The 108090-nt window shown below is 48.2% G+C and overlaps 13 protein-coding genes, 2 long non-coding RNA genes and 2 pseudogenes across 21 annotated transcripts; 8 read left to right on the top strand and 9 right to left on the bottom strand.

Moving 5' to 3' along the window:
• Window positions 1–12868: 12868 nt before the first annotated feature.
• Window positions 12869–17363, top strand: LOC120675059 (annotated as a pseudogene).
• A 1072-nt stretch (window positions 17364–18435) lies between these two features.
• Window positions 18436–19024, top strand: LOC120676075. Its single transcript, XR_005675642.1, has 2 exons — window positions 18436–18597; window positions 18683–19024. It is a non-coding gene; the product is annotated as an uncharacterized LOC120676075 (long non-coding RNA).
• Window positions 19025–19410: 386 nt separating this feature from the next.
• Window positions 19411–21106, bottom strand: LOC120676074 (steroid 5-alpha-reductase DET2-like). Of its 2 annotated transcripts, XR_005675640.1 has the most exons (3): window positions 20134–21106; window positions 19949–20036; window positions 19411–19796 (listed from the first exon to the last, which is right to left on the bottom strand). XR_005675640.1 is itself a non-coding variant. In XM_039957294.1 (2 exons), exon 1 carries the CDS (start codon window positions 20952–20954, stop codon window positions 20163–20165), a length of 792 nt encoding a protein of 263 aa, XP_039813228.1. In that variant the 5' UTR covers window positions 20955–21106; the 3' UTR covers window positions 19411–20036; window positions 20134–20162. The 2 variants fall into 2 exon arrangements, 1 of the variants encoding a protein (XP_039813228.1); XM_039957294.1 differs by having other exon boundaries at window positions 19411–20036.
• A 2118-nt stretch (window positions 21107–23224) lies between these two features.
• Window positions 23225–24456, top strand: LOC120672140. Its single transcript, XM_039952437.1, has 2 exons — window positions 23225–23728; window positions 23802–24456. The coding sequence occupies exons 1-2, from the start codon at window positions 23302–23304 to the stop codon at window positions 24170–24172; spliced, it is 798 nt and encodes a 265-aa protein (XP_039808371.1). The 5' UTR covers window positions 23225–23301; the 3' UTR covers window positions 24173–24456.
• Window positions 24457–25635: 1179 nt separating this feature from the next.
• LOC120672741 (putative ataxin-3 homolog) lies at window positions 25636–29298 on the top strand. Its single transcript, XM_039953302.1, has 2 exons — window positions 25636–26077; window positions 28265–29298. The coding sequence occupies exons 1-2, from the start codon at window positions 25811–25813 to the stop codon at window positions 28997–28999; spliced, it is 1002 nt and encodes a 333-aa protein (XP_039809236.1). The 5' UTR covers window positions 25636–25810; the 3' UTR covers window positions 29000–29298.
• A 419-nt stretch (window positions 29299–29717) lies between these two features.
• Window positions 29718–32853, top strand: LOC120672742 (annotated as a pseudogene).
• On the bottom strand, window positions 30658–31809 carry LOC120672743. The gene is made up of 3 exons (XR_005674275.1): window positions 31670–31809; window positions 31441–31567; window positions 30658–31122 (listed from the first exon to the last, which is right to left on the bottom strand). It is a non-coding gene; the product is annotated as an uncharacterized LOC120672743 (long non-coding RNA).
• Window positions 32854–36449: 3596 nt separating the features above from the next.
• On the top strand, window positions 36450–41024 carry LOC120671854 (O-fucosyltransferase 19-like). Its single transcript, XM_039952110.1, has 8 exons — window positions 36450–37170; window positions 38696–38768; window positions 38897–38967; window positions 39052–39140; window positions 39226–39358; window positions 39467–39696; window positions 39792–40268; window positions 40344–41024. Exons 1-8 carry the CDS (start codon window positions 36736–36738, stop codon window positions 40552–40554), a joined length of 1719 nt encoding a protein of 572 aa, XP_039808044.1. The 5' UTR covers window positions 36450–36735; the 3' UTR covers window positions 40555–41024.
• LOC120671855 (fructokinase-like 1, chloroplastic) lies at window positions 38025–44039 on the bottom strand. The gene is made up of 4 exons (XM_039952111.1): window positions 43111–44039; window positions 41816–42512; window positions 41680–41717; window positions 38025–38526 (listed from the first exon to the last, which is right to left on the bottom strand). Exons 1-2 carry the CDS (start codon window positions 43990–43992, stop codon window positions 41820–41822), a joined length of 1575 nt encoding a protein of 524 aa, XP_039808045.1. The 5' UTR covers window positions 43993–44039; the 3' UTR covers window positions 38025–38526; window positions 41680–41717; window positions 41816–41819.
• Window positions 44040–45401: 1362 nt separating this feature from the next.
• LOC120675058 (heme-binding-like protein At3g10130, chloroplastic) lies at window positions 45402–46547 on the bottom strand. Its single transcript, XM_039956151.1, has 2 exons — window positions 46502–46547; window positions 45402–46056 (listed from the first exon to the last, which is right to left on the bottom strand). Exons 1-2 carry the CDS (start codon window positions 46545–46547, stop codon window positions 45578–45580), a joined length of 525 nt encoding a protein of 174 aa, XP_039812085.1. The 3' UTR covers window positions 45402–45577.
• Window positions 46548–47751: 1204 nt separating this feature from the next.
• LOC120675057 (laccase-8-like) lies at window positions 47752–50040 on the bottom strand. The gene is made up of 6 exons (XM_039956150.1): window positions 50029–50040; window positions 49830–49937; window positions 49553–49704; window positions 49127–49368; window positions 47981–49024; window positions 47752–47882 (listed from the first exon to the last, which is right to left on the bottom strand). Exons 1-6 carry the CDS (start codon window positions 50038–50040, stop codon window positions 47752–47754), a joined length of 1689 nt encoding a protein of 562 aa, XP_039812084.1.
• Window positions 50041–57797: 7757 nt separating this feature from the next.
• On the bottom strand, window positions 57798–62595 carry LOC120674363 (laccase-7-like). Of its 4 annotated transcripts, none has more exons than XM_039955539.1 (6): window positions 62339–62595; window positions 60719–60870; window positions 59771–60015; window positions 59533–59655; window positions 58549–59451; window positions 57798–58447 (listed from the first exon to the last, which is right to left on the bottom strand). In XM_039955539.1, exons 1-6 carry the CDS (start codon window positions 62417–62419, stop codon window positions 58008–58010), a joined length of 1944 nt encoding a protein of 647 aa, XP_039811473.1. In that variant the 5' UTR covers window positions 62420–62595; the 3' UTR covers window positions 57798–58007. The 4 variants fall into 4 exon arrangements, with proteins under 4 accessions (XP_039811473.1, XP_039811474.1, XP_039811475.1 ...); XM_039955540.1 differs by having other exon boundaries at window positions 62149–62530; XM_039955541.1 differs by lacking the exon at window positions 62339–62595 and adding an exon at window positions 61985–62136 and having other exon boundaries at window positions 60719–60965.
• A 2033-nt stretch (window positions 62596–64628) lies between these two features.
• Window positions 64629–67932, bottom strand: LOC120676966 (laccase-6-like). Its single transcript, XM_039958312.1, has 5 exons — window positions 67636–67932; window positions 67231–67385; window positions 66775–67121; window positions 65692–66684; window positions 64629–65082 (listed from the first exon to the last, which is right to left on the bottom strand). Exons 1-5 carry the CDS (start codon window positions 67720–67722, stop codon window positions 64952–64954), a joined length of 1713 nt encoding a protein of 570 aa, XP_039814246.1. The 5' UTR covers window positions 67723–67932; the 3' UTR covers window positions 64629–64951.
• A 2050-nt stretch (window positions 67933–69982) lies between these two features.
• On the top strand, window positions 69983–71711 carry LOC120676019 (transcription factor MYB1-like). Its single transcript, XM_039957229.1, has 2 exons — window positions 69983–70467; window positions 70700–71711. The coding sequence occupies exons 1-2, from the start codon at window positions 70026–70028 to the stop codon at window positions 71440–71442; spliced, it is 1185 nt and encodes a 394-aa protein (XP_039813163.1). The 5' UTR covers window positions 69983–70025; the 3' UTR covers window positions 71443–71711.
• Window positions 71712–76271: 4560 nt separating this feature from the next.
• On the top strand, window positions 76272–83896 carry LOC120675602. The gene is made up of 2 exons (XM_039956802.1): window positions 76272–77380; window positions 83259–83896. The coding sequence occupies exons 1-2, from the start codon at window positions 76875–76877 to the stop codon at window positions 83479–83481; spliced, it is 729 nt and encodes a 242-aa protein (XP_039812736.1). The 5' UTR covers window positions 76272–76874; the 3' UTR covers window positions 83482–83896.
• A 764-nt stretch (window positions 83897–84660) lies between these two features.
• Window positions 84661–89405, bottom strand: LOC120674298 (phosphatidylinositol:ceramide inositolphosphotransferase). Of its 2 annotated transcripts, none has more exons than XM_039955466.1 (12): window positions 89030–89405; window positions 88847–88936; window positions 87228–87314; window positions 87069–87137; window positions 86421–86501; window positions 86271–86342; window positions 86130–86190; window positions 85960–86062; window positions 85718–85813; window positions 85601–85647; window positions 85365–85519; window positions 84661–85167 (listed from the first exon to the last, which is right to left on the bottom strand). In XM_039955466.1, the coding sequence occupies exons 1-12, from the start codon at window positions 89054–89056 to the stop codon at window positions 85087–85089; spliced, it is 969 nt and encodes a 322-aa protein (XP_039811400.1). In that variant the 5' UTR covers window positions 89057–89405; the 3' UTR covers window positions 84661–85086. The 2 variants fall into 2 exon arrangements, with proteins under 2 accessions (XP_039811400.1, XP_039811399.1); XM_039955465.1 differs by having other exon boundaries at window positions 85718–85840; window positions 89030–89396.
• A 15550-nt stretch (window positions 89406–104955) lies between these two features.
• On the bottom strand, window positions 104956–107264 carry LOC120675770. Of its 2 annotated transcripts, none has more exons than XM_039956981.1 (5): window positions 106681–107264; window positions 106232–106573; window positions 105825–106116; window positions 105618–105725; window positions 104956–105521 (listed from the first exon to the last, which is right to left on the bottom strand). In XM_039956981.1, the coding sequence occupies exons 1-5, from the start codon at window positions 106894–106896 to the stop codon at window positions 105415–105417; spliced, it is 1065 nt and encodes a 354-aa protein (XP_039812915.1). In that variant the 5' UTR covers window positions 106897–107264; the 3' UTR covers window positions 104956–105414. The 2 variants fall into 2 exon arrangements, with proteins under 2 accessions (XP_039812915.1, XP_039812914.1); XM_039956980.1 differs by having other exon boundaries at window positions 105825–106131; window positions 106681–107255.
• Between the last annotated feature and the right edge of the window lie 826 nt (window positions 107265–108090).

The raw sequence follows: 108090 nt of genomic DNA, 5'->3' as shown, positions 1-108090 counted from the left end.
CTTTTCAAACAAGTGGATTGATTGGACTAAGTCTTTCATCTCAGGTGGAAGTGTTGCAATAAATGTCAACGATGAGGTGGGTCCATATTTTCAAACAAAGAAAGGACTTAGGCAAGGAGATCCACTCTCACCCATCCTTTTTAATTTAGTAGCCGACATGCTCACACTTTTCATTAAGAGAGCAAAAGCAGAGGATTTGCTGAGTGGTGTGGTGCCCCATTTGGTAGATGACGGGCTATCAATACTACAATATGCTGATGATACAATTCTCTTCATGGACCATAACCTGGAGTAGGCTCATAATATGAGGACTATTCTTTGTGCTTTTGAGCGGCTATCGGGCCTCAAAATTAATTTTCATAAGAGTGAAATCTTCTGCTTTGGAGAAGCGAAGAATTGCGAAAGTCAGTATATGGAACTGTTTGGTTGCAATCCAGGATCTTTCCCAATCCGATACTTAGGCATTCCGATTCATTATAGAAAATTGTCTAATAGCGATTGGCTGAAGATCCAAGAACAGTTTGAAAAACGTCTCAGTAGTTGGAAAGGTAAACATCTTTCAACTGGAGGTCGTTTAACACTCATTAATTCTGTTCTTAGCAGCTTGCCTATGTACATGATGTCCTTCTTTGAAATACCAAAAGGGGTTCGTAAGAAGTTGGACTATTTTCGATCTAGATTTTTTTGACAAAGTGACGAGCATAAAAAAAATATCGGCTAGCAAAGTGGGACATCTTGTGTCAACCCAAGGATCAAGGGGGACTAGGGATTCATAATTTGGAATCAAAAAATATAGTTTTGCTCAGTAAGTAGCTGTACCGTCTGTTAACAACAGATGGTACATGACAGCAGATCTTACGCAATAAATACCTAGGGTCTAAACCGTTGGTACAGGCCCAATGAAAGAGCGGAGATTCACATTTTTGGGCAAGCCTGATGAAGGTAACACGAGATTTTTTAAGATTCGGAACATTCGTGATAAAGGATGGGTCTCAAGTAAGATTCTGGGAAGACACTTGGTTAGAAAATAGTCCTTTACGCGATCAATACCCACAACTTTATAATATAGTCAGAAAGAAACATGATACGGTGGCTGATGTACTAAGTACACAGATCCCGAACCTCTCCTGGCGTAGAGATCTAATTGGCAATAAGTTGGTGATGTGGAATAATCTTGTCTCACGTCTATCAACTATAGTTCTCAGCCAAGAAAGGGATGAATTTAAATGGAACCTAGACCAGACAGGTGTTTTTTCGGTAAAGTCACATTATTTGGGTTTAATCAATCAGAACACTCCTAACCTAAATAAGAGAATATGGAAATTAAAAGCCCCACTCAAGATAAAGATATTCCTCTGGTATCTTAGACGAGGCGTCATTCTTACAAAGGATAATTTTGCAAAACGGAATTGGCAGGGGAACCAACAGTGCTGTTTCTGTCATGAGAATGAAATGATACAACATCTGTTTTTTGACTACCGATTCACGAGAATGGTATGGGTTTCGGTCTATGCGGCCTGGGGCATACCAAAACCTCATAATATGCCTAGTATGTGTGGGAGTTGGCTCAATGGAATTTCTAAAGAATATAAGCCACTAGTACTTCTGGGCGCGACAGCCTTGTGTTGGTCTGTTTGGCTATGCAGAAATGCGGTGGTGTTCGATAACAAAAAATCTTCTTTTTTGCAGGTTATCTACTCAACTATGCACTGGCTCCGTACATGAGCTATCCTTCAGAAGTATACTTTGCAGGACAAGCTTGTAGCGGCCTCTCATTTCTTGGCACAGGTGGCGAATGATTTTTTTGCCCGGGCACATGGGTGACGGTCTAGTCTTCGGATTGACAGTCATTAGTGTGGAAGGATCTTTATCAAACTCTTTTTAGGCTGTATGTCATTTAGGCAGAGGTCAGGAAAATTTTAAGACGATGTATCACCTTGATGTATTGTGCTTGAAATCAATAAAATTTCCCTTTTTTTCAAAAAAAAGTCACAATTAATCATGTTTATCGGTCTGCTAGTATCCATCAGGTCCACCGAGGCGATTATCTCGACTAGAAGCAGGACCGTACCAAAGTTACTGGGCCGTACCAAACAAATTCTCCAAGGCATCATCAGAGGGCATGTACAAATGTGAGCTTGGAGTGTGACAGATTCCAGAAGTAGCAAATGCCAAGTATAAACGGTAGTACTGTAGGTCTGTAATACACCACCTTGAGCTCATATGCATCGACATATGGTTATCTGCAATTTTCTCTCCGTTGAATGGTTCGGGCTATCTCTCCAGAATGTGTCCATAGTTCATCAATTGCTTGTGAAAAATGATTTTTTTTATGCACGAACAAAATTTATAATGTTATCGTAGAGAATAAACTGCACAAGCTTAAAAAATATTGCAAGCCAGTGTGCAAGGCACAAAATATGCACCAGTAACATCTACGGTGCATTCTTAATAACATCGTCCCTATATCACAAAACGACCTCGCCTGAATATAGTTTTACCGTCAGCCTACTTTGGGATGGCCTAAGGTAGGAGATTGTTGGGAGCAGATCGCGTAAGCTCTAACTTGAAGGTAAATGCAAGAACACGAGACACAAATTTAGATAAGTTCGGACCGCCAGAATAGCGTAATACCCTACGTGTGGTGGTTTGATATATTGCGCTCTGCGCTGAGGTGTTGTGCTCTATTGAGCACATCTAGCTTATTGGTTATCTGCCGATCTAAGTACCCGGCTATGACACCCCGGCCCAAGGCTTAATAGGATTAATAGGATACTCATACCAACAAGTTGCAACTTTTTTTCCGGAAGCCGGTCTCCAAAGAACTCCGAGGTTAAGCGTGCTTGGCACGGAGAAATTTAGGGATGGGTGACCGACCGGGAAGTTCTTCCCGGGTGCGCACGAGTGAGGACAAAGTGTGCAGAAAAGACTGGTGTTGGTCTGTGAGGAAAGACTGGTGTTGGTCTGTGAGGACAGTCTATGTCCTAGAAAGCAGCCAGATGTAAGCGGGCCCGGCCTCGGGGAGGCGGGACGTTACAGAATGGTATCAGAGCCGACTCTCGCGGTTTCACGGGCACGTACGTGCGTAAGTGCGGAGACATGAGCACGGGCGCGTGGGGGCGCAGATGCCACCGGCAGTGCGCGGGCATCTGGGATGCGCCGTTGGCACTGGACGCACGGATGTGTCACAGGAACCGTTGGCACTGGACGCACGGACGTGACACATGGGCTGCTGGCACTGGACGTACGGGACGTGGCCAAGAGAGGACGTTCCTGGCTTGGTATTGACCGACGTCCTCGTCGGTCTCTTAAGGGGGTGAGCATGTGACACCCCCGCCCAGGGCTTAATAGGATTAATAGGATACTCATACCAACAAGTTGCAACTTCTTTTCCGGAAGCCGGTCTCCAAAGAACTCCGAGGTTAAGCGTGCTTGGCCCGGAGAAATTTGGGGATGGGTGACCGATCGGGAAGTTCTTCCCGGGTGCGCACGAGTGAGGACAAAATGTGCAGAAAAGACTGGTGTTGGTCTGTGAGGACAGTCTATGTCCTAGAAAGCAGCCAGATGTAAGCGGGCCCGGCCTCGGGGAGGCGGGACGTTACACCGGCCCTACTTTATATAGTCCAGGGGAGGGATACTAGTCGGTTACAAGGCAGGAGTCCTAGGAGAATTACAAAATAGAGTTCTAGTAGGATTACAGAGGAATCATAGTAGAAGTTTGATTTCTTTCTTCCTTCCTTCCTTCTATGCAGTGTGCACAGTCCTATGGGCCCGGGTCTGACATATAGCACATATACACAAAATTATTATTTAGTTGCAACGTACGGGTACGAATCTAGTTTTTATTTAAAATGAATTATTTGTATATCCTTTAAAATGAACCTTGTTTAAATTTGAATAATTTTAATTCTCAAAAAATGGAAAACTATATTCAAAACCACCTAAGAGGCTAAATTTACCCTATTTCAAACAGTTGGATATCCATTGTTATTCGATTTTGTAGTTGAAGTTAAAAAGTCGGACTTTTGTGATAGTTCGAGAGGGTAAACCGAACTTTTCTTTAGAAGAACGTTCCGCTTGAACACGGCAGGGAGTGGTACATTCAGCCTCACGTTCAGCAGTGACCGTACCCTCGCCTAGTACTAACTAGCAAGGTGGCCCGCGCATATAGCGCGAGTGGCTAGATTTTTTTATGTTTTTGCCTCTATTCTAAATTATTAGTCACTTTATTAAGTATTATCTTTGTTTTAGTTCAAAATTGTCTAACTTAAATGAAACTTAATCACCATACAAATTAAAATAGTCTTTATATTGATCAAAGTTAGAAATGTTTGACTTAGGACAAAACTAAAATGGTTAATAATTTGAATAGATGTAATAATATTTGTATTCTGCTCTAAAACAAATTTATGCAAATAGTCTTGTTTGTCATGTCATTGTAATTATTTTGTCCCCATATCCTACATCATTGCAGCATCTATGTTTTTTCCATCATAATATTTTGTGCCATATAATTTTTTAGAATAACTTATTCACAAACATATTTTTTATAATAATTGATTCTTTCGATAGGAATGTAGTTTTTGTTTTCACTGGTAGTAGATAGTAATGTCTGAGAGTTTTAGTTCTGGTTAAAAAAAATTCTCTTAATTTTTTTTGTTTACGAAGATGATTTAGGTGCATGGCTCAATATATACTATCCTGAGATCATTAGAATTTAGTTTTCGAATATTAGTCAAAATCTTAATGAGTAGTGGATGCATGCTCTTTAGTTTTGATCATATTCGATCTCTTCAATATCTCCAATAGCTACAACAGATCTAAACAGGCTCCTCTTGTTTTACGGCTGTTGCATCTTTTCTGCAGCCCGTACACTGATTTTAATAATGTGTTGGTGCGCAGGCAAGGCATAGCCTCTTGTGCTCGTTCTATTTCCTACTTATACTCCCAAGCTGCTCTGACCGCTACACTTTAGTCACTGAAGATGCATCTCAGATGGTCAGCAACTTGCTACAGATAGGCATGCATGTCGAGACCTGATCACAGGTTGAGGTCAAGTTCAGGTTGGGTCAAAGAAAAACCTGGTACCTTTTTCTTTGCCACAACCAAGTCTGACCCGACCATCGGGTTGGATTTTTTTTGCCTAAGCCCAGCCTGACATGTGATCGGACCGGGTTGGGTTCATGTCAGGATGGGTTAAACCTAATTTGTGTCAAAAATTTCAACCCGAGCCCAGCCTGCATATCGGTTGGATCGGGTCAGGTTGAGTTTTTCCGGGCGGGTTGGGTTCATAGGGTTGGACAAGTATATGCATGTCAAATATTAATCGAGAGTTGCTTTCTTTAGGTCGCATCACCACTCTGTCCTTACTACATCATCATTCTCTCATAAACTTCTCAACTCTCGACCATCCAGTAATCACAATGCTCTATACACCAAGACATTATCATCTTGCTCCTTCTATTAGTTGCCAGTGATGATGACCATGCTTCAGTGGCAATGACTTGTTAGGCTATATCAGGTGATACTCTCGCTTAATATGGCCGCACCATCAAATTTTAATTAACATAGCCCTAATGTTTGTGCGCTAGTTACTGTCGTACACCCCAAGTTGAGCAGTCTCATGTTACTTTCTAGCTCAAAATTGTTTCTTAGCCCGACGCTATGTTCTTCTCTTCGGTCTTATGATCGTGTAGTTGTTCTTCATGTGCCAAACTCTGCCTCTTCATATAGGACTATTTTTCAGACCGTTAGATCTTCATAAAATCTTACGATGTATATCCTTCAATTTTTTTAGATTAACGTAGGAATTACCTAGCGAGTTGGCAGGGCAAATAGCGCGAGTAGCTAGCTTTTTCATTCTATACAATATTTTTTTACTTAAAATAGATGTAAATGATTTTTATGAATAATACCATTATAATTGGTTTTCATATGGTCTAAACAGAGGTATCATCTATGCATTTTCTACCTGTCATATTCTGTTGAGTATATTTTGGAACACTATGTAGTATTTTGGAAACATGAATTCAGGATATACAAACATATGTTTCTATTTTCTATTGCTTTCTATTTATGTTACATGGATTATTCATTTTGGCAAGAATATAGTTTTCTAAAATATTTTGTTGGAGATACATTTTTTTCTTTAGAAGTTTTTATTGGTGGCATGCAAAATTATCCTCACATTTTCAGAGAAGACATAAATAAGTAGTATAACGTATAAAATAGAAACAAATAATCTCCTTTCTTTTCTTTTTCTCTAATTGCCAGTACATAAGAGCATCTCTAGCAGTTTTTCAATAAACATCTCCCAATAAGATAGTATTGGAAGAATGTCCCAGACCATTTTCATATATAGATTATTAGGAGAGATGTTTTTACAATTCCCCAATAACCTTATCCTGATACAATTAACATATTGGGGGGAGCCAAAATTCTCATTTTATTTAAGGGAAGTTGGGGTGAAGTATTGAGACAATCCAAAAACGATCGGAGAAAGAGAAAGATTTTGGAGGACTGCTAGAGTATATCTTCTAGCCAATATTATTAGTTTATTTGAAAAACATAGACGGTGCGAGATGCTCTAAAGCCCTATGTGGCATACTCCCATAATATCTTACTCATGCACCTTTTTTGCAATACCTACGGTGAACGGGTCTACATATTCACTGTTATAGCTAGTAAGGCATAGCCTTCTCCTTCTCCGTTGTGATTGTCCCCTCTCTCCTAATAGCTATTTTAACCTTCATCCAACAGTTCGTAATACGAACCGGAGCTAATGGTCACTTCTATCGCTTGTTCCATTGATCATTACGGCCATATGGTGTGGAATGGGCAGTAAAAGTCTATCACTGACGGTTTGAACTAAAAGGCGATAAGGGTTATTTGCCATAGGAATATCTGTAGCAGTGAACTTCTCGAGAAGAGTGTCAGGTCCCTGTAGTCAGGGGCGAAGCTATATGTTGATTAGGGGGTGCTAATGCACTCCCTAAAAAATGAAAAATCATTAATTTATTCAAAATTTCACCATATTTGCACACCCATGACTCAACTCTTTGCACCCACACGTCAAGTGCACACCCTCCATTTACTCTAGCTTTGCCACTGCATTTAGTATACCCAAATGTAGAGGATGACAAATACAAAATTCAACTACAGTCAGCGGGAAAATTTATCTATAAAGTTAACATAAATCAGATGGAGTGCCCATGAGCACTCCTGTACCGAAGAAATTTTCATTTTCCTTTAAAATTTCTATTGAAGAATATTGTCTCAGTGGTCGGCAAAAATTGCCCATCCTGCCGAGGATCCCTTCCAGCTTCCAGATGTGATGATCCCTTCCAGCTTCCAGATGTGATGATTGCAAGTTACACTCTACTTCATGTATCGGTATCATCACCGACATTATCGATGAGAATTCTTGAAACCAATGTCCGTAGAATATGCTCTTAGCATTTTCTTTTGTTTGTGGCAATACGTATGTTTACAATATTGATTAATTATTATTTGTCTCCTTTATTTAGATTAGATTGACACTTTTTTCCTTGTCATATTGGATACAAACCAATTCTTTCTTACAATATTTGATATGTACAAAATGTTTAGCTATTTATTAATCATATTTAATATACTATTTGAATTGTTTTTATCGACCTAAGCATTAATACCTTCTGCGTCATTCAGTTTCGTATCTAGGAGCAAAATAACATGCATCAGCAGTCTCCCTGACCATGCGTAGTCTTTTCTGAAACTGAGTTTCTAGACTTTGGATGTAAGTACCATCCCTTGAAAAAAAAACTCTCGCGCAGATTCAGCCTGACTGACTATGGTTTGGCCTCTTAGCTTGGCTTAATGCATCAGAGAGGTTCAAAATATAAATCATCTGAGACATTGAGCTAATATAATTGTTGTTGATAGACCCGTGAGTGTTTTATTGTAAATGAGATGTATTGTTATACGACGTAGATTTTTTCCTACTCAATTACCACTGCTGATCTGATCCTGTGCGGTTTTCAGTCGTCAAACGCGAGTTACACTCTACTTCATGTATCAGTATCATCACCGACATCATCGATGAGAATTCTTGAAACCAATATCCGTAGAATCTGCTCTTAGCATTTTTTCTGTTTGTGGCAGTACCTATGTTTACAATCTTGATCAATTATTATTTGTCTTTTTAATTGATATTTTAGATTAGATTGACACTATTTTGCTTTATCATATTGGATATGAACCAATTTTTTCTTATAATATTTGATATGTACAAAATGTTTAGCTATTTATTAACCATATTGAATATACTATTTGAATTGTTTCTATCGACCTAAGCATTAATAGCTTCTGCTTCATTCAATTTTGTATCTAGGAGCAAAATAACAAGTCTCCCTGACCATGGGTAGTCTTTTCTGAAACTGAGTTTCTAGACCTTGGATGTAAGTATCGTCTCTTGAAAAAAAATATTTACCTATTTATTAACCATATTTAATATACTATTTGAATTGTTTCTATCGACCTAAACATTAATAGCTTCCGCTTCATTCAATTTTGTATCTAGGAGCAAAATAACACACACCAGCACTCTCCTGACCATGTGTAGTCTTTTTCTGAAACTGAGTTTCTAGACCTTGGATGTAACTACCTTCTCTTGAAAAAATGTTTTACACGGGCACCAGCCCTGTTTCCTTCTTTTGCCTTTAAATCGAGGACTGCATTATTTATAGAAGAAATCTATTTCCTCTACATATTTCTTTTGTCCATCGATACAATTTAAATCCATAGATATCAATGGTGTACAATTTTTCTCTTTCTTATCTGATTTTTGTTAGTGATTTATAGGTCAGTTATTTGCTATGGGCTCTCTATTATTTAATTATTTGCTTTCCCACGTAGAAATCAGCTATCAATTTCCTTATTTTAAATTTTTAATATATATAGTAGTAGTTGGTATGGACTCATGGTGTTATTCTAGACCGTTAGATCTTCATAAAATCCGACGGTGCTCATCCTTTTTTTGGATTAACGTGGGAATTTCTAGACTCTCTCGGCGAACGTGGTTGCTTCTTTTAACTTTTTCTAACCCTCTCTTATTAATATAATAGATAGATATACAAAGGAAATATGGGGCATGCGTATGGTTTGTTAGCGTGCTTATTACGTTGTCGCAATCAGAGTCAGATGGTTAGTAAAATCTATTTGTAAAACTTTTTGCACGGATGGGTTGTAAATCACGAGATAAATCTAATGAGCATACTTAATCCATAATTTGCAACCGTGATGCTGCAGTAACCATCCACTAATTATGAATTAATTAAGGTCATTAAATTTGTCTCGCAATTTACAAGTCATCCGTACAAAAAATTTTATAAATAGATTTTATTTAGTGCTCCGAAATAATAAGATTATCTTTCAAAAATTTACGCCAAAAAAAATCTAGACACACTCTAAGCCCAAAAGAAGGAAGCCAAAATTTCTATATATGAAAGTTCTTGAGCTAGCCGCGCGGCCAGCGTATCCACGTCGGCCCAAATGATGCGCGCCGTCATTCGCGCATCCGGCTGCCTAGCACGCGCTCCACGTCTGTGTATACGTCAGCACGTGCGTTCTATGCTGTGCTGCGGCAGCGTCGTTGTTCATATTATTTTTACCGGTTCACATTGACGATACAAACGTTGGTCCTGTCTACATTGCTGTGCTGCCCGTGAGACTTCGGGCCCTGTTTTGGTTGAGTAGCATAAGTAGTACAAAAAATTTTGACCAATAATTAGGGGTATTAAATGAAGGCAATTTGTAAAACTAACTCCACAGCCCTGCGCTATTTCGCTAGACGAACCTAATGAGGCCTTTGACACACGATTAAAGGTTGGTTACTGTAGCATTACTGTAGTCAATTATCGATTAATTACTGTCATTAGATTCGTCTCAAAAAATTACACGCATCTGTGGAAAAAAAAATTCTCGAAAATCGTATGTCCTAGTTGTGATAGGAAACCAAACAGGGCCTCGACCTCGGCATGTACCCCGCTCTCCCTCATTCTGCCCACGTCGTGCGCCCGGGAAACTTCCTGCCGCGTCTGTCGCCGTCATCTCCCTTTCACACTGCGTTTTCAGATGTGTCAGTTCCACACCACTGCAGCCCGCGTGAAGCTCTCGTACTCCTCCACCTCTTTCTTCCTTTCCGGCGCGCGGAGGGAGCCGAGGCCACGGCCGCGCGCGATGCTCCACCACCCGCTCGCCCGCTGCCGGCGCGCGGCGCTCCGCCGCTGCGGGGCGCAAGATCCAGCCACCGCGGGCGGAGCGGCGCCTCCAGGCACCGCGGCCGCTGCAGCTCGGCTGTGCGCCGCCCGAGGCGCGTCGTTCCTTGCCTCGGATCCGGCCGCCGCGCGCAAGGGAGAGGAGGGGGCGGAGGACTGGCGGCGCTCTGGTCCGGTGAGGGTGGCGCGAATCTGCGGCGTGGAGGGCAGGCGGAGTGCACCTGTCTCCGCGAGCTCCTGCGGCCCGGCGGCATCCGCCCTGCTCCTTGCCCCTGGATCCGGCGACCCCTCTCCTCCCTCGCCGGCCCTCCGTTCTCCTCCCTCGCCAGCGACCGAGGCCGCGCAACCGCGCCGCGAACGAGGCCGGGCCTGGCAGCCGCGCAGCGAGGCGGCGGCGCGGCGCACGGCGGCCATGGTGAGGCGGTGTTGGTCCATGGCGCTCGCGGCCGCATCCCGGCGGACCTCCTACCTCGTCGCGCAAGTCCATGGCGGCAGCCGGATCCCGGCGGCCCTCCTCCCTCACCGCGTCGTCATCCCCGCGCAAGTCTTGGGTTGCTCTGTTTTCTGTATGCATCCCCGTCGCCGGTGTCATCGGCATCGCCTTCGCCGTCATGCAGTGAGTGCTCGTGTCGCGGGTGAAGCTCTCCCCGGCCGCGGCCACCACGGGCGGCAGCAAGAACGGCTACGGCGACTACCTCATCGAGGAGGATGAGGACCTCGACGACCACAACGTCGTCGTCAAGTGTGCCGAGATCCAGAACGCCATCTCCGAAGGTGAGGGAGCATGGCCTCCTCCCTCCCCCTTCCTTGGCCGGCGCGACCATCTACGGCGGGCCTCCCTCTCCCTCCCTGGCCGGTGCGCAGAGCTGCTGCGGCAAGCTGGGGGTGCTCCGTTTACCAGGTGCTTGCGGTGCCCACATGGCCGGCAACCTTTGGCTACGCGCTGCCGGCGTGCTGCAGCGGTGCAGCCCTATCATCTGCATCTGCTCAACGTCCCTGCACGGTCACATCAAGCAAGGGAGGGGGGTTGACGAGGTTGCGCCCCTGCAGATTTGGCCGGCGCGTCCATGCTCCCTCCGGCTGCGGCGGTCACGACTTCAGGTGCCCGATGCTTCCTTCTCCCATAGCTGTTTATCGCAGCTGCATCCTCCCTGTGTGTTGATCTCCTCCAACAGTAACACAGAGGCAGTGAGGCTTCAATTCTTTGCGGCTCTAATTTTTGTGCGTACTACTATATCACCTTGATGTTTTTTTATCTTATTACCTTGATGTTTATTACACTGCATACTAATTATCATGAACTGTTTATTGACTGCACATAAGACACTCGAAGGAATGCTTCATAGGGAACATTATGAATAAAGTGGGTATTGATTTTAATGATTTATGCAGATGTACTTGCTTCACCTTTTTAGATGAAGAACGACGTTTGCCACATTTGAGTTTTGTCAAAATTGAAGCTCCAACCTTTCATCTCTATGTACTCTGAATAAGTATGTACCTTAGGTGTTTTATCATCTGTTCCCATGTCAGTTAACAAATGTTGTACGTACAAGCATTGAAAAATATATTATCAGCACCATTCCCTGCTCTTCCTCCAGTCAAGTGAAGTTATTGTCACATCTTTGTGGACCATGTTTGATTCTAATAACCCATTCAGTTTGTCTGAACTGTAATACCGATTGTTTAGTTTAGACAAGTACAATGCCGAATTTTATCAGCTTCGGAACTCCACACGGTACATAATATTATCAGTTTGGCATCTACAAATGGTTTGTTCATGTTTTATCTACAATTATACACTCACACAAGTTTAAATAGTTCTTATGACCTTCTGCAATATATATGGTTTTCTATTAGTCTTTGCAGATAGTGTTGACCATTGTGTATCCAAAGTTCCTTTCACCATGTCAATCTATACTGTTGTACTATATTTGGTTGTCCCTTTTCGTCGGACTTTGCCACTCAAAGCCTGCTTCTCTGCATATAATTTAGGTTCTAAGGTGTACTAAGGAAGGCAATGCACGAACAGAGGATAAGAAGCAATTACATAACTTCCAAGACAACTTCCATTATATTATTGCAATCATCATTGGTATGCACACAAATGTTGTTGAGCCACATGCATACATATTTTTTTTGGGCATTCATTTTACCTATGATTTCTTTGCGCGGTTCTCTTGGGACGAAAAGGGGCACCTCTGTGGCAACATCCATATACAGAACAAGCAACTCTCAAATTGTATCATACAAAAGCTGATACACCTTCTGCAAGGACGCGCGCTGATACAATTATTAACCAAGCCTGTGATATCCGGATTGATGCCTGCTTTGTTCCACAAAACAGATGGCCGTTTTGCAGGCCCGCGCGCAAGCGCGTGTCATGCACTAGTTAACATACTACCAACTGAAGCTGCCGCCGCCTGCGCCGCTACACTTCCACGCAACCGAGGAACGGAGGAAGGAAATCAAATCGCGTCCCCGTAGTCGACGCGTACTACTCCGCTTCGCGCCGTTTCCACGCTACGAGTTTCCCCGGCGTCTATAACTAGTACGCGCGAGGGAGAGAACCGTCAGATCGATCGAATCGAACACGCCAGCCACCACGGGAGATCATGGCGAGCAGCAGCGGCAACCAGTGCGAGGCCTGCCGCGGCGGCATTGGCCTCTGGCAGGCGGCGTTCACGTCGGAGTGCGCCCACACCTTCCACCTCCGCTGCGTCTCCGGGAGCGCCGCGTGCCCGGTCTGCGCCGCGCGGTGGAGCGACGCGCCCGCCACGGGCCCCGCCCCTGCACCGGCCACGCCCTTCTCCTTCGCGCCGACTCCGCCACCGTCGACGGCCCTGTTTGGGCAGCTGCCGTCGTCGTCGTCGTCGACACCGGACCCGGCGCTGGCCAACGGCGTCTCCTCTGCAACGCCTACGCCATCGTCGACGGGCCTGTTTGGACAGACGGCCACGGCGGCGGCGAACTCATCCTCCCAGACAGGCCTGTTTGGGCAGACGTCGCCGTCGACGCCGAACCCCTCCTCCTCGGCCTTCTCCTTCAGCTTCTCTGGAGCGCACCCGGCATCTCCGCCGTCGCCGCTGTCCACCGGGAGGAGCCTGTTTGGCCAGTAGGCACCGGCGACGCCGAACCCCTTCTGGCTCGGCTCGGCACCGCCGCCGCCAGCAACGCAGACGCCTTCGTGCCCAGTCTGCCACGGCGCCATGGGCCGCGGCCAGGCCACCGTCACGTCCGAGTGCAACCACACGTTCCACCTCCGTTGCTTCTCGGGCAGCGTGTGCCCTGTCTGCGGCGCGCGGTGGCGCGACGAGGTGACCGTGGCGCAGTCGCCGCCACTCAACCCCACGTCCTCGCCGCCACGACCGCCCTTATTTCAGCCACCCGCCGCGAACACTTCCACGCCCTTCATGCTAACCAACCCCTTTCCCTGGCCATCCGCGTCCGGCATATCTTTCGGGCCGCAACCGCCTTCGTCGGACACGGCGCGCACCGTGTTCAACGACGACGAACCCGTGGAGCGGCCACTCGACGGCCGGGACAACACCGCCCAGGAAATAGCGAGCAATCGAGTACTCGTCCTGAACACGCACTGCGAGCACCCGGCTGTCGCCAGAGACTCGGCCCTACACAACTTCGCGGTGCTGGTGCACGCCAAGGGCCCCGCCGCGGCCGCCGAGGCGTCGGAGCGCGCGCCGCTCGACCTCGTCACCGTACTCGACGTCAGCGGCAGCATGTCTGGCCCCAAGCTGGGGCTGCTGAAGCAGGCAATGGGCTTCGTCATCGACCACCTCGGCTCTAGCGACCGGCTCAGCATTGTGATCTTCTCGTCCAACGCTCGCCGGATCATTCGGCTCACACGCATATTGGACGGCGGGAAGGTCTCGGCCAAGAGCGCCGTGGAGTCCCTCGCCGCCATCAGCACCACGAACATTGGAGACGGCCTTCGGGTCGCCGCTGAGGTGCTCGACGGCCGCCGCCACAGGAACCCCATCGCGAGCATTATCCTTCTCTCGGACGGCATGGACAACCATACCCCATCCAGGAGATATATCGACCTCGTGCCACGGTCCCTGAGGCGCAGCGACGACAACCGGTGCCCGCCGGTCCACACGTTCGGATTCGGCACGGACCACGACGCGGCGGCGATGCACGCCATCGCGGAGGCGACGGGCGGCACGTTCTCCTTCATCCAGAACCAGGCGGTGCTGCAGGACTCGTTCGCGCAATGCCTCGGTGGACTCCTTTCCGTCGCGGTGCAGGAGGCGCGCGTCGCCGTGGAGTGCCTGCATCCAGGCGTGCGCGTCCGTACGGTCAAGTCCGGCCGCTACGGGAGCCGCGTCGACGCGGACGGCCGCGCCGCATCGGTGGACGTCGGCGAGCTGTACGCGGACGAGGAGAGGCGGTTCCTGCTTTTCCTGGACGTGCCCGTCGCGGCCGGGGATGGCGCGGCTGAAGACGGCGGCGTCACTCCTCTGATCAAAGTGAGCAGCACTTACAAGGACACGGCGACCGGGCAGTCGGTGGACGTTTCCTGCGAGGGATAAGTGTATTTTACAACTTCGAACTAGTCAAGAAGTCCGTTTTTCAACCTTCAACTACGAAACCGGGTAACCTAGGCCCTCGAATTGGCAAAACCGTCCGAATCACCCCCTCGAGCACTGTAGCAAGCTCTTTTGAGGTCGGTTTTGCTACAGTAGCATTTTCGAATTTCTGGAATTTCACACCTCTCTCAATTAAATAAGAAAGAAAGCATAGTTAATATTGTCTAAAAATCATGATATTTTTTTGGGAGGTAGATAAAAAGACAAGGAATTTATTTTGGCTAGATGTGATACATTAAACATAATGAAATTTGAATTATAAAATTTTAAAAATGGGTAGAATTCAAAATTTCTTGAAGTTTTGGGTTAGCTAAACCTTTGATAAAAATGAAATAAAAATATGATAATTCATAATTTTTTATTTAGTTTAATAAGATATTTTTTATTGGCCCAAGTTTTTATGAAAGTTTTTGAATTACTTCGCAATGCTCAAATTTGAATCAAATTTGATTCCTCAAATTTTAATTTATGAATTTTCTATAGAACTTGGGCCAATAAAAAGTACCTAACTAAACTAAATAAAAAATTATGAATTATCATATTTTTAATGCATTTTTATCATAGGTTTAGCTAACCTAAAAATTCAAGGAATTTTGAATTCTACCTATTTTTAAAATTTTATAATTCAAATTTCTTTATGTCTATTGTAGCACATCTAGCCAAAATAGATTCCTTGTCTTTTGATCTACCTCCCAAAAAAATATCATGATTTTTAGACAATATTAACTATGCTTTCTTTATTATTTAATTGAGAGAGGTGTGAAATTCCAGAAATTCGGAAATTTTACTGTAGCAAAACAGCCTTTGGCTGAGCCAGGGTTGTTTTTCAAACGGTTTCGTTAGTTGGAGGTGTAGGATGTCCGGTTTCGTAGTTTAAGGGTCAAAATCGGACTAGCGTGATAGTTCAAAGTTGAAAAACAGACTTTTCCCTTCCTGCGAGGACGCCTCGGTGCGGAGGCCGGTGGTGGCGGCGGACATGGAGGCGGGCCCAGTATTTTGGCTTTGGGTATTCAAAATTTTGGACAGGTGATTTTTTTTAGGGCAGACAGGTGAATTTTTTTATTAAGAGCCTAAAGTATGGATTCATAACTTTATAATTGAGTACAAACATCACAAAATTTATCATGCTTCAGACTTCACTTGCGATCTACAAAATCAAGGAATGCTCACTACATCACTGCCTCTGTCCCTTTGTCATGAATTTCAGAGAATTGAAATAGCAATGAGCACAATTATCTTACGAATTAGCTCAAGTAGCCGAGGCGGCGAGTGCTGTGCCGGCGCACCACGCCTGCTACCTGCTGCCCGCTGCCCTCCGCGGGCCGCGGCAACGCCGCTCCGCACCTCCGCTTCTGAGCAGGACCGCCGGCCGTCGTGGGCCCATGGCGCAGCGCTCTGCGAGCCAAGCAGCATCACACAGCGCTCGGCGCTCGTTGCCGCCCGCCTGCCCCCGAGCGGAGCCGCGCCGCCGTCGCTATGCGCGCCTGCGCCTAGCCGGCCCTGGTCTGCGCGTGCCTTCTCGCTTCGCGTCGCGGCCTCGCGGCTTGCCGCACCTGGCGCGCGCGCATCCGTCGCCGCTCGCCGGCTTGCCGCATCCCCGCCGCGCGTCCGCAGCCCGGCCATTGCGACGCTAGCATTAGCTACTGCTGCTCGGCTCTGACCTTACGGAGGACTGGGGTGGGCCGGTGAGGAGGCTTGGGGGATAAGATGACTGATCAATTGGGCTGTTTTTTGGCTGCTCGGCCCATTTTTGGGGGAAAATACTGAGATCCATGAGATTTTTTCTGTTTTCTTATTTTTCTGAATATACATACATGTATACACTATATATATTTGATCTTTTCTTAAAAATAATGAGGCTCGCCGCGCACAGCTGTTCCGCGTGGAGGCTGCCGAGGACATCGCGGCGGCGCGGGCCGCGGCGGAGCGCGGCGAGCACGTGAAGGCGGCGCGGATACTTGACCGCCGGCAGGAGGCCTCGGCAGCCGCCGGGCTGGCCGGCGACGAGCGGTGCGCGGAGCTGGTGGCGGAACTGCGCGAGCTGAGCGCGCGCGTCGCGGACCGGCGCGAGTACGAGCAGACGGGGCGCGCGTGCCTGCTTGCCGGCATGAGCTCGCACGCGCAGCAGCGCGCGTCCACGGTGCAGCTCTTCGCGTCCGCCGCGCCCTCGGCATCGCCGTTCGACGCGACGCCGACGACGGGATCACTGTTCGGGGGTTTCGGCCAACAGCAGCAGACACCTTTCGGTTTCTTGCCATCGACTGGTGCATCATCGTCGCCTGCTCAGGGGGCAAGTCCGTTCGGGGAGCTGCCCGTGTTCAGCACAGCGGGCAGCTCAGCGGCGCCGGCGCCGAGATTCGGGTTCTGCTTCGCGACGCCGGCGATGCAGAGTATGGTGCAATCGTCGAGGAAGGCACGCGAGCAGCAGCAGTCGGAGCCGGGTGGCAGTCCCTTAATTTGGTCCCAAGTAGGACGAGCGGAAGCTGGCTGGCTAGGAGTCTAGCATCCGGAAGAACTGAAGTTGAAGGGTGAAGGCCTAGTACTTATCATAGGGTCACACTGGAAAAGAAGTTAGTTATCACTTATCAGGTTGTAAAGTTAGCCTTGGTTTGTTTCGTTGTGGAAAATGAGTTGAAGGTCTGAACTTCAGTTTTGTACTCCCTCCGTTCCTTTTTTTTTCTTGTTCATCGCCGTAGTTCAACTCAAAAGAGTTCATGTGTTGGACGCTGTCGTTGAAGGTAAAGGAAACTAATAATGGTGTTACTATTTGTGATGGTCATAGCAGTTCTCTCCTTTTCCTCTGAATCGTCTCGCTGTGAAAACAATGTGCACCAAAAGAACGCGGGCACAAGCCCTTTGCTTGCTGCGGGCTTGGAAGCATTGACGTCTACAATATAAATTGCTCCAGTAATTTCTTTCCTCATAAACCAAACTATCATTATTAATGACTCAATAATAGGGGCAACATTCATTTGCTCATAAAAAGCAAATAATATTTATTCATGACTAAAAAACACAGGCACAAACATCATTTCTTGAGTTTACATCCCATAAGTTTAACATGAGTTTACATCTCATAAATTCAAATCAGTTTACATCTCATAAATTCAAATCAGTTTACATCTCGTAAATGTAACATGAGCTTACATCTCATAAATAAAAAAGAGTTCAAATATCATATATTTAATAAATAGAAGCTCATGAAACCCTGAACAAACCCCAATAGTGCATGAACATCGACTAGGACTTCAACCTTCACATATTAACGTGAAGCTTTTGACAACAAGATCAGGATGAATTCGACAAGGCTGCAAGTATTGATCATAAGGACTTGCACAGTTTGTAACTTTGCATCATTGCATGTAAACTTCCTCTACAAAAAATAAAGACTTGACAGCAGCAGCATACTGAGATAGTCCTTACTAGAGATAACCATGTGCCGCGATCTGAAAAGGTGCCATGCACAAACTTATAACCAACTCCAACTCAGCATTCCACTTTATTTTGCTCTCCTTCTAGTAGCTGTTAAAAGACTGCAGAGAAAAGAGTTGCCAGTAAAACCCGAGTGCAAACATCTATCCCTCTGAAATCGGCAGCTAGATCTAGTGGTGTTTGTGTTGAGAAAGGGACCTCCTCTCTCTTGTGATAGCAAAAAATATTGGCATGTTACTCGTTTGAATTTGGTTAGAGAATTTGGAGAGCCACTGTGTTTTTGGGGCTACTCAGCACCATTTCAGGTATCCAGAGCTACAGTATTGTAAACCTTTGCAAGCTCAGCTTGATACTAGTAGCTAATATTAATTGTTCATTTTTCTTATGCAGCGGGGTCAATGGAATTCAGGTGGCAGCTGTGACAAAGAAACTGAATCAATAACGAATGAGCAGTACCTTACACCATACCCAACAAACTACTCTCCTAGAATGCTGGGAAAAGGAGAAAATAAGAAATAGCACATCCCACTTAATCTTTCTAGAAGGTATTCCAGAACAGCAAAACTGATTCATATTGTAGTTAATCCATTGTACTGTGGGCAACATGGGAGCACACATATGCTAGAATGTTTGTTTGCACCAATTTATAATTCTGTCCAAAAAGTTGGATATCCAACTACAAGGAGACAGGCAGCCTGATACCGCATTGCTATGGTATTTTTTACCTCTTTTTTTATTTGACATCAGAAACATCCCATATGATTCCAAGGAAATAACTACAAAGCATATGACCATGAATATTTTTAGAGGTTGCCCCTGCTATTTTCACTGCTCCAGTATTCCTAGTTGAAGAGGATAGCAGGGCTAGTAGACACAACAGAAAACTTGATACTACTTCAGAAAGCCAGTAAAGCCTGAGAATCTCGATACCTACATAGTGGACATACATTCTGATCTCAGGTGCAAGATTCTTTTCTGTTAAGAGAGGAAGAAGCTACTGTAATTTTGGACTGGCGAAAACAGTAGACCAACACAACTTGGACATGTTTTCTGATCTATACTTCCTATTAAGTCAATGGTCAAACTAATACTCCACATGTAACAGATCTACTGCACCATTTACAAGATTTTGTGAGCTTGTGTATTAGTAGTAGTGAGCCAAGTGGAACTGCCAACCCCATCAAGTCATTGGCAGATCAATGTATACTCCAATTCCCCCTAATCATCATTCCTCTAAATCGTCAGTAATGATGAAGGCAGATACTCCTATACTGTCTAAATGTGTCTCGCAAAATTGAACATACTGAACAAATTGCAGGATCGACAATAGAGTATTACCACAACGCTGGTTATGGAGCTTCCAAATTAGCAATTCATCATTGATCCATCACCCGTCTATACAGGTCTATCTCTTTTCTTCTTCCTTCCATTGGCCCCGTTGCTGTGCCTCACTTCCATCACCACCGTCACTACTCCTTGTGCCATTCCACTGGCGTGCACCAAGCTACATAGTGTGTGAAATGGAGAAAAGGGCGAAGAGAGGGAGAGAAAAGTTCAGGTGCCGAAAAGAGAATTAACCGTTCACAAGGTTCGTAGCATTTTGTGGCTGCAAAAGCAAATACCCGGATGAACGTGTGTTTTTGCACTACAACCTACCTACAGCGGTGGCAGCAATCCAGGTTCACTTCCAAGCAAAATTCTCGTTTGAAGGTTATAATCCAGCATGAATAGTCAATTTTCTTTGCTGCATAGTAATAATAATATAGAAGCCGAAAGAGAAATCTCAAAAATTGAGACACGATGCAATAGTCTTCAATGGACGAAGACAATTTTTTTCCCACCTCTGATTCACAAAAGCTCAGTACTGCACCTAGTAGATGTAGGGGACGAACGCCTTGCGCGACGCCGGGTACTCGCTGCCGAACTTCTGCAGGTACCAGCGGCGGTGGTCCCTGGCCCTGGGCCCGAGGTTGGAGCAGGTGTAGAGGAAGAACGCCCACGCCGCGGGCGTCCACGCCACCACGGCGAAGCCGAGCCACTCGACGGCCTCGCCGAAGTAGTTGGGGCAGGTGACGAGGTCGAACCACCCGCCCCTGGGGATCTTGTACCCGCCCCCAGCCTCCTTGAGCCGCAGCAGCTCCTTGTCCGCGGCGATGTTCGTCCGCATCCCCCACGCGAAGAGCGCCAGCCCGGCGGCGCAGCGGGCCAGGGCGGAGGCGGAGGCCGGGAGGGCCGCGTGGAGCGCGACGGAGCGGGCCTGCACGTAGGCGTTGAGGATGTTGAAGCCGAGGGCACAGGCGGCGACGAGGACGGGCACGGGGGCCGGGGCGCGGGGCAGGCGGGCGAGGCGGAGCGGGTGGACCAGCGTGCGGTGGGCGTAGTGGAGCGCGTAGAGCGCGGCGGGGAGCGCCGCGAGCGGTGCGGAGAGCAGCGGCGGGGAAGGCGGGCGGAGGAGGACGAGGGGCGGGAGCCAGAGGGTGGGGCTCTCCATGAGGAACCACGCGAGCGGGGCCGGGAGCGCGGGGCCCCAGCCGGGGCGCGAGAGCTTGCCGTACGGCGCGGAGGTGAAGCGGAGCGCCAGCACGGTGAGCGGGCTGATGAGGTAGAGCGCGAGCAGGCACCGCTCGAACACCGCGTCGCCCGCCGCCGCCTCGTCGGCCATCCTCTCCCCCTTGTTTCGGCGGAGGTTTTTTCGCCCAGCGGCGGGGTTCGGGGACGAGCGCGGCGGCCGGCGTCCTGTCGAGTTCGGCCGCGTGGGGGTGCGGTGCGGGGTGCGGTCGCGCTCGGGCGTTTATCGCGAGGGGTTTGGGGGCTGCGAGGCCCACCGTGCAGTTACACGAATTGAGTGGCCCTGTTTGAAAGAAGGGGGCGTGGAGTAAGGCTGAAGAGCGCCTGATGGGCGCAATCATTGTGATATCGAGGCTTAAGCATCTTTGCGGATGACAATGCCGGCCTCGTGCTGATTATTATAAATAGAAAAATTTGAATCCGTACCATTAAAAAATCACAAAGTTAGATATATATCATCGTTATCTCACTTTAATGGTACATATCTAATTTTTCCTTATAAATATTTTTATCTTTAACAAATAGTATCTCTAAAAATAATTTAGTTTATTATAAATAAACTGATATCACTTTTATATTTTTCAATCTTTATAACTTTTTTATCATCTTCTGTTAAGTTTAAAAGGTTTGATTTTTAGAAAAGCTAAAAATAACTATATTTTAGTACAGACGTAGTATATGATATCACTCGTCTTGTGCGGTAAACAAAAGAATCTTATTATGAATTGCGCATTGTCCTTCACAAAGCATATGTTCAAGTCAAGGCCAGGGTTAAAAAAACCAATGGGAACCGGACCGGTTACCGCGGTTACCGGTGTAACCGGTCCGGCCCGGTTCCGGTTCCGGGCGGTTCAAACCGGGGCCAAATTCAAATTTTAAATTTGAATTCCAGAAAATGAAAAAATCCCAAAAAATTCATAAAAATACTTCAAGTTGCGAGGAATGTAATGGTGTCAAATTTTTTGAAATATTCATTCATTTGATATATTTTGGGGGCATTTGAATTTAAAAAAAAAAAACAGGCGGCCCATTAAGGCCCACCGGCCCGTCACCGACACATAAGGCGCCCCCCCCCAGAACCTTCAGACCTGCGCCCCCCACCCCATTTCCGCCTCCCTCTCCCTCCAGGCGGCGCCAGGAGGCCCGACCGCCGGTGACCGCCGGCCAACCGCTCGGTTAGCGCGGCTAGCCGGCCGGCAGAACCGGTCAGCCGGCCTCGGGCCGGATCTAACCGGCCGCGCCGGTTAACCGGCCGGGCGCAGCGGTAAGCCGGCCGGAATAGGCGGTAAGCCGGCCTGGGAGGTAGGTAAGCCGTTTGTTTTTTTCCCTTTGAGTTTTTGCAAGTATTAGATGATTTGTTTTAGGATTTAGATGTATGATCTAGGTGTAGTTAGGATTTAGGTAAGATTTAAGTGTATGACGTAAGGATTTAGGTAGAATTGAATATTAAGGTGCATATATGTTTTTAGGATTTAGGTTGATTTAGGATTTATGTGATTGATATGTCTTTGTTGTCCATTTATGCAGATAGACAATGTCAGGTAGAGATAAAGATATTGTATGGGAACATGGTGAAAATTTTTATCCCGGATGGCGGTGCAAGTATTGTAATACGCAGAAAGCAGGAGGTGGTGCGACTAGATTGAAACAACATTTGGCTCACCGCGGGGCGGAGGTGGTCCATTGCAGGAATGTGCCGCCAGATGTGCGGGAGTATTTTCAGCGTGACATTGAGAAGGCTAGGAAGGCAACTGCTGAACGGGCTCGAGAGAGGTTGAGACGGGAGAAGGCTGCAGCGGAGGGAAACTATCCCGGTGAAGAAGAAGATGAGGAGACTCAGCTGCAGCGTGCCTTGGACCAATCGAGAGCGGAAGCAGTGTACCGACGGGGGGTGGAACAGAGAGGAGGTGTATACGAGCATGGAGGGATACTTTTGAGCGCATGACGGATGTCCAGAGCGCCGTGCAGGCATTGCAGGAGCTTGAGGTGTTTCGGCAGAAGGTTGGCGAGTTTGGCAGTGAAATGGCAATGAGAATGGCGATGGATCCAAAGACATCCCCATGTAAGAGTTACTCCATAACATATTGTTATTTTCTCTATATTTGAATATATTGCTTACATACTTGGTTGCACATACAGCGTCCTGGTGGATGATGTTCGGATCAAGCACTCCAAAGCTGCAGTATCTTGCCATGCGGCTTGTTTCACAATGTTGTTCGTCCAGTGGATGCGAGCGCAACTGGAGTACTTTTGCCTTGCTGCATACAAAAGTTCGCAATCGATTGTCGCACAAGAAACTTAACAAGCTGGTCTATGTCAACTACAACCTTCGTCTGCGACTAGAGGAGGTCTCCGGCCCACCGATACGTGAAGAAGGTGATTTTATCGACCAGCTGGCCCATCTTTCATTTTATGATGAGAATAATCCGGTGCGGGAATGGATGGAATATGGTCGATCTAACCGCGCTCCAGTTCTGGACGAGGATGATGATGACGGAGACGTCCCTCTCCCGTCTCATATTGTCAGGGATCAAATAAACCTCTCAGATCTACGTGACACTACGGGGGATGCTTGCATCAGCGATTGGGCACGTAGACATGTGGGTGACACTCACCTAGGGAAGAGGAAATTCCAGAGGGGGCATACGAAGGGTGACTCGAAGCGTCAAAAACAAAAAGGAAAAGCAACAGCAAAATCAGTGAACAGCGACACGTCCACAGATGATGGCGATGGTGAGCGTAGTCCACCGTATCAAGAGACTGGGGATAGCAGCTCCGCTGGTGATGGTGACGGTAGTGACGGTGCAGATGCTGCTGCTGGTGGTGGTGGTGGTGGTAGTGGTGGTGGTATTCCCATTCGTTTCACAGGTATACATTGCACCTATATATGCACACTTGTTTCTGATTATGAGTACTAATTATTATATATGGTTAATTGCAGGGGAGACTCAGTTCACACATGCTACACAGGACCCCGATCATGGAGCACCGGAATCGCCGAGGAGAACGGTTGGACCGACGGACAACGATACTCCACAGTACTCTTCTTCCTCCTATAGCGATTCCAGGCACTCTTTTCACTATCCCATACCTGACATCAGCATGGAGCCACAGACGAGATGGGTGTACGAATGGGAAGACCCCCATTTTTACACTATGTTAGTTCAGGAATGGGAGACAACATCGGCGTGGACAGGGCAATCTTGGCAAGACTACAAGGCTGAACTGCTTAGAGTGCGAGGTTTGAATGTGATGTCCATCGCCGAATACCAAATGGCGTCCAGAATGGGGGTCTTCCCATTCTTACGTTGAACTATTATTAATGTGTATCAGTGAGAGTGACTACTGTATTTGTAGGCACGATTAGGACTATGGTATTTGTATGCACGCGCATTAATATTGTATATCTCTGCATAATTATAAATTGTTACTTTGGTGTGGTATTTTACATTAATATGTGCATAGTTCATACCAAAATTTCCTTTTATTTCACACCACGGAACCAATTTAAAACTGTCGGTTTATTTTGTTAAAAGGCCGGTAACCGGTGCAACCGGTCCGGTTTTACCAACAAACCGGCCGGCTAACCGGTCCTAACCGTTAGAACGGCTACGTTTGAATTTGGTTTTGAATTTGGCCGGTCGGAACCGGTAACCGGTCCAACCGGTCCGGTTAACCGGAACCGGTGGCCGGCGGTTCGGGTGTACCGGTCGGATAAAAAAACCTTGGTCAAGGCTCGACCAAGTGACGCACTCGTCGATCCGCTTTTTTTTTTTTTTTAAAAAAAAAAGAAAACTCGCCGATCCGTATTTGGACCGCACGGCTGGATTGCACAGACGGAGGGCAGAGAGTGGCTGCGATCGCTGCGGCCTGCGGGAATAGTTAATTGATCCTGCACATGGTTCGATCCAGACAATTACTGGAGCCTGATCTGATGATGAAACAGCGTCGTGCTGATTGTTAAATGATCTGTGGTCCTCTTCCTCTACCTGCAGGCTGCAGCAACACGATCCATCATCAGTGGCGGCTCCCGATCGTGAGATCCTTGCTTCTTAACATGAGACTCGCTAGAGGACGACTGGATGAGCTCAACGCGAAGCGCTAAAGTAATCAATCATTTTGGTCTGTCAAAACTGATGAGTGCCGGCACGTGCTTGATGAGTAAACGCATAATATAGATAAGCTACCGGTTGTTGAGCACGGGCAAGCACGGCAACGCCGCGCCGTCTCGGAGGAAGGCCAGTATTGCAACATGTGGACTTCGCAGTAGAGGTGCAAAGCACTCAGGCCCAACAACACACAGCAGCCCACGCCCAACGGCCCACGCCACACGTGCAGGCCCAAAGCAAGACCAGCTCTCTATCCCAATTAGAGGCCCACGTTCAGGTCATGACAATGCTTTCTGTTGGAACTATTTTTCTTTTGTGAAGTTTCCTTTTTTGCTGGAACTAAACGGTTTATTATCCAAATCTAAAGCCAGGAGGCCCATCCAACGCTAGGACGCGCTATGAGTATTCATACATTTCTTAGATCATTATTAGTGGTTCATTGTTATATTCCGCTGTATAAAAAATCCCACTCAACTGTAGTATAAGCCCACAGCGGCAAGTCGATAGTCGCAATCGAAAAGACACTTTTTTTAGAAAAAGCCACGTGGTTGCCGGGCGCAGCCTTTCCTGGCCCCGTCTACGTGTCACGGCTGCGTTGTGATTTTCCGCAGGCCCGCAGGGAATCTGCGTCACCACCGAGCCCGAAGCCGACCCACGCCAAAAGGACTCAACTCCTCGCGTCCCTCGCTCGCTCGCTCCCCCCTTTCCCCCGTTCTTCAGTTTCGTTTCTCCTCTCCTCTCCTCAATCCCCCGACTCGAATCTCGCGCGATACGTAGAGGCGGCGAGGCGACCATCGCCGCGCCGGAGGAGGGCTCGCGGGGGAGGTTCCGGAGCGGGGCGATGGACGCGGCGGCGAGCAACGGCGGGCTGCTGTACCACGAGGTGCAGGAGGGGAAGCTCTGCGCCGTGCACTGCGTCAACACCGCCCTGCAGGGGCCCTTCTTCTCCGAGTTCGACCTCGCCGCCCTCGCCGCCGACCTCGACCAGCGGGAGCGCCTCGTCATGCTCGAGGGCTCCCAGAGCCCCGGCGCCGCCAACGCTGCCGCTGGGGACTTCCTCGCCGAGGGATCCCACAACGTCTCCCTCGGAGGCGATTTCAGCATCCAGGTCAGTCCACGCCCGCCAACCTCCTTGTAGATTTAATCCGTTTACGTTTCCGTGGGCTCGGATGGTTCGACTGATGCGTAGATCGCACCTTGTTCCGTGGGCTCGGTTGCAACTTGTTTGCCTGTTAAGATCGCTTAGAATTTAGGGGATTTTTTGCTTGAGCATTGCTGTTTCGAACCCTCCGATTGATTTCTAGTAGGTGATTCTAGGTTAAAAGTGCCGGTGTGTACTTTGATAAGATGGCTTTGTTTGGAATGAAGAGGATTACTTGGAGCAGATAGACTAGAAGGGTTTAGTTTAGGATGAAAAGAAAACTGTCTAAACAATGCATTATCCCAGTCATTCGAAGGAATGCTTATTATTGCAATCAGGTGATTGCCAGTGGTGGCGCCGTGTGGGTCTGCGCATGCTAGTTATAAGCTTGCTCCTTGCATATATGATACTTAATCATGCTTTGTTGGATGCGACATGGGACGAAGGGACTATCTGTACTTCATTCATGTCTTCAACTACCAAAGGACTGCATTGAAATTTGCATGATTCTCTGCAGGCGATTTGATATGGAATTTTACTTGTTTGCGTCACTAGAAAAGTTTAGATGTAGTTGTTTCTTGTGAAGTTACAGATCACACTTTGCATTTGAATAATCAACTAGGAGCATAAGTCTCCACGACGGTTAGTACCACTTTATTTTATGTACTTGGCCTTCACTAATGCATGGCCATGCATGCTGTAGACTGTAGTAACGGATTCTATTGCCGTTACACTGTCCAAATTTATGCGATTGGTGTACATATTCAAGAGTTTGTCCGTTTTTCGTTGCTTGCCTTTTGTCGTGTACTGAATAGCTGACGCTAAGAATGACTTTGATGTTTATTACCTTTGATGGTGACTGTTCTTTGATTCATAGTCTTTGATGATTGTCATTAGATTTGGAATTAGGAATATTAGTGAGCTCGATAACGGTATTTTTAGAATGACAGACAGTCAACTTGATAACAGTATTAAGATTAACGGCATTAAAGTTTTAAATGCAACTTCTAAATTCAATCTGATGGTCATACTTACTTTAAAGTGTTTCACAAGTCATTGAATTCCAGATGATTGTACAGCCATCAGTGTTGTCCGGACACACTGAGTTGGATATCCCTGACCCGTGTCAGATTCCAATTGGTATTTAGCATGTCCCCCCAAAATTTTCCAAATTTGACACTCGCACCCGAGTCGGAGACAGACCTTTGTTTTGCGTGTTGCTAATATTGGATGCTTCACACGTTTTTGTTTGGTGTGCATCTCTCTGTCATTTTGTTATGATGGCATTAGTTTGCTGTGAATATGCTTTAGTGCTGTTCTGGTATGGTACCTTGGAATATGGAGGCATTCGGATTATTTAAGCTTTTCTCCTTCAGGATGTACTGGAAAAGGGCCCCATAACATATGCCGCAATTAGCCATTTCCCTTTTCGTCGCACACTATGTTCATCTTTGCAATGGAGTTTATCTTTGGCCAATAAACTAGTATAGTTTATCGTTGCACGCTAGGTTCTGATATGGTACTAAATGCTATGTTCTGATCAAACCATCTGACTATCACTTTAGACATCTAGATGGGGAAAGACCAATAAGAACTCATAAGTGTTCATCCTGTAACCCAAAGTGCAACATTTTTGGAGTGGGTATGGGCAGGCATGGGGAATGGGTCGCATTTAGAACTTCGAAGTACATGCTTAAGAAGGTGTTTTTATTTAACTTGAGTTCACAGTTCACACCTTTTTTTCCCCTCGAACACGCAGTTCAAAGTTCACACTAGACCAAAATTTGGACAGATTGCACAAGTTATATGTTTACTTTGTTCATTCTCACCCTTTATACTTCATTTGATATGAACTATTGTTTTCCTCTTTGAGGAGCATCTACGGGGATATTTAATTATTTGCCATCCGTAACCCATTTATGCCTTTTAGCAATGAACCTGGAATGCTGTTATGCATTCTATTGTGTCTATCTTTTTCACTAGCTCTAATGTAGCCAGATACGCTACCAGTGGTTTGATTATTGGATTAAGTATATAGCTATTTTTCTAGCACTAAATCCCTATGCTAACAGAGTAATACAAAGTTTTAGCCACTCTCATTTTCTGCAATGCGCACTCATGACCCTATTCTGACCATATTGTTTCTTCTAATAGGTTTTGCAGAAGGCCCTGGAGGTTTGGGACCTCCAAGTCATTCCTCTTGATTCCCCAGCTGCAGGATCATCTCTGTTCGACCCTGAGCAGGAGGTTGCTTTCATTTGCCACCTTCAGGACCACTGGTTCTGCATCAGGAAGGTGAATGGGGAGTGGTACAACTTTAACAGCCTCTACCCAGCTCCTGAGCACCTGTCAAAGTTTTACCTCTCAGCTTTCATTGACACCCTGAAGGGGTCAGGCTGGAGTATCTTTGCTGTTAGAGGCAATTTCCCTAAGGAGTGCCCTATGGCAACTGAAGGCTCTAATGGTTTCGGTCAGTGGCTTACCCCTGATGATGCCCAGAAGATAACAGCCTCCTGCAACCAGGTGCAGACACCTACCCACCAGGTGCAATCCCCTCTACTTGGCCAGCAATCAGAAGGGATGAGTGAAATGGACATGATTGCCGCACAGCAGGAAGAGGCTGATCTGAATGCTGCAATAGCCGCTAGCTTGATGGATGCAGGGGTTCAATTTTCCAGCTATCATGCAGCTCAAGGATCTAGCAAGCCACAGGATGCTCCCGCTCCTGTTATTGAAGCAACTTCGAGCAAAGACAGTAACCCAGAAGAAGTTGATAAATCTGAACCAAGCGCTCCTCCATGTGAGGACATCCAGGAGCCAGCCTCAGGAAGCGACACCAAAAAGGAGGTTTCTTCTGTAGAGGAAAAAGAATCAGCAAAAGAAGATTAGGATGAGCTAGAGTAGAGAGTGCGCCTCCCTATGAAGATTTCCGGTCAGTCTTTTACCGAGTTAGAACATACAAACAGAAAGCAAGAGAGAGGGAGGCGTCTAAACTGCCCTCCATTCCAGGGGAGGAGTTATGCTTTTCCTGGTTTCAGAATGCCGTATACAAATTGCATGGTCTGAACTGCATGGGTTTAAACTTAACTGGTGTAACGGTTGTGTGCAATCTGCATAGAGACTTAAATGGCGGTTTTGAACCTGTTTTTTCCGTCATTTGCCCTGTGAAATGTGCTGGAACGCCTACATCTGCGGCTACTCTGATGCTGAATGCTCGTATTTCCGTTGTTATCGTGTGCTTTGTTTGTTGCAGTCATGAATGTGTTTATGCAGGCATTACCCAAGAATCTGGGCCTCGCAGTTGGTGGCAAGAAACTTCCTGCAGAGAATTATTTCTTCTGAAACAGGCGCGGCTGTTAATTCACTTGTAACAAAGAATCTGAGCTTTGCATTGTTGTTTATCTGTTGCTCCTCTCGGAGCTCGGCTGCCGCTGGTGCTGGAAGAAGATGAGCGTGGCAATGCGGGTTCCGGGTGACATCGGCAGCTGCCAAACCGAGCCGAAAGGCCGGGGCGGTGATGCACCGCCCGTTGTCATCTGGTCAAAATCTAAGGATCCCGACAAGCCGACACAATGGTTTTCTTCCACCTTTTCTTTTCTCCGGGGGGCTAGATACGACGGTGTTGCTGACGAGGTGTCTCGTGTGGTCACGTTTGCGCCTTTTTCTTTCCACCCATTTTTTTCTCCTCTTGCAAATTTCCGAAATCCAGCTCGAGAAGTTGGACTAAACAGGATCAGTCAGTAGCTGCCGTTCATCAACCCCGTGGCGGTTCTAGCCTGTCCCCCCTCCCCCTTTCCCGTCGGAGGAGAGATCCGTGCTGCGATGGGCTCCCCCGGCCAAAGCCGCCGGCTGTTCGGCGCCCACAGATCGCTGCACGACCTCCTCGGCGGCGGCACAGGTGAGTTCCGCGGTTTGATTGCTGCGCTCCAGGCTTTTAGAGGGCAGATCATTTCTTATGGTCTAGAGCGCAGATCGTGTTGATCGTTCTGAACTTCTGATTGTTGCATTTCGCTTTTGGGACCTGAGAGGCTGAGACTGAGGGCGCGGCGTTGGAATTTTTTCTGTGGACGCAGGGGCGGATGTGGTGCTGTGGAGGAGGAAGGAGGTGTCCGGCGGGGCGCTGGCCGCGGTGGTGGCGTCCTGGGCGCTCTTCTACTGCGGGCCCGGCTACACGCTGCTCTCCTTCGTGTCCCAGGTGTTCATGATCTTGCTCACAGTCCTCTTCGTCTGGGCCAAAGCTGCCCAGCTCCTCCACAGGTGATGCTCGTTCTATCTGATGCCCAGTGATGTGACTATACTCGATTCAATTCTTGTGGATGGATCATGGATGCTGCCTACTAGCATGGCATATACACTTGGTCACTTGGTGGTGTTCTAGAGCTGATGCTGCCTACTAGCATGGCATATACACTTGGTCACTTGGTGGTGTGCCAGAGCTGATGCTGCCTACTAGCATGGCATATACACTTGGTCACTTGGTGGTGTGCTAGAGCTAATGAAATTAATTGGCCTTCGACCGGGAACCTGGATTCTAGTAGGACATGACATTTGCAAATATTGATATACTAGAACTGTTTACTTACATTTTAAGTGAGTAAAATAACACTGCAGCACAATAGCATGATCCTTTTTGCAAATCAAAGCATATGATGAGCAGACCAAAAACCAAACGAATCTGAACCTTTTGTATTAGGTATCTGTAGTCACAGTTTCTGCCCCTTAGCAAAAAGGAATCTATGTAGGGCACCTCCTCCTGTTCCTTTGATGAAAATTTCTGATAAGTCAGTGAGTGAAGCATCACAAATAGTGGGCAACTTCGTGAATAAGGTGCTCCAGGATTTTGAAAACATTGCGCTTGGGAAGGACTCCAGCCTCTTCTACAAGGTGGCTTTTGTGTTGGTGCTGACTTCCATAGTTGGCCGATAGACTGATCTTATCACTTTGGTATATGCAAGTAAGTTCCGTTCCTTTACCGATTTACAATTTCTTGAGATATAATCACCCTTGAGCATCTGTACAAGAATCCCGAACTGGATTATAGTGTGAAAATGTTGTAAACTATACTTATCATCAAATTACTGAGAATTGCATGGCGAACTGTGTGGGTAATTGATGGCAGGGATGCATGAAACAATGATGGAAACACAGCCAGTGCTGAAACTGCCACTTCTAAGCAGCATATGGCGCTAGTATACTCGAAAGTAAACCTACAACAATCTCATTGTTTAACCAGTACATAATCGTATTAGCTGGTGACAGCTGTTCCTTTTCAATTTGCAAAAAGATCTCATTATGTACATATTCCGACATTTGCAAATAGTCCGCATTACCTCTGCTGAATGGAGTCCAAGTGAAAGAGGTGTATGCACAAGAACATGACAGAGGATGAGTCTCGAGTCTCGTCTACTTCCTAGTTCCTTCATAGTGACAAATATCTGATGCACTCAACATCGCAACCTAAGGTGAATAGAAAGGGGCAGATAGATCACCCTCTAGAATGGGAAATTAATTTAAAAAACTTGATATATTAATCTTGCTCATCGAAGCTGAATTGCTGACCTTCTTGAACATGTGTTCTTTCAGGTGCTGTTATTGCTCTCACGGTACCTGCATTGCTGGAGAAATCTGAAGAACATATTGCAAGGTTCCTCGAAATAGCTTCGACATATGTTCAGGCATGCAAAGAGTATAATTGTAAGATGACAAACATGATATCGGAAAAGAAGTTGTGTTGATGGCGATGTAAATCCGTCATGACAAATTTTGCCTTGTGATTAGCCTGTCTTTCGAGGCTAAAGAGTTGTGATATCTACCACGACCGTGGTCTGTCGGTATACTGTGACCTCGGAGTCGCACACAGCGCGGGCGCACCACAAGAGTTATAGCTGTGGAAAAAAATTGTGTCCCCTTACCATGTTCTTCAGGTGGCTTTACCCAGTAGACCTTTCATTGTCTGAAGCTTCTTAATGAAATCCACACCTATCAGCTTATTTCATCCTTGCCATCAATGGACTGCGAGTCCTCAAAGCAAGTGCTAATTGATCAGCAGGTACCTGGCCTGGTCGCCATACCCCCTGCTTCTTTCTGTGCTGTTCTTTTCTGCATTGGTGATCGTCAACGGCGATAAAAAGGAATGGGGGTGGAGACGGGCTGACGAAACCCTGTCGCCATCCTGTCCTCCATGGATTCGGAGAACGTGGGACATTACCGGGGCTCGGGGGCGTCACGGAGGGTGGGCACAGCGGCGTGAGAGATCCGAGGTTCTGAGCTTTCTCCCTTGTGGACAAGGAGAACTGAATGGCTACCCCTTCTATATATTTTGCATTTTTTTTTTGTTAATCTGATGGCTGCTTGTTGCTTCTGTTAGTGTATTGTGTGTACCGATGTAGCTGATCTTGTTGAACTTTTATCTGCCAGGTGTCGTTATCACGCTCATCATCCCTGCATTGCTGGATTGATCAGAAGCACATACTACCAGAATCTTCTAGGGAGCTTTATTAGTGGGTGGTGTTGAGGCATGCGGGCGGCCATCAAACAGTTGAACAGGACATTGGGAAAAAGGAGAGGCTCTGTTGATAATTGATATGCAGCCTCGATTTGTCATGTTTAGTGAAGCCATGCCTCTCTCTTCCAACGCTACACAGTTCTGGCACCTGTCTCGATCGTGGTATGTCTGTATATCGTAGCCTTTTTACAGCTGCAATGTTCTATGGACCGTGGCAAACCAAATGTTGTAGGACCTACTCCTACATTGTGGGCAGGTTAGGTAAGTGACCTGACTTGACTTGTGTTAGAAAATGTTCCGACTTGGCAACAGCAGTTTGGCCTGCATATGCGTCAGAACTACTGCTTGATCCACGGTTTCAGATGCCCCGGCGGCGGCTGATCCAGACTTGCTTTTTTTTATTTTTATTTTTTGAACATTGCCAGGAGCACTGGCCGGCATTTAAGAACTCAAGTTGAGCACCCACGCTGACCGCGCGCTCAACGCAGATGGGCTGTCGGGAAGTCTGAGGACGCGCCTACCGGGATGCACACACACGCGCACACACACTCACACACCCGGTACCCTCTCTGGGGAAATACCCCCGTGCCACACCCGGTTATTCGTCCCAGACTTGCTTGTTACCTACAGAATCCATGCGCATGCCCGGTTGGCGGCCACGCGCGACCGGTCATCTTATCTTACTATTACTAATTCTTATCTTACTATTACTAATTGGAGGTTTCTTTGGAGCCTCCCCATGAAGTCACCTAGAATCCTAGGTGAACACTCTAAAAAAATAGAGAAATCTTATAAATTCTCACAAAAATTAGAAACATCCGGTCATCAATACAACAAATCTAATTATAATATCCATCAGATCTGATATCTTTCTTAATAAATTACTCACCTCTGCTATTATAAAAATAGATTAAAGTAACCCCCTAAATATGTATCTAAATTACCCACCTCTACCATTATAAAAAAAATCTAAAGTAACCCTCTAATCTTTGTGTAAATTACCCACCTATGCCATTATAAAAATAATACAACCCCCCCTAAATTTGCATATAAATTATCAAATTATATCATTATTGGAAGTTAAATTGCTCCTAAACCAGAATTAGACTAAAGTAATCCCAAATATATATCTAAATTATCCACCTCTACTATTATAAAAAAATCTAAAGTAACCCACTAATTTTTGTGTAAATTACCCACCTATGCCGTTATACAAATAATACAAACCCCCCAACTTTCCATATAAACTATCTTATTATATTATTATTAGAAGTTAAATTATGCCTAATTTAAAATCTAAATTATGTAATTATAATAAAATAATAAAGTACACTAAAATAAAATTCTAAATTACTACTTCTATCATTATTAATATATTATTTATATAAAAATATTACCCATGATATATGTCACCATGCATTCATTAATGATGGAAGAGATAAGAATATCAGTTAAGAAACAAATGGTTCAACTAAATATACATCGAATACATATGGAGGTGTGATGCAAAATGAATTGTATGGCAACTATACATCGAATACCCCGTGCCGTTGGATCGGATGTCATGTCACCCTGCTGTGTGCTGGTGTAACGATGAGCCAGCCGGTGGGCCGTGGCGGTGACCGAAGCTGCTGTACACGTACGTCTGTACCCGGAAGGCTGACGCTCCCGGAGATCGCAGCGCAGTCCTGGATCGCGCTCGTCCTCCAGTCGTGGGTCCCGACCAATCTGCTGATGGTTTCAGCCTTTGCGCTCGTTGCCTTGCCTTGCAGTTGGGTCGGGCGGGACCGAACGCCACCGGCACGCGGGGCAGTCGTGTGATGTGGCATTTGTAACCGCCGCCGGGCAGCACAGCAGGGCGAGGCCACGAGCGGCTTCCGTGCGAGGCATGCTAGGCCTCGCGCCCTCGCTCTCCGCCGCCCCCGGATGCTTTGCTTCGCGTCGTGGCCGTCCGGCGCCGGGCTGCGGTTGCGAAGCACAGCAGCCAGCAGAGGCACGTCCCGGCGCTTGACGGAGTGGGCAGAATCCGGCGTGGAAATGGATTTTTGTTGGGTCACGGACTCACGGGGGTGCTTGGTGCGTCCAGACTTCGCGGTAGTTTGCTGGTTGCTGCTTGTTCACGGACGCTGACGCGACGCGAGAATCCTCTGTCCCTGCCGCACTACTCTGGGCGCCCCATCAGGAACAACGTTGACGCGGGGAAAGGAGTGGTGTGGCTACATGATTGGCGCGTGCCTGCTGCCCAGAGAAGGGTGTCGTCGTCCAGATTTATTAATTAGAAATATACACGCAATAAATCGCAAAGATGTATACTCGTACCCGATACCAATATATACGTACCATCCAACCATATCGCGAGCCAGCAAACATGAGCGATCATCCTGGCACGACGAAATCCTCTTTCTGGCGTGGTGAGCGCCCGTGTTGACCTGACAGGCCAGTGTCACCTCAGACAAGTCAGACAGTGCCAACCTACCGGAAACCAAGAGTACTGAATCCTTCGTTGTGGCCGATCTAAACAAAGTCCTCCGCTGCGAGAAAATGCCAGGGCAGTGGAAAGCAGTGCTCATCCCACACTCGTGGCGCTATTTGATAAGCAAAGTTGGTTCGCGAGCACCAAGTGAAAATCGTAGTGCGCCTCAAGCTGATTAGACTAGAACCCGACCCGACGACGGCGGCCGAACCACCGTCTCCGTTGGGTGGATTCCCAGTGGGGTGGTGGCTCCCATCCCATCGCTCTGATGACCCATGGAAACAAACAAGAACAGCCTGGGCCCTCGTCCGTGGACACTCATCGTCGTCGTGTCGCCCATCCGGTGTGCACTGCTGGTCGCCGCTACGCGTTCCCGGAGCTCCACGGCATTTTCGCCCGTCCGTCTGCTTCTGCTCGGTCGATGTGAACCCATACAATCGGAGGACACGAGCAGGCGGCACTGCGGACACAGGTCTCGTCTCTACGCGCTAGATGCCCGGCTGACCTTTTCAAGCGCGCCGGGAGAATCAAACCGTTGACGACGACGCGGCGGTACACGAGACTATGAGAGGCGGTGGTACTACAATTTTATCCGGGACTACGTCAAAGCGGAGGAAAACTCAGTCAGCGCGTCGTCACTCTCACACGCCTCATCAGCAAACATCTCGTCGTCGCTCGCCAGGCGTCCGTCGGATCCCTATCCCTACCTACCAAATGGCCAGTGCTTGCTGTTTTCAGGTTGAGGATCAGGCACTAACACGTACGGCAGGGCCACCACCTCCACTGACAGTGGCAGATTAAGCCCACAATCACAGTGCTGGATTGCACACTCATCATGCGATGCGATAGCGGCGGCTCTGCTCGGATCGGAGGAGCTTCGATGCCGCATGGACCCTATGGTCCATTGTTCGATCCCTTTAGCAATTCCCCACGGTCCATTGTTCATATTCCCTTTGTACGCATTCGCAACGGAAAGGCTAAGCTGGGCTAGCCTAGTTCCCATCCGGAAAGGAAAAGGCTACTTTCACGGATCAGCTGTAGCGTGCACGTCCTGCTAGTGCTGCTAGCTCGCTTCACGAGCGCCGATTTCTGACGAGGAGTCCTGGTAGGCCCTGATCCGTCTGTTCATCTTTAATCTGATCATCAGGTGCGGTGCGGCCAATTTCAGCTCAGCCCTTTTGTTATTATCATCATCTGCTGGGCGTGAGGAATTCGGACACGTAGCGCACGCGCCACACTCGCGAAAGAGAGCCGCGGAAGCGAGCACGTGTGCGCGACGACGACGGGGCCGGGGCGGCACCGGCGCGGGACCTGAGGAACAAAATAAAAACTCGCTTGCGACAGCAGCGCGTGCGCGGAGCCGAACCGCCACTCCGCCAGCGGGGAAGGGAGGGCACGCGCGCGCACGACTCACTCCTCGTGCAAACTGCGAACCACCACCCCACCTCGCCCCCACGCACGTTGCCCTTACGTGCGGTGCGGTGCCGCCCCCGCGCCCGCGCCGACGTGCTCCTCCGACCATCCCCGTCCCCGGCCTCCCGCGCCGTTGCCGATCGAAGCGGCCAGGGCGGGGCGCGGCGCGGTGCCTGGTCTGCTTTGCTCCCTCATCGCAGTCGAGCACCTCACCTGCGCTTGCTTGCTTCGGCCATGGTCGCCTCGTCGTCGTCCACGGCGTCGTCCTCCAGCTCCGTCCCGTCTAGCGCGCACCGGCGCCGCCTCGCGGACGTGGAGCGCGCCTCTGCCGCCGACTGCTGCGGCGGCCCGAGCGACGGCATCGACGACGACGGGAGCGAGCGCCGCGGGCACGGCGCCGCCGTCACCGGGGCCGTGAAGGCGCTGCTGCTCATCGCCCGGAGGAGCGGCGGCGGCAAGCGGGTGCCGGTGGCCTGGGTGAGGAGCGCGGTGGCGTGCCTGCTCGGCGTCGCCGTCGTCCTCGTCCTCGTCACGAGCTCGCGCGGAGGCGCCGTCGTCGGCGGTGCGGGGAGGCCGCTCGTTCGCAGGGTGGACGCCGGCGACGGCGGGGCGCTGGGGTGGAGGGAGGAGAACCTGACCGCGGTCGCTCGCCGCCCGCCCGACCCGCCGGTGAGTGTGCTCTCGCCGTTGGCTGCGCAGTTACAGTTCTCGCCATGCACTAGACCTCACCCTGCCAGTTATTAGCATGTTAATCACGGTTAACTGCCTCCTTTTCAAAAAAAAAATCACGAACCACACGAATGTGTCAAGTTAATGGTGGTCCAAGTCGGCGACTGGATGGAGAGAGAGGGACGTGTTGGATCGCTTGGTTTTGGTGGACTGGGTCTGGGTGGGGTATGTGTGTGTGAGCGCGCGCTGGAGAGACGTGAGAAGTTTCATGGCGGCCGTGTTCGCCGTAGTCGCCATTTTTGTATCTTAGCTCCAGGATCAGACATTCAGACTGGACGCCGAAGACATCTCGGACGCTGCAGATTTCGGAAGGACTCGAGGCCGCCTTGCGTACGTGTCCTTGTCAGAAGAATAAGAGCCCGCCTCTTTGGCACCCATCGCTGTCTCGTCTTCGTTTTTTTCGTGTAGTTATACATATGGTTACCTGTCCAGAGGGAGAATTCAATTGGGAGAGCGATACCGATACCATACCCATGGCCATGCTCCGTGGGCTGTGGTCAATGCCAATATGCCATCCATATGGGCCCTAGCACCGAGGTGATTCCATAGGGGTTGACGTTGATGTTCTCAAAACCAAAGTGGAACGAGCAGCCCTCCCCTGCTTGTTCGTTTCGAAAACGTTCAAGTGCACTGGCAGTCTGGCACCAAGAAAAAAAACATAGCAGAGTAGCAAAATCTGGTTGAAATAATGCTGATGCATGTTCCACTTCCACACGCTCATATTTCCAGAAAAGGAGGTACCTGACGTACAATTCATCTGTACAACTTTGCTACAACGAGGTGCTTTCGACCACTTCTGGAGATTTCGGGCCCTGGTTGCAAGGTTGTTTTAATGTTTTACAAATGAGTTGTTGTAAATACAGGTGTACAAATGAATTGTACGTATAGCGGAGGTCTTGGCAGAACAATCAGATGATAACCAAGCTGGCAAGGTACAGTGATGACAGTTACATGAGACTGCAGCCAACTTGCCTTTTGCGAGTCAAGACGCATATATCCAGGGATGATCAGAATACCGAGCGTGAACAAAATTTTGACAGTTCCTAACGCTATCTAATCTATAAGCCTCCAAAATTCTACATGAGTCTTCGGAAAGGAAGAAATAAAGAGAGAATGCGAACAAACAAATGGACATAAAGTCAGAGTTTGCATCAATCCATCCATCCTATCCCCCCACTTAGTGCTACAATTGTGCAAGTGTGCTACCATGACTAGAACAAAGGCATAAAAGAGTTTCTCGTTGATTGGAAGCATGAATGCCTGCCTGTCTGCCGCCTAACTAAAGCAACCATAGACCTGCAAATAAAGCAATATCAAGAATCTATTAGATATAGATGCTACCAATTTTCATTGTTCAGAGTTGAAATTCTATTATTCATTTCAGTTTTTCATTCATGTCAGCACATAGTAATAAAATGTTATGATCTCCTAGTTTTATACTGAAAATTTGCTTGAGATCCATTAGATGACCCGGATATGGATGAAATTGGATAGCGAGGGTTACACAAAATGCATTGAACGCCCAAGAAACCGTTACAGTAAGCTTTATCTTCCCCATCTTCCTTGAAGTTAAACATCAGTTATAAGTAATCTTCCATCTTCAAATTCAAATTAACTAGTCTCAACTGATTGCCTACATTGGGCAACACTTGCTCTGCTATTCCAGGAATCAACAGTGCAACGGCTGGTTATATAATTGTCAATGCTAATGGTGGCTTGAACCAGATGAGAATGGGGGTGCGTATTCTATTATCTTAAAAAGCTTGAACATAGGACAATGCCTTTCAGCTTACATGCATTCCTTCAAAATCATTCTTGCAGATAAGCGATATGGTTGCAGTTGCTAAGCTCATGAATGCCACCCTAGTAATCCCTACTCTGGATCATAAATCATTCTGGACTGATCCGAGGTCCGTCTCTTTGCAATCAAGACAGCGAGCACTCTATAGGATTTTTTTTTTTTTGGGATAACTGATGTTTTGTCATGACATGCAGCGGTTTCAAAGATATATTTGATGTGGAGCACTTCAAGAAAACTTTAGAAGATGACATCATGATTGTGGATTCCTTGCCACCAGCTTACGAAAGATTTAAACCCTATATTAGAGCACCCAAGTCCTGGGCCAAGGTATGAACCGACACTTGAGGACTAAGTGGACGTAGCAGCTACTTACAGATCAAGAAATTCGAGCAGGTAGAAAAAGAAAAGGTGATTTTACTGTTTTTCTTTTTGCAGGCTTCTTATTACAGAGCTTTAACAAGGACACTGAAGAAGGCCAAAGTTGTGAAATTTACACATACAGATTCACGGATTGTTAACAATGGTCTCCCTCCTTCCATCCAACGACTCCGATGCCGGGCAAACTATGAGGCACTGAGATACAAGCAAGAAATTGAAGAGCTAGGTAATACTCTAGTTGAAAGACTGAGGAATGAGTCCAACCACTACATCGCACTTCACTTAAGGTGACTGAAATTGCAATTGTCTAATAAGAGGCTGACATCATTTTGTGCCGAGGAAATAGCAGATCAGTAATACAATTTTTTTTACAAACTGACAGATACGAGAAGGACATGCTCTCGTTTACAGGCTGCAGCCACAACCTAACACATCAAGAGGCAGAGGAACTTAGGGAAATGCGACTCAAGGTGCAGCACTGGAAAGAGAAGGAAATCAACAGTGAAGAGAGGCGACTCCAAGGAGGCTGCCCTATGACTCCTCGTGAAGCAGCCTTTTTCCTAAAAGCTATGGGTTATCCTTCCAGCACAAAGATCTACATTGTAGCAGGTGAACTATATGGTGTACATAGCATGGATGCATTAAAGGCCGAATATCCAAACGTCTACACACATTACAGTCTGGCAACAGTAAATGAATTAGAGTCTCTCAAGCTGTACCAAAACAGATTAGCTGCTGTGGACTACAATGTAGCCCTCCAGAGTGACGTTTTTGTGTATACGTACGATGGAAATATGGCTAGAGCAGTCCAGGGTCATAGAAGATACAAAGGATTCCGAAAAACCATCAACCCTGACAGGTAAATTCCTGGAATTTTGTTTGAGTTTTGAGTTTTTAGATCTCAATCCAAAGTGCTGATTCTTTGACTGTATAGGCAGAAGCTTGTCGAGCTTATTGACAAGCTTGACGAAGGTACAGTAAATTGGAATGAGTTTGAATGTGAAGTGAAGATGCATCATGGAAACAGGCTTGGAGGTCCATATCAGAGGTTGTCTGGTCGAAGTCCAAGGCAAGAGGAGTATTTTTATGCAAATCCTCTTCCAGGGTGCTTGTGTAAAAGAAACACACAGGATCAAGTGGCATGAACTTACTCTACAGAAAATGGATAGATTAGTCTTCAAGCTTAAAGTGAGCCTAACTTCAAGCATGAAGCATAATTTACTCTGACTCATTGACATATACCAAACAATGCAACTCGTAGTAAACTGACATCAAAAGCACATATTTTTTTTCTAGACAGATAGAATTTGTGTAGTTTTCAATCCACCACAAGGGTATCAGAGGGAACAGTCGTTAAGATGTGTGATTTCAGAGGGTTATTTATCCAACTTTGAAAACAGGAGAGGCAGGATATTCTAAGAGGACATTTGTACCACGAGAGAATAGAATTAGCTAAATTGAAGAGTTTCAGTGTAAGGTTTACACCTTTACTCCATAGTCCAGATGTACAGTCTTACCACTTTTTGATAAATTTGATTTTATTATGCACAGCTTGGTGCAAATTATGTGTATGTACAATAATCATTAGTGACAGATCAAGTGTTATGGGAAGCAATGAATCACACCCTTTTTCTAGCCCACTCTATTGCATTTAACTGTTACTGAAATATTGGATGTTGTTATCACCTTTTTTGCTGTCATCAAATATTTTGTAGCCAAGTTTGGTCCATCAAAACTTATGTCCCACATTAGTTAGTCTTAATGAATACAGTTACTAATAGAACCGATTTACCAAGCAGTAGCTCAGCTGGTTACTTGGTTGTTGGTACCTCCAAATGAGAGAAGGGCCACCTGGGCTCACCAATTTATGGGTAACTTCCTGAGAAACTGGTTTCAGAAAGTTTCCTGGCCAGCCTAGGTTTGGTGCCCCTCTAAGTTAAACAAGATTTAAAAAATGCGCAGGGTAGTCTCTTGCTGTGGTCGAGAAAAAGAAATATAGTCACTAAATATCTCCCCAGAATTGGCGTGCTCATTCATGCAGGGGTTTAGAAATCATGAGAAAAATTAAAAAGTGAAGTGCATTTTACAGTAGCACATCAAATAGAGTATGGCTGCAAATTATTTTCACAAATTAAATTGAAGATTCAACTATATAACTTGTGTCGATCATTAGAGCCATTTCGGTAGCAGTCAAACTTTCCAAAACATTTAATAAAATGCATAATGCCCCTAAAACTGAAATGATTACAGAATGGATGATAAAAGGATACCTGAGCAATTGGTGCATATGAATTGCGCCTGTAGCTCTCTTGTGGTAAAAGAGAAAAAAATGTTCAGTTTTGTTAGACCATTCATGAATATGCTTGTATATCGCATATGATGTTCATTCCTTGGCAAATGATTTACCATTTCACCACATCGAAGGCACATAGACTTGTTCCTTCAAGTTCTGGGTAGCACTCTCAGTGGGAAATCCTCGCACAGCACCAATTGTCCACTGTGATATGATTCCAGCAGCAACAGCAAATCTTAGTTGCCTCTCCAATGTATCCTGGTCCTCGTACATCTCAGGACAAGTCGTTAACTTCCTAATCACAGCAGCAACAACAGCATCACCAGAACCTGTTCGGTCAGTGGTGTATGGAGTTATGAGTGCGTCCTCTGTCCCAACCACACAGCCATGAAACTTGGGCGTGTAGTAGTGGATCCGAAGTGTCCCATAGGTCACAAGCAAGATCTTAATTCCATCATGCCAAATGGGAGCAATCTCTTCAGGGCTGTAGTGGTAGTACTGTGGCCAGTTTCTTGTAAAATGAAATCCTTCCAGATAATACTGAGGTGGGGTGTTTCTCTTGTATTCATAATACTCATGATCAAGGAGGAATTCTAGCTCATCCCTTGACACCTCTATGATATCAGCCTCTTTCCATGCCCTGTTTATCACCTCCTTTGTCTTATCCCTTGAAGTCCACAATGGCAATGGCAAATTCAGATCAAAGAATATTTTACTTCCAAATTTCTTGGACAATTCAATGGCTCTGAAGAGTGTATCATGCATTGATGGATTTAACAGGACTTCTGAATTGAAATGGAACATTCTGGCCTGTGTAGTTACCATGGATTAGATTTGAATAAAGAAAAAAATGGTTGACTATCCAGTAGCGATGAAAACATCGAAAACTCAACTTATAAGCAGATACTTAAGAGGTTTCCTTTTAAAAAAAACATAAAGCACATGAAAGTTGAAACCAAATAAATGCACTTCTGCAACGTCCTTCATTTCAATCATAACCATAGGACAACATTTGTTCAGATGCATACATCAGTTCAGCAATTTTATCTATAAGATGCAAAACATACTGAAATTTTTATCAATCTGTTATATGTTGCTATCTTAGAGTATATAAAGAAGAGGATTCAGATGTCAATTAATCTCAAGTAGAGTAGAGATTTTAGCATCAAGGTTGAATCTTGTTTGACAATTGACCTTCGATGATAATTAACAATCATGTTATGCTACTAGATCACATTAATTTTATTTCAAAACTAGGAATTGGTTTGATGCAATTGCTAATTTGCTATGCAACATTGCAATACAGTGGACGGTGGTTATCAGAACAGAGACAATGAGACATAGCTTGCTGTGAAAAGCATAAGTTTGCATCAGAATCTAATGTTTCTCCGAACTATCACCAACTCACCTCTTTCAACACATCGACTTTGATCTCAGTCTTGCGGAGGGAGTCCTCGGCAGCGCTCTTCACCGTCTCGGCCACAAGTTTGGTGCCGCCCTTGCCGTCCTCCCGGTCCCGGAAGCTCACCTTCATGCGCGCCGTGGCCGTGGCCGTTTTGCCGTCGAACTTGATGGCGCGTGTCTGCACCCGCTCGCAGTTCATGCGGTACACAAGCTCGCGCCCGAAGTCGTCGTCGCCGACCTTGCCCAGCACCGCGCCGCGCCCGCCAAGCCGGGTGAGCGCGATGGCCACGTTGCTCGCCGAGCTGCCCGGCGCGCGCGCGAACTCCGGCGGCTCCCACTGCAGGTGCCGCCACGTGGAGTACTGGTCGGGGTGCATCTGCCGGTCCGACACCCGAACCGTGGGCACGAACTCCCACCGCGGCGCGCCGAAGCAGCACACCAGCGGCGGCCAGTCGTTGGCGAAATCCTCCCCGTCGTCGTAGTCGCTCACCACCTCCAACCCATCCTCCTCCTCGGACCCTTGAATCGTCTCCTCCGTCCCGTCGCTCGCCGTCTGGGCCACAACCTCCTCCTGCTCTTTCTTGGACTTCCTTGTCCGGCGGCTGGCCCGCTTCGCCGGCTCCTCCTCACTCTCCGAGTCGGAATCCTGGCTCTCCTTCTTGGTTCTCCGCCTCGTGGTCTTCGCCTTCGGCGCCGACGGGGACGGGGACGAAGACTTCTTCCGACTGCGGCGAGAGGCGGGTTTAGGGGATTCCGGCACGGCGGCGCCGTTGGGCGAGCAGCGGAGTTGGCGGGCTCGTGGGAGACTGGGGTGGAGAGGTGTGGCGATGAAATTGGGCTTGGGGAACAGCGCTGGAAGGAGGAAGGCGGGGCTGGCCATGGCCATTGCCGCTCCTCTTTGCTGGAGGTGAGTAAGGAAGGGGGACGGCGACGAGCGTTCGACTCTATTCTATCCAGTGTCAGTGTGATCCGATAAGGGTTTTAGCACCCGTTAAGGATTGCGGGTCGCGCCCGCAACGACGGAAATGGAACACCCGAGAGAACGTTACGGAATGGGCTAGAGAAAGCCCAGCATATACCGTTTTGTTAAAAAAAAGCCCAGCTAATTTACGGTTAACCGTACGGGAGGCATCCGTACGATCGATTTTCCGATAATATTTTTTTCTGTTTTTAGAAACTTTTTTGTCGTTTTCTGAGAAAAATCAATTCAGACATTTTTTTATGAGTCAAAAAAAATTTCAAGTGGAAATTTGGTGGGTAGAAAAAATTTCAAGAAGCAAATTGGTGAGATAAAAAAAATTTACGAGAAAAATTTTGACAGAGAGAAATTTATCAAATGGAAGAAACAGAAAATGTACATCCAAATAAAAAAAACTCGGCTAATATTTTTTTAAAAAAATTTGTATGAAAAGACAAAAAAAACTAGATCTGGGCATACGACTGGTGAAGGGAGATAGCATGGCGGAGAGGGTCAGCGATGACGCGGAGCGTCGGCGGGAGGCCTGCCCGGCGGCAGGCCTGCCCGGCGGCGACTGTTTAAGCAGAGGCGGTGAGATGTGGGCCTCCTCTTCTTGCTCGGCGACCACGGAGGAGGCACGGCACGCGGGCAAAGGATCCGGGCCCAGTAGGGCGGATCCGGCCCCGGTGCGGCTGGAAGAGGCGAGGCGGAGAGAGCCGGCGCTCGAATCATCGCGAGGCAGAGGAGCTCCCGTTGGCGGCGGCGGCGGTGGACTGTAGCCATCGTCACGGGCTGTAATTTGACAGAGAGAAATTTTTTTATGAGGCGCCATGGCTCGAGAGAAGGAAGGGAATAGAGAGAGAGCAAGAGGAAGGGGAAGGGAATGGGGGGCGCCGCTGGAAAAAGATGGGGGAGGAGTCACGTGGTGTGTGGGACCTGTCACATGGGATCGACCGTGACTTTAGGCAGGAGCGGTCACCCGGAAATTCATCATCGCGAATATATACTCAGGGCGAGCAGGCTGGGCCAAATTCAGTACGGTCCGTACTCCGTATCTCAAAATTTGGGAAATGAAAGGAAAAGGAACAGTTTCCCAGCAGGGCACAATTGACTGCAAAACTTCTCAAAATCATTTTGTTTTTTGAAACACTCTTGTTTTTCGGGTGTTTGCATTAGTGAACCTCCATCAAAAAATCAATTTGAAGTTAATGTTTATGCCTTGCCGACTGAACAAATTGTTCGCGTGTTCGTTCGTACTGAGAAATTTGTCTGAAACGCAGAGCCACAGTAGGTCTAGCACATCATGTCAGTACAGTACGTAAGTATTGATCGAAGAGTTCATACTGTAGAAACTTACTATCCATTATTCGTCGCTCCAAGCATATTTTACGATCATTACAAGAAAATTAAAAGATCGACTAGTAAGACAACATGTTCGAAAGAAACACAGATACAAGCAGTGAGTTCCTGAAACGTCGAACACTCGAATCACTGACCAGCCGCCATGGCCGTGTCACTCGACGGGGATCATGACCTCGTTGGTGCGCAGCGGCGGGAGCGTGAAGGGCGGGTTGTACCTGGCCAGCACGAAGGGGCCTTTGATGGTGTAGCCGTCCTTCTCCAGCGCGGCCCTGAGCCCCTCCGCCTTCTCCCGCACCGTCTTGTCCGCGGCCACCCCGCTGAACCTCACCACCCCGAACTTCCTCTCCGGCACCTCGCGGATCACCACCCGCTCGTCCGTCGGCCGCGGCGCCTCCTCCGCCTTGGCGTACTTGGACGGCAGCAGGAACTGCATTGTCACCTTGCCCGGCGCCTGCTGGCCGTCCGTGATCACGGGCGCGGTCATCGCGACCGGCTCCGGCTCGGCGCCCGCGCCGGTGGTGATGACCGGCGCCGTCATGGCGATCTTCTCGGAGGGAGCCTCGCCGCCGCCGGAGGTGACGACGGGAGCCGTCATGGCGATCTTCTCGGGCCTGGTGTTCTGCAGATTGCCTTCATTCAGGAGTGTGAATTGAGGTAGGGAGGAGTGAAGAGCTACTAGGTTTATTCTCTTTCGGATTCATTCAGAAAAAAAAAGGTGGAAACGACAATTGAGGGCGGGCTGTATTGGTAGATAGATTTAGGTCTCGTTTGCTTTTTTTCAATTTAAGTCATAAGTTCCGTCACATTGTATATTTAAACACTAATTATAAGTATTATAGATTTATTATAAAACTAATTTTATAAGTCGTGACTTAATCACGAGGCGAATCTATGAAACCTAAATAGTCTATAATTTGACCACTAATTGCTACAATAATAAATTCGTCTATAATTCTAGTTGCAACTTATGCAATTAGTTTTATATTAACTTTACATCTAAATTGCAAATTGACACTCGAATATTTTGACAGCTACTTAAAAAAAATCAAAGGGGACGCAGACCGAGACCGGTTGCCGTGGCCCATGCTCCTCAGCCCATCTGGAAGAATATATGGCCGCATCTCGATCTCCTTTGCAGGTCGTCGCCGTCCTCCAGATCCTCACATGTGCTACGCTTCGTTCTCGTGACGGCGGCGATCCTGCCCTGCCCCAGTCGAGATGCGAGAGCCGGGCCGCTGGACTTGGCTCCGGCCTAGGGTTGGGTTTTCCCTCCTGCACGTAGCGGTAAGATTGATGCAATGCAGTGCCCCACTATTAGGGATGGAAACGGTAAGGAAACATGAAAATGAATATCTGAAAATATCCGAGATATCCGAATTCGTATCCGTGCGAATCTGATCCGTTTTCATCCTAATGGATGGAAATTGGAAGGAAACACAAATATGATTATCTGAGATATCTGAATCTGTATCCGTGCGAATCCGATCCGTTTCTATTCTTACCCACTATTCCTGAACATAAGCCACACGTTGTGCTTCATCCAACTACAGGAACTTCTTTCTGTAATCGCAATTGTGACAATGTGCGCCAGTGCGTATGTATTTTTTCACAAGAGAGAATTATTTTCTTGATCCTAAAAAAATTGTGCTTAGTTTTTTAGCTTTGTTTCCTCTTGAACATGGCTATTTGGCCCCAAAACGAGTTATTGATTTACTAATAACAGTACCTACTTTCAGTAGCTCAAATGGTATGTTAGTAATTTTTGCTGGATCCAGCATGCTTAGATATGGCTCTAGTGAATTTTTCATTGTTTTACCATGTTTCTGTGATTTTCTATGATTTAAAAACTGAAAATAGATTTATAAATGCCTAGAAATTATTTTGCTTGTGGAAAAAATATGAAAAACTCCTTTATGTTTCGTTTTTCTGGTTAAAAATCTAAACTAATGCGTTTGAATATAATAAGATTGTAGACCTAACTGCAGGTCAGGTAAGGGCCAAAAAAACTAAACGAAACTTGTTTTGGATGCCAAACAGCCAAGTGCAATGATTTCACTTTTTTTAGGGCCAAGAAAATAATTCTCTTTTCACAATGGTTTCTACTTTCTACTACTCCATGCGATTGATGATGCTTACTGCTTACATACGCATCCGTTTGATTGATACTGAACCTGAACAAAAAGGAGCATGAACCCCTCAACATATAGCTTATTAGCTTTATGTACTGGGAACATGAACAATAAGGAATCATTTTATCAAGCAACAGACAATGAAATCAAGCACATAGATATACTATACGAGCTTGATCGAGCCAGTAGGTCATGTTCAGTGGCACTTGGGATAGTCTGCAGGAGGTGGAGGGAGCAGATTCGGCGCCGGCCCGTTGAGCACCTCGAAGACCATTGCCAGCCCCAGCGGCAGGTGGGAGTCCAAGTGACAGTGCATGAACCACATACCTGCCCGGCAACAAAACAAGATGTATGTTCAGATCTGCGTCTCACTCAGGTTTTGGTAGTAAACAATCTGAACAATCTGTTTGCCAGCTCTGACGCACCTGGATTGTTCGCCGTGAAGCGGATGACGGCCCAGCCGCCGGCCGGCACGGCGACGGTGTTGCGCACCTGCGGGTTCACGAGGTTGTACGTGCTCCTCATCCTGGGGTCGAAGCGCCCCAGCCCCTGCGCCAGCACGAAGAAGTTGAACCCGTGCAGGTGGATCGGGTGGTTCGCGGTGCCGAGCGCGCGGCTGTACCCTTCGTTCTGCAGCACCACCTCCACCACGTCGTTGTAGTTCACCTTCCTCACCGACGTGGCCTTCCTCGTCGCCGCCGGCGCCGGCCAGCCCGGGAAGTCCTCCGAGTACACGTTGGGGACGCCCCTGAAGAGCGCCTCGAGGAGAGATACCTTCTCCGGGAACTGGAACGAGCGCCTGTTCATGGACGCCAGGACCGAGAACCTCTGGCACCTGGTCTGGTCCGGCGCGCACGACGCCTGCTCCAGCCCGAACGCGACGACAAGGCTGTGGTCGACGGTTTTAGGAACCACGGGGTCGCCCGGCCGCACGAGCCCGGTCAGGGACCAGTAGAACCTTGCGGCGGTGACGACGTCGGCGTACGGCGGCAGCGCCGGCATGGCCGCGGGCGCGTAGTCCGGCACGCCCTTGTACCTGAGCACGGCGGTGGCCGAGGTGGTGTCGAACGGCGGCGGGGTGGACGCGGTCGCGCTCTCGAACGCGCGCGCCGCCATGTAGTACCGCCCCGGCGCGGCCGCGGCGGCCATGAGCGCGTCCACGGTCTGGCCCGGCGCGACGACGATGACGTCGGTGGGGTGCGGGTCGGTGTAGCTGGCGTCGGCGGCGACCACGGTGAAGGCGTGGCCGGCCACCCTGAAGAAGAGCTCGGCATTGACTGCGGCGTTGATGATGCGGAGGAGGTACGTCCTGCCGGACTCCACCTCCACCTGGAACATGCCGGCGCCTCCGCAGGGGGCCTGGTCGCCTGGCGAGCCGTTGATGGTGAACGCGTCGGACTTGGCCGGGCCAAGGCCGGTCAAGAGCCCGTCCTTCTCGACGTCGTCCACATTCCGGTTCCACCACTCGCCTGCATGCCGACGAAGTAGCATGAGCGAAAAGATCAAGGCTGCGCGCGTGCCAAATGACACATACATGAATCGGACGCGAAGCTTTTCAATTCGTTACGTGCCTAGCAGGATGGGGATCTCGGCGTGCGGCGGCGGGAACGGGTAGCCGCCGCTCCTGGGCTTGATGATGAGCGCGCCGTAGATGGTGGCCCGGAGCATCGAGGCGTGCGCGTGCCACCACAGCGTGCCCTCCTGCCCGGTGACTTTGAAGACGTAGGTGAACCTGGCGGACGGCTGTATCGGGCACTGCGTGATCATGTTGGCGCCGTCGGCCCACCCGCTCTGCAGCTGGAAGATGCCGTGCCTGCGCACGCAGAGAGAGCTCGTCCTCGTCACACACGCGCGCAGAGAGACACAGAGCGCGCGCTGTGTCTGTGTGACAGTGTGAGCGATGCAGCTGGGCTTCCCCTTTGGAGGAAGGTTTGGGCCCTTCCAAGCTACAATTCAGAACGGGCCGAAACCATAGGCATGGACTTGTTGCTACTCACCAGTGGAGGGAGATTGGGTACGGCGAGCCGTTGACGACGTGGACGACGAGGGTGTCGCCTTCGCTAACCTCGACGGTCGGCCCCGGCAGCTGCTGGTTCGCCGTGTATACCACGCTGTTCATGCAGAGCTGCGAGATCCCCATGCCGCCCACCTGGTTTGTTTTCAAGCACGCGCGAGCCGGCCGCCATTGCAAAGTAACCACAGGAAACATAGGAGTGAGTGAGAACGACGACAAACCACACCCACGCCATTGCAGGACACCGGATCGAGGATTACATAGAAGGTGTGCTCCACAACCGCCGCGCTCGCCATCGCCGTGCAGACGGCCGGAATCAGCAGCACGAGCAGCACGCGCCATGGATCTCGCTCGCTAGCTCGTGGCTTCTATCCCCAGTGGCAATTCAGACGACAGTGTGCAAGGTACACGAACTGCATGCGAAGCAGCAACTACCCCGCTTGGCTTCCTCATTTATACATGAATGGCCATCCTGCCGGCCGGAATAAGTCGCTGCTGGAGCAGGAAAAGGATATAGGTTGAGCTTGAGCGTTTTTTTTAATTTTTGTTTGAGTAAGAAGTTTAGGACTTTGGATGAACCACATCGGCGTCGCAAGCTGGCGTGGTATATTATTTGAGACTTCGGAAGAACCACTTAACACGGTTTAAGAATTCAGATGGACGATTTGAGAGTTTAGGGATTTAGGTGCAACTTCGGGACAAATTAGAGAATCTGATGTGCAATTTACTCTTTTTGTTTTATGCATGGAACAAGTCCGCCGGTTTGCGTCGATGAACCGGCGTCGTTCCGCGTGGCGTGAGAGCATCAGCAAAGGAGGTAATCGGACTGCGACTACATGAGACGAATAGTTTGCCGGACACATCTCTAATTCGCTCTGGGCTCTGCCTATCGTGGAGCGTGGTTGCACCTCGCTCGATCTGGACTTCGTCACCGCTAGCGGCCTTCTGAAGCTATTGGATCCAGGGACAACCAGGGTCAGGTCTTTCAAAATAAATTTGAATATGTTTATAGAGACGAGTGTGCGTGCATGTATATGCATTCGAGTAGTCTTTATTGTCGTTCGAAGTAAAAAGAAGGTGATCCTAAATAGAGTGCAGAGCTTGGCCGTGATTTGTTGTTTTGTTGCTTACGTCAATAATTGTCACAGAACGGTCCTAATCAGTGGCGGAGGACGGCCGAAAATTTAGGTATGGCAGTGCGCGCGGGCTCCAAAAGTTTTGAAGAACAATGTAAAAGTTTATGGTGCTCTAAGGAAAGCAAAAGGAAACAGATGTTGATGAAGCTGAAGCTTTCACTAACTCTCACTAACTTCGTCATGCTTGTTTGTTCATTAAACAAATAAAATGCAACAACTTATCAAAATTCTAAAAAAACATATAGAATACGGAATAAACTTACATGGATTCATGCAGCATATTCTGATCATTTTGCACACTGAAGGGTAGACAGATGGAGGCAATGCCAAATAAAAGAGCCTGCGATAGCTTTCTGATTTGCTTGACGCCTCATACTCCGATTACCCTGCATTAAAGAGTTAAGAGATCTTAAGCATGTCTAGGATGGTTTCGTTTTTATTCATTCCTATACTAATGCAAAGATGTCAGAAGACAATAAGTGAATTGTAATTAGAAAGATAGCTCAAGTCTGACCGAGTGCCATGGCAAACTAAAATAATCTCATATTAGAAAGTAATCAGGCTGCAGCACGTTATATGCTATGATCACTACAAGGTGTTCGTACTCATGGTAGAATGGCACTTAACCTACAGCTACGAAACCTAAATTGTACAGATCAATGAAATGCAGACATAAGGCTCCCAACAAGAAGACATAATCGCCTTCCATGTTGGTCATGCAGTTATTTTCAGAAGAGAAAACAATAACATCACTAATACGTAGACAGGTATTATGAAGAATGTTTGTACATATTCAATCATTTATGCAGAAAACTATAAAGATGCACATATTGCCATGAAAAACATAAAATGCAGTTACAACTTCTTTACCTACTGATGGTGCATACAAGTCTGGACATACCTTTTCCACCAGAAGCACCTATTGCCACACGCTCACCAGCTTTAAACAAAGAATTTTCGACAATAGTTTGATGAATTTCGTCCTCAAAGATGATGTAGAAGCATTCCCTACAGATCTAAAAGAAGAAACCTAAGCATTCTTTTATGGATGTCAGATGAACGAACAAATGATATGTTCCTTTACTAATCGTCTACCACAGGAAAGAACCTGATCCTATTGAATCACCATTTAACATTAACCAGATCGAAACCCTAATGCTCAGCCGAGAACCGTCCATTTCACAGTGTATCGTAGCCCCCCCCCCCCCAACAAAAAAAAATCAACGAATTTTCGCTGAAATTACTACAAGAGATCCTTTGAATTCGCAAGACAAAAGTATAACTCGGGGAAGCTGGTGATCCAAAACATGTGCAGCGGAGAAACAGGGAGCACTTGCCAAAGAAGTCGGTGAGGTCAGGACACGGAAGTAGGGGTCGGAGGCGGGGCGGCGGGCCCGCGAAGGATTTGGCCGCGGGCCGCGGCGCAGGCGGGGAGGAGCGTGCCGAGGAGGGCAGCGTCGACGGGGAAGCCGAGGAGGAACGGGTTGCGGAGCAGGCAGGGCAGCGGGGCGGAGGCGGAGCAGGCGGGGCGGAGGCGGGGCGGCGGGGCGGCAGGGCGGAGGCGGAGCGACTGCGGGGCGGCGGAGTCTGCGCGGACGGGCTGAATGCAGCGACGACGGGAGAAAAATTTTTTGGGCCGGGCTTTAGGTATGGCGCACGCCATAGTGCGCCATAACAGGCCCTCCGCCCCTGGTCCTAATAATACCAATCAAGTGCAATAATTGACACTTAACCTCAAACCAGAATTACTGCACTCAACCAGTACATTCAGACCGTCTGCTGTAACCAGGATCGATTACACAGGAACTCTCGCCAAAAGACGAGCACAGATGATTACCGGCAATAAAAGCGTCCAAAACCTTTTACAAACCGAGATTAAAACAGAAGCACCAACTTAGACTACAACAAGTGTTTACAAGCCAGTTTTACAATTCAAACCTCAGAGTTCAAACGCAGCAGAAATCAATTTAGAGTTAAAAACAAGCTTCAAACAATACGATAACCAACGTCGCAGACAAAGACGAGCTTCACACCTTGCCCACTGATGTGAGGCTCACATGACCAAACTTCACGAAGAAGACGGGACCCACTCGACCGACCAACCCGGAGGAAGTGGTTGACCGATCCACGAGGCGCAGATCTCTTCGGAGTCCTCCGGAACGTATCCTGCTAAAATATAAGGCAACAACAAGCCTGAGTATTCTAATACTCAGCAAGACTTACCCGTCCATGGGTATACTTAGCCCAATAACTAGACATGAAAAGTTTTTTGGCTCTGGAGTTTGTTTTGCTGAAAAGCTACTAATACTGTATCCTTACCTGCAATATTTTAGCTAAATTTAAGTTTATCAGGTACCAACTAGATTTGCCTAAACATCTAGAGCACGCATGGTTGATCACATTATCTTTTCAGATTACCACAGCCAAACATTCTCAGTTCAAACTTATTCCACTTATTTACTACGATGTGACAGAGAGATCAAGGTTCTCATATCCGCGAGTCACGGCGAATTGATTCGATTTAACCTTGCAAGGTGGACCTAACACACACGTCACATATAGGCCCCGTCGGACCCTACGTGGCAACCCTTCACATATGCACACCGAATAACCGAACTGCCCTGCGACCCGGGACTGCTAGCCCCACCGATACCATCGAAGGGTCAGCCATGAGTTTGTATACTAGCTCCACTGGTGAAGACAGTATCAAGTCCGGCTACCGGTGCACATATGATACTGAGCTTACCGGTTTCGACTACCTCCTACTTCCGGCATGTGATTAGTACTGTTCAATCCTCGATCAGTAGTGCCAACAACGGTACGGTCCTCAATCGACACAGGCGGAGGCTCACTTTCCATAACTTTCATATCCATAACCAATCCATCTCCGCCCGGTCTCCATTTTTCCTTTCTTTTTCTCAAAGATTCGTTCTCCATTAACTTTTTCATAAGTAACAAGACCTATATCTCGCGAGTGACAGGAATCACTCATCTTCTATCGAATCCTAATTAAGCATTGCAGTACTAACGATCTGTATACTAGTAGAGTGACTGAGGAAACCTAGGGATCATGCATCTAAGGTTCCAATCAACTCCTAGAAACCTAAATGCACAATACTTTAATATAACATGGAGTAATTAAAATAAGGGTCATGCTCCGGGGCTTGCCTTGCCAGTCAGCGGGGTTAGCGACTTTTGGATCTGGCTCGACGTTTGCTTCGACTTGCGGTTCCCCTGCTTGCGGCTCCTGGATCGGCTCAGCGACCAACTCGTAGACGGCTTCGCTCGTGACGTTTACACGTATGAAAAAGGATGCCATGCAATAATTAAAATGGTGCAATGAAATGATACAAGTGCTCACGAGGCAAAGGTAACTCCGAAAGATAGATTACTTGGCAGCGCAAAAAGGAAAACTGCGGCTAGGAGCGAAACACGTGCAGGAACTCAACTTGCCGACATAAATAAAGCAGCAACAATTTACTATCATGAAAATACGTTGGAAACACATGCAAGAAAAATTTATTAAACTTTATTGCAAAAAGGAAAACATTTATTTTTGCCCTAGCAGAATAAACTGAGCAACAATGGATCCACACACATGCACATAGACCATGCACCTAAAAATTTTACAGTGGACTACACATGTAAGGAGTAAGCCACTGTGAATTTTTCATAAATTTTAGAGCAACAGAACAACTGGTATTAAATAAACTAGGTTAAACAAAAACTAAATTTTTAGCAGAGGCAAAAGTGACATTTACCAAGCACAAGTATTTTTCTTCTGAAGATCTTAATTTTAGAAACCTAACAAAATTTAGTTTGGATTTTTCACACTTTTCTATATTTTTCTACACATTTTTGAATTTTCAGCCGAAATACACAAACGAATTTGAGAAAAAACAAAAACTAGAAGAGGGGCTGACAACTGGGCCCCACATGCCAGGGAGCCCAGCCCGCCCCCTTCCCCTGCTCGCGGTGCGCGGCCATGGCCGGCGCGGCCAGGCAGGCACGCGGCGGCGCGGCCTGGCCCGCCCGCAGCCAGGGCAGCCCAGCGGGGCCAGCGCACGCGGCGGCGCGGCAGAGCCCGCGCGGGGCACGTTCCGGCTGCAGCGCAGGGCAGAGACGGCGGCCGTGCGCGGCGTTCCGCCGGCGGCGGCGCAGGGAGGCCATGGGGTGGGGCGGCGCGGCGCTCAAGGAAGCCAGGCGGCCTCGGGGCGCGCGGCGGCGCTACACCAGCCCGCGCCAGGGCGGCCCGCGGCGGCACAGGCGGTGGCGCAAGGCGCACACGGCGGCGCGGCGGCGCACCGGCGCCGGCAGCCGCGGAATCAAGGGGGGAAAGGGTCAGGGAGGAGGAGGAGGTCGTGAGGAACCTCACCGAGGGGTTCAATCGAGTGGAGAACGGCCGGGAGAGGAAGTTCGACGGAGAGGGGCGGAGCTCCGGCGACGGCAATGGCGGCCGGCGGTCTGCGGGCCCGATTCGGCCGGGAAAACGGCACGGTTGAGCTCGGGGAGAGGTGGGGAAGGTTCGGGGTAAGGCTGGGGAGGTCGGGACGCGAGGAATCGAGAGGAGCGGCATGGGGGTGGTCGGAGTGGCGAACGGCGATGAGCTCCGCTCGTGCTCGGCTCAGCTTGGCGAGGACGAAGGGGGTAGAACTGGATAGGGATGGCGCTGGGAGCGGATAAGGCACGCAGCGCAGAGAGCGAGGATCGCCGGCGCGCGCGACGTGTGGAGTCGCCGGCGATCGGTCGCGGCAAGCACAGTGAAGGTACAGGGGAAGAACAGTGGAGCTCGTTTGACTGAATTTGATTCAAGTTTGATGATCCAAAACTCAAATTTTCATATAAGAACTTGAAATTTGGCCAAAATAAAAGTTGTAGATGAAGAAAAGATCTATAACTTTGCTTTTGGACGAAAGTTGATTCGAAGCTCGGATCATGGAGAAAAACGCGATCGAACTCGGCTGAATGTAACTACACTGTGCAACTTAGTTAGCGCTAATGACCTTGATTATCCCTAATTAGCAACTTAACACTTGATTAGCGTCAAAATTAACCCCGGAGTGTTATAATAATACTCTCTCGGAAGGGTTATTAGAGTTAGAACGTATGCATGGAGTAGGTAGAGAGCGTTCTAGCTATGGGTGGTAAAAGGTCATGGCCCTAATGCTCTATTCACAATTTAATTTGGTTCTTAATATTTTAAGCTTAAAATTGTAAAGATTAGAGTCCGATTCTTTTAGGATCTGACCCTTAAATTATCTAGACTAAATATTAAGATCTTTTACCACCCTTAGTTCTAGCTAGTGTCCGGTTCTTTTAGCATCTGACTCTTAAATTATCTAGACTAAATATTAAGATCTTTTACCACCCTTAGTTCTAGCTAGTTGTAAAAAAATAATGTCAGAATGCAGTTGTGCTTTCAGAGAAGAAAAAAAAATACCACGTTACTAGATGGGAGGTTGGCCTTTGGTTGTCGAATGTAAGAAAACTAGGCGTATAGCCCGCACATTTGCGCGGCTAATATTGAAAATTCAAAAATTTGCATGTCATTGTATCCTTACTTAAAGATTTTACCATGCATCATCCTATCATCATGTTAATTATCGTAAATTATGTCTTATTGTTGATTAAAATGATTCAAATATGATCTACCTATAATAACAATTTGATTTGTTGAGCTTTTATAATATTATGCTTATAATTATTCTAATTTTATTTTATTGTGATTGATTGTTGTTAGTTTTAGTTTTTATTAATAGTATATGTTTGTAACTGATACATAGCTAAATAATATTTTATATTTAATTTTTATAATGGCATTGGTGGGGTGATTTTTAATTAGGCACAGGGGTATTTTGAGCTAATTTTTATCATAATGGCAGTGGTGGGTAATTTTTATTTTTCTATTTTCTCCGATTAATGTGAGAATTTCTAGACCTATTTAATTTTTTATAATGGTATTGGTGGGTGATTTTTAATTAGACACATGGGTATTTTAGGCTAATTTTTATCATAATGGCATTGATGGGTAATTTTTATTTTTCTATTTTCTTTGATTAACGTGGAAATTTGTAGAACTTAAGAGCGAACGTGGAGGTTCCGTTTGTTGGCTAAATAATAAGATAATAGATAGATAATGTCAGAACTACTAGTTGTAAAAAAGATACGTTGATTCGTCGATCGACTCATCTGGCTGCCCAACACAACCGCAGTTTAGAGTTTAGTTACATGACCTTTCTTTGGAAGTTTGTGCCTGTCCAGTACCTCCTTCGATCCCATGCTGTAACTGTCTAAATCTTTGCATGACTTGGTAAATTTATATTGAAAACAAGCAACTAGCTAGAAGGGGTTGTTTCTTTCCGGCGAGGAAATGTGCACGAAACTACTGCATGCAACCAAAATGAGCAAAGGAGCTGAAGCAGCAGCTGGTTTCATGAAGTTGTACGTTGCAATCCTTTTCAAGTCTCAGAAAGCTGACGCAATGACACCTGCAACTGAGCCCGACTGGATGCAGTTTCGTGTCTTCCATTTCAACGGACCAAATAAAGTATGATCCTGTTGGCTCTGTTCAGTTGACAATAAGGAAAAAAAACAAGGCACCTGTTTTTTCCGCTCTCTACGCGTACTTTCCCGTCCCAAAGTCAACCTCTGGCATTTCCAGTGTAATAATAGGCTGCAATTTCGTGTGTGTTTATACGTCGTAAGATCACCATCCTCGAAATGGTCTAAAACATGCCTACGTACGTTGCTGTGTTAACGCTAGCTGCACTGGTAGCTGCACTGGTAATTTATAACCAGAAATGGAAAGACTGAGGCATGCTAAGCATAACAGTTTTGCCGATGGCAACAGAGTATTGCAACTTGTAGACAAAGAAAAGTGAAGCAAGAGAATGGGCAAGAATGTCGTCAGATGATGACTAGGTCCTTCGGCGGCGACTTCTTCGTAATCAGTCTTTCATGTCTAGGTTCTCCAAGTAGCATGCTCAGCAGCTTATCGCAGCGCGGCAAATTTAGTTGTTTGATAAATAAAAGATTAAAAACAAAATGGCATCATCTTCCACTCAAATCATAGTATAGTGCTCTATCAGTGCGTAATCAAGAATACAGAGTCAAACCATCCGAACTCTGAACTTTGTTATGCACATCTTCCCCTGAGGAGAAGGAGAATGTCACAATTACATCGAATCATATCCATATGCTGATATACACATGTATAAATCTCAAATCTCAAAAACGAAAACCAATGATCACTTTACTTACACGAACGAACAAAACTGTAAATTTTAAGCAGTTTCTTACGCGCTAGGCCTTGTGTTGGTGAAGAACGAAGAGAAGAAGAATGATACAGAGGAGACCGGTGAGATGCCCAGCAGCTCTCGGCCCAGCAGTGGATCTGGAAGAGGGGAGCCCGCCGTCCCTGTGCTGGGGAAGGTTGGGCGACGGTTTGTGATCCACCGCGCGCGGAGGTATCACCGGCGACCCGGCCGCCGCCCGCGGCGAATTTGCTGGACCCGGGGCTGATGCTGGTGCCAGGGCCGGCGCTGGGGCCGGTGATAGCGCCGGCGCCGGCGCTACCTCCGCTGCGGCGGCGGCGGCGTAGCTCTGCGCGTCGCATACCCCCACCCAGTTCGCCGGCGGCGGGGGCAGCGTCGAGCCGGGCGTCGTCCCGCTGTCCACATGGAACACCATGCCCAGGCCCATGGGCACGTGCGGGTCCAGGTGGCAGTGAAAGAACCACATGCCTGCGTCGACGAGTTCACCCCCCGTTAAGCCCAAAATAACATTGAGGCCCACGTAACATTTGGGCTGAATCTACGGGACAAGCGAGAGTCAGTAAAAGTACCTGGGTTGTTGGCGACGAAGCGGATGACGGCCCAGCCACCGCCGGGCACGGCGATGGTGTTGCGTGCCACCGGGTCCACCAGGTTGTATGCCACGCTGGCCGGGGTGAAGGGTCCCACCCCCTGCGCCAGCACGAAGAAGTTGAAGCCGTGGAGGTGGATCGGGTGGTTCTCCGTCGGGACAGCCGACGGGTTCTGCAGCACGATCTCCACCACCGAGTTGAAGCTGACCTTCCTCACCTTGGTCCCCACCGCCATGGCCGTGCCGCTCGGCGGCGGGCCGTCCGGGAAGTCGGCCGTGAAGACCCCGGCGAGGCCGTTGGCGTGCGCCCCGAGGAGGGACGCCTGCGGGCCCGGGAGCCGGAACGAGACGCCGTTCATGGCCGCGGCGGCGGCGGTCCCGTTACACCTCGTCTGCGACGGGTCGCACGGCAGCTGGCCGAGCCCCAGCTCGATGGTCATGCTCACGTCCACGGGCGACGGCACGGCGGGCGTGCCCAGGCCCCTCAGCCCGAAGTAGAAGGCGTTGGCCGTCGCGGCGTCGGAGCTGGACGGCATGGCGGGCATCGCGGGCGGGCTGGTCGACGTGCCGTTGTACTGGAGGATGGCGGTGGCGGTGGTGGTGTCCGACGCGGCGAACGTCAGCGGGCTCATGGTGTCGTGCGCCTGCACCGCCATGTAGTAGCTCCCCGGCGCGGCGGCGGTGTCGACCAGCGCGTCCACGGTCTGGCCCGGCGCGAGCACCAGCGTGTCCGTGTTGAGGTTGGAGGTGTAGCCCGCGTCCACGGCGACGACGGTGAAGTTGTGGCCGGCCACCTTGAAGAAGAGGTGCGAGTTGAGGCCGGCGTTGATGACCCGGAGCAGCACCCGCGCGTTGGGCTCCACCACCGCCGTAAACGTATCATCTAGTAAACCAAGCAGTAACAATCAATTACTAATCACATTCCACGCGCTAAATTTAACTCTGTTACTGCATATAAACGTACTCGCGCACGGGTAGAGCAGGCCGGTCTTGCCGTTCACCGTGAAGGCGTCGGACTGGGCGGGGAGCTGGCCGGCCAAGAGGGCGTCGCTCTCGACGTCGACCACATTCCGGTTCCACCACTCGCCTGTCCACATCCACCAGAGACAAGAAAACGTCAGATTCTTCTTTCTGTCCACGCCAACAAGATATGCTCGTACGCCCGGCTGGCACGGGCGGCCGACGCCAAGCGGTTACCTTACCGAGCACGATGGGGACCTCCATGTCCGGCGCCGGGAAGGGGTAGGCGTTGCCGGCGCGCGGGCGGACGATGAAGGCGCCGTACACGGTGGCGCGGAGGAAGGAGGAGTGCGCGTGCCACCACAGCGTGCCCTCCTGCCCCGGCACGCCGAACCGGTACGTGTAGGAGCCGCTGGGCTGGATGGGGCACTGCGACACCAGGCTCGGCCCGTCGGCCCAGGGGGTCATGAGCTGGAGCACACCATGCCTGTCAATTTCCAAGGCAGCGTGTTATTAGGCCAGCTCTGCCTCAAGTCGTGCCCATACTGTCCAAGTGCACTGAACTGAATAGACCGTTGCTGTACCTTTCAGGTTCGAAAGGCAGTGAGAAAACCATGCCAATTCATGTTCTAGTTGAGTGGGGAGTGATGAGTTCTAAGTAGACTTTAGTAGCAGTCCAGCACTAGCTTAACCTTGGTTACTTTTTTGGTGATTCTGACGTTATACCACTCTTGAGTGTCCTAAGTGGAGTTTCTATGGCGTTCCATGACTCACTTTTTGTGTGCTTTTTTGGATACACTCTGTTGTAAAGGTAAGCCATATCATCTTTACACTTGGTGAATATTGGGTGAGCATCCATTCAGTTAAGAGGCTATGTTTCGACAGGTAAGGTGTCCTTTTCAGAGGTTTCACTTTCGTCTCTTCCGGATGGAGGGCTATGAAATTCAGATAAACCTATCACAACCATCACACCGAAGGATCCAATAAAACACTGGGATGGCAGGTTCCTTACGGCACCTTGTACATGTCTTGATGTCACGGGGCGACTTAGATGTTTCTAAGAAAAAACAAACAACTCACAGTAACTGTAATGCTGTCTTTTCTGACAAACAACTCGTCTATCGACACCACGGCGACGATGACGAAGAAGGAGAAGTTCCTCGAGGTTAAGTAGTAGTAATAGGAGTTACCAGTGGATGGTTACGTTGTATGGTGAATTGTTGATGACTTTGACCTCAACCGCGTCACCTTCGTTCACTTCTATCGACGGGCCTGGCAGTTGACCGTTAACTGCGATAATACTGGTGGTGCTGCAGAGCTGGTTGATTTGCATGCTCCCCACCTAATAGCAACATTACAGATAAGCACTCCCGTTTTAGTCAAATACGCGCAAAATTGCGGGTCCTAGAAAACTAGATGAGCATGTGTCATTTATCAACTATGTTGCCCGGATACGCGGATACGGATACCGGTACGCGATACGGGATACTCCGATACGCTATTTTTCCAAATATAAGGATACGGGATACGCCAATATATATAAAAAATAAAAATAAATAAAAGTTTAAGGAACTAGAATGTGAGAAAATAGAAGTTCCAGTGACTATAATGTGTCATAAACTCATATATTCATATGTTCTATAACTATTAGAAAAGGAAAGGGGCAAAGGAAAAAAATCAATCTTATCTTACCTGTTCGTCTCTCCCATGAATGGGTCATCTTCTTCCCCAACCTCCGGCACTCTCTCTCTTTCTCTGTGTAGCGGCCAACTCCGGCGGCCGCGGCTCCTGCTCTCACTCTCCGGAGGCCGCGGCTCATCCTCTCCCTCTCTAGCGGCCGCGCGGGCCGTCCAGAGGCGCGCTCTGGCGGCCGTGGCGGCCCGCCAGCGGCGAGCTCCAGCAGCGCAGCACCACCTTAAATAGTGGTTTAACAGGTGTGCGGGCCTCTGTCTGGACAGGCCGCGCAGCCGCTGGAGCAGTAGGAGGCACGGACGGGTGGCGGGCGGAGGTGGCGGCAAGGGAGCAATGAGCGATGGGGAAGAAGCAGGAGGCACGGGCGGGTGGCCGGGCGGCGGTGACGGCAAGGGAGCGATGAGCAGCGGGGAAGGAGCAGGAGGAGGCGTGGGCGGGTGGCCGAGCGGCGGTGACAGCAAGGGAGCCGTGCGAGGCTGCTGCGGGCATGCGGCTGCGCGAGTGGGGATGAGAGGGTGCCACAGCTGAACGGAGGACTTTTATACGAAGCGATTGAGTAGTGTTGTTAGGGTTTGAAGGTATCGGACAGGTATCCACAGGTATCCCACGAGTATCCGATTTATTTTTATTATTTGAAAATACCTAAATAGTGTGATAATTACGGGATACATATCCGGGAGTATCCGTGGAGTACGGGTATCCGATACGATATCCGATACCGGTACGTGAGTTTTGCGAAGTATCCGCGTAGTCGCGTAGTATAGTTTATCAAGCTAGGGTCCGCTGGTTCTGCATTGCAGATAAGGATGCGCCATCAGAACTAAGCAACTGAACTCTCCTAGCAATCATCAAGTTCAGCCAGTCGAAAAGCAAACCCGGCAAGTTCAGATGTTTAGGTTCTCCATTTCTGTCAGGCATAAGGCATAACCTGATGCTGAATTCACTGGAGTGTAACTCGCGGACTTGAACACCTTGTTCTTTCATGGAAGCAGAACGAACGAACTGAAGCAAGTTCGTCTTCTTGCCAAAAGCTTCAGCTTTCTGAATTCTACCGACTGAACTGATCGAATGAAACTCGAATGCATGTTAGATAGAAAGGGAGAAAGAGAGAGAAGTACCGTGAAGGTGTATTTCACCGTCGCCGCATCGGCCAACCGTCCGACGAGGAGAAGCGCGAGCGCCAGCAGAAGCCGCACCATGGGTGGAATGAAAGGTCGAGCAGAGTGCAGCAGAGTCAGAGGAGGGAGGAAGACGAAGCAGAGGCAAAGCTGCCCTGGCACTGGCAGCGATCGTGGGCAACTTGTGTAGCTCAATGCAGAGGACACACGATAAGTATATATACTCCGGAAGCCTTTCGGCAACTTCTGGAGGAATGACTTAGATAGGATTGCCGTCCTGTATCTGGCCAATTCCCGTGACCACGACATAAAGCTTCTTCCAAACATATCCGAATTGATAGGATAGCTCGTTAACCTAGGTGTTAGTGCTCCAATTTTTTTTTTAATGCGACGGCCTGACCAAACGATAGCCGAATGAACGCCACCTCAGCCACTGTCTGGATGTTAACCTTTTCGTGCTCGCTATGTCTGATTGCAGTATCAAATCCGTTGCAAATCCAATGGAACAGCGTCGAGCTCTCGTTCCTGGCTAGAACTTTCGACACGTCCGCAATGCCGCTTTCATCAGGGGCAATCAGGAGTTTTACTTTCGCACACAAGCAACGGGAAATACAGTTTTCTGACGAACTGTCACAGTTGGCGTACGAGCTAGGTCTTGCAATCAGAGAGGCAGCGGAAAAAGAATTAGGGCTGGGAAACCATCATTGCAGGAATAGCTAATCGCGTTTCTCTCAGTGTCCTAAATCGCCTTTCGGGTCAAGAAAAAACAGGTTCTCAAGCTGAGGTGTACTAGAACTTTGCGCCTGAACCAGGTAACCCTAGTCCCTAGCCAGCTACTTGAATCTTGCAATCGTGGAGCTTTGCTACTAGACAACCGTTTCCTATTAAAAAACAAGTGTTTCCCCAATATTCTGTCTGAGAGAGTTGAAAAGTTTGGTACATTCAGTCTTCAAATACGGCACTGATGTGCTGTCAAAGATTAGGACACTCTACTCTACTCGTGCAGAGTGCAGACCAGCCGGAGGTACATAGCAGGGCGGTGTGGAGCAGGTGAACAAAAGGTCAGGCAGATGAAAAGGAGCTCATTAGTTTAGCCCTGTGACTGTGAAGCAAAGAACCTCCCGTGCCTCTGCACAGGAACTGTCCAAGACGTTGGCATTACAGTCACGCATCGGCATCACGGGCCAATACAAAACAAGACCCGCACACCTGTACCGCATCGGATGGCACCAAAAGTGGAGGAGAAAATGGCCTGGAAAATCTTGTGGCCGGGTTGTTCCCGAGGAGCCTATCTTCACGGGATAACGCCGTGATGGCGTGATTTTTTAGAAACCAGGTTTCCCGCTTTATTTCGCTGAAACAAAGCACCGAGTGTCGCAAATTCTGTTACATCAAGTTCAAGTTCAGCGTATTCTAAGCACGCCCGCTATCAAGCAAAACATTATAGCTAGGCTATTCCGTGCTTAGCCTCTCAACAGGGCAGTTCGGAAGCTGAACAATAGGTTGTTCAGTTGGTGATGGCGTGATGCCTATGCTACGGGCGAGGATTCATCATAAAGCTCCGTCCAGCTCGCCGGAGCGGGGGAGACCACCACCGTTCCCCCGGCGGATGCGTCCGCCAGAGTGTACCAGCACTGAACCCCTGAATTGACAGCTGGGGCGACGGCGCCCTCCCGTGCACAACCCCGACGGCTGCGCACGGCGCCGGGTCTTGGCTGCCTGGAGAAGAAACAAGCATGGCAGCAGGTGTAGTCTGACCTTGTGAAAATACAGTAGGGGTGTGCGCTGGACGTTGCTTGCATTTATCACAATACAAAGGCCCCATCCGTCTCTGAACTGTCACATTCTGGTCCTTCTTGATTCGTCAGCTCCATCCTTTGCATTACTCGAGCCCGTGTTCTCAGAGCATTCGCTTGATTGTTTAATCTTCAGTATGGACATAGGAGCTAGCGAAAGTAGCTCCAATTTTTTTTTTTAAAAGATACAAGAAGATGACTTATATCTGATTCATATTAAGATAAACAATTCGTAGTACAAAAGAAAAATAACTTGACACAAGACGATATAAATAAAATAAAATTACACCGAATAGTTCTCTGGTGGTCTTCTTTATCTGATTATTCGTCGTACACCGAAACTTTAAAAATATATTGAAGAGGCAGCAAGGGAAATGTTATCCCCACACAAGACTTTGAAAATCACAAAACCACTCGCTGCTTACAATGAAATCTAGCGACTGCTGAAAAAAAATTAGCTTGGGAAACACCCCAAGCAACATATAGGCTGAAAATAAAGCTCCAAATCGGTATGGAGTAAAACGCGGAGATTCTTCGTGAGAAGAGAACATGCAATGGCTTCAGATGAAAGGGTCCTGCAACTGAAACGCTCTCAGAAATTTTAAAAAATACAGGTCCAAAATCAACCAGGGATCACATTTTTAGGATTATAAAAAAAGATACTGCAAAATACATGGGTAATGGGGTGTAGTTTACACTTTTGTCACCCCCATACAATCGCAAAATCGAATCATCGAAGTATACAGCTTGTCTTCTTCTCGTCCGGAACATTATTTCTGCTGAAACGTACACGGCACACCCGGACAGCCTCAGGCCCTCAGCAGCGCGGCAGGTCCGGCGGCGGCGGCGGCAGCTTCGTGTCCGGAGTCGGCCCGTCCTCCACCGCGAACACCATGGCCAGGCCGATGGAGAGGTGGGAGTCGATGTGGCAGTGCATGAACCACATCCCTGCAGGTACATGACGCCATAGTTTTGTACCCTGTCAGCATGCTTGTACGTGCGTATTTCGTCCCCCCATTGTGCAAAAACTATGTATCGAAGATAAGATTCTTGAAGTAAGAAAGAGCATCGTGACGTGACAAAAGAGCACCATCCTAGACCTTTCGAATAAAGAAGAAAAATGTAATCTAAAAAAAAAAGAGAGAAAGGAAATGGGATTGCGTCTTGTACACATCATCATCCGTGGACCAGTCTAGCCGTAGGCCCAAATTCTTTTCCGCCTGCCTTATCCTACGTTAGTGGGCCGTCGCCGCCCAACCCAATCCAACAGTTGCAGCACAAACTTAGCTCTTTTAATCCCTAACCCATTCGGTTTTTATATTTCACATAAAATTCATTGAAGTTTAAAATTTGCCATGAGTTTGACTTGATTATCTCTGACATCAGCAGACTTCTTAATGCTACAACCACTACACGAGACTTTTTTGTACAACTGTTACATCGATTCAGTTACCGGCCGTGCAACGCTGTTTGCAAGTCAAGTTCAAAACATCCGGCGTATAATTCGTGCGAATATTTGTTGGGAAAAAAAAAATGGACAGTGGACAAAGCTTTCACCTGGGTTATCGGCGACGAAGCGGATGACGACCCACCCGCCGGTGGGCACCGCGATGGTGTTCCGCTGCTGCGGGTTGACGAGGTTGAGCTGCTCCGAGGCCGCGCCGCCGTAGTTGCCGAACCCCTGCGCCAGCACGAAGAAGTTGAACCCGTGCAGGTGCATCGGGTGGCTCTCGCGCCCCAACAGCGCCGTGTTCTGCAGCACCACCTCCACCGTCGCGTTGTACCGCAGCGCCCGCACCTTCGTCGTCGGCCGCCCCGTCGACGACAGCGCCGCCGCGGCGCCGCCGGCCAGCAGCCCCGTCGCGTTCGTGTAGTCGAACGCCACGGGCGGCCGGTCGGGGAAGTCGTTGGTGTACACGCCGCCCGGCGCTTTCCCGTACCGCGCGTCGAGCAGCGACGTGGTGGTCGGGAGCGCGAAGGACTCGTTGTTCATGGTGGCCACGGCCTCGGGGGCGCTCCTGTTGCACGACGTCTGCTCGGGCAGGCAGGAGGAGAGGCCGAGGCCGACGGTGACGAACATGCGGGTGTCGACGGCGAGCGGAACGGTCGGCCTGCCTGGGAGGACGCGCGCCGTCAAGCCGGTGTAGAACCCGTTGGCCGTGGCGGTGTCGGTTGGTTTGGGCATCTCGGGCCGCGCCGGCGCCGCCTGCTGGCCGCCGTCAGTTGTCGGTGCCGCTCCGACGTACTCCACGACGGCCGTGGCGACGTCGATGTTGAAGCTCCCCAGCCGCAGGGGCATCGCGCTCTGGTACGAGGAGATCTCCATGTAGTAGCAGCCGGGGGTGGCGCCGGCCGCCATGAGCGCGTCGACGGTCTGGCCCGGCGCGATGACGATCACGTCCGTTTCGTACGGCGTGGTGTAGCTCGCGTCCGCCGCGACGACGGTGAACGTGTGCCCGGCCACCTTGAAGAAGAAGGCCGTGTTGAGCGCCGCGTTGATGATCCGAAGCAAGTAGGTCGAGTTGCCGCGCACCGAGAACTTTTCTGTTTCTGCGTGCAGCAAATAGCTATCAATGAACACGATGATGAGCACGACGCACGTGTCAGGGGATTCAGGGCAAGTCGATTAGCTCGGCTTACGGTTGGGCTTTCCATTGATGGTGTACGCGTCGGCGCTTGGGATCTGAGTGCCGCTCAAGAAGGCTTGGCGTTCCAGGAGGACGATGTCGGCGTCCCACCACTCGCCGAGCACGACGACCGCCTCGCCGTCGGGCTTGGGGAACGGGTACGCGCCGGCGCTGGGGCGGATGATGAGGGCGCCGTGCACGGTGGCGCGCAGGAAGGAGCTGTGCGCGTGCCACCACAGTGAGCCCTCCTGCCCGGACACGCTGAACCTGTACGTGTAGCGGCTGCCCGGCCGGATCGGGCACTGCGTCACCATCGACGGGCCGTCCGCCCACGGCGTGCCCCGCTGGAACACGCCGTGCCTGCATGCACACGGCGACGCCGGCTGGTGATTATTTCGGCGGCGGCGCCATTGTTTCTGTTGAAATCGTGGCCATGGTTGGCTGTTCAGTTACGTGCGTGCGTGCGTACCAGTGGATCGTCACGTCGTAGGGAGAGTCGTTGATGACGTGGACCACCACGGTGTCGCCTTCGTAGGCTTCGATCACGGGACCGGGAACTCCACCCACGGCGGTGATGCTTATATTCCCCGGCTGGCAGATGCGCGGCCAGGATAATGTCCCGACCTGAAATTTGGAGGATAATGTTCAGACAAAATGTCAGACCAACAAAACCGAACGCAATTTGAACAAATGTCCTTCAGTTTGTCTGAAACTTTGATTATGATTGAGGTTCAGAGCTAGTAATAGTGCTCGTATAGTCAGTCATACATGCAGCAAGCAAGAACTAGGTGGATTCAAACAATTGCTAAGCAAACTGTGATGAGTGTCTTTTCTTAAAAAAAGAAAAGAAAAGAGAGTGTGTGTGAGAGAGTACATTGAAGGTATGCTCCACAGTAGCAGCATGAGCAAGGGCAGCAGCAGAAGACACAGCCAACACTAGGATCAGCCAAGAACCCGGCATGATACCGAACTGCGATTTGCAAGGCCGCAGCAAGCACTCAGTAATGATTTGCTGCTGCCTGCACTTTCACTCCGATGCATGTAAATGAAACTCACAGCAACAACTAGCTTAGCTACAAATGACTGAAGCTACCATGATTACAAATGCAATCCAAACGCCTTTATACTACTCGCCTGAGTTGACGCAGTCAGGCATTGGGCTGTTATCTGAGTCGCCCGTAATAATGCTTTTACTTTTTTACCCATCGGTGAAGGAAAATGGCCTCTCTTGTGCCTGGTCCTTCCAAGACTGCTGCTCTTCAAGTCAACTGATGCTCAGACTGAAACACCCCGGCCGCACCTTTGCCTTGAGCAGTTTGAGCTGAATGTTCTGCAGATTACGGCCCCTGAACGAAAGAAGCCAAATGATGACGGAACCGTAACAAAGTCTTATTTCTGAGCAACCACCCTTGAACTGCTTCTTAGACTTGACTTGCATATATGCCATGCCTTGTGCTTTGCTTTACTTCCCCAGCTCTACTTTTCCTTTCAATTATCGGTCTTAATTAGAGCATATTTCTGCAATTATATCGTATTGTATTTCATATATGAACTGTATCTGTTGTTGAATAGTGGCAGTTATCAGGTTCATGACATACTTTTCTGAGTAGATTTTGAGTTGGGGGGGGGGGGGGGATCTCTCTATCTTCACACTTCGCCCCAACTTTTATCACTAACCAATAATCGTGGCTACCTCGTATGTAGTTGTATCCCAAAGAGTAGAAATTTCAAAGAATGACCAAAAGAAAAACAACCTCGGTCATCAATGCTAGATATATAATACATGTTTGGTCAATTATCCTTCACTAACAAGCACCGCGTACCGCACCGCACTAATTCACGTTCCTTCTGGAATGACATTTTTGTCGAGTGACTTTTCTTGGTTTCCTTCGGTTTGAACAGAACATTTGGCTTCCCTTAATGTAGGAGTTGATAGCACTGGATGTGCTATCTCTCATAAGAGTTGCATTGCAGTGTAATTAAGGTGTCATTTTGCTTCGAGAAGGAACCCTCGCTCTTGAACTGGGACGTCGCCGTTGCACTCCTACCACTGAAAAGGATCAGAACAGAACAAACACATTATCCGTGCAGTAAACAGCTGGTGGTGACTTGGCACCTACGTAGAACGAGCGCATGACATTTCTACCGGCTACCTACTGCGGGAGCATCGTTATTGCTAACCACTCCTTGGCAGTCGCTTAACGGATGGCTGAGAGAGACATTCACCCTGCATCATCTCTGCTAGATAGCATCGTCCACTACTTCTCGTATACTCGGAGAATCTTTTTGCCTTCAGTTTGAACAAAGTCCATCCATATGCCCATGCATATCCATATCCATGCTCAAAAAAATAAAATACTAATGCAAATGAAAGTTGCCTGCGTCGTTTGAACAAAGTCACACGGCTTTGGTTAACCTCCTCCTCTTAGTCTGATGATGATTTTTCCAGTTGCAGATACGTGGAAATTCTACCAATGCAACTTGTCGATATTTCCACCTACCTCCTCCATGACTTGCCTAGCTATCAGGGAATAATGCGTTTCTGGACGTGATCCGAGAGATTGGAAAAGGGGTGTGTAGGTTGAGAGATTGAATGGATTTTTGGCGACGAAGCTAGATTTTTTTTTGTAAGAGACGAAGCTAGATTATTACTCGCTTGGGGGAAAGCAAGGTGAAAGAAACCTTGATGGAGAAAATGTATGCCTTGCTTTGTTTTATTTGCCCACTACTAGTCAAGTAATTGTCGTCGTGTCAATTTTGGCGGTAAAGAAAGCAGGCCGCGAAGTTGCAGGTACGTGTGGTCATTTTCATGAGCACGTAACATACCATGCATCACCTCGCGTACCTACTACTGTACCGTGTAGCGTAGCAGCCCACGGGTTTACTGACTTTTTCTGCTTTCGACAGATGGCGCAGTTTTACTGACTTTTAACAGTGACAGACAGGGGTCAACAATGACAACAAAAATAAGGCTTTGCCGTCAAAAGAGAAAAAAAATCAGAAAAATCTAACAGGCATCTCAAGATTGGGCCTAAGAGTTACTGCCAACGGCGACGAAGAAAGTTCCCTGAAAAGAGCCCATAAACCTACTAATTGCAGGGCCTTATTACGGACCAACTGAAAAATTGTCCAGGAAAGAGAAAAGATTGACCAGTGTGGGACCCCGCGTCAGTCAAGCAGGCAGGAATAAAAAGCGGCACGCCTCCGGAACACCCGCCCAGTCGTGTCGTGTCCCCGGCCCCGCCCAACCCCGCCCGCCGCACCATGTCGGCGCCCGAAACTGCCGCTTCGCCGGCGCCGGAGCCGCCATCGGATCCGCCCGCCGTCTCCGACGCTGCCCATTCCAACTCCACCCCGATGGCGGTCGAGACTCAAACCCTAACCGAGCCTCCGCCCCAGCCCCAATCGCACCAGGCCTCCCCGCCTCCTTCCGGGGAGGACGACGACGTGGTGGTTGTCTCAGGTGCTTCCGTTGGTGGCGACGCCGCGGCTTCCGCGGCGTCGGCGGGCAACGCGACGACGGAGGAGAGGGTGAGGGGGCCGTGGTCCCCGGAGGAGGACGCGGTGCTGAGCGACCTGGTGGAGAAGCTCGGGGCGCGGAACTGGACTCTGATCGCGCGCGGAATCCCCGGCCGCTCCGGCAAGTCCTGCCGCCTGCGCTGGTGCAACCAGCTGGATCCCCAAGTCAAGCGCAAGCCTTTCACTGGTATTGCCCCCTTTCATCTTTACATTGCTATTTTTAGCCCATGACATGAGAAATGTAGCAAGACCGAACATTGACCTGAAACTTTTTCATTTGCAATATCTAAGTGGCTATGCCGATTTTGTATTGCCCTTATGTACTCGGTACATTGTACATTCTGCCTTTTCGTGCGAATCTTATATGTGTGTATGTCATATTTGCGTGCTGAACATGTGAATGTGATCTTTGGCCGCAGAAGAGGAGGACCGTATTATAATGGCTGCTCATGCTGTCCATGGGAACAAGTGGGCATGTATCGCAAAGCTTTTGGATGGGAGAACTGACAATGCTATCAAGAATCACTGGAATTCCACTCTGAGGCGTCGACACTGCAATGATGGTGGATGCAAACATGGTGTTTCTATGGAGAGGAGCATCCCGGAGGTGTCCAGGGCAATTTCAGAAGAATCTTGGCCTTTAAAAGATCTCAGTTCCTTCACAGCTATGGATGTAAGGGATGCTCCTGTGCAAACAGTTACGGAAACATCTCCTGGGGCATGGCTCATCCCAGATCAGTGTTATAGCACTCAGCCTGTTGATCCGCCCTACCTTTCTCGACCAGTTGCAAAGATTGGTGCTTTCAGACCATACAATCTAGGACATGTTTCCGAACCTACCCAACAGGAAACCCCAAGTTCTGTCTTCAAACCTGACTCAACTCTTAAAGCTTTGACTCCTGAAAGTGAGGTATTCAAGTTTGCTGATCCTACGTGCTTTGCTGCTGGGGTTCCAAACAAATGTGGGCATGGTTGCAGCAGTGCCCACAAGCGGACTCGTACCTCATTACTGGGTCCTGAGTTCAATGAGTTTGAAGATCATCCGCCAATTTTGAGTAGTAGTTTTGCTTCACTGGTTTCAGAAATTAGCAGCATTGCCTGGATGCGAAGTGGTATGCAAAGTGATGCCAGTAGCTTATTGCAGTCAGCTCCACCAGCCTGAAAAATTAGGAATCCTGTGAAATTGCATGCTGGAATATTTGCAGTGGCTTAGATTCAGACATTATGATGTCAACTCATTAATTACAGTCCTGTGTTTCACCGTCGGTAGATGACAAAGCATTTACTTTCGTGGGCGTTACTGTATACTTATTTCCGGTGCTGTCTTAGGCTAAAGTATGTACTTTACTGCGTTGCATGTGGATGTGCTACTTAAGTAATTGGGCAACTTTATTGCATTATAGGAAAAATATATGCCATTTATTTTATGTTTGTATGTGTTGTCGGTTCATCATAGGGCAGTGACGTAAAATAAGTAAGTAGCCAAATATGGACTGATCGTGATCGTTTAAGGAGAGATATCTTTGAAACTGAATCGATTGGTGGAAGTTGTCAGGCAGCCGGGTTGACCCCTCCTTCCTCATAAAGGTGAATTGCTAATTTAGGGCCACTATTTAGCTTACAGTAGTGCTACTGAAGAACAGTGTAAATACAAATTAGTACTGGAGTAATAATTTGATAGCTTGTGCTTGTGATATCAGCTTGCGCAAATATTTTGTTTGTTCATTGAGGTTATGTTGATTTTGTTATCATTTCCGTGCTGTTTTATTGAGTGTTTATTGCTTTCCCACTAATTTATGACTATCTAGTTCAAGTTTGCATACTGCATATGGTTTACTTGAATTTATTTTCTTATGATTGTCATACAAACTGTCTCTTACCTAATCGCAGCTATTGTTTCTGATACTCACACATTAGTTCAAGCCAACAACAAATCTCACATCTGTGTTATCCGCGACTCCGTGTAGATACCATGCTCACAAATATTGTGGTCTTTGTCAATGAATATATATACTATTCCTTCACTTAGGAGTTAGGATCTTTTGCCATATTTATGATATTCATACTATTTTTACCGGTTTTATTTGGAAAGGTATGCATACATTTGAAAATTCATGTTTTCCTTTTAAAAATATAACTTTATATATATATATATATTATGTGTTTGTGTAATGTTTGGTTGACATTGTTTTGACAGAATTACTGAAAGTTGGTTTTGAACAGACATGTGGTATTAAAAAAAATCTAGTTGTGTTACTTGCTCCATGACTATATTTAGTTACAATTGTGTGAATTGGATGGTGCGATTGTGGGTGTTCGCAGTTTGTTCATTGTGCACTATTGTCCTCTGGGAAGACAAGCACTCCCATTTATTTTGTTGAATTGGAACAGAATAAGCAAATTGCCTCTGGCATTTGAATTGCTCTGGAGAATTGGAATAGCATATCAAATTACGTGGCTTTCTATGATCTTCCTTTGCATAAAGTTGGTAAGGATTCCATCTTCTAGAAACTATATGAATCCTAACTGATGGTGGCAGCAGTAACTCTTGTTTCATGTCCTTTTGACATTCCTGTACAAGCCATCCTTGCCAGAGATCAAATTTCTTTTTGAGTGTCACCACTGCTTGTGCTGTCTGCCCAGTTGGCTTGTAAAAATCTATATTCCTGTCTTCCTTATAACACTTGTTGAAGGCAGCAGGAATATGTATTGTCTTTATCAAGATGAAATGTTCTGGTTATCGGGGTGTGATAATTTGTGTCAGCGCTATCATGTTAGTCTGGTAGTTGGTTAGTCTTGCTTTCCTTAGATTGCACGTTCTGGTTTGCATTATCAGCATAGACCCAAAGTTGTCTTCTTTCAAGTTTCTATTTGGGGCCATGTGATGTCCTCCAGGACCACTCATTCATAATTGTCGGCATAACCTCGCTGTATCATGACTAATGTTTATTCTATTTCTATCACCGGTGGCCAGTTCCATTTTCCCTTCACTCTTTTGGTCCTGCTGTGATGTTACCTCTAATTGCATTCCTTCTGAGCAATATCCTTCTGTTGTCGTCCAATGACTAATATTTATCTTCCTTGCTGCATGAGCAATGTCTGTATGAACTGTGCATCTTGTCTTTGTTGTCTCTGGTAGGCTGTAGGGTGACATCCTTCAGCATATTGCCCTTGGCCTTTCCTGTTGCTGTCTGGGTTTATGGTCTCGCTGGAGCTTTTATGTGCCTGCACCCGACACCTATTTGTATATATATTGCACATGCCACTAAACATGAGCTTAGACAAAGACAAGCACGTGGTTTTGGTTTGTGTGGGGGGTATTCATCTGCTTAACCAAGTTATTACTCTTACATGTTTGCTGCCTTGGTCGTCAGGGTCAGAGGTCCTCCTGAGGCTCCATAGGCAATATAGAGTGGTGAACCAAGCAAAGCCTGGTGAATGTGTGCTGCAGAATTGTTCCTTTGCTAACGCCCGAGTTCTGAAAATCTGGCATCTAATCCTTTGAAATTGCTGCTTTGAGCTGTTCAGATTAGGTGCGACGTTCCTTCAGCCTGTTGAGCTGCTGCTCCTTGGATTGGATGGCCTTGTTTGTTTTCCCCACGCTATTCTATTCTAAAAAAAAATCTTGCATGCATGGTGTACTAAATGAAGTCTATTTGCAAAACTTTTTCAGGGATGAGTGTAATTTTTCGCGACGAATCTAACGATGGTAACTAATTGATGATTTGCTACATTGATGTTACAGTAACCATCTTCTAATCGTGTGGTCACAGACCTTATTAGATTCTTCAGGGTCACTAGCGCGGGAGTTTTAAAGTTGGTTTTGTAAATTGGTTTTATTTAACACTGTAATTAGCGGTTAAACTAGCATAGTACAGACCAAACGGGCTGATGCCAGTTGGCACCAGGCGATGGACCTGGCGACCGGCCCCGCGCTGTGAGTTGTAGTAGTAGGATATTAGGATGTGCCTGTGCCGATGCTGAGATCAAAGATTCTCTCCCCGTCATGGGGGCCGGCCATGGCCCATGGATGCCGATCGGAAACAGCTCGACGCATCGGAAGGAAAATTATGGGGTTTGTTAGGATTTCGATTAGGTGAATAGTTCCTCATCAGGCACCATGGAGGTGTTGGTCGGGTGGGTCCGATTAGTTTTGTTCAAGGCCAGCCTTGACGATCTGATCTCCTTCCCTAGCTAGATTCCTCCTGCCCGTGCTGCATGTGTAAGGGTGTGTTTAGATGTTTTTGGCGTAAATTGTTGGAAGATAATTTTACTATTTCGGAATATTAAATAAAGTCTATTTACAAAATTTTTTGTACGGATGTGTTATAAATCGCGAGACGAATCTAATGAGTTTAATTAATTCATGATAAATTCATAATTAGCGGATGTTTACTGTAGCATCACTGTTGCAAATCATGGATTAAATAGACTCATTAGATTCATCTCGCAATTTACAATCCATCCGCGCAAAAAGTTTTGTAAATAAATTTTATTTAGTACTCTATGCGTGTATCCAAACATTTGATGTGGTGTTTTTAGATGTAAAATTTTGAGATCTAAATAGGCCGTTGCACCCAATGCTCGAGCAGTCGTCGTCCTTCAGCGCCGTAACACCGTTGTTGCCTGCTGTTGGAGTGAGTCACGTGAAAAAAAAATAGAAAAGAGGATAGGAACACCATCTTCTTTTGCATCCAGGTCCCAGAATCCGCTGTTGCTGTTGGAGTGAATCTCTTTCACGTGCTTTTGCATCACGTGAAAGATTGTTCGCTGGAGCTTGACTGCTCTCCTCCAGCACCGGCGGCAGGATGCACGGGAGACCCGACCACGACACGACCAGCGCGACCGCGGCCGGCAGGCGCGGGACGCCTGATGCCTATCAATCCCCGTCCAGGAAAGCACACAGCAAAAAGAGCAGGCCGCGGAAAGCAGCGAGGACCGGAGGATTCCCCAGCGCGAGCAGGCCGAGCTCGCCGGAAATATCTCGTGTTGGTGTCGAATCCAAGTCACGCGGGCCGCGGTACTACCCAGTCTACCAGGCTGCCACCTGCAGGATGCTCTCGCCGGCTGAGGTGGCGCCGGCCGCCGGCCGCCGGAGAGAGATTAATTCGCCGCCGGCCTCGCTGAAAGCTGGGTCGTGCGGTGATCGAATGCAGTGGATGCCATGCTCGAACGGGCGATGGCGTCGTCAACTCGCGATGGTATTGGGTATCCTCCTTTCGTGCATTCCAGGTCGAGCTGCCGGCCGTGCCGTGCGTCTTCTGGTTTCTGGGGTTGGTGAAATTGTTGGACCAGATCATCAAGCTACGACCAGGGAATTGGCACCAAACTGGCAATTCAGGCCATGAATTGAACCACCGTAGGTACAACGCCGCGGCGTACCGAAAAAATATCCATTCGCGTACGTCACCTGATGACGCTCTCGTCTCGTGTTTGGTGATCAATGGCACGGCCCTGTATGTCATGTGCTCATTCGCGCAACCACCTCCTGCTGCTGCTGGGATCATTGGTCGTGTTTGGATGAATGGATGAAAACTTTTGCACAAAAAGACGAATGCATGCATGAAGTACTAAACGAAGTTTATTTGCAAAACCTTTTTAGGAATGAGTGTAACTTTTCGAGACGAATCTAATGAGCCAAGTTTCATCATTATTGGCTACAGTGATGCTACAGTAACTGCGCTCAACCATCCTCTAATCATGCGGTCAAAGACCTCGTTAGCTAGAGCAACTGCTACAGTACCACAGTTGTGGAAGTAATTTTGTAATTAGACTTTATTTAATACCCCTAATTAGTAGTCAAAGTATTGTTTCTCTCTCATCAAAATTTTTCCACACTCCAACAAAACATGGCCATTGTTGTGGTTGCCAGACGCTAGAGAGTAGAGAGTAGTGGCCAGCTGACCATTTCGTTCCACCGGATTGGAGTTGATGAGCGATTGTTGGGTGGCTTGTTGCTGACTCCCAACTCCGAAGCACATGACGATGACGACGGTCTCGTCTCGTCTCGCCCCTTGTACGCAGGCCACTCCAAGTACACGGGATGAGCACCAAACGACTCCGAGGGACGGATACGGCCAGCCATCCCCGGCTCCCTCTCTTCCCCTTCCCCAGTTCCCCTCCCCGACAGCCACGGCGAGGTCTTTTGTTTCCCCTTCTCTCCTCCGCCTACCACCCCTGTGTTTCTCTCCTTCCGCTTCTCTCGCTCTCTCTCTCTCTCTCTCTCTCTCTCTCGGCCCTCGCCGCTTCTGTTTTGTTTTATCTGCCGCGGTCCACGGCTGTGGATCTTTGAGGGGTCACTTGAAAATCCAATCTTGCGGCGGCGGCCTCCATGCTCAACTCTCTATAGCGTGTAGCCTCCCTCTGGGTTGTTGCTGCCTCGCTTCTCCTCGTGATCGGCCGCATTGAGCTGTGGATTCACGTCTGGTTCCCTTGACGCCGCCTGCGCGGGTGGTATTTACTGCGCGCTTTCGGCGTCTCTTCTTTGCTCCCCTCCCAATTTGCTCCGGCCGGGAGTAGATGTCGCCATGGCTGGGCAACTTGAGTAAATTCTTCCCGTTCCTTGAATTCGTTCCATAGGTTTCTTTTCTGGCCATGGTGAACGACGGTGAGCAATCGGCGATCGCCGCCGCCGTCGAGCCTGGCGTGGAGCGAGGTCGCGTGAGCGGCGGCGGGCGGCGGCTCGGGGAGGAGAGCTCGGACGAGGATGAGGGGAGCCAGCGGTTCTCGGACGCCGAGGACCGGTCCTGGCACTCGCACTCGCGGCAAGGCTCCGCCTTCGAGTCCGCGTCCGCGTCCGCGTCCGTCGGCTGCGACGCCGGCGCCAGTGCCGGCGCCGGGGACGCTGCAGAGCGCGCCAGGAAGTCGTGCGTGTCGGAGTGCTCGCTGGACGACGTCGTCGACCTGGAGGCGGGGCTGGCCGAGATCACAAAGGCTAGCCCGGACAAGGCCGAGAGGAACTGCCGCATCTGTCACCTCGGCCTGGACAGCGCCGCCGACGAGTCCGGCGCCGGCATCGTGCTCGGTTGCTCCTGCAAGAACGACCTCTCCTGCGCCCACAAACAGTGCGCCGAGACCTGGTTCAAGATCAGAGGCAACAAGTAAGTCCACCTGCTGCCATGTCCATACAAAATCTGCTTTGCATGATTGCCATTACATGTCAAGTTTACAGGCTGCCAAAATTAAAAATATTTTCATGTGTTAAGAGTTCCTTGCAACTGCAATCCTGTCACTATTTGCTTAGGACAAATGCCTTTATGAGAAAAAAAAGGTTGCCATTTGTCTGTCTCTATGAGCACATGGTTATGGAATCTTAGCAGGAAATTGCTATTTTGCTTGAGTTAGGTGGATGATAAAGGTTTCAAGGAGATGGGGGAGGAAAGGTTAAAGTGGAATCAATTGATTCGTAGGTTATCGAAGGGCTTTGGAATGGCCATATGGTAGAACATCGGAGAGTCGATAAAGTCAGATTCCCCTTTTTGCCCTGGCCTTCTCTTGCAGATTCTTGTGTAATTCTGTTGATCCTCCAACGTGGAAGTCACTTCGATGTAGTGGTGCTGTCGTGTCAGCTTCCATGAAAATGTGTACTTCATGAAAATTGTAGCTACTGATCATTCAGCGTAAAAAGGTACACTGAGTGTTTAGTATCTTCATATTGGGAAGAGAGAGTCCTTTTTGTTGGAAAACTTACTGCAGAATGGTTTTCCAAACAGTTCGTTTAGGACGAGAATTCAACATAGGGTGAAGGTTATAAGTAGCACAAGTTACTAAATCAAAAAAGTTGCTCAGCAGACGTGCTTTTCAGTGTCAAATGTTATTCAGAAAATGCTTAACTCAAAAGATTGGCAAGCACAGTTTCCCCTCACATCAGGTATATGAAATCTAGATTTCTGGTTGATAATTATAATAAAAATGAAGTGGAGTAAATGGAAAGTGATGGGTAAAGGCACCATGCATAAAAGGAAAACTTAGGTTAAGCTACATCAGTAGTGCCAAATTTCTTAGCTCCACTCTTTTTTTTATCCACAGCATAAATGAAAATAACTTTGCACCAAGCTATCATCTTGAAGAATCAACAATGATAAGATTCTTTGAGTAGTGTTTACGAAAAAGGACACGATTTAGTGCCCCTTCAATTCAAATGCAAGCATCCCGATGAATCGAAGGGGTAGCTTTCTTTACAATGTAACATCCATATTTTGATTTGCTTTATTGTGAAGATGTTATAGCCAGCTCTCCTACATGTTTGATGTAAAAGATGTTATAGCCAGGTGTTACTGTTTCTTCTGCCTACAAAATCAATGTGTTTTTTGTGGTATTTTATTTTCACTGGGTCTTCAAGCACAGACTTTGTACATTATTTTCTCACAAAATATATCACTTATAGCTGCAGAGCTGATATAGCATATATGAATTTCAAAATACGAATCTAATCATACATATTTTGTAGACTACACAACTTATTATTTAACTAATTGTTGATCAAATTTATAAAGTTTCACTTTTCCAAAATACAATCCTAGTATTTGAACCTTTTTAGTTACTTCTAGATTGATGGACATTATGAAAGTGAGTTCATACTCCTATGCATAATATCAGTAGACACCCTCTTGACACTCAAGTTTAATCATTTGCTAGTCCCAAAAAAAAGTTTAATCATTTGCATGATATCATGAGAAGTATATTGTTTTGGAATTTTTTTTTACTCAAATGAACTGTACAAATTGTTATATTTAGTTCATTAAACCCTCTTGACCACTCAGTTTTCTTAATTTTGTAAGGATACTGAAGCAACTTTGTTCCTGTTGTGGGCTTTTTGGGGTACCCACAGCCGGGTGACGGAACGCACCCGCCTAATCCCAGAGGGGGTGTACTCAGGATTGCGCTAAGCGATTAGGCCGATCTAGTTGGGGGCAAGAACGCAAGAACACACGAGAATTTAGAGTGGTTCGGCCCGCCGGAGCGTAATACCCTACGTCCACTGTGTGCTGTATAGCTCTTGTGTTTCAGGATGAGTCAAGCCTCTACTTCCCCAGACCTCTCCTCCTTTTCTCTAGCGAGCGTCTCCCTTTTATAGACCAAGGGGACGCGTACAAAGGCGTTAGACCCCGACAGGTGGGTCTAACGTGGATGTATGTCATACTGCGCCGGAAGCTTCAATGGAGCTATAACGGTTGAGAATCTCTTCTCGGATACGCTTCATCGCCCTGTAGACTCTCTGACCGAGGGGAGTCTTTATTTGTCCCATCGGCGAGGCGCCCGTTGGGCAATGTAGCTTGCGGCGTAGTCTGTCGAGGCTACCGTGTAGTCGCCATAATGGGCGAAGCCGAGCCGTCGTGTCCAACTAGCATAGTAGACTGACATACGTGGCGTGGCCGGTTTCAGCGACTGCACTATGCGCCTTGGTAACACGCGACCAACAGTGCAACCTGGCAAAAGCCGCCTCGGGCTCTGCTGTGGCAGGGCGCATTTCCGCCTACCGCATTGAATGCGGTAGGTAGGCGAGTCTTCCAGTGGAAGCCATGCGGCCCCGTGCCCGCACCTGCGGACACGTGGCAGCTCCGGACCAGCCCCAGGCGGGGTGTCGGTTCCTCCCCGCTGAGGGGTCCGGATAGTATATATGGGGGTCCGGGACCCGGCGGGAGGTCCGGGGGCCCCCAGTTGTTTTGGCTGAGGGCTACTTCCTCCGGGACACGTGGCGTCACCGGACCCTCCCCAAGCCGGGAGCGGGTCCGGGGCCGTTTGCCGGGAGAGTAGGGCTCCGGACCACAGGGGTCCGGCTGCTCGGCCGTCAGGGCGTAGTTAAGGATAACTATGAGACTCTTGCCTAGGCACAGCAAGAGGGGGTACCCCAGTCCTGGGGTACCGACAGTGGCCTCCGGGCCCACCTCGGGAGAGTTACGAACCCACGGGTGGGGCCACCATCATGATGTGTTTCCACGCAACTTGGCTGTGTCGTCGTGCTCATGTCGAGAGCGGGTGCTCCGGATCCCTTGGAGGCCGGATCACCTGTTGCCAGGTTCAGGTACTAGAGAGCGCTCCATAGGGCGGCGAAGGTGTAGGCTTGGGGTACGGAACCAAGCCAAGCGGCTACACGGACCTCGGACCGCCCAAGGAGCTAGAATCACTTCCCCGGACCTGGCTGCTGGCGACCGTGGCGAGCGGTCTCCGCCGGAGCGGGCCACCGGAGTGGACTTGGGTCGTTGGTGACGATCCCATGAATTACGCTACCGGACCTTGCAGCAAGGTATAGGAAACCAGGCCTTATACTAGAAAGGAGCCCGGGACCTCTAGGGACAGCAGTCTCGGATACTAAGGGACTCGTAACAGAGTAGTGAAGTACGTAGGCTTAGGGTACATTACCAGGCTAAGCTACACAGAGCTTCTCTACCCCAGGATACGGGCACCACTTCTCCTGAGCAGGTCCCTAGAGGTCCGAACTGCCTTCCAGCTAGAAGGGGTGTCCCCACCTGACCACAAGCCAGCAACTCAATTTGGATTGTTAGCAACAAAAGAAAAGATTTCGTACGGAAGAAAGAAAACATGCAAGCTGAACGGACAAGTGCTACTAGGTTAATGTAAAGATAGGACTGAGAAAGCAAATCTCCATTATTGCTTGATTCGTGGTGTACATCAGAGGTAGGGATTACGAGGGCGGACCTCTACCGCTCTGGACCACTTGCTGGTGTCGCCTGTTGTGCGATGAAGCCAGATGTCGGGTTTACAAATGCGGACCTTTACCGTTCTGGACCACACGTAGACACCAAATCATTACAAGGGAGAAACACACTCAATCCTATCTAGTGATAACCTACAGCCGCTGCCCCGTAAGGCGTGCATGTTGCTGACCGTAGTGGAGCTGCCACCTTGGGGGCTCTTCTGAGTCGTTGGGGGCGAAGGCGCCCCGGACGTGCTTGTTCAGCATCATCCAGCATCACCTCGGGAGCTTGCAGGGTTCTTCTCAGCGCAAGAACTGTCCCACGCTCAGATAGCATGAGAACAAATTCATTGGCTTTGAATGGGAGTACCCCTGCCGTTGCCAGATGCCGACGGAAGCCAGCCCGATGGCCGCTCATAGCGAGCTGAAGTCAGCTCGACGCCCTGGCGCAGCGGAAGGACGGGTGCTCGTTTGGACGAGCACGGAGCGTGGAGAAGGGCGGTCGTTCGCCGGCTCCGCCTTGGTGCTGGCACAGGGCCCCCGCGCCTTGCGGTGGAGGCTGACGCCTGTCTGCAGCAGCTCCAAGGGGGGCTTGAGCCAGGAGAGCGGGAAGGCGACAGACATCCTTCCGGCTCCAGGCTCCATCTTGAGAGGAAACCTTGAGCCGACGCCGTGCCGCCGCAGGAGACCCCCGGTGGTTGCTTGAGAGAAAACCTTGAGCCGACACCAAGGTGTTGCAGGGTGACGGGAAGCAGGCGTCGCCCCCGTGCGGCACCGTGCTGGCTCTGAGGTGTCGCTGTGGCGACGCACAGCAGGCACCACTGTCGTGCGCCACCGCACCAAGGACACTGTTGCCTCGGTGTCAGGGCATGCGGCGTACGAGACGCCATGCCTCACTTCATCTTCTCGTCGTCGTTGCAGAGGATGAGCTCAACCTCAGAAGCAGAAGGTGAGCAAGGATCCTGTCGATGCTTGCGCGATCCCCACGGACGGCGCCAAATGTTGTGGGCTTTTTGGGGTACCCACAGCCGGATGGCGAAACGCACCCGCCTAATCCCAGAGGGGGTGTACTCGGGATTGCGCTAAGCGATTAGGCCGATCTAGCTTGGGGGTAAGAACACAAGAACACACGGGGATTTAGAGTGGTTCGGGCCGCTGGAGCGTAATACCCTACGTCCACTGTGTGCTGTATAGCTCTTGTGTTTCAGGATGAGTCAAGCCTCTGCTTCCCCAGACCTCTCCTCCTTTTCTCTAGCGAGTGTCTCCCTTTTATAGACCAAGGGGACGCGTACAAAGGCGTTAGACCCCGACAGGTGGGTCTAACGTGGATGTATATCATACTGCGCCGGAAGCTTCAATGGAGCTACAGCGGTTAAGAATCTCTTCTCGGATACGCTTCATCGCCCTGTAGACTCTCTGACCGAGGGGAGTCTTTATTTGTCCCATCGGCGAGGCGCCCGTTGGGCAATGTAGCTTGCGGCGTAGTCTGTCGAGGTTACCGTGTAGTCGCCATAATGGGCAAAGCCGAGCCGTCGTGTCCAACTGGCATAGTAGACTGACATACGCGGCGTGGCCGGTTTCAGCGACTGCACTATGCGCCTTGGTAACACGCGACCAACAGTGCAACCTGACAAAAGCCGCCTCGGGCTCTGCTGTGGCAGGGCGCATTTCCGCCTACCGCATTGAATGCGGTAGGTAGGCGAGTCTTCCAGTGAAAGCCATGTGTCCCCGTGCCCGCACCTGCGGACACGTGGCAGCTCCGGACCAGCCCCAGGCGGGGTGTCGGTTCCTCCCCGCTGAGGGGTCCGGATAGTATATATGGGGGTCCGGGACCCGGCGGGAGGTCCGGGGGCCCCAGCTGTTTTGGCTGAGGGCTACCTCCTCCGGGACACGTGGCGTCACCGGACCCTCCCAAAGCCGGGAGTGGGTCCGGGGCCGTTTGCCGGGAGAGTAGGGCTCCGGACCACAGGGGTCCGGCTGCTCGGCCGTCAGGGCGTAATTAAGGATAACTATGAGACTCTTGCCTAGACACAGCAAGAGGGGGTACCCCAGTCTTGGGGTACCGACAGTTCCCCTACTTCAGAAACATCTCCTCAATTGGTGTTCATGTGAAATTAGGCCTACATCCGATTGAATTGAAAATATGTTTGCTTTTATTTTTGCTTTGTATCATATTCAAGGTTTGTGTTGCTTGAAGTACGTATATAAGTGTAGTTAGTCATTATTAAATGTTTTGGTAAAATTGCATCCATACCATATTATCTGAATATAAACAAGGATTTGTTTTAAGTGTCTCCATCTCCTCTTTCATTGTCATATAGGATCTGCGAAATCTGTGGCTCAACCGCGTGCAACGTGGCAGGTTTCAGTGATGCGGACTTCATCGAGCAGTGGAATGAATCGAGCAGCACCGCGGCCGCCCAGGCAACAACCGCCGAGCCTCGGAGGTTTTGGCAAGGCCACCGGTTCCTCAACTTCCTCCTCGCTTGCATGGTGTTTGCATTCGTCATATCCTGGCTCTTCCACTTCAATGTCCCTGGATGAGTCCTGGCGCGCATTGTTCTCAATAAAAGCTCCAGAGCCAAGACTGGTGAAGTATGGGGGTAGTGCCAGAACGCAAACTGGCTTGGGCATGGGCAGACCTGAAGATTTGAAGAGAGTTGCTTGCGTGAAGTAAAGGGAGGTGTTAACTTATTGAGAGTACGACTGCACATGCTGCAAAAAAAAAAAAGAAGGATGACGGGTTATTCTGTAGAGATTGGGTGCGCATTCGCGAAATCGGGGAATGGAAGGAAGATAGCATGTTTCATTGCTTCATGTTTTCGTGATTTGAGCAAGCAATTTTCTGTTAGAGTTGCTTATCATATAGTACTCTTGCATCTGCTTACACCACATTCTATGTAGATTCTTCTTGCAATTCAGAAGGGGCGGCCAAAAGGCCGGACTGTGACCAAGTTTCCATCACGCAGACATTTGTAGGAACTGCAGCTTGTACGGGGTAGGCTTCTGCCTTCTGGTGTATCCTACCTTCACCACAAACCCTTCTCGCCAGAGAGGGGGTACCCGGCAACATCATTTCGTAGATTTGGCGAGTTTAAGTGACCAAGGTATCGAAGCAATCAGTCACATGCAGCATGAGCGATTCAAGGGAGATGCAGCTGAGCTGCAGCAATCAGCGTTCATTTTGGCAACTGTGCATGACATTTCTGGTTGATCTTCAAAGGTTTAGTACAAGTTACGAAGCTGGCAACATTTCTGCAATTGGACAGTAGCAGCAGCACAATCACAGGCCATTTATTCAGAGAGATTCAGAGTCTCGGATCCACACGTTCGCTGTCCATATGCGGCAGAAACTGTAAAACTTTCGCAGCGCCATAGTGCAGACTGTATGTAGCCGTTGACAGGGATGCAGCTGCACGGCTGCACCCGCTGAGTCGCTGACATGGGAGCGGCGATGCGCGCCAACTCCGTGCACGGAACGCATCGGGCGCATGTGCCTTGTCTCTAGTACCCGCCGGTGCCGCACGCAACGCGGCGCGTGGCTCGCGGCGTGCGCAGCCAAGCGGGTGCCTTTTTCTTTAGGGCGCCAAACCCGTGAGGCGTTCGGCTCTCGGGAGCCCGGCGGTCAATCGTCACACGGATCGATCTGCCCGGATAAGTAGCTGCACGTTCAAAGGCGGGTCACAGGGGTCCAACAAAAGCAACCACCACGCGCTGCTCACGTACAATTACTCAATTACTGTCAATCAGCATAAATTAGCAATCACCAATTCACGACAGCTGAATTTTGTTTTGAAGTGGAACTAAGCTGAATCTAATTGATATATACATCACAGACCAATTTTTCTCTCTAATATCATCCATTTTGGAAAGTCTGGAGGATGCAAAACTGTAGCACCAGCCTCTGAGAAAAGCCGTGGCATTCTAATTCTTTTACAGTTTCTACCACTATTTCAAAGTTCAAACACCTCATTTATCCGTCACCATACCGTGCAAAGGAGCCGAACCAAAATGATGTTGCAGCCTTGCAGGTACCTTGAGAAGCCTTTCATCATGCAGAGGCACACCAGGCAATTTCATTTTCGTTTTGTTTTCCCGGCAGATTCCCCTGTCGACGTTAAAGGCGACAGAACAATGAAAAGCAGCTGATCAGGTACCAGTGGGAGTGGCATCAGAGACACTGTGGCTCATGTCTTCTCCATGCTTCCCATTCATCTGTACTCGTTGTCGCTGAAATGACCAGGAAAGGGATACGTTAAGAAAACTCGGAACAAAAAAGCACGAGGTTTGTGAGCTGCGAAAGCAGTGAGATATACTTTTTGAAAAGAAAGCAGTGAGATATATATACTAGCTCATTTTAAGTTTATGCATGCATCCGATGGTACCCCAAGGACCAAACCAAAACATTTATGCAAATTCTATAGTACCCGATCCGTAGCATCGACAGTGTTCCCATTTAACAACTTATGGAACTCATCCCTCATCCTTCCATCAAGTTTATGGAGCCCTTCCTTCGTCCTGCCGTCTTCATCTTTTGAGCTCACTGGAAGCAGAGATAATCCATTTGTACGATCTGGCATTTCTGCAGAATTGCCAGATAAGCTTGTTATGGAATGTATTGTATGGCCGTTTTGCATGGTACATGAGGGTAAAAGAAATGTACCTGGCAGCTTCTTATCAACAAAGAATACAACCAAATTAACAGTGTACCTGTGGAAAGAGACTGTCAAACGGAGGCAGATAAGATAATCATGTCACTGAAATTAAGTTTTGTCCCTACCAAGCAACAACAACATCCACGGTGTAGTGCTTGCGAGAAGCAATTATAAGAAGACTCTGAATTATAGCCATCAGCCAAGCAAGGAGCTTAATCAACCTACAACATAGAGACCCACCAGAGAAACTGGAACAGGTGAACAGGATCGGTTGGGGAGGCAACTGATATGAAAATTTCATGCTGATTACACGTGACTATGCAAGACATACTGAGGGACGCATGACTGCCACTATAGATTTCAGTACCTGTTTGATCCATATTTATAGTATGTGCGCACAAAAACTAGGGTAAAGATCATGTGAGATGAGAATATCAGATCACCACAACCAAAAAGCACTCCACGAGGAACTGCAAGGAATATTTGAGTCAAGAAAACTTTCCACCCACATGAGTAAGCCAACAATAGAAAACTTACAGTTAATCAGGAGCACTTCAAGTGCATTATTTGGTGGTGGAAGAGTGGCAAGTTTTGAGCCCTATGAATGGCACGAAATGATTGTGTTAGCAATAGTGCTCACGAATATATGCTTTGGACAGAATGAGAAATCAAAGTTACCTCACGGCAGTGATAATTTGGACCGGGAAGTTGAGTGGAGTAAAATGTGACAATCCGTAAAAATTGTGAAGCCTGTACAAGAATTTATGATCACTTGTTTGAATATGTAAATAAATCTGAACACCATCAAAGTAAGACAGCCACACTTACAACTAAAAATGCCAGCACCCTTCGCCACAGTAGAACAGTGTAGAAACGTTTGCTATGATAAATAAAAGGGTGAAAACTCCACTGCAATACCATAAACAAATTGTCAAGGCTCAATAGCTCATAATCCCAGTATATGATCAATCATTATAGAAAATTAACGCTAAACAATTAAGAAAGCATGCAATGGGTACCAAGAGCATATTACAAAAATAGATCCAAAAAAGTAATTTGTACAAATGTGGAGCCTTCATTGTACATGATGGCAGTGTAAAAACAACATCACCAAACAAACATTTTTGTTAGTTTAGACATGGACAGTCCACATAAAACTTATATTATCTAACCTTAATAAACATTGAAATGAAATGAGAGGTCCAATTTATCTAAAGGTAACTCATGGTGGAGATTCCAAATAATTTCATACACCAATCGTCAGACCCGTCTGCGTTCATGTCAAAAAGTCGCATTAAGCTAAATCACTAAGTTTGACATATCAATCTGGTTATCTAGATAACCATCACTTTAGATTTTTAATGTTGGATCGATTGCATAATCTGCAATTTAATTCTCAGCATTGAACATGCACACATTCATGGTATAAGTAATCAACATCAAATAGAAAAATTGAAAAAGTAAAAGGTTACCTACCAACAGAAAGGAAATGAAGATGAAAGTGAATACGCTCTCGCTAAGATAACCTTTCTCTTGTCCAAGTTCCTACCATATGGAGACTCGTTGCCAATGGGACAAAATAAATCAGTACCTTGTATTCTTTTATTAACATGAACTGGATAAAACCTGACATACCGGAAGGGCCATAAATCCCAAGTCCTGGAGCAGTGGTCCGGGTCGGTGCAAGTAATGTACCCCTCGAGCAGCCAATCCATGAATGTACTAATTATAGGCAAAATCATTGCATGAATCTCCAAAATCATCCAATATTGAACTGATGAAAATATGTTAATAAGTAAATTTCGAGAAGACAATGCAGAATTGTGGAAATTCAGATATTAGGAAATTTCTGCAAACTCAAAATGGAGAACCCTAAAAGACATTTTATTATCAGAAAGTTGGTGTGTTGCTTTGCAGCTAATCAAGCCATCTAAAAAAAATAATTCCCTAGATTCCTTCTCTACTAACTGTGCACAGAGAAGAACCCAGAGTCTACTGATTTCTACAAAGTTCTTGGCTGATGTAATGAAGCAAGAGCAAGACAGGTATATTGTACAAGCACGCGGAAGTCTCCCAGAGAAAAAAACTGATACAAGAGATTACAAAGTTCTTGGACAAGATACAAATAGACCAGGCTAGAAAGACCTGAGTTACTCTAAATGAATAAAGGAATGCTCAAATTGAAAGGATAAATTACATCAGCCGAGGTAGATTGCCAAGACACATCTATGTAGATCATGATAGCAAAATGCCAGTGTTATCCCGAAAACGAATGGAGGGTATTATAGGTAGGAAGTTTGAATATATGTATGTATTATAGGAAGTTTGAATATATGTATCTTCGAAGTTTTTTTTACAAGGTTAGCCAAGGGCGTTATGTGCACTGCTATGGCTGTATCTCCATTGATGTCTAGGACTGATATTTATTTTCCTATAAAGCTTACATGAGGATGTGTTATTTGTCACAATAAAAACTGCAAAGGAATTTGCTAGAAGAAAGTGACAAAGGGCCTAGATTATATGCAGAACAAAAATAAATTCAAGAAGACCTTTACTAAGTAGTTACTGCTTTATAATTTTTTCAAGAAATTTTTGGGGTATATGACTTGAAGAATCCATACTGATATAAAAGGCATTTTATATAATGTATTCCTGGGAGGGAGTAATAATGTATCCATGCACGGAATCTGGGGCATGCTCAGGACACAGAGCCTTTTCACCTTTAGTTTAGATGAACAACGATTTGAATAAAGAGCTAGCCCGTGCTTCTACCACCCATGTGAAATCTCAGTTATCGCGCGCAACATGCCATATATATCAGTAGCTCAATGCATACACAGAAGACACATCACAGAATAATTTGACAGTATACTTGCTTCTACGATACTCTCACCCTGATGAACAACAAATCATCATGCATATAAATCTAGAAGCAATTGGTGTCCACATAAATATTTGTTCAGTCAGAACACAAGTTTAGCATAAACTGCAGTGGGAATATTCTCAGTTGAACGGACAACACCATCGAGCTGAATCATCATAGTATAGGACACTGCTCCTAAATCGAGCGTAAGTTTAGCAGCAAGCACACAATACAGAGGTAACTAAAATTTGAAAGAAGAAAACGGTGTGAACCATCTCCCACCCAAAAATACTAAAGAGCCGGTCTAACAACAAGCAGCGCCACAGCCCACAGTCTCGTTATTATACACACACATGAGATAAAATTAAACGAGATCGATTGAGAAGCTCACCTGGAACACCAATCCTGCAAGCAGCAGTTGCCACTTCTCCAGCAGAAGCTGCAGCTCCGCCGTCGTCTCCGCGCTCACCTTCCTCCACAGCTGCGCGGCCGCGGACACCAATCACAATCAGCAAAACTGACAAGCAAATGCCTAGCGCACGGGGAAGACAGGAAGTGGCCAGTGAATCGATACCTTGGTTGCCTCCCGCGCGATGTACATGGTCGTGTACGCAGCTCCCGCTCCGAGCCCTCCGCCAGCCGCCGCTACTTCCCGGTGGGGTCACACCCATGCTCCGATCCGCACATCACTGCGGGGATCGCGGCGCCCCGCGCCGGAATTCGCCCCGCCTCGTAACCGCCGCAGCCGCCGGGCGGACGACGACCCCACCCGCCCGAGGCAGCTCAGCCTCAGCTCTCGGGCCACGGCGAGGGGGGGAGGAAGCGGAGGGGGCGGGCGCAAATGTGGTTCCCGGAGACGCGACGGGTGGGAACGGGTGGTCGCGGGCCGCCGCTGGGGGGAGTCACGACTCACTCGGCGACGGCGGCGACGGTTTGAATCGGGGAGGGTGGGTTCGTGGAAAAAGTGAGCCGGGGGGCGTGGGCGTTTTGGTAAAAGCCGCGGGCTCCCACCGTCCCACGAGTCCACGACTCGAGTAACCGGCCAGTTCGATCGGAGCGGTTGCTCTCCGCTGCGTTGATCCCGATGGAGGCCGGTGGACTTGGCGATTCACCGTGCTGTGCTCGTGCCCCTCCCATGGCCATGCCCATGTGCGCGCATCACTGCTCTTCTATGCATCCGGCAAACCGTGTTGGCCGATCCACGATCCCTCTCCTTTTTTGAGTTTTTGTTCGAGAAATCGTGTCCAAATTTTTTTTTTGTAACCAGTTCAGAAAGAGAAGAGAAGAGAAGATGCAAAGGGTGTCCGCGTTTTGTTAATTCGATCGGTTGGGCCAGAGAACCGGAGAAAGCTAGCTGTACGGTGCCCATGGTCGACAGCGTACAGGTCCGGGGCCCGCACCACCGGATGTTGACGTGTACTGCTGAAAAAGAAAAGCAATGTCGCCATGTTAAGACATGCAGCTTTCGCTCGGCTCGGAACGGATTTCAGATGTTCATACTGAGCATTGATCCATGCGGCGCACCACTGCAATAGTCTTGTTTCTGACCATTCCACTCGTCCAGAGATACAGCCTTTCGCCAAAACAGTTTTTCCCTCTCGATTTCGTTCTTTCACATTTTTTTTTTGATGAATTTGTAGTTATCGGTTTTGCTCCTTACGTGAAAAAAATAGACGCGGAGAAAATTCTGTGGGTTCTACTAATTCTAAGGTGCCCAATTCTGATGTAGTATTGCTGTGTTTCTTTATACCATATTTCGATATAGAGTATATGTGTATGTGTACGTGTACTTTTACCACTTCTGCAGATTGTGACACTTGGAATCGGTACTCTTTACATGGTAACTTCTACAAACAAATGACATTTGACACTCTTCATCCCTAATCAAACAAAGCATCCGGCCCCATACTACCACGAAAAGCCCAAAGATATAGGAAAAAAGATTTAAAAAAACGTTAAGGGAGATGGCACAACCTCAAACATGTCCCCACTGAACCGTTTGGAGGCAAATGTGAATTCTTCTCTGCATTATCTGCAGTTTCAGTTGAAAACGAAACATCCAATAAGTGGTGGCAGCGTCACCATCCTTGCACAAAGAGAATAATCTTTGCCGAGTCCATCAACGTCACTTGTGAACTTTGTCAAGTGCTTGCTGGGCTGCCGGCAGAAATCACACGCTCTACCGGCGGAATGCAGCCATCACGATTGTTAGAATTAAGTTTATAGAAGTGATCAATTAGTTGGCATCCCTTCACAAAGCGACACCTCTTAGTAGATAGACATGACCTTTCATGAAAGGATGTGAACCTTTCATGAAGGGGCCTAAACACCAAGGGACATGTCCTTTAGACACACCCTTTCACCATGTATAAATATGTAATCACATTGTTCATTCAATCAATCAATGAATCATTTGTTCATCATATTCTAGTCTCTACTTCCTAGTTTCAAACACGTTATCAGTCACGTATCGCTCTCCGCTGAGATCAAGAACATGAAACGAAGAAGAACAGTGGCTGCTTGGCCAACGCCGGAAAATCGGCGGCCACTTGCCGGCGGCAACGAAGAAATGAGGGCACGAGACGCGAAGGCCACGATTCAGAACTTCATCAACATGAACGTCCACTACGACAAGCCTGTGCCACCATGACTAACCATGGTGACGCCTCCGTGAACAGACTGCATCCATCGACGATGCCGTAATCTCCTTCCTGGCACTGCAGCGATGAAAGACCAGAAAACAAAAGAAGAATAGAAAACTACAACGATGGACCAGCCATCATCTCTACCTGTCTCTTCGAAATTCTTCTTTCTTACTGTTGTGTAGAAGTATGTCACTAATCGAGTATGCAGCAGCATCGAGAACCAAGTCTTTGATTTTGCAGCCTCGATAGAGAGAAGAGAAGATGGCAAGAACGAGACTGATGTCTTCATCGGAATCGGCAACCGAGGCGCACGCCATCAGCATTTTCCGCTGCAACTCGTCGTCTCTTCGACATCATCCAAACAGTAGCGGCCGACGACAACAACTCGATGGCATAACCGCATGCATCATGAGACACGGCGAGATGCACAGAGAGATTGAGAAATGAAGTAGAACGGAAGGCATCAGCAACATCATCTAACCACCTCGGCTAGTGGCCCCATCCACCGTCTACGGCTTCATCGCCGTCACCAACCATGGAGACAAGTTGCAGACTTGATGGCCTGCATCAAGACACGAATCTCATCTTGAGTTCATTCTATTTCTTTATGTTTCTTGTTATTTTTGCTCTTGGGTTGCTAATCCACAAATATGCAAGAATATTTTATTCTCCGGCCATCAAGAAAAATAAGATCGCTGCAAAGAGAATGGATCAGAGGCAAGTTTTTCCCTGGTAATCAAGAAGAGCACCATTGTGGTGGGCATCTGGTAAAGAACATTGCATGGTGAATCTAAACGGTATGTAACATGCCATTCCCAAGGTAAGGACATAGGCTATGTCAGCCTCAATCACTGAATCAGAATGCAAGGAACCAAGGGCAGAGACGTTCATGTCTCACCAATGCCTACACCAAATACAGACCACAGTTGCCCATTCGAAGGCATGGCAACGGCAGTGCCAGCGCCGGCAAACCGGCAACTCGTCTGTCATTGTTAAATGTATTTATATCTATGCAATCACACTCATACAGTACATAGTGATTTGTTAGTTTTGCAAATGATTAATTATTGCAATTTGAACGGCAATAGTTCATCGTAATTAAGCACCAAATGTCATGCCACAATATGCTTGATTCAAATGAAATTATATGCAAAGACTAGTGTCACCTCATCATTTTATACAATGTAAATTCCAAAACCTTATATATTGGACGTACAAGGTAGTACCTTAATACTACTGCGGGATATATATATATATATATATATATATATATATATATATATATATATATATATATATATACATATATATATATATATACACACACACACACACTAACTATCCTCAATGTGCATATCCAATATCAAAGTTTGGAATGATTAAAAGCCACATATTTTTCGGGTGATTACCTTTATTCATATTTCATATTGGCCATAGACAAGGTAGTATCATAATACTTTCGTGGGATCTACACTACTTCATGGTGACTATCCTCAACGTGTGTACCTAATTTTGTATATGAATTAAACAAGGTTTACACCAACATGGAATCTAAGGCATCTAGTGCGATCATGCCAAACTATGCCTATAGCAACGAGTTTCTCGTCCACTAATGTGAGGTCTACACCATTTAGGTGATTACCTTTGATATGTACATGATGATAGAGACTATATCTTGGTGATAAATACTATTTAGCCTCAATAATAATAGCGCCCTTATCGCCTATCGAATATGAGGTCACACACTACTTGTAGTTCAACTAGCATTTTGAATCTACAAGATTTTGCATATATTAATTCAAGACTCATCATGAATTCACATTTTAAGCATTCATCTTTGCTTAGTTAAATAGCATAAAATAGTGCAACATATTTTGGTGACTATCTTCAATCAAATATGCGGAACTTATGTTTTGATAATGATCTTGCATCATCTACTCATGGTAGAATAGAGTTCAAAATACCAGCAGCGACATTGTGTCACATGTTGATTATAAGATAGTCCACGTATAATCAAGTATCACCTTGGTTAAAAAATATGCACATTAATATTTTATGCTATGTCATTTATTTTTCAAGTAAATTAGTTATATATATACATGATCAACTCATGTACGACATGACAAATGTTTTCACAATGGATTTCTCTTTTCTTAAACTCGTATTGAATGGGGATTAATGATCTAGTATAGGTACTAGATATCAATAATACTATTGGGATGTTCGTGACACCATTGTCACCATAGCTCTACCCAATAGAAGTGCCAACCCATTCCTAAACTAACCACACATGCAACATAGTGAGTTCCATCCACTCAATTTTTTTTAAAAAAACATGAGTATTCAAAGGAGAAGATCCATCGATTTTTGCAATTTTCATTCACAATTGCTAACAAAGAAAGTAATATTGCCTAATCATAAGTAATTGTTTACTTAGTTATTTATCATAGTTTAAAGTTAAATGGTAATTTACAGAGAAATGGATCTCTAAAATGCATGTCATTTTTCTTTAAAAATGACCATAATGGCAAGTCTCGCATTTATCCAAAAGTGTGGTTATACAGTTTACATGCATACCAAATTAAACATTTGGTTGAATCATTGCTCAATCCATTTGAGTTAGTCGAGTTTAAGGGGATAAGTTTGAAGCTCGCTTCAACAGAGATCTGCAAAAATTTCCATATTATCCTAGGATTAACATTAGTTGAATATTATACTACTAAATGTAGTATATTGTCTATCATAGATATCATATAGTAGGACATGATATTCATATTTTGTATGAGTAAAAATTCATACTAAAGTTCATTTGGGATCCAACCAGATTGAAAAGGAAATTTTTTAGTGAAGAATTGTACCGCTAATATGATCATGGAGATCATACTCTTTTTATGGGTATTCAATTATTAATCGTGGATGCACTCACGTATCTAAATTCAAGAATATTGCCATATGTTTTATCCATTTATATGATGTCATATTGATATCTATTACTAAGAGTAATGATGAACTATCAGCACTCAACTTAGTATAATGGATAGAAAACTAAATGTTCATAAAAAGAGAATCTTTTCATATCATCTGGGGTGTATTATACATACATCAATCCCATAAAGAAATGTTGCGTACAGAATAATTTTTCAATCTTGATTAAATCATGACTTGGCATGATGGCCTTGGTTATTGAACCTAAGGGATGATAAGAAAAAATATTATCTATTCTATTGGTCATGTTTTACATTTATGAAATCCTCAGATTCTATGTGCACCTCATGTGTCAGAGTTTAAGATCGTATTATCTTAAAATTTGAAAAGAGCCATTCAATGGATTATCTAGGTACTCTAGAATGCTTACCAATGCATTTGAAAATAGTTCCACATGTGTCCCTTATTCATAAGGCACCACAATTTTACCAAATTCATTGCTCATATTTTTTTAATTAGAGCAAATTATCCCAGACAAGGGATCAAACATGGAATTATTTGGTTTTGGGAACTATATTATCAAAGTACTCTATGTCCATATTAATTATTGGCTAATCAAATCTCTTATCGAGATAATTTAGAAGTATGACCAATGAAATAGAATTGCAATTTATTTTATTCAATGTGGACTTACACACCACATCATTCCAATAAATTCATTAAACTGTAATCATACGGCTCCCTCCATTGCAATTAGTACGTGGAGGTTGGCCTCAGCCAAATATTTCCCATCTGCGTTTCGGTTATGGTTTACACATAACGATATCACCACCTCAGTATACATCCATGTCATTGAGGATCTATTAGGAGGTATTATTATCCGTCATTTATAAGTACCTTTGATCACTCATTGAGGATTAATTTACAGCCTGTATACTGACTACACTATTGAGGGTAGTTCCTGGCATTAGGGGGAGATAAATACCACATATATAATGCTAGGAATCCAAAGTGAATGGTACGCAAATTCAACCCTCAAATCCACGTACGCATCAAAGAATATCTGAATCATGGTTCAGAACATCTTATATTTGTAGCACACTACAAATAGTCTGCCATATGCATTTACTCATCAAAAGTGTTATCACATTAGATCTCTACTAATAATGCACTAGAAAGAGTGGAAGTATCTTACGAATCACTCAGCTCCCAAGAAGAGGGGGAGAAGTATGGTCATTAGGGATATAGCTTATTTCAAGCATCCATGAAAATAGGGGGAGACATCCTCCAGGATAGTAAATGCGAATCAACATCATGCATGTTGTTAGACACTTTGTGGATATTCAAATCCAAAGCCTATGAGGCTATGAATGTTGTTTAACATTCAAAAGCCTAGTATATTTGTGCACATAAATTCAGGCGCTAGGTCAATGGAACACCCTAACTCTATCATCGTGAGAAATAAAATAGAGTTCGAAAGGGTGGATATTTTCACAAGCTATATTGGTTCCCTTGAATCAATCATACAAAGGCTACACATTGTCGACATATACTTCTTATCAAAATTGTCATACACCTTCAGCCGGATCCAGACCAAAAGTCCTAGGCAGAGTGTTTAAACACTCAAATCGGTCAAATCAAAGGTGACAATTAGGGAGAAGTGTTCTCGTTCAGTTTTGAGAAGTACTCAGGATAGTAATATCTTCTCATAATGCATTCTTTATGAAAGCAAGGTGGTGAAATAGCGAGAACTTGTAGCAAATGGTTTCACGTAGAAAGTGAGCAACATGGTATGTGTGAAAATTATGTTCCCATATTCAATCGTTGGCAGATCAAATGAATTTGATAGATTCAAATATACAATGGATTTGTTTTCTGAATCAAAATTGAAGTCGCAACATATATTGTGTATAACTCAAGTCATGGAGACTTGAAAATGTTAAGTTGATGTGGTACAATTGACTAAATGAGTATCTTCCATACAAGGATTACTCCAATTGTTATGATTGCATATGTGTGTCTATAAATAAATTCTGGAATGAATTTTATCATCTCAAACACAAACAAGCAAGCAATCATTTTACGACGGATTTTGAGATGACTTTGGGTAAAACCAAACTATACTTAAGTCTACAACTTAAGCATGCACACCAGTTTATGAATATACAATTAATATTGTATACCAATATTCAAATATATTGGAAAGTCATATACATCGACACTTATAGTCAGTCAATCCCTAAAGATGGATCATTTTCCATAAAGACCGTTTGATGACATCCTTAGTACCATCAAAGCGCTTATATATGTATCCTACAAATCGCAACAGGCCTAATACTGCATTTGTAGATACCTTTCTATAGCTCATAATAGCACGCAACTCAATAACACCATATAGGTGGGAATTGAAGGGGATATCCACAAATATCAAATGGTACCAAAATGTTTTGATTTATTATGAATAAATCATGATGTGACGAAAGTGTGATAACAAGACACTGGCTAACTAATCCTCATATTGCCAGATTTTAACTGATGCTATGATAGTCAAAAATTTTCATTGGAGTTATAAATTGTAATTGTAACTTCACCTATCATTCCGAAGTATTACATGAATATGCATAACTTCACTGAATGATTAATTGTGATTCCTTCTAATCGCTTAGATTATCAACAAGGATAATACGACTTGTATTGCTTGGATGATAAAAGGTTATACAAAAATAGTATTACTAACATATATTGCTAAACATATTGCAAAAATGGATTATGAGATAATCTCATGAATTTCGCTCACAAAAGTCATTACTGATAGCTACATTCTAGAAATGTAATTGTGGAATCGGTATACAAGGACTTTGATTTTTGCAAGGCTCAGGGGGAGACTCTCTTGAAATTGTAACCTACTCAAACATCATATTGTACTCTTTTTCCTATATGAGTTTTTTCTTGGAACGGTTTCTCATAAAGGTTTTAATGAGGCAATATCAATACAAGAATATATGTCATATCTCCTATTTTCCCCATTGGGGTTTTTAAAGGTGATATTCAAGACTTATTGAATGTCATATCTTCTGTTTTCCCACCAAGGGTTTTTAAGAAGGTATCAAGGACATTATGCCTCCTCGTATTTTTCCCTTTGGGTTTTGGGGGAGGTTATTCGAATATGATCCACAGATCATGTTATTGATCTCCAAACTTGTTTATGATTTTTCCTTTTAAAGGTTTTCTCATATGAGTTTGCGATGAGACAATAATCTATATATGTCATATCATTTTCTCCTATTTTTCCCACTGGGTTTTAAGGAGTTTTAATGGCATATTAGTATACAATTTGGTTTCTCCTCAGATTTTTCCCACAGGGTTTTTGGAGGAGTTTTTCCATACAATAATCAAGAATGATTGAATAAAGATTACATGAAGCATACAAGGAGCTAATTGATCAAGGAGGAGTGTTAGAATTAAGTTTATATAAGTGATCAATTAGTTGGCATCCCTTCACAAAGAGACACCTCTTAGTAGATAGACATGACCTTTCATGAAAGGATGTGAACCTTTCATGAAGGGGCCTAAACACCAAGGGACATGTCCTTTAGACACACCCTTACACTATGTATAAATATGTAATCACATTGTTCATTCAATCAATCAATGAATCATTTGTTCATCCTATTCTAGTCTCTACTTTCTAGTTTCAAACAACGATGACGCAAAAAGGCCACTCTCCCCGGGGATCATTGAACTCACCATGACACCAACACGTACGACTGTTCAAACCCAAAAGCCCCGGAACATTCGAAATGGATTAACCAGGTAACGCACCTGGAGGAGAGGAGGACACACGCTGGGCCCCGCCATGTCATACTCACCCTCTCGGCCCCTCCTGCTGCAGTCGCCGATCCAGATGCTGACTGACCATCGAACACACCGACACAGCGACCCTGCTGGCGCCGCGGTCCCAAGCGCGGCGGGGCCAGGCAACGTTGGATGACAAGTGCACGTCCACAGCCTGGCCACACGTCCAACGACCAGCAGTCCCGTAATCAATACGGGCGTGATGGGCGCATCCGTGCCGGCCCCTGATGCGGCGGCGCAGCGCACGCGGCCCACACATGGCGACGGCATGAGCGGCCGGCGGGGGAGGGGAGGAGCGAAGCGACGGCGAACGGACAAGCAGGCGCAACAAGCCCACCGGCCCGACGGCCGCGGCATTGCCCAGATCTGGTGCGGGTATCTGGTCGTCTTAGGCCAGTTTTAATGGATTGTTATGGAAAATTTATAATATTAAAATTTATGCAAATCATCAATTTTAAGAGGATGAAGTTTCATATTTTAAGAGGTGGAGTAGGATGTAAGATGAGTTTTATTCCCATAAAATTCAGTTGGTATAGTTATATCTTAGTTTTGTAAATGTAACCGTAGCGTACGGCGGTGTTTGGGAGAGTTCTGCTCCACCAAATTTGGCTCCACTCCAAATTTTTTTATCCAAACCCATCACTCAGGTCCACTCCATTTCACCAAATATCAGCTCCACTCCACAAAAAATCGGAGCTCCTCAAGAGGTGCTCCACCAAACTGTAGAGCTGGTAGAGTTGATAAATATTACCCACTTACCATTGATTACACACTCTCCATACCCTTTCACATCAAAAAAATAGAAGTCAACACTCCTCGCCGAGCAGTGCTCCCTGCCAGCCACCGCTACCCGGAGCTCGCCACCACTGTCCGCCTCCCACTAGGGCTCACCGCCGCCACCAACGGGGCTCGCTGCTGCCACCACCGGTGCTCGCCGCCACCGCACGGCAAGCGTCGCCGATGAAGGCCGCTGGCGGCGGCGTTGCTTGGGCACAAGGGAGAAAGGCCTGCGGTGGGGTGACCTTGACCGGCGCACGGGGTGGGGCTGCGGCCAGCGCGGCTGGGTGGGTCCGGCGCGCCTGGCGGCGCAGCGCAGGCCTGCACAGTGGAGCCATGTGACGAGCGGGCAGCGGCGCCAGGTCGCCGGCGGCCGCGCGGCCGCGTTCCTAGTGACCTGGGCAAGAATACACAAAACTAGAGAGCGCACCACGAGGAGGATGACAAGGCGAATCCATTTTTGTGGTTAGCTCATGTAGAGGAGGCCAGGAGGTAGATACTCACCGTGGAGGTCAAGGTGACAGTCATGGTGGTCTAGGGTTCGTTTGGCGGGAAGCTCCTCTGGCACTTGGCTGGCATGGCCGGTGGGTTGGGGAGGTTGGGGAGCTCACGGCCTAGATCCTGGTGCAAGCAATCGAAGAATGATGGTTTCGATAGGGTGAATTTGGGAAGGGGGCGGAGCTCAGCCATTGGCTGCCATGGCGCCCGGCGGCACACTGGCGTGGGCGTGGGAGGAGAGCGAGGTGCGGGAAGGGAACACCGCGCGTAGGAAGCGGGCGCGCGTGCAGGAGAATGCTGATGGCGAACTGCGCGAGCTCGGCAAAGATGGAGGGCGCGGAGGACGGGATACAGAGCGCGAGCAAATAGCGAGGAAGATGGAGGCTCCGTTGGATGCCGTTTTTTCCGATTTCTGTGTATATTTACGGATGCCGAAAGGTATATAGAAAGGTATATAGAGCTTGTTGGAGTTGCTCACACGAGGCAGTAGTACTGTAGTAACACGTAGGTAGGCTTGGTTGGACCGCCAGAGTTATTGGTCCATTGGACCTTTTCGGCCCAACGTTTACAGGCTTACTACACTCCAGGCCAAAAAAAACCCTACGGACTACAGGCTTACTACACTCCAGGCCCAAAAGCATCGTGGTGCTAGCAACCTAAAAAAATTCTGAACAGTTTTGGCTAGCCGAGAAAGCTGTCACAACAACGAAAAGCCCAATTATCCAGGGAAAAAAACAGCAAAGAGCTCTGAGTAGTGAGTACTGACACCGTGATACTTGAGCGGCGCCAAGCCTTCACTGTGAAGCATCCGAATCCGCATTGCCGGCTACGGATCGCAGCCACACCCAGCAACCGTAATCACCCTCGCCGCACAAGTACGCTTCTCCGTGAAGGCATCATGGAATGACGATGGGAGCAGGCAAACATGCCCTTTCAAGCCCGACCGGGGAAGTAGCAGCAGCAGCGAGGCAACAGGCAACCAGCACCCGCGCGTGCAAGCATCGCGTCAGCAGCAAGCGCGTGACCTGCGGTGCGGTGCCTGGTCGCGGTGCCACCTGGAGCCCTGGCTGGGCCCCCAGGCCCCAGCCCGCCTGCGAGGGATCGGCTAACCGGCGTACGGGCACATGGGGGTGTCCGCGGCCGCGGCGAAGACAGGCGTCGTGCGTGCCCGCCGGCGCGTCACGGCACATGCGTGACGAGCGGAAGCGGGGATCTCTGTACAAGCCCTGGCTTGGAACCGTCCCATGAAGCAATTGCCTGCTAACTCTAGGGAAGTGGTTAGCCGCGGACCCAAACAACGTTCTGTTGCCGGCTGAACCTTCGCGACCGGTCATCATAGCCCCACACGACACGGGACACGCACGCACGGAGGCTGCATGCGGCGGTGGATTTGATCATTGGTTCAAGGGATGGGATTGAGATGGATGGGGAAAAATGAGCGAGCTGCCGGAGCCCATGCCGCCATGCGGACGGACGCGGCGAGCAGCCCCATGGAAGGATGATAACGGACGGAAAAATCACGTCCCGTCCGTATTTCTATATTTATCTCATCTGTTTCCGTATTTACAGAAAAATACGGAAATGGGATGGAAAGCGGGAGGAGATGTATCCCGCCCGCATTTGCGGGATCTCGTTTTTAGTTGGAATAATCCCGTATTTTTCCTTATTTATAAAATCCAGAAAAAAAATAATAGGCACACCATATCATCTCATGTTTCTCAACATCAATACATGTCCCTCAACATAAATACATATATTTCATAGTTTAATCGTAGGAAACAAGAAATATTGATCATATTTTTGAAAAATAGTTTGTGTAAAGGAGTATCTGGTGTTATATTCATGCACAATGAATAGTGATTAAATAATAATGCATTCCAGTAAATTTTCCGGTTCCCGCCTGTTTCCGTAACTGTTATATCCCGTTTCCTCTTCCCTACCCAGCTATTCCGCTCCTGCTCCCGTTTTCCGTAATAAAAAATGGAAATAGAAATGATTGATGGGTTTTCCCTTCCGTTCCGTCCGTTTTCATCCCTACCCCATACCCCATGTTCCCGTCGGCGGGCCACGACGCGTTCCGGACCCAAACACGGCAGGGGACGCTGCCTAAAATTGTACTAGGCGAAATCAAATCAAATGGAGAAGAAGGGGAAGGACACGCACGGAGAGCGAAACTACCCCGGCCGGACACAGCCGGTGCTCTAAGCCCGCATGTCAGCGGCCGCTCACAAATTCATCGTGCCGTTGCTGATTCTTAACGACAGGGTTACCAGACATACCGGTGGAGCTTGGACAGTGGTCCGTGGTCCCAACGGAAGGAGAAGAAGAAAGAAAGGCTACGACTACGAGACGGTTGTGCCAATAGATACACTTGATTCTACAAGCTGTTCCCTTGCTGATCTGTTGTAACTGCCGGTCCCCTCACTAGAGGGCCTGGTAGGCTGGTACAAGTATGCCGTGTATGCGAGCAGAACAGAAGAAAAGAGCGTGTCTCTGCCTCTATGGTCCAGCGCCAGCTTAAATGGAAGCCCAAACTGCTTGTGTTTGCCGCTGTTTTGTTTATGAGGGGAGTTTCAAATGCGCTGCACCCAAAAACAAATCGTAGCTACTGAGTAGTACGCTGCTTGAGCAAATTGAAAATAGACCTAGTGGTACAGCAGGTAGGCCAACTTCTGAACTCTGAGGTACAACTGCCTGGTAACAAAATCCTCCAATCCTCCAATCGCCATGGCTCATTCAGAATTGCTTCGGTAATTGTCGGCAGCAATGGTTGGCGCCAGGTAACTTCTGCTCGTCATCGATCTCGCATCAGCGGCGCATAAATATAGTTGACTTTTGCGAGGTGATCGGGAGCAGTATACTATTGGCAATAAGCCCCGCCTGGGCCATTTCGAAATCCCTGACGGATCCGTGCCTCTGCTGCTCCTCTGAGCCAGAATCTAGCCGCCAGAGGTTTTCGAATTTTGTACTCTGCACTTTGTATATACTACGAGTTGCATATACAATGGTTCAGACGGCTGCTGATTTTAAGGTTTTAAAATCCAAACATAGACAGTTAAAAAGACAAATGATACAACGGACCGTCTATTTAGCTGTCTGCAAACTGTTTAATGTTTTGTATGTAGTCAAGATCAATAGTGAGTAGCATTTTGTATACTATTTTGTTGCCATTTGATAGAAAACAGATCAAGCATGATGAAGCATCAGCTAGAATTAGCTATAATAATGGAAAACAATAAAAATAAATGAAAATAGTAAAATACCAAATTGCCCCTTATCTCTTCTCCGTTGAGCGGTGACCATGATGCCAAATCGAACTAGCTCTACTCCGGCCTGTTCCTCTCTCTCTTTCGCAATCATTCTTTCTTCTTCCAGAATCAAGTGACCAGCCGGTGCTGCTGCTCGCCACCAGAGCGAGCGTGCAGGAGCTGAGCGCGGGACAAAGCGAGGGGGAGGGTGGTGGAGCAGAAGCATAGCAGATCTAGCGCGGGGCGGTGTCGCGGCCGTCTCGGCGAGGCGGCGCGGTAGCCAGGGAGCATGGGCAGCGCCCCGGACAGCTCGGCAAGGCGCGGTGGCACGGGAGCCAGCGCCGGCGAGCGCGCGCGGGCGGTGCCGCGGCCGGCTCGGTGAGGCGGGCGGCGGCACGGCGGCCAGGGAGCGCGAGCAGCGCCGCCGACGGCTCGGCAAGGCGCGTTGGCATGGCAGTCAGCGCTGGCGGGCGCGCGGCGACGCCGCAGCCAGCTAGGTGAGGCGGGCGGCGAGCTCGACTGGCGACGTGATGCCGAGCACGGGGTTGCGGCAACGGCCTCGGCGGCGACGACATCAGCGGGCGGCGTGATGGCCTAGCTCTGGCGCTACAGCAACAACCTTCACTCGTGCCAAAACTGTGGTAACCCGCACTTGATCCGTGGCTGCCGTCGACGAGCTGCAGTGCGGCATACAACGGGGCAGCGCCGTCGTCTCCTCGTGTTGGACCACGAGCCCGCGCCGTCGCCTCGCCTCACCGAGCCCACATGGGCACCCGGTTGCACCTGGTCGGACGCAACCACCTTTCCACCGGTGAGGACAACCTAACCAACCAGCACCCTCGTACCGAAGCGCGAAGCGAATACACATCTCGCCGCCATGGCCTCCCGGTCGGCGACGGCGATCGCCTCGGCTGGCGATAAAGCTCGCCAGATCAAGACCCCATGCGGCCTCCCAGAGGTTCCTGCCCCCCCCCCCCCCCCCCCCCCCCCCGTCCGTTGCGTCCACATGGCCTACTAGATTTCCGAAAGCTGGCTGGATGGAATGGAATCCACAGAAAAATTTCCCACCGAAAAGGCATTACCGACGCAGCAAATGCGTTGCCTCGCGATTGTTATATCTCCCCGCAAGTAGGATAAGCATCCGCAAAGGCGGAGCAGAAAGGCGATCGACGAAAGGCGCCACCGGGAACATCCGGATCGGAGGGAGCGAGATGATCTGATCCGTTCATACTAGGCCACACAGCCCTGCGGGAGATACGAGCCTTTCTTTTTCGTTCTTTCCCTTCTCCCCCGCTCTGCTCACCGCAGGAAAAGATCACGATCGGCCTCGGTGGTCGACGCGCCGCGAGGCCTCTCGTCTGTTGATCTTCCAACACAGCAACGAATCCGAGGAACGGATCGATTGCTTTCGAGTTTCGACAGGGGAGCGTGCGAGCCAAAAACGAAAGGGTTCGGACGTCGGAGCAGGAGCCGAGACGGGGATCGCCTGGCTTGACCGGGTCGGCGCGCTCAGCCACGGCGCACACCACCAAGAGGCGAGAGAGGCAACGGGACGACAGGAACCTGCTGCCATCCCCGTCGCGAGACGGGATCAGCGCCACCGCCGAACGCACGCAGCTCTCAGCCTCAGCGCACAGCGCTCCCCACCCGCACGGCCTCACCTCGTTGCGTCTGGGCCACGGAAAACGGCGGGCCTCGCGTGGACGGGGACCAGCGAGCTAGTACACCTGTTGGAGGTAAACGGGACCCCGCGGGATCTTGCCAATAATGCAGGGAAATTTACGGGAGTTTCACAGGCATCGCTGTCCCGGGGGACAAGGACAGGGCAGCCACGGAGATGCAAGATCCCGGGCCCGGAGCCCCGGCCGCGGCCAGATTCTTTGGCGGTAGCTGACCGGTTCGCTTCGACAGCAACAGGCAAGCCAGAATAAAGGAATAGACGCCGCCAAGTTAAGCAACAGGACGTCATAAACTAGACTTGTTCAGTAGGTCCTCAGGACAGCAGAGGAGAGCGAGGGAGAGCTCAACGAGCACACTGCAACCACTTACCTGTTCTGTTCTTCCAGCAGCACCAGCTGAATCATCATCCAACTCCAACAACACAGAACTGAACCGAGCACCCCAACCAAATCATAAACGGAAATGAAATGGAGGCACGACCAAAACCAAAAAAGAAAAGGGGGGGGGGGGGGGTTGAGACGAGAGCTACTAGTATTCTAGTAACCATTTCTTTCCTCAAGACGGCAATTCCTTACCCGGGAAGCAAGCGGTGCAAAAAGGAAACCGATGCGTTATGCTGTGGCACACCAAATGAAAAGAGGAAATATGGAGCTCTGGGCTGTGTTTAGATTCGTAAAATGGTGGTAAAAAAATCACATCGGACACTGTAGTACACTGTAGCAATTTTCGTTTATTTGTGGTAATTGTTGTCCTATAATGACCTAACTAGGCTCAAAAGATTCGTCGTCTCGTCATGTACATCAAAACTATGCAATTAATTTTTTTTATTTACCTACATTTAATGCTCCATGCATGAGTCAAAAGATTTGATGTGATAGTTGAATAGTAAAATTTGGAGTGAGAAATTTTGAATCTAAACACAGCCCTTATTATTTTCTTGCTTACAGTGACACGTCTCTTTTTTTTCTCAAACTGACTGCTGACGATTTCTCTTGGGAATCATCAGGGTACCACAAGCAGCAAACATGCTGCCAAACCCTCCAAAAGCACCCACTTATTGTTCCTCACCCCCAACGACCTTCGAAAGCCTTGGATCCTGCTCTTGTTCATCGGCCCCCATCCATCACCAACCGTCATCCAAAATAACCAATACCACCCACACAAACGAACCCCTAACGCTGACGCACCATGCGCAATGCTATTGCTACCACCGCTGCCTCCTACTTCTAGCCTAACACCTACCTAGCGCTAGCCACAATACCAATAGTAATTTTTGCAATCCCGTTAATCTGCCGGAGATCATCTTGCGGCGACTGCGATCCGGCGCGCCGTCAGTACGTCCATTCCTGCGGGAGATTCAACTCGAGAGCAGCGCCGCCGCCGGGGAGCTGGGCGGAACGGCTCGCCACCAGTGCGTTGCTCCGACTCACCAGCGCATCTGACAGACGAGGGGAGGGCAGGAACCGTTAATCAGTGCCGTTCACGGTCCAGCTAAGACACATTAATTAGTGTACTACTGGAGGGAATTAATTACCGTGATCAAGAGCGAAACCGCCAGGGTAGATGGGACGGGCACCGAGGTCCGCGACGTTGAGGTTGAGCGCCTGCACGACGCGCGCCGGGAGGAGAACGGTGGAGCAGGCTGTACCCAAATGCCACGGAGAAGAAGAAATCAGCCAAAAGTTCATGGAGAGTGCGCTGGAAAACAAACAGACAGGTTCAGGACGCGGTGTGTGCTTACCTGGCTTCTTCTTGGGCTCGGCGAGGGCGCCGGCCTGGCGGGGGATGAACACGCCGGTGCCGGCGCACTCGCGCTTGGCGCCGCGAGGGGCGAGGAACAGGGCGCGCATGCCGGCCGCGGACGCAGGAGGCTGTTGCGGCTTCTGGAGCGGGGGCCACGCGGACGGGTTGAGGGCGGGCGGCGCGGTACAATAGCCGGTGGTTCGTTTAGGCCCACAGATGCGCGCGCCCCACGCCGCCGCCGCCGCCGCGGCGAGCTCCTGCTCCCGTTGATGCTTGAGCATCTGCTGTTGCTTCAGGGCATTAAACCGCGAAGGAAGAAACCACGCCTCAGAAACCACTCCGCACTAGAGAAAAATCAGGAAGGAAAAGCTTGCGCGTCACCGTAATCCATGGCCAGGCACTCACCTGAGCAACTTTTCGGCGCTGTTCCAGCAAGTTGTTCGGCTGATAGTAGTCGGCACCGGCGGCCTTGGGTGCCGGGGCTGGCGCCGCGGGCTGCTTCGCCGGCACCACGACAGCGTGGCCATGATGCGCAGCCGCGGTCTTCGGCACGGGGATGCTGTCGCTGCGCAGGCGGGCCACCTGCCCGGCCGCCTGGTGCAGCACGTCCCAGGGATCGGCCGGCTGCTGCTCCAGCGGCGACGACGGCGCCGAGCTGACCTGCGACGCCACGCCGTTGGGGCTCTCCTCCCCGGAAGCCGCCAGGCCGCACAGGATGGACTGCGGCGAGCCGGCCATCACTTCCGCCTGCCACGCGACAAGGGGGAAACAAAACAATCAGCGCTCCGCGGAATTCGAAACCCAGAAGGTCTCCTTCCAAAAAGGACACGCCGCAACAGAAATGGAAAGCCAACCTTTGCAGGGGAGGAATAATCGCCGCCGGCTCCCTTTGCGTTCCCGACGAGGAGCCCAGCCACGCGGCGCGAGAGCCCGCCGAGCCCTTCCTCCTCGTCGCTCTCGCTCCTGGCGGCCACGGCCGCCTTCTCCTCCTCGGAGAAGAAGTCGTCGTCCAGGAACTCGTCCGGGAGCCAGAACTCGGCGCCGCCGGCGCGCGGGCACTCCTCCGCCATTCCGCCCAAGGAAAACACGCCCCGCGGCACGCTTGGACGGGGCCGGCCGCGCGCCTGAATAATATAGCCCCGCCGGTGGCCAGAAGTTGCCGCAGGAGGAAGAAATAATAATGGCCAGCACGGACACGGTGATGGCTCCCTCCCGGCCCCCACTAAAACTCCTCCCCCGTCTGTTTTGCGTGAGACGAGAAGGTTGGGGGGACCCGACCTGGACTGTATAAGATTTTGTTAGCGGCCTCAGGCAAAGACGACGGGCGGACGGGAAGCGAGAGGGAATGAGGAAGGGCGGCGCGAGGCGCCGAGCCCGAGCGAGCGAGCGGCCGTGGCTGCGGTGCGGGGGCAGTGGTGGGGGTCAAACTACTTCTGCCGCTGGGGGATGTGCGGGTGGTTTATATAAAGCGTGGCGGGGGGAGAGAGAAACGGGGCTTATCGCGAGGTGGGATTAGCGGCGGGGCCGCGTTCCCGTGCGTCTCGCGGGCGTCCAAGCTCGTGCGTCTCGCGGGCTAAACTAGGGAGTCCAACCAGATGGACGACGTCGCTGCTCCTGCGAAACGAGGAACAGGAAGAATTTCCAGCCTGTTGGTTGCGCCTATTTGTGGTTTCGGCAATGCTTTTGTGTTGGCACCCACCAACAGCTCCATCGTCGGAGGGCAGCTCAACTAATGTTGACCGCACCGTATGTTAACCGAGGAAAGCCCGTGTTTACACAAAGGAACACGGAGAAATTGCTCGGTTTGTGGCGCACAAAAAAATAGCCTGCCAACTCGCTTTTCATTAATCCATGTGGTGGCACAAAAATAGAAATGACACCGGTTAAAACGGTCGATTTGGCCTCTGTAGAAAAAATTTATGATTTTGCAATCTTTTTTCATAGAATCCCTAACCCACGAAGCTACATGTCAAAGATGTTTCATAATTACGTACACAATTACACAAAGCTACTTAGTTTATATGCCGATAGTTAGGATAAAGGTCAAGATTTATGTAGCATGGTTTCCATATGTAAAAGGATGTGATGTTTCATGCCGCGGGACTGCTAGAGCTCTAGATCATGCCGCGGGGATTATGGTCCCGCACTAAAGTGTTCCATTACATTTCCGACACTCAGAATCAACAATATATGGAGGTACTGTAGCAGCCGCGATATTGCGGTACTGTAGCGGCTTTCCACCAGCCAGCCAAACGAACAGGGTG

Source organism: Panicum virgatum, chromosome 5N, assembly GCF_016808335.1.
Source record: "Panicum virgatum strain AP13 chromosome 5N, P.virgatum_v5, whole genome shotgun sequence".
Taxonomy (NCBI): domain Eukaryota; kingdom Viridiplantae; phylum Streptophyta; class Magnoliopsida; order Poales; family Poaceae; genus Panicum; species Panicum virgatum.
Note: the sequence above shows the minus strand (reverse complement) of the source record. Positions and strands in the feature narration are given on the sequence as shown.

Excerpts from the sequence above, each read along its gene's own strand:
- LOC120676074 (XM_039957294.1), bottom strand. The coding sequence starts at position 20,954 with ATGGCCGACGAGGCGGCGGCGGGCGACGCGGTGTTCGAGCGGTGCCTG.
- LOC120672140 (XM_039952437.1), top strand. The coding sequence starts at position 23,302 with ATGGAATATGGTCGATCTAACCGCGCTCCAGTTCTGGACGAGGATGAT. Across the intron at positions 23,729-23,801 it reads TATTCCCATTCGTTTCACAG|GGGAGACTCAGTTCACACAT; the intron begins GTATACATTGCA and ends GGTTAATTGCAG.
- LOC120672741 (XM_039953302.1), top strand. The coding sequence starts at position 25,811 with ATGGACGCGGCGGCGAGCAACGGCGGGCTGCTGTACCACGAGGTGCAG. Across the intron at positions 26,078-28,264 it reads GAGGCGATTTCAGCATCCAG|GTTTTGCAGAAGGCCCTGGA; the intron begins GTCAGTCCACGC and ends TTCTTCTAATAG.
- LOC120671854 (XM_039952110.1), top strand. The coding sequence starts at position 36,736 with ATGGTCGCCTCGTCGTCGTCCACGGCGTCGTCCTCCAGCTCCGTCCCG. Across the intron at positions 38,769-38,896 it reads ACGCCCAAGAAACCGTTACA|GAATCAACAGTGCAACGGCT; the intron begins GTAAGCTTTATC and ends CTGCTATTCCAG. Across the intron at positions 39,697-39,791 it reads TACATCGCACTTCACTTAAG|ATACGAGAAGGACATGCTCT; the intron begins GTGACTGAAATT and ends ACAAACTGACAG.
- LOC120671855 (XM_039952111.1), bottom strand. The coding sequence starts at position 43,992 with ATGGCCATGGCCAGCCCCGCCTTCCTCCTTCCAGCGCTGTTCCCCAAG. Across the intron at positions 42,513-43,110 it reads AAGTCGATGTGTTGAAAGAG|GCCAGAATGTTCCATTTCAA; the intron begins GTGAGTTGGTGA and ends GTAACTACACAG.
- LOC120675058 (XM_039956151.1), bottom strand. The coding sequence starts at position 46,547 with ATGCGGCCATATATTCTTCCAGATGGGCTGAGGAGCATGGGCCACG. Across the intron at positions 46,057-46,501 it reads GCTGAGGAGCATGGGCCACG|GCAATCTGCAGAACACCAGG; the intron begins GCAACCGGTCTC and ends TCCTGAATGAAG.
- LOC120675057 (XM_039956150.1), bottom strand. Across the intron at positions 49,705-49,829 it reads TTGTGGAGCACACCTTCTAT|GTGGGCGGCATGGGGATCTC; the intron begins GTAATCCTCGAT and ends AAAACAAACCAG. Across the intron at positions 49,025-49,126 it reads CGAGATCCCCATCCTGCTAG|GCGAGTGGTGGAACCGGAAT; the intron begins GCACGTAACGAA and ends GTCGGCATGCAG.
- LOC120674363 (XM_039955539.1), bottom strand. The coding sequence starts at position 62,419 with ATGGTGCGGCTTCTGCTGGCGCTCGCGCTTCTCCTCGTCGGACGGTTG. Across the intron at positions 60,016-60,718 it reads TACAACGTAACCATCCACTG|GCATGGTGTGCTCCAGCTCA; the intron begins GTAACTCCTATT and ends GGAAATTGACAG. Across the intron at positions 59,452-59,532 it reads CCTGCTCTACCCGTGCGCGA|ATGATACGTTTACGGCGGTG; the intron begins GTACGTTTATAT and ends TTGGTTTACTAG.
- LOC120676966 (XM_039958312.1), bottom strand. The coding sequence starts at position 67,722 with ATGCCGGGTTCTTGGCTGATCCTAGTGTTGGCTGTGTCTTCTGCTGCT. Across the intron at positions 67,386-67,635 it reads CTGTGGAGCATACCTTCAAT|GTCGGGACATTATCCTGGCC; the intron begins GTACTCTCTCAC and ends TCCAAATTTCAG. Across the intron at positions 67,122-67,230 it reads TACGACGTGACGATCCACTG|GCACGGCGTGTTCCAGCGGG; the intron begins GTACGCACGCAC and ends GTGTGCATGCAG.
- LOC120676019 (XM_039957229.1), top strand. The coding sequence starts at position 70,026 with ATGTCGGCGCCCGAAACTGCCGCTTCGCCGGCGCCGGAGCCGCCATCG. Across the intron at positions 70,468-70,699 it reads CAAGCGCAAGCCTTTCACTG|AAGAGGAGGACCGTATTATA; the intron begins GTATTGCCCCCT and ends CTTTGGCCGCAG.
- LOC120675602 (XM_039956802.1), top strand. The coding sequence starts at position 76,875 with ATGGTGAACGACGGTGAGCAATCGGCGATCGCCGCCGCCGTCGAGCCT. Across the intron at positions 77,381-83,258 it reads TTCAAGATCAGAGGCAACAA|GATCTGCGAAATCTGTGGCT; the intron begins GTAAGTCCACCT and ends ATTGTCATATAG.
- LOC120674298 (XM_039955465.1), bottom strand. The coding sequence starts at position 89,056 with ATGTACATCGCGCGGGAGGCAACCAAG. Across the intron at positions 86,502-87,068 it reads TCTTCATTTCCTTTCTGTTG|TGGAGTTTTCACCCTTTTAT; the intron begins GTAGGTAACCTT and ends ATGGTATTGCAG. Across the intron at positions 86,191-86,270 it reads CAAATTATCACTGCCGTGAG|GGCTCAAAACTTGCCACTCT; the intron begins GTAACTTTGATT and ends TGCCATTCATAG.
- LOC120675770 (XM_039956980.1), bottom strand. The coding sequence starts at position 106,896 with ATGGCGGAGGAGTGCCCGCGCGCCGGCGGCGCCGAGTTCTGGCTCCCG. Across the intron at positions 106,132-106,231 it reads AGCGCCGAAAAGTTGCTCAG|TTTAATGCCCTGAAGCAACA; the intron begins GTGAGTGCCTGG and ends CTTCCTTCGCGG. Across the intron at positions 105,726-105,824 it reads CGAGCCCAAGAAGAAGCCAG|CCTGCTCCACCGTTCTCCTC; the intron begins GTAAGCACACAC and ends ATTTGGGTACAG.